Raw genomic sequence first — 131,379 nt, 5'->3', positions numbered from 1 at the left:
CTCATTTCTCCACATTTTCTCCATTCTTAATTAGTTTATGGTTGCATATTCTATATGTATTGACTTTGCTTTGCATGATTATAAGAGATACACATTAAAGAACCGCAATAAAATATAAAATAACAAGATTTGATAAGTCATGGATAATGGCCAAATTAACTAAAATTAAGATCATGACCATTAGTCTCAACATATTAGCAATGACAATGGACTGCTCAGACTATAATCTAGACAATAATTTGAGCAGATTAATATCGTTCTATACATAAGGGGCATTTAGTTTTTTTGGGTGGGGGTAGATTTTTGTGAACTTTGAAATATTTTTTGAAATTCATGCATGATAGTGTACCAATGATGCCAATGATGATTTTTATAGGATTATGTAGTGTAGAGCTATAATAGATGCCAAGCTACTAACAACCTTGTACTTCTTAAGAATTTTGTTTTATTCTCAGCATTCCATCACATACCTCCTATGTAGGACCTTGGACACCTAGGTTAGGAAAGGTGACAGCAGTCGTGACCCTCTCAGTTGCTAACCATTATGGTGGTTTCAAGCCTTGGCATGTTGGCTTCCTCCTCTAATGGACTATCAAGTGTTTATTCCTTTAATCAACCTGGTTCAAAGAAAAAATTATTATTCTTTCTCTTGTATAAATTTTGTAGCATAATAAGAGACAATGCTCCTCTACTCTAATAATGAAGTAACTTGGGGTTCTGGCTCTTGATTAGAGTGTTCCCTAAGCCAAAAGCTATGAAAGCATGAGCCCCATTATGTGAACTTGTAATCAACTAAGTAAGTTGGGGTTTTGGTGCCTAATCAGCATATTTACCCTACTTGCAAAGTGATTTACAGTTTACTCCCTCTGTTCCTTTTTATCTGTCATTATCTAACATCAAGAAGCATTTATTATTTTTTCCCAAAATTACCCTTAACACTATTCAATTCTCTTCTTGGAATTAAATATGAGAGAGAAATGTAAAGATATAAATTAGGGGTAATTTTGGAAAGATAACTATTTTTTTATAAAATTTTGTAAATAACTAAATTTCTTGGTATGTGAGATTCGGTTAACCAAGACAAATAAAAGGGAATGGAGGGAGTATGTTAATAAAGAAAAAAGAACTAAGAACTATAAAGTCAGAAGAAAGAAGTACACGAAATAGAGGGGCTCCACACGCATTACTTCATTGCCGTTGAATGCTTCAAAATTGCTTAAGTGGTTGTTTGCTTACCATCTTGAGAGTTTTACATTTACTATTGTATGCCTACACCTAAGCCAGGGGTTATGTATTTAGCCACTTATCAATCTTTCTTGTCCTTCATGTTTGTTTGCTTGGGGACAAGCAAACGCTTAAGTGGGGATATTTGATAAGTGTCTAAATACATTACTATTAGTGTACAATAGAGATTGATAAGTGTCTAAATACATTACTATTAGTGTACAATAGAGTTTTACATTTACTATTGTATGCCTACACCTAAGCCAGAGGTTATGTATTTATCGAAGCTCACACAATCCGGTAGTTTTAGCCACCGATTACTCAAGCAAATATTGGAAAGAAGGAGAAGGAAAAACTTCCAATGGTTTATTACAGGAAATTGACATTTTTTTGAATATAGTTGAAAAATCTTTTTTGTAGACAATTGCATTAATGATTGAAATTATAAAAAAGAGCTAATTGCCTAATTTAGAACATCAACACTCAAAGCTAGGTTGATGCTCATAACTTGGTAACAAATTGGGAGGCAAACCCCTATTTCAGCTTGCTTCTTTGAGATCCTTTTAAATATTCGATGTTAAATTTGCAAAATTGTTCACTTTATGCAAACTTCTTATTAAGTTGCATCTACAACCACATGCTTGAAATTATAAAAAGTTGCATGTTCATTGCCTGAACTTTGTTAGCTTGAAGGCTGTTGTTCAAATTATCTGGTATCCTTTTATTACTCTGAAAATTTTCAACTTGTGATGCATATGGGCATTTGCTATTTCCATTTTCTGAATGTGTACAGGCACAATTTCTTGTTAAAGAATTCCTGAAACAAACTCACCATTATCCTATCACTATGTCCCATCTTAAATGTGATTCTCTTTTATGGTTGGGAAGCAAATGCTATATTTGCACAATTATATCATAGTATTTCTTATGGGTCTTCTTTGTGATTTTTTCGGGTTTTCTGCAACATGTTGAGCTCATCTAATTTATCCAAACTTTTTTTTTATTTTTTTCTCAATGGCATAACAAAAGGTTTAATCAGTGGCATTGATTGTTTTTGGAGCATTTGCTGTTGGAGTTCGTGACCTGTCATTTGATGCATTTGGCTATGCCATTGTGTTTGTAGACAACATCACAACTGCCATATATCTTGCAACTATTGCCCGTGTTGGTAGGACGGTCATCTTTTTAACTTTTTTTGCATCTTTTCTTTAACATTCTCATTGTTGCTTGATGTTGTATTTTTCTACGTGCAGGAAAATCAAGTGATCTCAATAATTTTGGTCTCATGTGGTGCAATGGTAAGAAGAGGAGCTGTTCTTCTAGTACTTTTATGAACTATTGATTTATTAAATGATTGAATTATAGAAAGCACTTCTTATTGAATTCAACATTTAACCATCCCAAAATTAGTATGTGGGCCAATTTTGTTGTTTTGGACATTTATTTGCGGCGATTTGAAGTCTACAATAAACTTTCCCTATCTATAATATCTAGGATTTTAGGCATGGTGGTATTTGAGTTTATTTCATAATACATACTGTTTTATTCTGTTGCAGTTTTAAGTGCAGTTGTGAAATGGGTTGTGATGGAAGACGCTACAAAAATGAAAATACTAAAAAGAAGTGCAGACAATGAAAATATTTAAACACTCTAAAGAATAAAGCAATGCATGGTAATCATATAAATGCCAATATTCAGTTTTACCTTTCATTGCATGATATTTGTCAAGGGAAGATTTTGCTAGGTAATTTATTCCTACATTTAAGCATGCAACTCTTCAAAGGTTTGATGCGTGCACAAATTGTAATTATCCAATTAGTATTACCTAGTATGTCTTTGTTAGGACAAAAGGTTGCGGTCCAGAACATAATTTTCTTCTTTATCATAAGCCACTTTCTATATAGCTTTTAATATTGTGTCAATTTAGCTAGCATCATTCAGTGGCTTACCCTGGGCGTAAGCTTGTAGATATGTGCCTTGCTGATCACGAGCTACTTCCTATAGATGTTAACAAAGAATGCTAACTAAACTTAACCTCAAAATTTACTGTTTATCTGTATGATTTCGAATACTGAACTTTGACATATAAACCAATGTACAGTTTTAAAACCATAATTTAACATCCTGATAGTATCACTACAACAAAAAACGTGATTTGTGACACATTTTTGCAACACACTAAATCTAAAATGTGTCTCAAAGCCCAATTTGCAAGATAATCTGTGACACAATAGAATGTGTCGCGTTTCATACATCGCAAATTTTTGTGACACTTTTGAAAAATGTGTCATAAAATTTGCGACACAAAATGAAAACGTTGCAAATATCATCGCAATACATGAGTTTTATGAAACAATATTTGCAATTCAATTTGCAACGATATGTGACATTTTTTGTGACAGACAAAATGTATCGCAAATTGTGCTGCAAATGTGTGAGATTTTTTTCAACAAAACTTGCGATTGTCGCAAAACTTTTATGTGTTGCAAATTGTGTTGCAACTATGTAACTGTTTTTGCAACAAATCTTGCAACACATTTAGATTATCACAAATTGTATTGTAAATTATGTTGCAATGTTTTGAGACATTTTTGTGACACATAATTATTGTCACAAATTTATTATTCATAAAAAAAACTACAATGTAGTTTTTGATTATTTGCCATAATTTTGAAACATTTTTTATAGACATATTTTAAAGCCAAACTTAAAATCCTCAACAATAACTTTTATAATATATTGCAAAATAAACATTCTAATCAAGTATCCAAAACAACAATTCAATACAAAATATAATAGTCGAAACATCTAATACAATCCAATACAAAATGTAATAGTCCAAACATCTAATACGCCAATCTAATACGAAATATAAGTTTGAAAATCTAATGTAATAATAGAAAGTTATAAAAGTATCTAATGTAATAATCCAAAACATCACATTCATTTTGTTACAGTTTCATCGGCACCCTTATCTTGTTGTTGGGCTAAATGCTGAGGCTGTTCAACATCCTCTGAAGTGTGAGGGCCATGGGAAGTAGGCTCTCTAATCCTGGCATCAGCATGTGAAGTACGAGGAGTTGTCTCAAAATTTACCTAAACATCTTGAGATTATAAGAAGGAAAGTATGTACTGATTCTGCTGCTAATTACCAGTGAAAAACACTGAAACTCAATAAAAGGCTAAACACCATAGAAAATTTAAAACTTTCACAATTGTATTAAGTAATGACCAGTGGAATATAAAATGGTGTGCAGAAAAAGAGTAACAATATAAAGAAACACCAGGAAAACAAGATTAGTAGAAGCATAAGTCAAACAATATCTCAATGATAGTTTGAAAGTGGATTTTTGGTACTCATGTTTCACTTGGCAAGTAATGAATTTTTTGACATAACATGTCATGCCAAAACCTCCTCTCACATTGTTGAAATTCACATGCTAGCCTGATCATATATCTATCCAATGGCATTCAAATGAGTAGTTCTATACAACATAGATGAATCAAGTCTAAGCATATCTATACTGAGTTTCAAGTAATAATTTAGTGGTCTGATAGCTCTATGTTTTCTTAGGTGTATTATGAGGCTACTCCCAATGCTTGCCTTCCTAGTGATCCATATCTCTTTGAAGTTGCTTATGACAAGCTGGTCATAGCTACTTTCAATGTTCAGTTGATGTTAATTAGCATGAACAACTACGAATATGCAAAAGTGATGCAAATAATAAGACATGGTAGCCTATCAATTCTTGGTTAAAGGAAACTTCATAAGAAATAGAAAATCATGTGCAAAATGGAAAGAATTTCCTCTTGGTTGTTGTTATAATGACATTTAAGAAAGATGGACACATAATAGCAAAAATCACCGTACCTTTTGTTCTCTTCGATGGCATATGCCTTCTTCAAATGCCTCTAAGAATAAGTATGACGGTGAAGCCACTACAAGTAATTCAGTCAAATTAGGTTAATGATGACCTAAAACAAGAGTGTGAATTATTTAAAGTCAATATTTTCTTAACAAAGAAACTTCAGCTCATATCAACACAAATAAGGTGCAGAGAAGAATGTCTAGATATAATCTGTCAACACAACAGGATCAAAAGTATAGAATGTCAATCTATTGTATAGAATACACAAATAATCTGTCAACACAACAGGATCAGAAGTATTGAATGTCAATCTATCATACATATTATGATCACAAAGGTAAGTTATTACCGACTATGGTAACATTGTTGATCTCATGGAGGATGCCATTCTGTTGTATTTTCCAGTAGGTGATTGGAGACTTTGTTTGCTGCTGCTGTTGCTCATTGGTCTTGATCTCTTCTTCAACATCAAAAATCAAGATTGGGCACTAAGAATGAGTACAATGGTGAATGGATTTGTTGACACTTTTGATACTAATGAATAAAGTTCCAAAAGAAAAAGGAAAGATTTTTCTTCTCTACTAATTTGATTAACTATTAAAATTGAAAACAAGAATACTTTGTTGTTGATGAACAGGATCACAAAAGAGTACAGAGATTTCCACTAATTATAGCTAATATCAACATGTAAAAAAGAAAAGAAACATAAGCAATCAAGAGTAAGTACTGCAACAATATACAACTAGTGTTTGCTTCTGATGAATAGGATCATAAGAAGGTAAGTAGACAAACAGGTCATGTGCTACTATGATGAGACTATGATTGCACGAGGTGATAACAATAATTGCACAAAGAATTCAGGAGTTTGCGTTTGGTCACTCAAGATGGTCATCATTAATTCTTGGGTTATACTTATAATATCCTAAATTCAAGCGTAGAAGTTCTAGGGCACAAATTATAAATGCAATACATAGCTACAGAAGCAGTTTGGCATTGATTTACTTGTCAAAACAATTAGTACATATCATCGCCTCTAACGGATAACAGCAAGTATATATAGCAAGCACCACTCATTTAATACAAGTATAGATAATAAGAAACATTTAAGTTTACACTCATGTGGGCTCCTTTTTTTTCACCCGGTCTTTAATTAGGATTGACCGGCTAAAAAGCATGGATCATAAATCAATTTTTTATTTTTTTTTATGACTTCAAGAGATTATGGGCTCTTGACTTCCATTAGGGGCAAGCCCTTACTGTTAATTTCCCTGGACATTGTCGCAGGAACCTCCGATTAAGAAATAAGTGTGAACAAGGAAATAAATTCTGACAAAATAAATTTTATTTTTTTCAATAAACATGAATCCATAGCTTTATTGAAAGTACAAGAAGTTTGGAATTTGACGCAACAATGATTGTAGCATTTCATCACCTACTTCATTGAAAGTACAGGAAGTTTGGAATTTAACACAATAATAATTGTAGATTTCATCTCCTTCCAACTATTTCGCCGAAGAAAACACACTTTGACTTTTGTTGACTTTTGGTCTTTCTCAACGGTTGAAATATGCATCTTGAACATGATTTAGAAACTTGTCAAGTTATGTCTTGGATATTTAAATTTGCATCGAAGACTTGATTTGGAACTTGATTTGAATTTTCATAAGTTTTGGCTTTCATGCTTGTGAAGCTTTTTCGCAACTTATGAACTCTTCAACACTTTAGTCTTGAGGTTGTTGAGCTCATTTGTCGATTTGTTTGAAACTTGGAACTTGGACATTTGAACTTGCATCTTGGATTTGATTTGGAACTTGATTTGATTTTTCATAAGCTTCGGCTTTCAGGCTTGTGAAATTTTTTTGCAACTTATGATTCTTCAACACTTTAATTTTGAGGTTTTTGAACTCATTTGTTGATTTGTTTGAAACTTGGACATTTAATTTTGCATCTTAGATTTGATCTAGATTTCAAGCTGTGGATTCTCTTGTTGATGAATCACAAACTTGGTTTGACTTTCCATAAGCTTCGGCTATCATGCTTGTGAAGCTCCCTTCTTGACTTGTGAAACTCTTTGGGTCTTCGACTTCTGACGTTTTGAGACTATTGAGTTCAATTATCGATTTATATGGATTTTCAAATATTGACTTGTAAAACTCTTTGAGTCTTCCACTTTTGATGTCTTGAGACTCCTGAGTCCAATTGTCGATTTATATGGATCTCAAGTCTTGACTTGTGAAACTCTTTGGGCCTTTCGACTTTTGATGTCTTGAGACTACTAAGTTCAATTATCGATTTTTTTTATAGATTTTCAAATATTGACTTGTGAAACTCTTTGGGTCTTCAAGTTTTGATGTCTTGAGACTACTAAGTTCAATTGTCGATTTGTTTTTATAGATTTTCAAATATTGACTTGTGAAACTCTTTGGGTCTTCGACTTTAAATGTCTTGAGACTACTGAGTTCAATTGTCGACTTTTTATAGATTATCAAGAATTGACTTTTGAAACTCTTTGGGTCTTCGACTTTTATTGTTTTGAGACTACTGAGTTCAATTGTCGAATTATATGATTTTTTTAAAATATTAACTCTTTTCACATTTTGAGACTTGACATAGCTGCTTTGGCTTTGGATTTTATACATCCATATATATATGTTTTTATCACATCACATATATATTTGAGCATAACTTGCTTCATATGCCTCGTCGCGATATTGCATGCCTGATTGCTGTCTTAAGATAAATATCTCATTATTAAACATTTTCAATGTGGTCCATTTATGCAAGATGGCATAGCTTATATATAGAGAAGGAGAATTAATTGAAGGTGGATATAAGAAGCATATAATTGATTTAAATTTGAGGCATCATGGTGAATAATTTACATTTGATCATCAAGAGATAGGATTGGAGGGCTGAGATTTCATCATCAGGCAACATCGCCTCATGTTCGAGGCAAGGTGAATCATTCAAATTTGGAGGGCTGAAATTTTATCATCAACCAATAATATCCTTAGTTCAAGGCAATAAGGGATGAATAGGATCTCATTTTAAATGTTTGATCAAGGGTCCAGATTTCATCATCAAACAACATAGTTTAAGTTCGAGGCAGCTAAAGCAAGGTGATCTGAAGAATAAATGAATGGCTGGGATTTGATCATCATCAGGTTTTGGTGTTAGTTCGAGGCAGAATGGCTTATGTTTCATTTCGGGTACCCAGGTTTGTGTAAGATATAAAAAGGGCATCTAGTTTTATTTCAGTTATGTTGAAAATTTCCTCTGTTCCTTTGAGCTTGTGAGAATTTTCTTGATCAAATGAATGAGTTTTAAAGGTTGTTTTGTATAAGAAACTTATTCTTTATGATCTCAATACTCTAAATAGTGATTATCAAATCTTTCCCTGGTTGATAAAACAAGCTTATTCCTCTCAAGCTCCTTCTCAGCACTTTCCATAATTATTGTAGTTCTTTCCTGCCTTTGATAGAAAGGTGGTACATTCATGCTTGCATGCATATGATAATTTTTTTAATTTTCCCATGTATATCTCTTCATGTTGGGCCCTGAGTATATGGCATACTTCTCATTATTTACTTATTATTATTATTATTTTATTTTTTTTATGCCATGCATGTATGCATGCTTTATATTTTCCGCGTATGCAAGCTTCTACTTTCCCACCATCAACCTGAGGTGGACATCCAATAATAGTATTGTGTGAATGGCTTTTGATCAGTCGAGGGCTACGAAGCTTGTGATTGATGATATATGGAGGCGGAGAGAAGGAGGACGGAGAGTCTGGTAAAGAGGTCGCTTTAGGTATTGCATACATAGCTGGTGAAACCACAAGTCGATCGGGAAATGCTTTTCTTCACAGAAAAGCTTGGAACAGGCCTCATGACCTTCACTGGCGCCTGTGGAGACTTTGAGGTAGTGTTCCGAGACCCGGGCTCCAAAAACCTATCCATTGTGATATCCGTGTAGGTCGGCATGGCGAGCAACGTTGACTTCTTGAAGATCCTAGCTCAAAGAAACTCCTCAACATCCAAATCATAGATCATCCAAACCTCAATTGGAGACAGCGAGGAAGGAAACCATAGTGGGTCCTTCTGGAGCCTGGCATCATTTTCTTCGTCAGTTCTTCATCATCTTAGGTTTTCTATCATCTTCAATGACTTGTGCCACTTTCTTCACCAGTTTCCATTCCTCTTCAGCAGCAACATAAGTGAAGGGCTGGCTTTGGTTTTCTGTGTAGCAACGTCAGCAACGATGGCAACTTCAATGGCGGACACAACAAGCATCAACAACAACAGCAATAATAGCAACAGCATCAACGGCGGCAGAAAAGTCGGCAGTGACGTCGATAGATAAAAGCAAGCAGTGCTAGTTTTAAGGCAGCAGCGATGGCAGTGACAATGATGGTAGCGGCGACGGTGATACCAATAGCAGTAGAAATGGTAACAGCGGCAGTAGTGACAGTGACGATAGCAGCAGCAGTAACATCGACAGGCAGCGGCAATATCATGCAACGTTGGCAACAACGGCAGTGATGGCTACGACGGCGGGCGGACACTAACCGGCAGAAGGCAGCAAGCTCCCCCTTTTTATTTTTATTTTATTTATTTATTTATGTCAAAATATCAAAATGGTCCCTCTATTTTGCGTTTTCCTCCCTTTTAGTCCCTCTAATATAAAATACATCTTTTTGGTCCTCGTATTTTCACATTTTTGTCTTTTTGGTCACTCTAATTGATGGATCTGCTCTTTTGGTCATTCCAATTAATGAATTAGAGGGACCAAAAAGGATGAAAATGTGTAAATACGAGGACCAAAAGGGCGGATTTTATAACTAAAGGATGAAAATGTGCAAATACATGGACCAAAAGGGCATATTTTATATTAGAGGGACTAAAAGGGTGGAAAACAAAAAATAGAGGGACCATTTTGATATTTATACCTTTTTCTTATAGATATACATATATATATATATATATATATATATATATATATATATATATATATATATATATGTAGGTATGGAGAGAAGCTATTGGCACCTTGCTCTTCTTCTCTCTTCACCTCCTCTTCTTTGTTCTTCTTTTTCTTTCTTTTTTCCTTTTCTCCATATTCTTCTTTTTCTTTTTTTCTTTTTTCATCTGATTTTTTCTTCTTTTTTTTCTTTTGTTCTTCTTCATTTTTTCTATTCTCTAGCCCGGTCCTCCTTCTTTTTTCCTCTCTGTTTTTTTTCACTGATCCCCCCTTTTAAAAGATTTCTTTCTTATTCTTTTCTTAATCCCAAGATCCCTCTCATCCTTATCATAATCCCAACCCCCGTGGATCACAACGAAGGATAGGATCAAATTTTAATTATTATTATTTTGAAATTTGAAATTTTGAAATTTTAAATATCATTTTTTATTATTATTATTATTATTATTTATTTATTTATTTATTTATTATTTATTTTATTTTTAGTTTAGAAAAAACTTAACCTAATTCGCCTCGGGATATGTATTTTAGGTGCCTCGGAATTTGTATTTCTCAAGTTACCTCGAGATCTGCTCTCAGGCTACATGAAATTTAGAATCGCCTCGAGATGTGCATTTGAGCTATCCTAAGATTTGATATTGTCTTGAGATATGTGTTCTCAAGGGCAATATTTGAATTTGCATTCTGCCTCGAGATATGGGTTCTCAAGGGTAATCTTGTAATTTGCATTTTACCTTGAGACATGTTCTCAAGGGTCGTTTTGTAATTTGCATTTTTTTGTTTACCTCGGGATTTGCATTCTAGTCCAACACAATCAAATAAATTATTTTAAAAGGAAAAATCCAAAATTAATTAAGATTGGGACGTTTAAATTTTAATTCTAAATATATCCATGATTAAGATATATTTGAATTAAGTTAGAGTTTGGGTTCTATTAGGATATTGGGTTCTATTAGGACATATGTTATATTGTTTATATATAAACAACTCAGAACAAAAATAATAGATATACTACCGTCTAATAGAACACTATGTCGATGCACTACTCACTTCTAAATACAAAATAGTGATAATGGCAAATTATATACAAACATGTACAACTTATAATTCTTTAAAGTATTGATTTCTTGAATGTATGTATATAGAATAAATAGAAGTGGATATTACAGTGATTACCTTTAGCTTGTTAAGATTGAAAATAGGGTTGATAATTCGTCTGTGTTTGGCCGATTTTTGGCCCTCATAGCTGAGAAGTCCTTGAATAAGAAATTTTGAAAGAAGATTTGGTCTTACGTTCATAAAATGCCCAAATTTGTTTGATAAAACTTCTTTGACCAATCATCCTCAAGGCTAAGGAGAATTGTAGTACCCAATCAAGTTCCCTCGAACACAATTATCCCTTTTTCCTGAAACTGACACCTTCCTCATAACTCTAGGACTATAGTTAAGCCTAAGAAAACTGCAATATTAAACATTTGCTTACTTTATGAGCGGCACTGAAATAGCTAAAGCAACTACAGTAACGAAGTATCAAGGGAGTAACACAGCGTCTAAACTAAGTATCACAACTTCAACTGATCAAATAGACAAGTTGTTACACCAAAATATCCTGCCACAGAACTTTGTTGGAGGTCAACTCGGACAAGACAATCAGCAAGATGGATGGATGACACCTTTGTTTATAAATAAAGAAGCAAGAGGAGGTAATTAAGAAGTGTCGGTGCTCATATCAAGGAGAATAGTGATATCCCGTTAAATTATGCATGGAATCCCTTAAATCATGCATGCATACAAGAGTAGTGATGTATGTGGCTATATAAGGAGCTATATTATAATATGAAGAAAACATTGAAGAATTTGACTAATCTTCTCTCATCTCTCTCTCTCTCTCTCTTCCTCTCTCCTACATTCTCTCTCTTCTTTAGAGCTGGCGGCCGCTCAAAGGATCACCATTCTATCAACTGGTACTTTCATTTTTGAACCATGGCTACTGACAACTCCAGCAACAGACAAATCCATGACACCACCGGCCAACACACCTTATATTCATACTAGAGTATGCAGGCCATCCAACAAACTCTTCAGCAGTTATCACAAACCGTAGTAAGCTTGAAAGCTCATGTCTGTCCCATCTGTGACAACCTTAACCTTCCTCGGGCCATTACCGGCACCACCATCACAAACCACACAAGTCAGTGATTCAACGGAAAACCCCGATGTAGACCCACATGCAAATTCAAAGAATCAAATTAGATCCTCCAAAGTTTACCGGATCCAACCCCAATGGGTGGCTCATCCAAGTACAAGAATATTTTGATTTTTACCGCACTCCGCACGAACAGCGACTCCAATTGGTTTCCTTCATGGTTGACGGAGAGGCTTCTGAGTGGTTTCACTGGATGAAAAATAACAATTTATTGCGCTCATGGATAGAATTCATCGAGCAGGTTAAGCTTCATTTTGATCCATCATACTTTTCCGATTTCACCGGACAACTATAAAAAATGCACCAGGTGACAACCATAGCCTCCTATCAAGCTGACTATGAAAAATTATTAAACAAGGTAACTGGCATTCTAGAATCAGTGCTTATCTCCATGTTCGTCCAAGGTCTGAAACCTTGGTTGCGCAGAGAGGTTCAAATGTCCAAACCCTTAACACTAGCAGATGCTTTTGCATTAGCTCTTGAATGTGAAGCCAAATATATAGAAATGCAAGAGGAGTTTCACAGTTCTTCTCGCCAACCTCCAAAATGGAAGCCACGTTATGGTCCTTCCATTCATAACTCACAACCACCCATATACAATACAACCAACCCACCCAAACCAATGCCACACAACCCACCACTCCAGCAACAACCCAAATATTTCCAACCATCATTACCCATCATGAAACTTTCACCAACTGAAATGCAAGCAAAAAGAGAGTAAGGTCTTTGTTATAAGTGTGATAAAAAATGGTCTGCCAATCATAAATGTCGTTTCCTTATGTTGTTTGGCTCGGATAATGAGCCCAAATGATCCAATCCTGACCGTTCAAGATGAAGTAGAAGACACGGTCGTCTCGGGTGATATTTCAAGTCTCAATTCTATGGCGAGGCTGGGAAATCCTCGCTCTCTCCCTTTATGGGCACTATCCTTGGATATTCGGTGCAGGTATTAATCGATGGAGGTATTACTCATAACTTTATCAAACTAGCACTAGCAGAAAAGTTACACCTACCAACAACTTTAGTGCAACCATTTCGGGTATACATCGGTAATGGAGATTCCTTGCCATGCCACCAATATTGCCATAATACACCTTTGGAACTTTAGAAACAAATTCTCAATAGATCTTTATGTGCTACCTATTCATGGGCCAGATATTGTGCTTGGCGTGGAATGGCTTCAAGTAATCAGCAAAGTTGCTCATGACTATGCCAATCTGAACATGGAATTTTGCTGGAATGGACAAAAAATTTTCTTACATGGTGATCACTCCATACAAGCTATAAAAATCTCCTTCAATCATTTATGCGCCTTATTTCAAGCTCAAGAGGTGTATGATTGATATGAACTGTTCCATCTTTCGGAAGACTCACCTACTACAGAGTCAGAAACTGCACTTTCCTGAAGATATTCCACATCTAAATATTGGAGGTACTACACCAGAAAGCACAATTCTTTCATTCATCAAAAAGGACTCCCACCTCGATAACTATTTGACCACAGAATCCATCTCACACCTGGAACTAAACTTGTTAACGTCCGACCTTACCGGTATCCCCACATTCAGAAGGTAGTAATCGAGAAGATGGTCCGCGAAATGTTAGAACAAGGAATCATACAACTGAGCAATAGCCCATTTTCTTCTCCAGTGCTTCTAGTCAACAAAAAGGATGGCTCATATCGCTTTTGCGTTGATTATCGAGCATTAAACAAAGTCACAATTCATGACCATTATCCCATTCCAATAGTTGATGAACTCTTTAATGAACTCGGCAAGGCCATATGCTTCTCCAAATTGGATTTGCGCGCTGGATATCATCAGCTTTGGATGCATGAAAAAGACATCTACAAAATGTCTTTCTGAACTCATGAGGGCCACTATGAATTTCTTGTTATGCCGTTTGGATTGTCAAATGCTCCGTCCACATTCCAAGCTATGGTGAATCTCATATTGGGACCTTACCTAAGGAAATTCGTCATAGTTTTCTTTGACGATATCCTTGTATACAGTTCAACGTTGGAGTTGCATGTCCAACACTTACACCTCATCCTTGAGAGATTGGAAAAACATGTTTTATATGTCAAGCTCACTAAATATTCTTTTTGTAGAACATCCATCGGCTATCTTGGGCTTATCATATCCGAACGCGACATCCACGTCGATCCGGAGAAAGTCATCGCAATGCAACAATGGCCGCAACCGTCGAGCTAAAAATTCCTGCGTGGGTTCTTGGGTCTCACCTATTACTATTGACGGTTCATTAAAAACTATGCCTATCTTGTAGCGCCACTTACCGAGCACTTGAAGAAAGATTCATTCCAATGGTCGGAAGCAGCTGAACAAGCATTCTGCACTCTCAAGCACACAATGTCCACCACCCCTGTACTTCGGCTTCCTGATTTCACCAACACCATTTGTGGTAGAAACTAATGCATCCACACTTTGGAATAGGAGCTACACTCATGCAAGAGAAGCAATCCATAGCCTTTTTTAGCAGAAAATTGGCACCAAGAATGCAAGCAGCCTTAACATACCACCGCGAGCTTTATGCCATTGTTGAGGCCATACATAAGTGGAGACAATATCTTTTGGGCTGACCCTTTGTCATCCGAAACAGATCAACAAAGTCTTAAGGAGTTGTTGCAACAACTCATCCAGACACCTGAGTAACAACAATATGTCCGTAAAATGATGGGATACCAGTTTACAATAGAATATAAACTTGGGGAAGCAAACAAGGTGGCTGATGCTCTATCATGATAAGAAGAACCAATTGTATAAGAAGGAAACATGTTCATGACTTATGCTCAACCAATTCCTACACTACTACATGAGCTTTATGAAGAAAATAACTCCCAGCCTGATCTACAACAACTCCATCTTTAGATTTCAGAGAGAAAGGCACCACCAAATCTATAAATCAAGGATGGGTTTGTCTTATACAATAACCGGTTCTACATTAGCTCCCTTTCACCACTCAAAGGACATCTCCTACATGAATTTCATGCGACCCCAATGGCAGGCCACAATGGTGTAAAACGAACGCTAACCCATCTTGCGGCAAATTTTATTGGACCGGCATGAGGAAGGATATCGAAAACTTTGTGGCATCATGGAATATTTGTCAAATAACCAAGTACTCTACACAGCCCCCGTCCAGTCTATTGCAACCATTGCCTATTCTGACCATGGTTTGGGAGCATGTCAAAATGGATTTCATTACCGGGTTGCCTCCGTCTCGCGGGTACTAGGTAATTATGACGGTCGTAGATAGGTTGACAAAATTCTCTCACTTTGGTGCTCTACCAGACCACTTTGATGCCCCAAGGCCGCATGTGTTTTTATCAACATCGTGGTAAAGCTCCATGGTTTTTTGGCCTTGATTGTTTCCGACCGTGACCCTATCTTCATGAGCAACTTCTGGTCTGAATTATTCATGCTTAGCAGCACCACTCTAAAGCGTAGTACAACATATCATCCACAAACGGAGGGCCAGACCGAGGTTGTCAATCGTAGGGTCGAACAATATTTGCGAGCCTTTCACACACTCTCGACCAGCAAAATGGCATTCCTACTTGCATTGGGCTGAATTCTGCATCAACACAACATTCCACGAGAGTATCAAGATGACACCATTTCAGGCCTTATATGGTTGACTTCCCCCCACCATTCCGCCATACCAAAAAGACACAGCCAAAGTTCAAGCCTTAGAAGATCTCTTACATGATAGGGACACTCTATTGTAATAATTGAAACTTAACATTAAGTAGGCACAACATAGGATGCTATAATGCACACAGAACAAACGCCGAGAACTTGAATTCAATTGCGGCGATCTTGTCCTACTTAAATTGCAACCATATCGGCAACATTTGTTGGCACATCAGCAAACTCAAAAACTCTCACAGTGGTACTATGGTCCATTTAAAGTGCTGAAACAAGTGGGCAAAGTGGCATACCATTTACAACTACCAAACCATGGCAAATTGCACCCAGTTTTTCATGTATCTTTGCTCAAATCATACCAAGGTGATATAATGGAGTCACTACCAGCTTTGCCAGCATAATTCATAGATGGAAAACCACTCTCAACACTAGTGGCCCTCTGTGGGCTCCATACTGTGTTGTGCAATAGCAATGCCGAACAACAAGTACTGGTCTAATGAAGTGACGGTGGCCCAGTGAATGCTACATGGGAACCAACTGCCAACATCGCCGCTCATTTTCCAGATTTACACCTTGAGGACAAGGTGGTTTCCGATGAGGGAGCGGATGTTATGCCGGATTATCCTGCCATAGAACTTTCTCAGCGATCAACTCGGACAAGACGCCCAACAAGATGGATGGATGACACCTTTGTTTACAACTAAAGAAGCAAGAGGAGTAAATTAAGGAGTGTTAGTGCTCATATCAAAGAGAATAGTGATATCCCTTAAATCATGCATGGAATCCCTTAAATCATGCATGCATACAAAAATAGTGATGTACGTGGCTATATAAGGAGCTATATTATAATATGAAGAAAACATGGAAGAATTTGACTGATCTTCTCTCATTTCTCTCTCTCTCTCTCTCTCTCTCTCTCTCTCTCTCTCTCTCTCTTCCTCTATCTTATATTCTCTCTCTTTTTCGGAGCTAGTGGCCGCTCAAAGGATCGCCATTCTATCACAAATCCATTGCCAAAATTCATCAAAATATGGAATTGCAAGATCAAAATGCACTTATGAATTTTAAGATTGAAAATTCACTAAACTTTTAAAGGCATTGAAAATGTTTGACATAAACCGACTTTCATATGAAAAGTTTGATAAAAATAGATGCCCTCTCAATAAAATAAAACCATTGGAAAACTCAAAAATAAACTGATAATAAAAACGGAATTGAACTTTTCAAGCTTTTAGTCCAAGAGTTGAAGAACTTTTCAGATCGTTTCATGTAAGAATTTCGAAGGAAAGACAGCATCAGACGAAATAGTCTCAGAATGAAGTAGTACATGCAAAAGAGTAGGAATCCAAGTTTAAATAAAGCATTTTCTAAAAATAATGATCGAAAAATAATGAAAAGAAATACTGGACTGACCTCTCCGTCTTCTTCCCTCATACTAAGTAATGTGTTTAGGGTTTGTTTCTAGTTTCAGCCCAGATGGAGTCAGAGAAAGAGGAAGAAATGTCAGCAATGCAAGAGAGGAGAATGTTGAAGCTTTGACCTGCTAAATCACAGAGAAGAACAAGGTGTTTGATGAAATACACAGCAATATCTCAAGTGTTTGTGAAAATGTCTGGGTTTCTTTGTTCTGGGTTTTCCTGGTCAATATATAAATGAGAAGGAGAGACAATATTGAAAGCTTTACCAACCAATCAACTTCTCCCACTTACTAGTATTATATATCAAAAGTAATATAGACAAAAAAACAGCAACCTACGCATCCATCGGTTAGTGCCACCCCATACAGTCTTATTGGTTACACACATACTTAAGTTGCATCAGCATTGGTCAGATACTAACATCCATAGATTGTGTCTCAACTAAAAAACACAAAATACAAAGAGTCAGTCAGAATACATTAACTAACTTAACTAAGCATAATTTTACTAGTCAAAATACTACCAACTTCGCAGATGACACCATCCTGGGTTTGGTGCGGACCCGTGCTTGCACACCTCCGTCCTCCGCTTCTATCACTCCACCAGACCAAACATCCAGTCTTTTCTTCACCATGCTTTATGTTCGCAGACCTTGCTTCTCCATACCATCACCCAGGTGCCCATCTTCAATCACATCTTGAACACCCCCCTCCTTGATTGAAGTGTGCACATTCCAATCAAGTTTCTCATTGTCACATGCTTCTCGGATGCAGTGATGGAAAGGGACAACATTATCAGAAACCAGGCCTTTGATGAAATGGTACCACAAGTCAATGTGCTTGGTCCTTCCATGGTGTGCCGGATTCTTTGCCACTGCGATTGACGATTGATTATCACACCAAAGCCGAGTAGCTTTATTTATTACATGCCTATATTCATGAAGAATTCTCCTGAACCAGACTACTTGACATGCAGTTGACATTGATGCCATGTATTCTGCCTCTGTTGTAGATAGAGCAATGATTTCCAGCTTCTTTGGGCTCCATGATACTATGCTTTGACCCAAGCAAAATAACATACCAGACGTGCTCTTTCGATCTGACAGAGAGCCTCCCCAATCACTGTCCGAGTATTCTTGCAACACCCCCTCATCACCTCAAAAGTACCAGAGCCCAAAATCTTTTGTTCCAGCAAGGTACCTCACTACTTGCTTTGCTACTGAGAAGTGATCATTACTCGGACAATTCATGTATCTTGATAAGTAGTTCACCGAGTAATAGATGTCAAGTCAAGAGTGTGAGAGGTATAAGAGTTTCCTAATTATTCTTCTATACTTCCTTGGATCTGCAAACTCAACATCTGAATTTCCTTGTGATCTCACTACCACTCCCATTGGAGTTGTAATTGACTTGAAGTTCTTCATATTGAGCTGTTGTAACAAGTTCTCAATGTAATTCTTTTGTTTAATAAAAATTCCATCTGGTTCTTGATTGACTTCAAGCCCGAGAAAGTAATTTAGCTCTCCTAAGTTTGACATTTCAAAACTCTTCTTCATTTCTGACTTGAATTGATCAATGAGATAACTTGACGAGCTTGTATATATTATATCATCCACATATATACTCAACAATAGACTCTCACTATTTGAATGTTCTTTTCTATAGAGTGTATGCTCACACTCACTCCTGAAGAAGCCATGGTCTCTAAAATGCTAGTCTATTCTACTGTACCATGCGCGGTGGGCCTGCTTCAATCCGTAGAGAGCTTTCTTCAATCTATAGACATGATCTTCACTTCCTTCAACTACATACCCTTAGGCTATACTACATATACTTCCTCTTTAATATCTCCATTCAAGAATGTGGATTTAACATTAAAATGAAACACTGGTCACCCTGCATGTGCTGCTAGTGCAAGCAATAACCTCACCGTCTCCAATCGAACAACTGGTGAGAAAACCTCTTCATAGTCCACCCTGTACTATTGCGAGTATCCTTCCGCAACTAGTCTGGCTTTTGGCTTCACAATTTGGCCTTGAGCATTGACTTTGGACTTATATGTCCACTTCAGACCCACTACTTGTTTTCTTGGTGGCAGCTTGCATAATTTCCCTAGTGTTGTTCTTCTTAATTGAAGTCATTTCTTCATTCATTGCCTCCTACCACTTCTTGTGCTTCACAGCATCTTCAAATTCAGTTGGATCACCAGCACATAAGGCAAAAGTATAACTGTTGTAGATATCCTGCATTGATCGGGTCTTCCTTGCATTTTGACTCATCTATCTGAGTTACTTGATCTCCTTGTCACTACACAGAGCTATCTTCACTTGAACTCACTTCAACTCCCTTTGCTGCTTCACCAGTACTACTCCTTATATTATCATTTAGTGCATCACATGAACCTTCTGATAGTTCTTCAATTGTGATTTCAGGATTTCCTTGAGTGTATGCATCCCAATTCCACCGAGACCCCTCATGAAATACTACATCCCTACTCACAATAGCCTTGCATGTGATGGGATTGTATAATTAGTAAGCTTTGGTCTCTGGGTAGTACCCAACAAACACACACCTCTCATACTTGTCACAGAGTTTTTGATGCATGTATGATGGAATTAAAGCAAATGCAACTGAACTAAATACTTTGAGATAACTTACATTTGGTTTGACTCCATGCCATGCTTCATAGGGGATCTTCTTATCTAGAGCTTGCGTTGGAGATCGATTGATGAGATGCACCGTAGTGGATGCAGCCTCTGCCTAGAACTTGACAGGCAATCCTCCACTCTTGAGCAGACCCCTAGCCATCTCCACCATAGTTCTGTTCTTCCGCTCCACCATCCCATTTTGCTGAGGTGATTAAGGGGCAGTGAATTCTCTCTTAATCCCTAGCTTGTCATAATAGCCTTGAAACTCATGTGAGGAGAATTCTCCATTACGGTCACGCCTCACAACTTTAAGTTTTAAGCCAGTTTGCCTTTCCACGAGTGCCTGGAAGCTTCTGAATCTCTCAAAAAGCCTCTAACTTGTTCCAAATGAAGAATACCCAACACCAACTGGTAAAATCATCAACAAGTAAATAAAAGTACCTATTTCCTCCCAGTGAATCCTCACTCATAGGACCATAAAGATCCATATGAACGAGCTGAAGACACGAGCTTGCTCTTCGAGACACACCACTGGGAAATGTGTTCCTGCTTTTTTTGCCAAAACACATTCCTCACATTGTGACTTCTGCTTAAGTTCTGGCATCCCTTTTACCATCCTTCTGTGAGCTAGGGATATTAGACTCTTTTAATTCAGATGGCCAAACCACATGTGCCACACCTCTTCTTGTATGTAACTCCTCACAATCATTGAAAAACATTCCATCTTTGCAACATCTAATGGAAACATATTATTCCTAGACCTTATGATAAATATAGTATGCTTCTTCTCTTGACTATTGTTGATGATGCATTGGTCATTCTCAAACATCACCAAGTATCCTTTGGTTAGCAGCTGCCCCACGCTCAGGAGATTATGTGTAAGCCCTGGCTCATACTGAACTCCATGAAGTGTCTTCTGAGTTCCTGACTGTGTGTTGATTGTCACAGTGCCTACAACATGAACCTTCATTTCCTAGTCATCCCCAAGTATTACAGAGATCATCAAAGACTCATCAAGATCACTGAACAACAGTCTATCTCCCGTCATGTGATTTGAACACCCCAAATCAACCAACCAAACTGGGTTTGTCTGTACTTCATTTGAGCTACTCACCATGAACAAATTCCCAGTATTATCTTATTCAGCTACCAAACTAGCTCCTTTATTTGGTTGTTTTTCCCTCATCCTGCACTCAGCTTTCATGTGATCAAATTTCTTATAGTGAAAACATTGTATATGGTTTTTGTTTTCAAAACCTCTTCCTCGGCCACCCCAAGATCTTCCTCTCCCAAGGATGAATGATCTCCCGCGGCTTCTTCCATCTCCCCAAGAGCTTGCTGGGCTCCCTCCTTTGTTGTGAGATGAGTTAGAAGATTCAGACTTTACAAAGGGAGCTTTTTCACCTGTCTTCCCAGCCACACGATTCACTCTCACCTCGTGAGCCTGTAACGTGCCACAGAGGTCATCAAGAGAGAGTGTTGCGATTTCCTTTGACTCTTCTATTACCACTGCAACCTAATCAAATTTTGGTGCTAAACTTTGAAGAACTTTAGATACAACCTCTGGTTCCTTCAGCTTGTAACTGAACGTCTTGATCTGGTTCGTGATGGTGACCACCCGAGAGACATACTCCTGGACCCCTTCATCATCTCTCATTTGGAGAGTTTTGAAGTCTTGCCAGAGAGCTTGTATCCTCACCGCTATCACCTTGGAGGTCCCCTAGCACTGCTTCCTCAGAGTTGACCATACCTCATGAGTCGATTTAGCTTCCGATATTCTATCCAGATTCGGACCATCAACCACTTGTTGGATTATACTGAGAGCCTTTGCATCCCGTTTCTTGTTCTCCCTTTCCACAGCCTCGTCTTTCAACTCAGCTACACCCTTCTCCACGAGATCCCACAATTCCAGGGACCTAAAGACTATCTTCATCCAAAGACTCTACATGCCGTACTCGGGGCCCCTTGAACACCAGAACCGAGGGCTAAGAGAGGGTCACAGAAGACCCTGGTGCTATCGGAGTGCTGCTCGTCGCCATCAAGCTCTGATACCATTTTGTTGAAGCTTTGACCTACTGAATCACAGCGAATACCATGGTGTTTGCTGAAATGCACTGCAGTATCTCAAGTGTTTGTGAAAATGTCTTGGTTTCTTTGTTCTGGGTTTTCTTGGTCAATATATCAATGAGAAAAAGAGACAATATTGAAAGCTTGACCAACCAATAAACTTCTCCCACTTACTAGTATTATATATCAAAAGTAATACAGACAAACAAACAGCAACCTACGCACCCATTGGTCAGTGCCACCCCATACAGTCTCATTGGTTACACACATACTTAAGCTGCATTACCATTGGTCAGACACTAACATCCAGAGATTGTGTCTCAAATAAAAAACACAAAATACAAAGAGCTAGTCAGAATATATTAACTAACATAACTAAGCATACTTTTACTAGTCAAAATACTACCAGCATCGCAGACGACACCATCCTGGGTTTGGTGCGGACCCGTGCTTGCATACCTCCGTCCTCCACTTCTATCACTCCACCAGACCAAGCATCCAGTCCTTTCTTCACCATGCTTTATGTTCGCAGACCTTGCTTCTCCATACCATCACCCGAGTGCCCATCTTTAATCACATCTTCAACAGAGAAACCCTAAACACTCAGCAATGCATTTAGGGTTTGCTTCATCAACGATCCTGCAATCAAGAAGGTGGAAATCAACGAGCTTAGGGTTCGGCAAAGATCGAAGTTGAGAATTCAGAGAAACGAGGATTAGGGTTTACATATAGGAGTAGTTGTCCTCGAGGCATGGGAAGTGATGAGTCTTCATCTCAAAGAGCTTCGGTTTACAAATAAGCTACTATATTGTTGGCTTAGGACTTACGCCACGGCGGAGATGGCTGCGAGAGCTCACGATGTTTCCTACTTAGTTCGCTACTAAGGTTTGCCTTAATTTCACCGATTTGACGCGGTTGCTCCCCATTCCAATCTCTCGTTCTCAACGCTCTATCCGGACTACGGCACTGGTGGTGGCGGAGCAGTTTGCTAGGGGAGAGGAGTCGAAGGTGGGGACGGTGGTGGAGGATGTAGACAACACCGGAGAAGCTCGAAATGTGTCGGAAGAGCCGCCAATCTAATGTATAAGAGCTGGAGAAAAGAGAGAAAAGAGTGAGGAGAGGAAGAGACTTTAGAAATTTGAGGGTTTTTTTATCAATTCCTATAAATATTTATTTTTTATATAATATTGAGTTTATTTATATATTCTTGAAAGTCAAATATTAATAAATATAATAATAATTAAAAGTAAATTATTTGCGGAAAATCAAAATATTTAAGTAAATTATTAATTATATAAATTACAATTATATTATGTGTATATATATTCTATTATATATAAAATGATTATATATACATTTCTTTCATTATAATTCCATCATTGTTTTTATAATGTAAGACTAATAAGAAAATTATTTGAGTAGATAATTGAGAGTTTTTTTATTTTTTTAAAATTTAACATTATTTGTAAATTTTATTCTTTATTTATTATATTTTGTGCTTTTTAAAATTTATTTTGGAAAAATTAAAATTTTAAATATTTTTGAGGATGGTAATTTATAAATCTTGAAAAAAATATTTATAAATGATTGCAAAATTGATTTTTTTGTTAATCAAATAAATAATCAATAGTTATTAAATGTGTTGGCTATTACAAGTTTTTTTTTTTAATTAATTGATTGCAAATTTCTTTTATTTTAATTAATTAAATAAACAATAGTAACTAAATTGCATATAAATAACATATACAAACATCAGTCAAAACACATAGTCATCTATCATAACAAGCTTTGAACTAGTAACGCAAGAGTACATTGATAAGAAGGAAAGCTGCAATACACACTCGAACAAAGAACGCACACTTCTTTGCTTCCTCCTTTGCTCTTTCAAAAGGTACCTCTCCACCCTTTGTCTTCTGGTCCTCAATGAAGTTGGTCCTCATTGATGTCTGGCTCTCAAAAAATATATTTTATTTTCCACTCTTTATCAATTAATACATGTTTCATTTACAACCAAAATTCATTTCTTGAATTATATATATATATATATATAAGATAATATAATTTACTGTCAATTGCTGAAATTGTTTTGGAGGAGGGGCTTCAGTGATGAGTGTACTGGATGCGAATAAAATTCCGTTTTGCTCTTGTTGAAGAGTTATTTGAATTATGTGTCTATTTTAGTTATTTACTTTTTAAAAAAATTATATTTATTTTACTTATGCACTAGATTGTGTTTTATTCCATGATTAAAATTTTATTAATTTGGTAATAAAAGGAATTGTCGTAAATAAATATTTTTAAGATAAAAATTTTCACTAATAAATAATATTTTAATGATTAAAAAAATACGTCATTCGTTAACATCTATATAACCATAATCCCTGATTTACCAATCAAGCATATTTTAATTCTAAAACAATATGATAAAATACTTAGAAAATAATTTAATTGCTAAAATAAATATAATGAAATATTAAAAAATTAACTGGAAATGAACACAAAATCCCTCCAAAGTTAAGGTATTCACAGAAACACCCTTTTAGTTTGAATATTCACAGTTCATCCCTCCTTTTCCGTACACATGTTTATTTGGTCCTTCCGGTTGTTAACACCATGATTTTTGAGGAGAAAAGACCGAAATGTTCCGCAAGTTACATCAATGCTTCATTCTCTCTCCACGTTGGGAAGTGGCGGGTTAGGCGGCCACGAATCCCGAGAGGGGAGTATTGGTTCCTGTGCGCGCCTTCTCTCAGTTGCCCCTTCAACACATTCTGAGACTTGCCCCTTCAGATGCTAAGACTTACACACATTGAAGCCCTGTGTTCAACTAAAGGTATCGAGAAGAAGTTTGCTAGAGCTTTCCCGGCTCTTCATTGTTGTTTCGTTGACACCATCTCCATACTCTTGAATCAGCGAACCTGAAGGTATTAATGAAAGATTGTTCATTTGTTTACATCGCTCTTATGGGTTTCTAGGGTTTTGTAATTGAAGGTTTTTTAATTTTGTTTGTTGTGTATGATCCAGGCTTAAATTTGGAAAGTTCAGGTTCTTTCTCGAATGGAAGATGATGTATATAAACGTTTTTGGTTTTAGTTTTACCGTTAGCTTTTTTTGCCTGTGATGTTTACCCCTTAAATTAAACTGTTTTAATTTATATAATGTGTTTGCACTTATAATTTCTAGTTTCCGCTTAAATATTATTGATAGTTCGTTAATCCTTCTTGGTGAAGGTATTGGACATATGGCAACCAACCTTGTGAACGGCAGGTGTTATTTGGCCTCTATAGCGGAAACGATTGCTGAGTTAAGACAAAACATGAGTTCTAGACATTTGGAAATCATCCGGAGTACTCCTTTCGCATCGTTAATGGAAACTGAACCTATACTACAAGAGAGGGGATTGCTCGATGCTCTGTTGCAGAGATATGATGACCGCTCCCAAAAATTTAAAATTGGTGAGAGCTTGTTGACGTTTAGTCCAGAAGTTGTATCCATTATTCTTGGTCTCAGATGCGATGGGGACACAGTGGTTTTCAAAAAGAGAAAGCCATATTCAGATTTTGAAGAAAAAAAATTTCTCGAAAAGCTATGAAAGACATAGGGAAGTTATAAAAAAAACTCTTAGCACACTAGTCCGGAAGAGGGGAGAAGAAGAAAACTTTGTGAAGATATTATTGGTATTCATCATGGGGACCATGCTGTTCCCGAACTCATCATGTTCTGTTCCCAATTGGCTTGTAGACTATGTAGACGATCTTCCCGCAATACGGCACTATGCATGGGTGCAAGCCACACATAAGTGGCTTATGGATGACGTCCCGCAAATGGCCGCCAGAGTTCAAGCAAGATGCTCCGGTGAGAAGACAAACATTGGCTACTTGCGAGGATGTGTTGTCGCTCTAAATATTTGGTTCTACGAAGTAACTGGCACCGGCAAGAAGGTGCGATTTGGTAAGACTCCCCGGATCCTGTGTTACGGGGTTAACAGTTTTAACAAGCAAGCATCCATCGGTTCATTGCTATCATCAGTCGAGGGGAAAGAGGTATTTAGTTCACGCTTAACTTATTTAGTGTCCGCTTAATAATATTCGTTTCTGATTTAAAGTTTTAGTTTACACTTAAAATATTTAGTTTTCGCTTAAGTTTTCTTTTTCTCACTTTAAAAATAATGTTTTCCGTTAACTTTTAGGTTTTACACTTAAAAATTATACTTTTTCGCTTAAATATTTAGTGTTTACGGTTAAAATATGTAGTTAAGACTTAATATTTTAAGGTTCCGATTAAGAATTAATTTTTGATTGTTGTTGTAAGTTTTTCGTTTGAGTATCATTGCTTACCTTGACTGTATGTCATTCCCACATTACAGTTTTCCGCCCTCGCCCCGGCTAACGCCGAAGAAGAAGCTTTCGTTAGGACAAGACACCATGGAGAACAAGTGGTTAGCACAATACGTCCTGGCACAAAATCTGTGGAGAAATCCAGAGGGAAACGTGGACGGTCTCCCTCACCACCAAGGAGCCCATCACGTCGGGGTCGACGTGGTTTTGTTTCTGTTAATCCACCGAGGGGGGTAATTGATGAAGACATTGGGTTACGCTTTATCGAAAAGGTTTTTGAGAAGTTGGCCGAGACTCAGGTAGGACTTTCAAAACCGAGTTGAAGTAATTGAGGGTGTGGCCCTTCCAATGTCGCACCGATAGCTGACGACACCAAGGATTTGCCACCGAAACAAGCGCCCAGCAAGGGAACTCGAGTGAAGAAGGTTGCCAATAGGTGAAGACAACCATTACCTCATTTCGCATCTAACGATTCTGTTGATGCTCCTCTGAAGCCAGTTACAAGGTGATCTACAAGGTCTGCGATTTCGCAAGCCGATTACCGACCAGAAGAACGGCCTCCAAAAATTGCCCCAAAGGGCAAAGTCAAGACAAACTCAACTCCCTCTTCACCCGACTTCGTCCCGACGGACCCACAGACACCATCCCCACGCCCCTTCCCTCTCCGCACCAGCCAAGCAATCCCCACCCGCTTCCCCATCTGCACCTGCCGCGCCATCCCCACCCGTTTTCGTCTCATCATCCCCACTCCCTCCCTCCTCCGCAACCAAGCCACTATCCCCACCCCCTTCCCCCTCCGCACCCGATCCGTCATTACAAATCCCTTCATCCTCCGGACCCACACCATCTTCCCCAATCCCCTCCCCATCCGGACCCGCGCCACCATCCCCCTTCCATTCCCAATCCGGACCGGTGCCATCTTGTCCATTTCCTTCCTTCTCCGAACCGCGAGCTATCTCACCCGTATGACACCCACGATGTAGGGCAAAAAAATGTCGCGTGGTCTCTATAATTGAATCACTAACATCCTTGAGAAATGATCCGCCCCTTCTTTCAGATGAGAAGTTAGGAAACGTGGAGGATATCCACACTGACCCACCAACTCATGATGAAGTACCGAACGTGGAGGACATCCACACTGACTCCCCGAATCCAAAACCGTCTCCGTCGACAAGTGCGAAACCATCAACTGACACTACTGATGAAGCATCAGTTGTCATCCCAAAACCAATACCGGACACGGCATCAATTGATGAACAGGCAGTGGTACCGACCGAACAAGTTACTAAGACTTTTAGGGCACCACGGAACAAACGTCCTGCCAGATTTATGAGATTAAATAAAGTCGAACAACTGACAATCAACCACTTCCTAAACTGTCTGATGGACATGTAAGCATCCTGTTTTTTTACTTTTACTGTCGTCACTTAAGTTTTAATGTTTACACTTAATTTTAATGCTTAACGCTTACGTTTTATTTATTCCAATTAAATTTACCCTTTTTCGCATAAATTTTAATGTTTGCACTTAAGTTTCAATATTTTCCACTTAAATATAAATGTTTCCACTTAAGTTAAAACATTTCTGCTTAATTTACAATGTTTCGCTCAATTTTGCGTGCTTTGATCTGGTAGGACTTATGTCTGGAAGATTGATGTGTCATACATGATAAGTGCTTGTGCGATATGAATGCGAAGCGTTCATTCCTTATGTTGAGCATTACTTTCCTCGGGTTTTTACATTAATATGTGTGTTTTTATGCTACTTTTACGCAGGTAGGGTTGTGAGGCCGAGTATGAAGGAAATGGGCCAATGTGGATCATAATGCACCTATTTTGGAGGAGATCTTGTTAAGGTTCAAACGCGAAGACATAGGTCAGGTGTGAGATGCTAGAGTGTGTGCCAACCTCCTCGCATTCGAGTGAGCACATCTATTTGGAGGGGCACAAAAGGCGCTCACGCCGAGCATTCCGACTTATGCATATAAGAACAAGAGCCCCGCCAACATGTACATCATTGAAGAAGCAAGTGATTCACGACGTGAATGTGTGCCCGCTTTGCGTTACCCCGATGAAAGTATGGAATTGGGAAGTTAACCGTGTCGAAGACCGTAGCGAGCATCGTAGAAATTGATGTAGCGCATTCGCTCACGTAGGCCGAAAAATCGCAGAACAGAGAATCCACACGGGCGTGTGGAAATTATCCACGGCCGTGTGGAAATTCCGCACGGGCGCGTGTATTGTCCACGCCCATGGAGTTGCCCGATTCTAGCCCTATTTAAAGCCGATTCAGCCCCAATTTTGGTATTCTTTTCTCCATCTTTTCCCCAACTTGTGAGAGGACTTCGGCTAGGGTTTCGAGGGGTATTGGCCAAGGTTTTGGGGAAGTTCTACGGCTAAGACATCGTGATTCCATTAGGAAGAAGGTTGGTAGGGGAGCTTTGATCGAGGCATATCCTATACCGGACGAAGGAATCTTTGGACGACGAGTAGAGGACTCTCCACAAGACCATCAACACGACCATCGAGGGGGTTTCTTTATGGATTCATTGTTTTTACATTTGATTTCTTTGATTGTATTAAGCTCCATGGAGAGCTAAACCCCTAGTGGGTACTTGGATGATTGTGAACCCTAGGATGTATTCATTTCATTGAACTTCTTTATTATGCTTTCAATAAATTGATGTTTATTGTGAGTTCCAACCTTGAATGCTTGATTGTATAAACATTTCCCCTAGAGTGACACTAGGGTTGAGAGTTCTTGTTGGTAACCTTGTGAGTGAGTGACACACCACTAGCGTTAGACAAAGCTAGGTTGGAGAGGGTTGAGAGGGTGAGTCGAGAGGTACAGGATAGATTCTAACTCCGTTCCTCGAGTTCTTTGTAGCCATAATGGAGTGAATGGTCTAAGGGATGAACCACCGCTGGGGCTTAGTTGGCGTGCAATGGAGTGAAGCGTTGAGAGGATCTTAGTATCTATGGCTTAATTGTGGCTAGGGACCTTCCATCTGTACCAAAGGGGTAGGTCTATATTTAGGAAGAGATTTATCACTTGGAATCCCTAGAGCTCATTTCAACTCTATGCAAGTGCGAGGTGTTGAGATTGTTCGATTTCTCCTCCGGGACATGTATAGAGTTAGGCATAGTTGACCTTAGATTTGGGACTATGTTTGTAAGGATTTCCACGACTCACCATTGCATTGATTAGGAAGCACAATAGAGAGTTCTTGCACTTGAAGTGATCATCCTAGGTGAAGCATTATCTGAGTACCCCATTCTTTATCGATTGCCTTACCCTCTTCTTACTTTTTGCTCTTTCACTTGTTGTTTTTATTGTTGAGAATTGATGTAGCGATTCTCGTTCACGTCAGCGACATGCAGAAGCAGAGAATCCACACCAGGCGTGTGGAAATTATCCGACCGTGTGGAAATTCCACGACGAGCGCGTGTATTGTCCACGCCCGTGGAGTTGCCCCATTCCAGCCCTATTTAAAGCCGATTCAGCCCTGATTTTGGTATTCTTTTCTCCATCTTTTCCCCAACTTGTGAGAGGACTTGGCTAGGGTTTCGAGGGGTATTGGCCAAGGTTTTGGGGAAGTTCTATGGCTCCGACATCGTGATTCCATTAGGAAGAAGGTTGGTAGGGGAGCTTCGATCGGGCGTATCCTATACCGGATGAAGGAATCTTTGGACTGACGAGTAGAGGACTCTCCACAAGACCATCGACCACGACCATCGAGGGGGTTTCTTTATGGATTCATTGCTTTTACATTCAATTTCTTTGATTGTATTAAGCTCCATGGAGAGCTAAACCCTAGTGGGTACTGGGATGATTGTGAACCCTAGGATGTATTCGTTTCATTGAACTTCTTTATTATGCTTTCAATAAATTGATGTTTATTGTGAGTTCCAACCTTGAATGCTTGATTGTATGAACATTTCCCCTAGAGTGACACTAGGGTTGAGAGTTCTTGTTGGTAACCTTGTGAGTGAGTGACACACCACTAGCGTTAGACAAAGCTAGGTTGGAGAGGGTTGAGAGGGTGAGTCGAGAGGTACAGGATAGATTCTACCTCCGTTCCTCAAGTTCTTTGCAGCCATAATGGAGTGAATGGTCTAAGGGATGAACCTCCGCTGGGGCCTAGTTGGCGTGCAATGGAGTGAAGCGTTGAGAGGATCTTAGTATCTAGGGCTTAATTGTGGCTAGGGACCTTCCATCTGGACCAAAGGGGTAGGTCTATATTTAGGAAGAGATTTATCACTTGGAATCCCTAGAGCTCATTTCAACTCTATGCGAGTGCGAGGTGTTGAGATTGTTCGATTTCTCCTCCGGGACATGTATAGAGTTAGGCATAGTTGACCTTAGATTTGGGACTATGTTTGTAAGGATTTCCACGACTCACCATTGCATTGATTAGGGAGCACAATAGAGAGTTCTTGCACTTGAAGTGATCATCCTAGGTGAAGCATTATCTGAGTACCCCATTCTTTATCGATTGCCTTACCCTCTTCTTACTTTTGCTCTTTCACTTGTTGTTTTTATTGTTGAGAATTGAATCAATTTCACACTTATCACTATTGATATTCCACATAGCTAAGAATCAAATTAAGTATTTTCAATCCCTACTCCCTGTGGATTCGACCCCGCTCAGCCAGGATTATTACTTCGATAAGCCCGTGCACTTACGGGATATAAGCAAGGGGACCTTGTCAATACACCACTCGGGCGCGTGTCTACTCTCTATTGGAAGGGAAGGAAATGGTCGCTGATGATGTCATGGACGTATATGTATTGATAATCATGGAACAGATGAATAGCGAACCGTACCCTTACAAAGTACGCGCAGCAATCACCCGACCACTTGCTCTTTTGATGTCCTCAACAGAGCACACAGGAGAAGAGTCATTGCTAATGATGGTGGATGTTGTACGCCGGTTTGCAGATATCGACGTCATCTTGATGCCTATTATACTTCATGGTCACTTCCATCTCCTCATACTCGATAAAGTGAAGAAGGAATATATTCATTATTCCTCGTCTGTCAGTCTGGAATATGATCAAGATGCCATCCACATGGTAAACAATGCTTTCATTCATTTAAATTGTTTCTATTTTTGTCACCGTTTGGATTGACCGATGCATGTTTTGTTGACAGCGGGAGCTATTTGATAGATGTTTAGCAATTGAATTTGGTGATAACGCAGCCGAAGCCTACCCTCTTAGACACGAACAGAATTACCCGCGGTAAAAGCCGAGTACAGTCGATTGTCCAGTCTATGTCATGCGCTTCATAGAGCAAATACTCGCTGGCGAGAAACTAAAACTTCCCCAGACGGACATTCCACACTTGCGCCTACGTTTTACTCCACGCATATTGATGGATGGCATCGCCCGTGGTCGCCGAACTTCCGGACAATGAAAGAACTGTTAGGATATGTTTAACAATACATTCTCATTAACTTGACTTTTTTCCTATTTTGAGTTCTGGAAAGATACTTATTTGCATATCACTATTAATATGCTTGTTCGTCATGCTCGAATATGCTTGTCTACTTAAAAAGAATCGTTCTTAGTTAAAATTAATTCATACTGCTTAAACATAGCTAATACTACTTAAATTTTGTTCATGCAGCAATTAAATTTTGGTAATACTGCTTAAATTTGGTTCATACTAGTTAAACTTTATTGTTTTCACTTAAAATTAAAACATACCGCTTTTGCTGTGGCAAGCTACATGTACATAACATCATGTAGTCAGTCAGCTATCGATACATTACAGGATCTACTATTATGACCAGCATCATGGCAACGGCTGCATCGTAATTCATGAACGCTTGATGGTTGTGACCCTAGACGCTTCCGTCTTAGCCGACCAACTGGCTTCTTGGTGATTGGAGGGCGCACAAGTAGTTCGCGGTTGATATCATCTGGTTTGTCATTATCTGGTACTGGAAATATGGCTTCTGCATATGCTTGTCGGTAAGAGTCCACCGTGAAGTAGTCAACGATATATCGATGAATATTTGTGTCTGTCTGCAGTATTGCCGCACATGCATGTTTGCATGGAATGCCATACACCTGCCACCTACGACATGAGCATGTCCGAGCGTTCAAACTGATGCAGTAGTTCTTTTGGTCAACCACTTCAAAATGGTCACCGTCGGAACGGCCGACCAGTAGGTTACGAGACTCTTCAACAAGTTCCTCAATCTTTCGATGAATGACAGGACATATACGTCTCTCCCATCTTTGAGATTGTTCACGTCGATGACACAACATGCCCATCAGCTTAAACCTTCGTACAAAAGACAAGTCATGAAATAATAAGCGGAAATATTAAAACTTAATCGGAAACACTAAATTTTAATTGTAAAAATTGATACTTAAGCGGTAACAATTAAAATTAAGCGAAATATTTGATACTTAAGCAGAAACATTATAATTTAATTGTAAACTATGTAATTTAAGCGATAAATCATAATATTAAGTGGTAACAAGTAAACTTACGTGAAACAATTTAAACGTAAGCATAAAAAATATAATGTAATCAGAAACGATTGATATTAAGAAGAAACAATTAATATTAAGCGAAATAATTGAAACTCAATTGGTAACAAATAAATTTAAGCGGTAACAAATAAAGTTACGCGAAATGGTATGTACCTTATTGAGTCTACCATGTTTGTGACAGGGAGATGGCGTGCCTCTTTTATCCATGCATTAAATGACTCTGACACGTTTGAGTACATCTCCCCCCATCTATCACCTTTGAACATGTAGTTCGCCCAGTGTGCCAGATCGGATTTCTGCATCAACCATTGATGTGCATCCGCCGATGTGTTTAACAGATTGGCAACAGCATCATCGAATTCTTTTTCAGCACATGAAAAATGCAATTCTCAAAAATATAGACCAACACCGTTCTTTTAATGACTTGCCAAGTCTAACATTTGCTTTCATGAAGTTTGCTTCCAAGTGGCGCAAACAATATGCATGCGGTGAGGAAGGGAATACCTTCGCGACAACATTGATAAGGCCCTTGGACCTATCAGATATAAATGTAATAATTTTCACATATTCGTCATCATCGTATATAGTATCTCCAAGCTTTGACAAGAACCACATCCAGTTCGCATCCATTTCATTATCTACAATTGCAAATGCTACATGAAAGAAACCATCGTTCCCATCTTTTCCTGTTGCGCCTAACAAAGTGCCCCGTACTTACCGAGAAAGTGAGTTCCATCCAGGTATAGCAATGGCCTACATCCGGTCTTGAAACCAATGACACATGCTTTGAAGGCAAAAAATGCACGTTTGAAACGGGAACCATCATTCTCTACTATCGTAACGCTACAAGGGTGTGTTACTAATACCTTCTTCATGTACCACATCAATAAATCATAGCTAGCCACCTCACTCTCATGGAGAACCTCCTTCGCGACCTCTTTCCCTAGCCAAGATTGTTTATAGGATAAATAGACACCGTGGTCTCGCAACATATCACGCTGAATGTCAATAGCCCTATATAGGGGACGGTCCTTCAGCTTTTGTATGACACGTGCACTCACCCATTTTTTTGATGCCTTGGAATGTGAGGATTTGCAAATACCGCCACCACATGTGTGTGTGGGATACATCGTCTTGATCCTAAACGTCTCGTGGTTACCTTCCATGGACGCATGGACACGCCATTCACAACCTTCAACAGCGCACTTGACATTCACTCTCTGTTTATCATTCTTGATGAATGTAAAGTTAAAATTGCGTTTGATAGCAAAATTTCTAAGTGCATCCTTAAAATGTTCACTGTCAGGAAACTGATCACTGACTTCCATTGAAACAATCTCATGATTTTCTGACGAAGGCCGGATGGCAAGAACCCCCGAAGGTTGTTGATGGGGTGGAAATGTGCCCTTATTGAGTGACATACTCACCGAAAATGATTCGCTGTAGTGTACAAATCGAATAAGTGTAAGTGAAAGCATGGTCAACAATTGTGCGCAATCAAACAGCTTTAAACAAAAACTTTTACACGAAATCAAAGAATTTTAAGCGAGATCGTAAATGTTTAAGCAAAACTCGGATAAGTTTAAGCGCAAAAGTATAATCTTAAGCGGATGAAGAAAATAGTTTAAGAGATATCAGATAATATTAAGCGTAAACATAAATTATTAAGCGTAAACGGGGAAAGTAAGCGGAAATATATATATATATATATAATGTTCATTCAAAAGAAGGGTTTTGTTGAATTAAAAATTAAAAACAATAATAAAAAAAATTAAAATAATGGTTGGATATGAGGGGGACCAAACCCCATGACTCTCGCATGTAAAGTGCGCGCTTCCATTTAAGCAGCCTTTAAGCGATATCGGTTAATATTAAGCGAAAATAAAAACTTTTAAGTAGTAACGGACAAATATAAGTTGAAATGGATAATGGTAAATGATATCTCCAGAAGAATGAAATAAAATGAGTACACATCAAGCAAAGAAAGGATATTTACGACGGGAGTGAGGAACACGATGGCATGTCTACAGCATTTGCATCTGCATCAACAATAAGGTCAACATCAGCGCTATTTAGTATTTGATATATTTGGCACATACGCTTGAAGTCAATTTCAGAATCAATGGGACAAATAGTTCGGTTTGCATCGGGTGTGACAAACTTCACTTTCACAGTGCTAATGTCAAGCCCCCATCTTTGACATATCTCATCTAGAATTGACTCCCAAGGAGTCGACACTATGAACTGGAGGACTCGACCCTCCCCCCTATACCTAGCAACTGCGCAAAAGGTATCTATTGGCTGCCTGAATGAAGAAAGCATGGTCAACAATTGCATGACCACAAAAAATAAAACCAAAACAAGTGTGGAGATGCTCACATGAATTGTCTTCCGGGTGAAGAAATATTCAAAGTACAAGAGTGCAAAATAAAACTAGAACAATGGGGAAGAGACAAATCTATCTATCTTATGTAGATGGAAACAAAAAAAAACCCAACAAAAAGGATGATGGAAGAAGAAGAAGAAGGCAGCTTGGGTTGAAAGAACCATGTAAAGTTCAAAGCCCGACAACCGTATCTATTTTTTCCAAAAAGTTGACAAGACCGAGCGCCCGACTTTTCCCTCCAAATAGCAGGGGCAAAAAAATGGAATTTTTGGATGAAGTTCATCGACGGAATTCTGACCGAGGACCAATCCGTCCGTAAAATAAAAAAGGAGGGACTGTTTGTCAAATTCAAATGTTAGAGGGACTTTTAGGGATGTTTGAAAACTTTCAGGGACTAAAAAATAATTTTCCCAAAAATTAATTAATAAAATTCTATTTATAAAATTTTGCGGCACATTTTGCGACAACAATCAATTGTTGCAAATAATGTGTCGTAATTCGTGTCACAAATCAATTACATGCTGGGTCCAAAAAGTTTGCGACATATTTTACAACGTTTCTTGGATGGTCATTTTTTTGGGACACAATTTGATTCCTTTTTTTTGTGTGGATTATCTATGCACTTAAATGGATACATGTATCTGCTTTTAAATATAATTGGGTATAGGTTATCTTATGAGTTCTCATGTCTGCTGGGCTGATCTTATAATATTCCAAATTGCACGATCTTGAGGAGTGTGGTAGTGTGATGTTGTTCAAATGCACGAGTTTGGAGATTGAAAAAGCATTCTACTGGATGAAAAGCCAAGTTTATGAGAGAATAATTGGCAATTATTAACCACATAATATTATGTGGTCTGTTCTATCCAATGTATTCATAGCTATTTCATAGTTACATTAATGTATCCTTGCTTTTTTATACATAAGGCGTAATTGGAGACACTGTTACATTGCCAATTAAATTAGTCAATAAAGGGGAAGAAAAAGTAGAAGAAGAGGAAGAAGGAATCATGGAGCAGCATATGGTGCCATTGTCTTTGAGGGGATTATGATGAGCAAGAGACAGGATCAGGGGAGGGAATAGCACAGCAACGCATGGCATCATCATCAGGAACAAGAAAAGAAGGGTTGGATCACATGGTCAAAGAGATAGAGAAGGACCCGCATCACTATAGTAGGCGCGAGAGAATGATAAGCTCACGACTCCGAGGGTATATTATACCAGTGCATCAACAGGATATAAAAGAGAGGCAAGTGCAAGAGGAAAGGACAGCTTGACTTTGGTAAAGTGTGAGGGCCCTGGTTTCTCTCACAGCGTTGAGAACAGGAGATTCTGGATTTCTAGGTTTTTCTCAGGAATTATTCTGGATTTTCTTGTTATCGTTGCTTTTCCTTGGCTTCAGCGTGTTTTGGGTGAGATTGTTCTTAATTGCAGTTTGGGGTTCCTGTCTGCATTTATTTCCTTGTCTTTAGTTTACTTAAGTCTGCAGGTTGTGTTAGATTGAACTCATGATTGAGATCATGGAATATGTTTTGTTGCAATGAATTCTTGTATGCTGTGTTAAAACTGCTTTAACCTCCAAATTCCAGCTGCTATTGGTGTGGCTTTTAATCCTTTTCAGGGAAAACTAACTTGAGTTTCTCCTTTGAAACATAATTACATAACAGACACACATATAGTCACATATTATTTAAAAAGGGCACTGGATTATAGGTGTCAATAGTGTGAAAGTAATATTATAATTCATTTTTCGTCACTTATTAGTTTATGACCCTTTTGTGTTGTAATTGTGAAGACTATATTGAGTTTCTAGATTCTTTAATGAATTCTTGTTTCTCTTTTCTAATGTCTTTCTTTATTATTATTATTATTATTATTATTTAATCTAACACGCCAAACACACATGCGTGCATGCAAGCTCACAAATACATATTATTGAGCACTAGGATATGGCTTAGGATGGTAAACACAAGTCACAGATACGCTCTTGTGCTCACACTCACACAAGCTCTCACACATGCACATATCTACTTATTACTTAAAAGTGTGTAGAGGTGGAGTGGTTTATGTGGTTAAACACAAGTTATGCATGCCTATGTCTGTCCACATACACACATGCATAGTATTATAAGGAGGAAGTGGTTTGCGAGGGTAATCATAAGATAGATACACATAGATCCATGCACATGAATCTACAAGGACATATTGGATTTTTACTTTGTAATTGAACCCTATATATGTGATGAGGATGTGAAATTTTCTCGGGGATATTTTGGTCGCAACATTTATGATCCCCAACCTTTAAAAAGGTGTTTGGGGAGTACGTCTCAAGGCATGATGGGAGGAAATTGCCCAGAGGTGTTGGATATGTGGACTTAATTCATGTACACTAACTATGTTTTTGGTTGTTTGATTATTGCTAATTAAGGAGCTTAATTAGGTGATCGAATTAAGATTAAGTCATAATGCTATCTCATAGGGTGGGCTAATTTTATATTATGTGTAGAAACTCAGGGCCAGGGCTATTGGTAACTGTTGATGGGTAACTTATCGACAAAGCTAGAGTTTAGCTTAGCTATGAAGTTGAGGTCTTTCTTAGTGAAGAAGTAAATGCTTTTCTAAGTAAAGAAGTACAAACTTTTCTTATCAAAGAAGCTAAGGCTTTTCTTATTAGCAAAGAAGCTATCTTTGTATATATGGGTTGTGGTCCCTAACAACAGTATCCTAATCCTAATCTTGAAGTTTTCTCAAAAACAGGAGAGGATTTTCTCTAGGGTTCCTATCACTTAGAGAACGTAGCGTAATTAGCAGCTAAAAGAATGCAAGTTGCTCAATCTTAATCGATCCAAACAATTGTGAGCTACTAAATCTTGATCAATGGACTTGGGTATGTTTTTACATTGGTATTTTTGAATTAACATCTGTGGACTCCTTTTTCTCACCCGGCCATTAATTAGGATTAGACCGGTTAAAAATAAATGGATCACAGATCAGATTTATTTTTTTTATGACTTCAAGGAATTATGGGTTCATGGCTTCCATTAGGGGCAAGCCCCTAATGTTAATTACCCTGGACATTGTCTTAGGAACCTCCGATTAAGAAATAAGTGTGAATAAGAAAAGCAAGTTGTAACAATTAATTTCATTTATTTCAATAAATATGAATTCATGGATTTCAATGAAAATACAAGAAATTTGAAATCATCTTGACTTGTGTGCGAACTTGTGTCTTGGACATTTTTTTACATTTTGGATTTGATTTGTATTACAAGTTTCTGGATCCTCTGTGTTGATGAATTATAAACTTGATTTTGACTTTCCATAAGATTCGGCTTTTATACTTGTGAAACTTTCTTCAAGTCTTAGCATGTGAAACTCTTTGGGTCTTTGAATTATATTGTCTTGAGACCGCCTAGTTCAATTGTCGATTTATATTAACTTCCAAATATTGACTTGTGAAACTCTTTGGGTGTTTGACTTTTGATGTCTTAAGACTGTTGAATCCAATTGTCGATTTATATGGATTTTCAAGTCTTGACTCTTTTCATATATTGAGTCTCGACTTGACTGCTTTGGTTTTAATTTTTTTGGTTTTATCACATGTCACTGCATATGCCTCATCATCACGTTGCATGCCTCGTTGTAGTCTTGCATGTCTCATTGCCGACTTGCCTCAAGATAAGCATTCTTTTCATTCTTCAGAATACGTGATTTTGTTGTTGCTTTGAACTTTCAGACATACATATATATAAATGTATATATATACATATATACAAGGCTGGTTGCATACCCTGAAGAATGCCCGGATTTAATTTTTATAAAAAAATAACCTCATAATTAGACACATCATTCATACAATTTTTCAAAGTGGACCCACTTTTGAAATTGTTTTGCCACTTCCTCGAGTAACGTCAGCAAACCAAGATTTCCATGCAAATATAAGAAGCAGCATCATACCATGTATATCCATTCTCCTTTAATCAATATAGCATGTTGCTTTTGGGATGTTTATATATATATATATATATATATATATATATATATATAATATAAAATAATCCCATGTGAATGGTGGGGCCCTTTTATTATTATTATTTTTAATTAATTTTTTTTTAACACGCATGTGAGTATACATGCATACATGATTCATTTCTATGCTTATTTCCCTCATGGTGGGACCCGCTTTAATTAATTTTTTTTAAAATAAAGCAGAACATGATGCATGCTTTTCATTTTCTTCTCAATCACGTATTCATTTGCATGTATATTCATGGTGGGCCCATTTTATATATTGTGGAATAACTCCATGGCTTACTATTTGAAAGCCACCTTAATTCTCCAGCTTTCACTCCTTGTTCTTTCATTTCTCATGGCTCTATATTCTGAGCACGTATTGGTGCATTATCATCTATTGAAGATAGATAAATAACTACCAATTCCTATGGTGGCAACATTAATCATGCTGCTAACTTTTATACATTTCTATGCATACTCCGGGATGAGACCATGGATCCATTCAGGAGACGCATTAGATAACTCTTGAGGTATGAAGCAGAAGTTCACACCCATTTAGCAAGTGTGTCTCGAGTCTTTCATTCAATTCTAATGTTGTGCAATACATATTTGATGAGTACTTCAAAAGTCTTAATTCTGCTTCAGGAGGCATATTATGCTTCATTCAAGGGCCGTTTTTGCATAGTATATTATGTCTTGATTACTGCACCAAATTAAAACATCCTCCCTTCATGTTATCATATACATATACACATGTTTTAATGAAATTTCATATAAAGATTTGCATATTGATATTTAAGGGGAGTTTCATTTCTATACACATGAAAATTTGAGCATCAATGAGAAACATCCACAAATTCCCAGATCCTTAGGATTTTACTGCCATGAGTTTACCTACATTGCATGAGCTTTTTTTTTCCTTCTTCGGTGATACGCTATAAGATGGTTGATAAGTGTTTGTGTGATAAAAATATGAAGTGCTCTTTCCTTATGATGAGCATTACTTTTCTCGGGTTTTAACGCTAATATGTGTGTATTTATGTTACTTTCATGCAGATAGGATTGTGAGGCCGAATATTAGAGAAAGAAGCCAATGTAGACTGTAAATGCATCATTTGGAGGAAATCTTAAGAAGATTCAAATGTGAAGACATAAGTTGGGTTTGAAATGCGGGAATGTGTGCCAACCTCCTCGTATTTAAGATAGGACAACGATTGGGAGGGGCACAAGGACAATCACATTCAAGCATTCCGGCTTGTGCATGTAAATCAAGATCTCCACCAACATGTCCGATATTGAAGAAACAAAGCGATTCATGACGTAAACGTGTGCCCGTTTGCGTTACCTCGATGAAAGCATGGATTCGGGAGAGTTTCAGGGCCGCTACTGTAGTAGTGTACTATAGCAAAATGCTGTAGTAAGTACTACTCACAGCTGGCTAAAACTGAGCAAAATAGAGAATCCACACGGGAGTGTGAAAATTATACACGCCCGTGTGAAAAATCCACAGGGACGCTCACATGGGTGTGTGGATTCCCGATTCCAGCCCTATTTAAGGCCGATTTCATCCCCGATTTCAGAATTCTTTTCTCCATCTTTTCCCTAACTTGAGAGAGGGTTGCGGCTAGGGTTTGGGGAGGTATTGGCTAGTGATTTGGAGAGGTTCTACGGCTTTGACATCGCGCTTCATTTGGAAAAAGGTTAGTGGGAGAGCTTTCGTCGGTACCGATCCGGTGAGGTGTATTCTAGGCCGGACAAAGGGACCTTTGGACGAGTAGAGGACTCTCCACAAGACCATCGCCATGACTATTGAGGGGGTTTTCTATGGATTCTTTGCTTTTACATTTGATTTCATTGATTATAATTGGCTCCATGGGGAGCTAAACCCCCTAGTGGGTACTTGGGTATTTGTGAACCCTAGGATGCATTCATTTCATTGAACTTCTTTATTATGCTTCTAATTAATTGTTGCTTTATTTGAGTTCCAATCTTGAATGCTTGATTGTATGAATACTCCCTTAGAGTGACACTAGGATTGAGAGTTCTTATTGGTAACCCTTGTGACTGAGTGACACACCACGAGAGTTAGACAAAGCTAGATTGAAGAGGGTTAAGAGGGGTGAGTCGAGAGGTAGCGGAGCGTCCCCTTTTCCCTCTGGTGTGAACTTAGGTGGAGCAATATCCGGGTACCCCATTTATATCGATTACCTTACCTTCTCCTTTACTTGTGTTCTCTTTCTTGTTCTTTTGTTTTTGTTATTTCACATCTTGTCACACATATCACTATTCATCTTTCATTTAGTTAAGGAACAATTTAAGTGTTTTTATTCCCTAATTTCTGTGAGTACGATACCTCACTCATCTGGGATTTTATTACTTCGACAAACCCGTGAACTTGTCGGACATACGCAAGGGGCGTTGTCAATTGTCCATCAGCCAGGTTACATTTGTTCTTAACAAAAAAATATAGCATCTTCACTTGCTCAATTAGTGATTTGACTAACTCATAAAATTGTGGTCCGATTATGATATCTAGAAAGAGTATAGATCTTCCAACACTTGTCTGAGATGGATTTCCACTAGTATTTCATATTTTTAAAGTCAGATCATTATTGTCATGCTTGTCATCATCCTCACTTTCTTGAGATGTCTTGATCACTGTCATCTTCTTTCAACCTCGTTATTTACCACCGGCTCCGGAGACATAGGCCTGGATGGATTTCTTTATATGCGCCTAGTAGAGCGTCAATAAGATATCACTGCACGAGAGAAAGTATCTGCATAGAATGCCCACACGCCCTTATGGAGCATGACAGTGGCGGCTGCAACTGATGAATATTTTAATGGAACTTATGTAGGTACATACACATCATGTGTGTTTGCTTCCCATGCATACATTTTCTTTGATCTTATTTTGTCTTCATCTTCAAGTGCATCCTCTTTGTATCTTTGAATACCAAAAATATCTCATCATCCAATCAACTCTTCCGCTGTCACGCCCCAGCCCTACAGGCCGAGTCCACTGACAGATCGGCCGCATCTAGTGGGACTAGGCCCCACTGGGTGCAAGGCCTCAGATATGACCTGGTCAGAGTCAACCCGAACTAAGCAGAACAAAAATAATATAGACTACAAATAGAGTTACAAAAATAGAGGTAATAAAGATTGTGGACTATAATAGTCCTACAGAGTACACAAGTAGTTTACAGGCCAAATTATACAAACAAGATGCAAGTCTCACTCACACAGAAAAAATGACATACAAGGTTCACAACCTTAAGAACAGGTGTTGACAAGTCAACAACTACAGAAGAAGCCCCAGAACAACCCACCGATCCTAAGCTCGATCTTCTCATGTGAAAGGAAAAATTCACAGAGTGCATGAGCCACAAAGGTCCAATAAGATCGCAAAAAATAACAGATAATACAGATATAGCAGAATAATTAATAATTCAGACAAAATATAGAAATAATCAGAAAATACAGAAAATAGGCAGAAATCAGATTTGTACATCTTCCTGACTGATAACAAAAATCAACAGCACGAGGTTGGATCATCGACTGTGAAGTCAGACAGAACAAAATATCAACAGCCGGAGCTGGATCTTCGACCGCAGTCAGAACGGACACGCATGTTCGATAGCGCTACTACATGAAAATATGTGCACATGGCTAGGACTTGCTCCTCCTAGCTGGGTGAGCCAAGAATGGAGATGTACTAAAACCACAGAAATACAGAATATAAATTAAGAAAATACCGAATAAATCACTTGACAAAATAATTAACTTAAATAATTAAGCAGATAGCAAATACAGAATAATAAATAAGATATGAATAAATATTGCAAGAACAATATAATTAAATAAGTAAATAGGTACACCCAAAAATACAGAATTATACGGTGTGAGATCCTACCTGGTTCGAAACTACGAAGTTGAATTTAATAGACGTCACAACTCGGGTTCGCTGACTAGATCTAACCAATCAAAAGAAATTACACTTAGATTAAACACTGTTGGGCCTGAAGAGGGTTAATCTAAGAAATTAACAATTCTAATACACACAACTAAAAAATTTAGAACTTACAAATAACAGGAAAATTCCAAGAGGGTGAACAAGAAATAAAAATAAAATAATATTTCTAAACAACCACTCGTAGAATCCACAATAATAATTTAATAACACCAACTAAAACAACAGGAGAACAAGTATTCTAAAACCAACTTTAATAACAGGATACCATGAAAAATATACCATAATGAAGAACAAAGTTTAAGATCTTATGCAAATAAATTTAAAAGAGCATGCTCACATACATTAATACATGGATAAGCATAGAAAATGAAATGAGGTTGTAAGATTGCAGGGCGAATAAATAAACAAAGGTGCAGGTATGCACTAATAATAAATGGAATGGTATGGATAGCTTAGTCTTAAAGAGTTTTAGAATTCCACAAAAAAAAATGTAAAGAAATCCTGAAATTTCACTGTGATTAACACAATTCAATAATTCTAGATCAAGCTAAGTTTCAAGACATCAATAAGTGTATGGTGCATAAATATAAAAAATATAAATCTTAATAAATATATTAATGGAACCATGCTTTGAAGACTTAAGATTACCAACGTCATAAAATACACACACACATGCAGAATCCTAACAACCATATACATGCATATATATATATATATATAGTATCCAAACAAAATGCACAATAACACCAAATCAGGCTTCAAAGTTGCATTGCCAAGGCCAAGGCCCCCAGAATAGGTTTCAGTAATCTAGGCCCAAAACAAGAGAAAAAAATACATGTTTTAACACCAACAAAACAATACAAACAAGCCAAGAAACTTTTTCAGAATTTTTTGCACAGTTAAGCCTACATCTAAGCTTGCTGGTGAAGAGATCCTCCAAAAGCCAAGCTTCAAGAGAGAAAAGAAATTGAAAATTCGGCCAAGATGTTGACTTTCTTTCAATTAGGAAAGAGCTTTGGAAAGAAGAATGGTTTGGATATTCAGACAAGCCTTTAAGAGCATCCCCAAAATCTCAATTATGAGCCTCTAATAATTCATCATGTAGACAAGATCCGAAATTATAGGAAAGTTGGTGACGAGTAGGGACAGCTTGGGTCCTTTAGTCAACTTGGTCAAACTGTTGGCACAAGTGTTACATCCGCACCAGTAACACCTTGAGATGGACCTTACCAATTGGCTTGTGATCAACGACTAATATTCAAGCCAGTGTGGACAAGCTTGCACTTGTGATGCCAAAGAATACCCATAGACTTTTTAGCGTGGTCTTTGTTACAGAGAACTTGGGTTTCTTTGGCTTCTTCAGCTTGATCTTCTTTTTTATCCTCCACGAATCTATTCTTCTTCCATTCCCTCCCAACAATGTCATCTCATCATCCTCATCAAAATCCACAACAACTGCAATGGGTTCCTCTTGCATCCTCTCGATAGGATATCCATGACTCATGACAGCTTGACAGTATTCCTGACGTCAATGATGGTGCTGCTGATAGGATTGAAGCGATTTAGCCATAGTTAGTCGAGCATGGGATTCATGTATGGATCCGTGGAAATTGTTAGCCGATAAGCGGCATTGACAGCGGTTACTGGCAGTAACAGCAGGCAACGACATCGATATTGTTATCCTCGAACGATGGGCTGCAACGGTAAAAAGCAGCAATAGGCAATTCGTCTCTCCTTCCTTCTTCTTTTTTTTATCTCTCTTCTTCCTTTCTTCTTATTTAGATTTCCACAGAGGGGCGAAGGAGATGATGCTCCTGAGGCTTTTGGTGACAAGGAGATCAGCAATGACCAGGCGTTCCAGACACACATCAATGTCCTTGCGATAGACAAGGCTTTTGGTGACAAGCATCTATGTCCTTGCGATCATGACGGCCGTAGGGTTTTGAATTCGCATCTCCTTCAACAAAATATTCCTATCTTGTGTGAGTTTGATACCTCCAGCATCTCAACAAGCATCTTGGTCTTGAGAATACCTTGAAGACCCTTGGTGTTGCTGATGGTCACATATGTAGAGCCTCCGACTTGTTTAGCACATCAGCATTTGAATTAAGAACACTGGGACATCTTTGCGAAGGTGGGGCAAGCACCAACCTAGACCGTTCGACCGATGCTCTCGGTGGCGATAATAGTAGTGGTGATAATGATAGAAACAACAACAACGTCTTTTTTTTGTACTGGTATTGGTATGGAGAGAACTGGAACCACATTCTTCTTCTTTCCCTTTCTTGTTTTCCTTCGCCGGTTCTCCTTTTCTTCTTTCCTTTCTCTTCATTTCCTTTATTGGCTTCCCTTCACCTCTCCTTCGTCTTTTCCCCCATTCGTTTGGCTTTCTTTTGGGTTGGGCTCCCTCTCCTCCATCCGGGTGTTTTTTTCTCTTTGTCAATCTTCGCCGTCCCCCTTTTTTAAAAACCAACATGTGGGCGTGGGCAATTATGAAGATCATGAGATTGTGCAGTTGTGAGACGCGTGGGCGACCATGGCTCTTACGTTCTCATGCACACCCCTCTCCACTCAACCACGTCTCCGTCTCTCTTAAATATTTATATATATATATATATATATATATATATATATATATATATATTACATTATACATATTTTTATTATATTATATACATATATATAATATTTATTTATTTATTTTTTTAAAAATTTTATATTATTAATTTATTACCATTATTATATATATTATCATTTTTTTATATGATTTGAATTTTGTATGTAATATATATATATATATATATATATAAGATATATGTTTTATTTTATTTTATTATTTATTTTGTTTTATTTTATTTTTTTTAATTTTTATTTGATTTGATTGATTGATTTATTGTTATATATATATTATTGTATTTATTATTTATATATATATATATAATTTATTTAATTTATTATTTTTATTATCATTTATTATTATAATTATTTGATTTGATTGATTGATTTTTAAAATTTATTATCGGATTTTGTTCTATTTTAATTATATATATATATTTGGTCTGAGTTGATTTATTTTTATATCTTATTATATATTTTTAATACAATTTAATTTATTTTATTTTCTTTTTTAATCTTCTATCCTTTTTTTATTTAATTAATTATTATTAATTATTATTATTATTATTTATTTTAATTTATTTTATTTGTTATATATTTTTTCCCTCATGATTTATATTCGCGGTTGATCTTGGTATTATGGTTGCATCAAGATCGGTGCTATAGGCTGATTTTGAAATTTAGATTGGCTCGAGATCAGTGCTCTTAGCTGATTCGGAGATTTGAGTACTTTTTTTTAAGATCGCCTTGTCTCGGCATATCTGAAGATTTAAATATTTAGATCACCTTGAAATTTGTGTTCTTGGCTGATCTTGGGATTTGAACATTTAGATCTCCTCGAGATCAGTACTCTTGGTTAATCTCAGGATTTTGGATATTTTGAATCGCCTAGAAAATGTGTCCTTGGCTGATTCGGATATTTGAATATTTTTAGATCATCTCGAGATCTGTGCTCTTGATTGATCTAGGGATTTGAATATTTTTTTATCACCTCGAGATCGATGCTTTTAGCTGATCTTGAGATTTGAATATTTAGATCGCCTTGAGATCTATGCACTGGGCAGATCTTGATATTTGAGTATTTTGGATCGTCTCGAGATCTGTGCTCATGGCTGATTTGGATATTTGAATATTTTTTTAGATCGCCTTGAGATCTATGCTCTCAGGCAAATCTTATATTTGAGTATTTTGGATCGCCTCGAGATCGGTGCTCTTGGCTTATCTGGAGATTTGAATATTTATATCGCCTCCAGATCGCTGCTCTCGGCAGATCTTGATATTTGAGTATTTTTTAGATCACCTTGAGATATGTGCTCTAGGTTGATCTTTGGATTTTAATATTTAGATCACCTCAGGATATGTATTCTTGGGTGATCTTGAATATATCCAAATATTATGAATTTTATTTATCTTATCCACATGTTGTCCTAATTTGATTATGATTGGGTCATATGTGGTTTTAAAATTTTAATTTGATTTGAATTAGGACATGCAAAATTTTTTATATAAACAACTTCCATATAAGGTTTTTTGATTTTATTATTTTTGATAGAAATTCATATTGAATTGAATTCATTATGAATTTCGTTGTTATATACCTACAACTTGCATACGCCTCAACTACTTGGGTTATCAAATATGGATCAACCTAGATTATATAAAAAAAAAGATATAATCCTTTAAATTAGCCTTTTACTTTTTAAAATTTACCATTTATTCTTTTACTTCAATTTGTAACCTTTTAGTCCCTCTACTACTTTAGATGAGCCGTGTTAGTTCTCCTTAGGTTTAGGGGTTATGGGGACTGACATGGCTCATTTAAAAGTAGCAGAGGGACTAAAAAGTTACAATTTAAAGTAACAAACTAAAAGGGTAAGTTTGAAAAAGTAGAGAGACATGTAATTATACCTAAAATAAACCCTATATGGGTTATAGGTTTTTTTAAAAATTTTTTTAACATGAAAATTATTGAAGAAATTAAAAAAAAAAAAGAAGAAGATACAAGAGTTGTAACCTATTGGAAGCCCATTTTTAAAAGGTCAAAATACCAAAATGGTCCCTCTATTTTGTGTTTCCCGCCCTTTTTGTCCCTCCATTATAACATCCGTCTTTTGGTCCTTGTATTTGCACATTTTTCATCTTTTTAGTCCCTCTAGTTGTCGGACGTTGGTTTGGCCATTTTATCACGCTGACATAACATTATTAACATTGAAATTTTCATTAAAACCCCCCGAAAAGTATCTCTGTTATCTCCGGTTTTGCTATGGCCGGAGTCGCAACAATGGAGATTAGTGGAGAGATCCTCGTGGCAATGGGTCAACTACTTTGTGGAGGACATCATGCGCATCATTGCCACCACGGGTGTGAGCAAGCTCAACATTTTCCATTAGCACATCACAGGCTCCCACTCTTTTCTACTAGTGCTCCCATTGGAACCGAACCTCTCCGCTATTAGATCGTATGCCCCAAACATGCAATACTTGCTAGAGGATGCGAAGAAGATCATGGACTTCAGGATGAGTCATGGAGTTTACGTCGTGCCAGACATCAATAACCCCTGGATAGTTCTTAATTCTTGTTTAATTTTTTTAATTATTATTATCATTTTGTATTTGCACCCCTTCTAATACTATTTATTATATCTTATTTAATAAAAGCTCAAGGATTAGCAAATTACCATTTGATCCTCATTGGGCACTCAGGCTCTTGGGCGGGAGTGTACTCAAAAATAGTCATTGTGCACCAACAAGTTTTGTCTCCCAAACGGGCTGAACGACATGGGCCCATCGTCTCGCCGCAGAGCCCGACACAAGCCAACTTAACCCCCTCCATCCTCGCACTTATGAAGTCTCCACAACGTCTTCCGTGACTCCGGTTCCCTTTTCCTATATCCATTTTTTCCACTCTAGTGTTGATGAGCTCATCTTGTTTTGCTAGTCCTCCAATCCTTTCAATGGATCAGAATCCATTCTTATTTATGATTAATATTTTTTTTTGGATTTTTTAATGAATAATTATTATTAATGATGCCACGTCAATGCAAGAAAATGGCCTAACCAAAGTCCATCAGCTGAGGGACCAAAAGGGGAAAAATTTATAAATATGTGGACCAAAAATGTGGATTTTATAATGGAGGGATTAAAAGGGTGAAAAACGCGAAAATAGAGGGATCATTTTCATAGTTTTAGCCTTATAATTATATTCTAGGTAAAGGAAAACGGAAATGACCAAAAGCATTGGTGGATTAAGAAGAATCTGAATGGGAAAAAGGATGTTGATGTTGAAGATGAAGAAGAAAATAATGATTTTCACGGAAAATTTGCCAGTGATACTGATTAGTGAGTGATGGTGTTTATGTTATGTTTTTGAGGGGCAACTACAAGACAATTGTTTAGAATTAAACAAGTTTAATAAAAAACCATGAAAAAAGAAAGACAACTCATCTTTTTATTATGAATTAATTGTTTTGTTGCTTACTACTTATTTTCCATTAAATATATATGTGTATTAATTTAAGTAGAGGCTCACACCTATGCCCACCTCAAGGCTCACGCCTTGCCTCACAAAGGCAAAATGCATGGTTTTGGAAGTTATAACAAAAGAGGGAGTGAACTACATTTGTTTGATCTTGCATGGTTTTGATATTTTTGTCTGTGTGTGTTGGGGGTGGCACCCCTTGTCCATGACAATGCATATGTACATATATAATTTGAATTTTATAATAATTATAATTCTTATATGGAAAGTGATGCTCTTTATTTATTTATTTATTTTAAATTCTACCCACATTTAAAATAAATTACATAAAAAAAATATATTAAATAATAGTGATAATAATAAATAATGTGGCTATTCAAACATGCACCCCTTGTCCATGACAATGCATATGTACATATATAATTTAAATTTTATAATAATTATAATTCTTATATGGAAAGTGATGCTCTTTATTTATTTATTTATTTTAAATTCTACCCACATTTAAAATAAATTACATAAAAAAAATATATTAAATAATAGTGATAATAATAAATAATGTGGCTATTCAAACATGGATCTTCAAATATTTTTGTTTTCAAATTTTATATTTAGGTATATTTTGGTATATATTTTATTGAAGTTACAAATGCATAATTATCAATTTTTTTAGGATATTGCTGTAAATAATAATAATAATAATAAATATAAATAAAACACTAAAAAAATGCAATTATTCTCTCAAAATATCTAAAATATCATCACAGGTTGTTGATTTGTTAGTTCCCTCTTTGTTCAATCTCTTCCGATTTTATGTTTCATCTTTTATGAGGGATTTAATTTGTTTTATATGTAAATTAATTTGTTTAATTTTTTTTGTGTTTATTTGTTGTGTGAAAATATTTAATACTTGTTGAATAATTGTTGGATATTAGTCAAATAGTTGTTTGACTATTTGTTATGAAAAAATTGGTTGATATTTGTTGCGACTAATTGTTATCGAAGTTTTTATTATTCATTAGATTATTTGTTGAATAATTGTTACATTTAATAATTAAATTAGATTGTGAATTTGTGTTAAATTGTTTTTTTAATTGTATTATTTTTTAATTTAGTGCTTAACTGTTTGTTGTGTTAATTTCTAATGATGTAGATAGGACAAGTTGTTTACATCTAAACAAAAATATTTCAGATTGATGTATATTTATATGTTGTAAATATTGATTTTTATAATTACAAATTTAAATTATTATAGTTGTTTAATATTTATAATTTTTTTTAAAATTTGAATATAGCACCCGTTTAATTTTGTTTCTGTTTTTGCCACTGGTCTTGATTAACCCTTCTTTGAAGAATGTGGTCTGAATTTGTTGTCCCTAAGCTAGTGCTGGAGGGATTTGTTTTGAAACATTAATTTTTTGTTGCATCCTTTTGATAATTAGCTAGCCTTCTTAACCAAAAATGGATAGCTTTTAGTTGAAACTTTAATTATTTTTTAAAGGATATTAGTTTCAAAATCATGATTATTAAATTGCATCTTCTATTCCTTTCAACTTCATTGAAGCCTTTGGGTGCATTGGTGCTGAAGGCAAGTGAGAACTGGAGTTGAGTGAACTATTTTCTTGTGTTTGATTGAATTAAGAAACTAAAAAAGATAAACAAAAGAAGAATTGCATATTAATGGAGTTGAGCCTTCTTGTTTTTGATTGAAGTAAGATTATAGTCTTGTAGAAATAATTATATTTCATGTTTCCACATTTCTCTGCAACTGAAGGCTCAAAACTTGCATTTAACTGAATGAGGATGAAGCACTATAGGCTATATAGTTGACTAAGCGAGACCCAACATTAATACTAAAATAGGAAATACATTATTATTTGGTTCTAATTATTGCATTGTCAGCCCCTTGCGTGGGTGTTAGTTGATGCAATCACTGAAGAATGGGTGAATGCTACTTGTTATTTTTCTCTGAAGAATACTGATGAGCAACCTTTATTAAAAATTTTTCAATGGCAAAATTTTCTCACTTGTTTTGAAAAGATACAATGTGTTTAAATTAGTCTCTATGGTGTTAGTCAAAATTATAATGTTTTATTTTTAATATGGTTACTTGCAACAGTTTAGATATGCGGCACACTTTTTGCGTGTACCACAAGTGTCACGCCTCGACGCCGAAGTGTCGACAAAAGACACATACTTACAAGGCCATCATCAAGTAGGCACGCAAGGCCACAGAACCTATCTTACATTAGCAAACAACCTCTAACAGGAGTACTAATTCCAAAAGCAAAAGGAAACTACAATGTTCAAAATATAACGAAATCACATAACAATGTATGGCATAACCATTAAACCAAAAACAAGAAGAATTAAGTCCACAGGAAAGAGAATTTATTAACTCGCTAAACAACTAGACGATGGCTTGCCCAACGACCCAACTAATCTGTCCACCACTCAACCTTACTCCTGATCTGAAAGAGAAAGAGAACAACTTAATGAGCTTAGGAGGCCAATAGGCAACTACTAAAAATATCGGGATCACAAAAATTTCAATAATTTAAAAAAAAAACATACTCAAGTGTGGTATTGCACAATAAATATAAGAATAAAACACATAAATTAGAATATTTCCAACAATATAATTTTCCAAATGAATGAATATATAAGCCCCCCAAATAACTAGTGCAAAAAATGACACGTCCGAATATGCGTGTAAACCGCAAGTGCAAGGGTGTCGAAGTAATAATTACCCCTGTGAGTGGGTAGTCGAATCTACAGGGAACAGAAGTATTAGTATTAAACAATTCTTAGTTATCTAGCCAAAATCAATGAATGTGATGAAATGAACTAATTGCAAGAGAATTAATAAGCAAGCAAATGGGCAAGAAAAACAAGTAAAGGAGATCTCAATCAATAAAGATGAGGTACCCGGACAATGCTCCCCCTAGGATCTAACATGAAACTCAAGATTCACTAAATGCTTCTAAACCGAGTCTAATGAGTCGAGGTAATCCAAGAACAACCGGCCCTTGCCTCCAAGCCACCGGTACTAATCCCCTACAAGGTCCCGGGGGAGAAATCGCCCAATCTCAACACCTCACACCCCATATGACCGCAATACGCTCTATGGACACCTAAGAGTGAAACCGATTCCTAAAGATAGATCTAACCCTAATTCCCGGCGAAGGATCCCTAACCCCCTACAAGGTCCCGGCGGAGAAATCTCTCAATCTCACGCCTCACACCAAATATGGTTGCATAGAGTTTAGGGAATAAGGAGATAGGAAACACTCAATCGGAAGGGAAAGGGGACACTCCACTATCTCATGACTCACCCTCTCAACCCTCTTTAACCTTGAAGTTCTAACTCTAATGGAGACCTCTCTCTCATCAAAGTAACAAATCATGCAAATCCAATCAACCACAAGGATTAATTAAACAAGCAAGCAATGGGAATATAAGATTAAAACTCAAATCAACTCGGATTTAATAGAAACATAAAGCAAATCATTACAAAAACATAGATCCTAGGGTTCACATGCCTAAATACCCACTAGGGTTTAGCCCTCCATGAAGCAAGTTACAAAACAATGATGAATACAATGAAAACCAATGAAACCGATGAAGTGAAACCCACTTAAATTCGTGATGATGGCCTTGATGGGTCGCCCAGCGTCTTGAAGAATCCTTCTCCGAATCTAGGTCGTCGAAGGCTCCCTCTATGCTATGACGGAGAGAAGATTGATCAAAGTTGGTGATGGACGCCCCCAATATCGCCAAAGACCTCCTCCAAAACCCATAGCCGCCTTGCCTTCAAAGTGCTCTCCAAAACCCTCGCCAAAAGTCTCCAAAGAATAGGGCAAACGGCCTATTTAAAGCCCAAAACCGCGCCTGTCACGTGCCCCCATGCGCCCATGTGGGCTACAGTAATTTTAACAAAACACGGTCCAAACACTCTTCTCTTGAGGCCACATGTCCGGGCACACGTCCATGTGGTAGGCTATAAAACTTCTCTTCATCGACGTATCTTTGAAAGGTCTTGCAATCTTCACAAATAGAAGAAACATGAAGATGTGGCTGCCTTTGTGCCCTTCCAACTAGTGAATTGACTTGAATCTTCTTGGAAGTTGGCACACATCTCCAAGTTTATGAACTCCTCTCGTGTCTTGGTCCTTGAATTGAACAAGAACTCCCAACATTGTGTCTTTATAGCCTATCTTTGCTTCCTTTTTACTCTTCAAGGCATTCACAACCTATATGCATAGAAGAACACCAAATACATAATATGAGACATAAACCATGGTAAAAATGATGCTCAATGCACGTAAAACATATATAAAAATATGTCTACTCAAGCACTTATCAAAAAACAAAACATTAGAATTCATTTGTTTAAACTTGGTAACCCAAGTTAGATTTCAGAGCTCATTTGTTTACCCTAGGTGACCCGAGCCAGAATATCAGAGGCCGTTATTCTCCACCAATGTAACAGTGCGAAGCTGTAGTTTCTATATCAAAAGTATGTGTCGACACGGTCAATGCTTAACCCCTAGTGATAGGGTTAGTGCATAGTTGATCGGGGAGTAATTTATATGTCAATATTCCATGTTCTCAAAATAATAAACTATCAAAGTCAAGACAGAACAAGTATAGAGAAATCCGGCAAGCAAAAATTCCAGCATTCAAATAATCACTTTTTTTATATCAAAATAATCAATTATCTAAACTTGAACCGACAATTTATAAAAATGATCAAGAAACTAAATAATCCATATAATTCAAAAATATAATTAATCTGGAAAAAATATATACATATATATATATATATATATAAATTTTACAGCAATTCAAAGAAATGTAAATAATCATAAGTTAAATAAATAAACTAATTCAAAATCCAGCAATTCAAAGAAATCTATATAATCATAAATTAAATAAATAAACTAATTCAGAATCCAACAATTGAAAGAAATATAAATAATCATAAATTAAATAAATAAACTAACTCATAAAAGGTATCATGAATCCGTATGTTTCAATAATTTAACCTGTAAAAAAATGATTAAATTAACAACTAATGAGCCAACTTAGCATAAAATCTCTAAATAAACAGAATACCATAAAAAAAATTAAAAACAATATTACTAAATGCTGAAAGTAATGATCAATATAGCCACAAAAGTCAGAACCTAAACCTTTGAATAGTTTTAATAGTAAACCCCAAATTAATTAAATAATAATGTAGATAATTATCAAAAATCAAAAATTTGTATATACATACATACATATACTTTTTTTTATATATATACATATTTATATGTGGTTTTTCATACCTAGAGAAAACCCCCGAGCTTTAGAATCCACTAGGACACTAAAATCAGAATTTAAACAAAGACCCTAAAACATGAATATTACATCTTACTTAAATTCCAAAGCTTAATTATAAGATAACCATCGGCTAACAAACATTAAGGTTTTAAGGCACAAAAAAATCAACACATATCCAAGGATACCACTAGCATAGAATGGCCAGTGGCCGCTAACAATTTTGTCAACTATTCAACATGGTTGCACGATGATCTAACTTTTACACTAACAAGAAAAGAATTTTAAAACAACCAACAGTTATATATTTATATAACAATTGGATGACAGAATTGGAGAACAATTCCAGCTATCCATTATATATATAAATGAAATACAAAACTTCAAAATAAACTCAATTCAATGTAAAGGCATGCTTATCATCAACCCATCAATTTATAATATATATATATTATGCGTGCGTGTGTTAAATTAAGGGATGCCAGCACACTTAATCCAATTCCACGTTAAATGTAAAACAAAAATTAGAAAATCTTATTTTCCCAAACAAAGGATAATGCCTTTAAATCATAAAGAACTTGTTAATAAACGAAGGCAACAATAAGCCTACAAATTAATGTAGATAATTCACTGCACAACATCCCAAATAAACACTAAACAAGAACATCAAACAAAACCAATGAGCGCATAACATAAACCCTAAACAAGAACATCAACCAAAACCTTAAAAAAACACTTTCTTTCTGCAACCAAATCAAAAGACAACACACCAACAAAAGCTAAAAGCACAAAACCATACCAAGATCTAGAAAACAACAATGAAAATTCTATAACTTGACCAAAGATCCAAGGAAGAGGATGCTTACCTCAATAATAAAAGTGGCACAAAACCCTTGATGATGAGGCCTTTCTCCATCCTCACCGCTAACACCATACGCAACCAAGGAGAGAAAAAAATGATGCTAGGTCTTTCTTCATTTTCTTTTCAACAGTGATCTAAAATGGAAGGAGGCGAAGAGACAACTAGGGTTTCAAAACTCAATTAAATTAAATTATAATAATGTTAAAACGTAACCGCCTAACACACAAAAATTAAAAAGAATTCAAATCATTTCGGTGGGAGACCACAGCAAGTGCAAGAGTCACTCAAGTAGTATAATGTACCTGAGGATCGGGTAGTCGAAGCCATAGGGAATGAGAGTACTAGTATTTATCAATTCTTTGTATTCCTATGAACATCAGGTATTTTGTACCCCTCTAAACATTAAGGGTTGGACCTAGTTTGAGTATTATCCCTAATTAGAGAACTCCTTGCTTTTAATGCGATTATAGAAGGCTTTGGTGGTGAGAAATTCTGTATCAATACTCGTATTGGATTATGTGTTAATTGCCATGACCATCGGATTGACCTATCTTAGTAACCTCTTGGTCCAAACCTCCAGTTGCATGGTCATATTAGCATCCTTCTCACTTTAATAGCCCTAGGGGAAACCACATTTGTGACCATTTTCATCCCTCAGATTTTCAACCCCTTTTCCTTGACTGTAGACTCTTTCCTTAAGTTCTTTTATTTCTTTGGGTAGTTTAGAGCACTCACTCGATTTTGTAGAATAGACAACACGCAAATAGGAAGTAAGGGTAGCGCCTTGGGCTTTGGGAATATGACCCTCTTGTGCTTGCGTGAGAGGTATTATTTGACAAACCGTGCACTTGCGGAGTCACAACTAGTATTCAGGCAATTAATCTCCCTAGAGTTTTAATATAATGTAAACAAGGATGTTAAGTATCGAGTTGAAAGGTAATGGCCTGAGGGTTCCTAAAACTGTATTAAATCCCTCTTTGTAGGTGATTAATAGCTAACACTCTTGTTGCATTAGCGTTCTGGGAACCTAAATCTCGGGAGAGTTATAGGAATCAGGCATTTGAAAGAATTATCATTCTTATTATTCTATCTCTATGTGTACTCCCAACTCCATTCTATGAAGTAGATTTACATGCAAGGAGGCATTCACTCATCACTTACATGAATTAGAATTGAAAATCACGGCTATCACTATGTAGATATCCAATAAAACGAATACTCAATAGAATCTCAAAGACATAACAGTTGAATGAAGATTAACATCCAATGTCTTAATGTAAGTTAATCTTATAGTTCATCATGCCCAAATACCTAACAAATTAGTTCCCCAAGAAAGAGGAACACAAATCCATCATAAGAAAGTACAAAGCAATGAAAATAAACATGAAAAACTCCCTTAGCCTCTTGATCTTAGTGTATAAATGGAGAAACTTAAAAGAAGCCCTGTTAACATAACAAAATCTCTTCCAAGATGGCTTCTTTGGTTTGGGTAGCCTATCTTCGTGTTCTCTTTCTCTAGATGAAGTGGCGGCTCCCAGGTTGTTCCCAATCACAAGTTTCCTTTCTCAACCCTAAATGGCATGTTAAATAAATTCCCTGCATATGGGTAAGCACATGGGCATATTGATGCCCATATGGCTGGTTGAGTAGGATTGGAAATTGAGTTTGTTGAAAAATCTATATGCTCAACCATATAGGGCAAATGCTTGCTAGTATGGTATTCTTGAAACTCCATATGCCCCGTATGGTAGCCTACATAGCCTATGAAAATGCTCTTCTAGACTCTTTTGAGCAAGGAAAACATACCAACATTGCATACATGCATATGATAGCTCGTATGGGTCCTCTTTATCTACAAAATTCTTCATTTTGGCATGAAAACGGACCTAGATACTTTCTAGTTATAGCATCACCTTTTCCATGCCCTATGAACCAAAATACAATGAATTAAGTATAAGTGAGTGGCATATTCATTGAATATACATGTAAGTGTACATATAAATGATATAAAATTTAGCATAATTTAAATACGTATCAACTACACCTGACGATCTTAAAAAATATAATAATAAAAAAGACCTTGCTGCTTCCATTAAATGACGATTTTTTTGTCTAGGAACACCATTTTATTTAGGGGTGTCAATATAAGAACTCCAATGTAGAATCCCATTGTTTTTTAAAAAACTCACAAGAATCCAATAAAATATTACATGCCATTATCGGCATGGAGAATTTTAATTTCTTAATTGATCTAAATACGGACAATTTTATAAAATTCTTTAAAAACATCAGCAATAGCAAGTTTATCTTTAAAAAGATAAACTCATAAAACCCATATATAATTATTTATTAAAGAGATAAACCATTTATGACCTATAAATATATTAACACAAGAGAAAGCCTAAATGGCACTATGAATCAAAGCATATAGCTTGGAGAGATGATATGATTTATGAGAAAAACATTTTATTATGATTTGCTAACTGACAAACATCACATTGGAAAGATAAGCTCTTTCTTTTCTGAATAAGGAAAGAAACCATTGTTTCATGTAAAAACAAATCTTGGATGTTGTAGAAACAATAAAGTAACATAATATGTTTTTCTTACTTATAGAAGAAAGACCAATAGACTTAGTTATTGATAATTCTAGCATTACTAATCCTACTTCCCAATTTCAAGTCTAAAAACAGAATGAGATTTGGCAAAATAAGCATGATAATTAAGATTGGTTATTAATTTGCAAACAAACAAAAGATTGTAAGATAAACTACAGACACAAAGAACATTCTATAGTAAAATGTCAAGAATAATCCAAATAGACTGTATTTCAGTAATCATAGAAAATTTTCCATCTTCCACCTGCATTTTTTGGTCCTAAACTCGGAATGTAAGTGTGAAAATTATGCATTATTGGTAATGTGATCGGTTGCACCCGAGTCAATAATCCATATCTCACCCTAAGTTAATCAAATTAGCAAAGAAATGGCTTGATGTACCTATTTGTGTAATAAAAGAGCTACTAGTTGTTGAGGAGGCAGAGAAAAGGTTGCCCAAATGATCCACTTTTGCCTTTGAGAAACTAAATAATGTTTAGTGTAGTGGTTGATGGAATTCCTAATGCTGATCTATAAAGTAGGACTGTTTTTCCAAAGTTTTTTAAAATCCTATTTAGAATAAATTTTTCCATAGGACTCAAAGATGATTTATGTGGAAATTATTGATTAGTGCATTTTATATAGATATTTTATATACCCTATTGTGTGTTTTACTTGTCTTTTTAGCACATTTTTTTGATAAACTGATGCTACTTGAGGTATGTTTGCTAAATGTTACAGATAATTGGGTTCAGATGAAAAGGAATGAAAGTAGACCAATTCTGATGTAAAACAACAATGGAATACAAGTTTCAGGACAAGCAGGAACGAAGCACACCCATGCTTGGATGCACGCTCGAAAGCACGGGCATGCTGAACCACTGTGTGTTTTACTAGAGTCTGCATAGTACTGAGAAGCACGTTTCGTTGTCCCTAACACCACCGTGCTGAGGGAGCACGGTCGGTAAGCACGGGTGTGCTTATCCCCGTGAATTTTATTGAAAATCGCATGAGAATATCAGCATGGTAGCCGTACTCCTAGCACCGGCGTGCTTTCCAAGCAAGGGTAGTCAACGCAGGAGCGCTTACCCCAGTGCGATTTAGTTTTGAGCTGGAATTAATCCATAGGATCTGGAGCCAAGCACGGTCATTAGCACCCCTTCCCCCTTAGCACGGGCATGCTTCCATCAAGAAAGGGGTTGAGTCTATTCTGAGGCTTTGGCAAGGATGTACGTTATCAAACCCTCCGAAGGTGTTCACCACAGTCCTAGAAGAACTCTTGAATCATTGCCTAGTTATTGCCTTTATCAAGGGGATAAATCCAAAGCATTGTCCTTACCACTCCTATCTTTTCAATCCAAAACTCTGTCCCTTCTTCTTTCCCTATTTTTCTATTATTTATTAGTGTTAATTACTTTAATCCAATCTTTGAGCTGGCTAGATATTAGAAAATAAATAAGTATCGAGAGCTATACCAGTCCCTGTGGATTTGACAACCTTGATCCTGTTGGGTACAGTTTACTACTTGTACGGCCCGTGCAATTGCGGATACGGAAGGGGCGTATCAAGTTTTTGGTGTCGTTGCCAAGGACTAGCAACTCTTGAGAAAGTATTACTTTCTAGTAATTTAGTCAGTTTTCATTATTTTAGTTTATCTTGCTTTCTTTTATTTTCTATTTTGTTTTTGATTTGTGGGTTATTGAACTGGTTTGTAGATATTTTTGCATGACCAGAGGAAGTTCCTCTTCTCCACATGTGAGTCCTAATCTTGAGTTAGAGAGAAGATAACACAGAAGGTTCAGTAGAAATCAGAGACATGGGTTTAGTGGAAATCAGTATTGAGGTTGATCAGAATAAACTAATTGCCAAGAATTAGCATATAAGTATTTCATATTATGCTAGACCAAATTTAGAGGGAGTAGGGTCCATCATTATTCACCCTTCTGTGACGGCGAATAACTTTTAGATGAAACCAAATTTCATACAGATGGTACAATAGATGTGGCAGTTTGATGGCTTTCTGGATAAGGACCCATATGAACACTTGAAGAACTTCTTGGAAATTTATGACACATTCAAGGTAAACAATGTGTCTGAGGATGCAATTCGCCTTTGACTCTTTCGATTCTCAATGTGAGAAAGGGCCAAGCAATGGCTAAGTTCCTTGCCACAAGTGTCGATCACTACGTGGGCACAGTTATCTGAGAAGTTTCTTACTCGATACTTTCCTATGAAGATTACAAAGCTCATAAATGATAAATCTTCTTTACAACAGATGGAGTCTGAAACCTTGTATGAAGCATGGGAACGGTACAAGGAACTATTGAGAAAGTGTCCCCAACATAGGATAGTTGAGTGGATGTAGATTCAAATTTTTTATAATGGCTTGAACTTGGCTACCATGCAAATGTTAAAGGAGGCAGCCTGGGGTTCTCTTTGTAGTAAACAACCAACGGAAGCCTATACTCTTATTGATGGCATGTCATTGAATGGCTACCAGTGGAGCTTAAAAAGAAACACGCTAGTAAAGTCTACTGGAATTTATGTGGTTGATACACTGACTACCCTAGCTGCACAGGTGGAAGCTATTGCAAAGAGGTTGGATGCTATGCAAGTTCAACAATAAGCACTAGTCATGAGTTGTGAATATTTAGCAAGATCTCCACCAACGTGACCATTTATTGAAGAACCAAGATGATCTACGACGTGAACGTGTGCCGGTTTACGTTATCTTGATGAAAGCATGGATTCGGGAGTATTTCGGGTCATACTATAGCAGGGACTGTAGCAAATCACTATAGTAGGTACTGTTCATAACCGACCGAAGAAGGAGCAAAACAGAGGAGCTACACGGGCGTGTGGAAATTCCACACGCCCGTGCGTTAATTCCATAGGCCCGTGTGGAATATCCACAGGGGCGTGTGGAATCCCGATTCTAACCCTATTTAAGGCCAATTTCAGCCCCGATTTCAACATTCTTCTCTCCATCTTTTCCCCAACTTGAGAGAGGGCTGCGGCTAGGGTTTTGAGAGGTATTGGCTAGCGATTTGGAGAGGTTCTACGGCTCCAACATCGTCATCTCTTTGGAAGAAGGTTGGTAAGGGAGCCTCCGTCTGATTGATTCGGCGAGGCGTATCTTATACCGGACATGGGATCTTGCGACGAGTAGAGGACTCTCCACAAGACCATTACCACGACTATCATAGGGGTTTTCCCATGGATTGTTTTATTTTACATTTGATTTCATTATCGTTTGTATTGTGCTCCATGGAGAGCTAAACCCCTAGTGGGTACTTGGGTATTTGTGAACCCTAGGATGTATTAGTTTCATTGAATCTTTTTATTATGCTTTCAATTAATTAATCCTATTGTGAGTTCCAATCTTAAATGTTTGATTGTTTGAATACTATCTTATAGTGACACTAGGGTTGAGAGCTCATGTGGTAACCCTTTGTGAGTGAGTGACACACCACGAGAGTTAGACAAAGCTTGATTGGAGAGGATTGAGAGGGTGAGTCAAGAGGTACAGGAGCGTCCCCTTTCTCCTCCGATGTGATAGATTCTACCTCCGTTCCTCAAGTTCTTTGTGGCCATAATAGAGCGAATGAACTAAGGGATGACCCTCCGCTTGGGCTTAGTTACGAGTGCAACGGAGTGAAGCGTTGAGGTGATTTTAGCATCTAGGGCTTAATTGTGGTTAGGGACCTTTCTTCTGGACCAAGGGTTAGGTCTACAATTAGGAAGAGATTTATCACTTGGAATCCCCAGAGTTTAATTCAATTCTTCTTACGAGTGCGAGGTTGGGAGGTTGTTCAACTTCTCCTGCGGGACATGTAGAGGATTAGGCTTGGTTAACCCTAGATTCGGGGCCATGCATTAAAAGGATGTCCCTGACTCGCCATTGCATTAGTTAGGAAGCATAATAGAGAGTTCTTCCACTAGAAACGATTTTCCTAGTCAGATCAATACCCGGGTACCCCATCTTTATCGATTGTCTTACCTTCTCCTTTACTTTTGCTCTCTTTCGGGTTGTTTTACTTTTGAGAATTGAATCTTGTCACACATATCACTATTCATCTTTCATATAGTTAAGAAGCAAATTAAGTATTTTTATTCCCTTTTCCTTGTGGATACGATACCCCACTCACCTGGGATTTATTACTTCGACAACTCCATGCACTTGTGGGAAGCCCTGTCACGGTCTTAGTTGCGAGTGCAATGGAGTGAAGTGTTGAAGTGATTTTAGCATCTATGGCTTAATTGTGGCTAAGGAACTTCCGCCTGGACCAAAGGGTTAGGTCTACATATAAGAAGAGGATTTATCACATGGAATCGCTAGAACTCATTGCAATTCTATACGAGTGCGAGTTTGAGAGATTGTTCAATTTCTCCTCTGGGATATGTATAGAGTTAGGCATGGTTGACATTAGATTTAGGACCATGTATTAAAAGATCTCCACGACTCATTAATGCATTAGTTAGGAAACATAATAAAGGTTCTTTTGCACTTGAAATGATTATCCTAGGCGAATCAATATCCAAGTACTCCATTTATATCGATTGCCTTACCTCCCATTTACTTGTGCTCTCTCTCTCTCTTGTCTCTTTTACTTTTGTTTGCATTATGTCTTACCACACAAATCACTATTCATATTTTCCTTAGTTAAGAAATAACTTAAGTATTTTTACTCCATATTCACTGTGGATAAGATACCCACTCACCTGGGATTTTATTACTCGACAAACCCGTGCACTTGTGGGACATACGCAAGGGGCGTTGTCAAGTTTTTGGTGCTGTTGCCGGGGAATAGGCATTTAGAGATACTTTGCACTTTGTTTTCTTAGCTATTCATTTATTCATTCTATTTCACATATTCTTTTCTATCATTATTCTGATTTATTTTCTTTGTTTTTGTGCAGCTCCTGGTTCATGACCTGAGGGAACCCCTCAATATTGATTGAAGAAGATCCCGAGTTCGAACGTACACTTGGAAGAAAAGGGAAAGAACCTGTGCAAGAACAGTTTAATCTAGCTGATTTGGAAGTTGATGGATCGGATAATATGGCGGAACAAAATGAGCAGCAGAGGACATTGTCCGATTGTGCCAGACCGTCAGTATTAGGGACACAATCGAGTATTGTGCGTCCCCTGATTACAGCTCAAAACTTCTGGTTGAAGCCGACATTCATCCATATGTTGCAGCAATCCGCACAGTTTAATGGTTTGGCCGATGATGATCCAAACAGTCATATAGAGAACTTTCTCGAGGTGTGTGATATGCTCAAGATTAACGGTGTGACTGATGATGCCATCAAGTTGAGAGCCTTCCCATTTTCCTTAAAGGGGAGAGTGAAGAAGAGGCTACACTCATTACTTAGGGCATCAATTACCACATGGGAGGAGATGGTAGAAGCTTTTCTAGCCCGTTATTTCCCTCTCGAAAAATCTGCAAAGCTTAGGAATGAGATCTCGTCCTTTGTATAGTTGGAATTGGAGTCTCTATTTGAGACATGGGAAAGGTTCAAGGAACTCTTGAGAAAGTGACCGCAACACGAATTCCCAGAGTGGATGATTGTTCAGACCTTTTACAACGCGTTTAATCCGAGCAAAAGGCAACTCTTGGATGTGGCCACAGGAGGTACCTTAGGTAGCAAGACCCCCGGTGAGGCCTGTCAACTAATTGAAGAAATGGGGTTAAATAGCTACCAATGGAATGCTAGGGAGAAGAAGAAGGTGGCCGGGCTTCATGAGATAGATGCAGTAACTTCATTGGCGGCTCAAGTGGAATCATTGAGTTAGAAGTTAGATGTTCTAACTTTGAATAGAGTGGCGGCCATGAATACTTGCACCGGGTGTGGTGGAGGACATGTTCCCTCCGATTGCCCGATCTCCATTGGTGATACATCTTCGGTTGAGAATGTTGATTTTATGGGTAATGCGATGAGGAATTAAGGGAATCCATATAGCAACACCTACAATCCGGGTTGGAAGAATCATCCCAATTTCTCGTGGAGTAACCAAGGTCTACAAAAGGCCATGGGGCCATCGGGTTTCCAACAACAACAAGCCCCAAACATGGAGAACCAAGTTTCCGGTTTGGAGACCCGAATGACCGATTTGGAGAAGGCCTAGACTAGATTTGTGCAATCATCGGATACAAGGTTTCAATCAGTTGAGGCTACACTTTGCAACCACACCGCTTCTTTGTACAACCTTAAGAATCAAGTGGGGCAGATTGTGAAGTCTCTATCGGAGAGATCAAAAGGAAGCTTGCCAAGTAATACCGAGACCAGTCCTAGAGAGCATATGAAGGCGATCACTTTGAGAAGTGGTCGTGAGGTTGAAGACAGGTTTCCCAGTGAGAAACCCAATGAACAGGCACCCGAGGTCATAGAGGTTGAAGAGGGAACAAGCAAGGAGAAGGAGGTGGCACCCCTACCTTTTCAAGCCAAGAATCCCTTATCTCTCTAGGTTGAAGAATAACCAATCGGATGAACAGTACAAGAAGTTCCTGAGCTTATTCAAGCAACTCCACATCAACATTCCTTTTGTTGAGGCATTGTCTGAAATGCCTAAGTATGCAAAATTCTTGAAGGACTTGTTGACTAACAAGAGGAAGTTAGAGAAAAGTGCTTCAGTGATCTTAGATTCTTCTTGCTCGGCGGTTTTGTGAAAAGAACATTCCGAACAAGAGGAAAAACCCGGGAGGCTTCATCATTCCATGTAACATTGGCAATTTAGGTGAAGAAATGGCATTAGCGGACTCAGGGGGTCAGTATCAACGTCAAAACATACACCATCTTTTAGAAGCTAGGCTTGGGCGAGCCTAGGCCCACTCGGATGATTTTGCAATTGGCGGACCGAATAGTGAGACATCCGAGGAGTATCATCGAAGATGTGCTTGTCAAGGTGGACAAGTACATATTTACTTTTGATTTTGTGGTGCTAGACGTCGATGAGGATGTGGATGTACCCTTGATACTTGGGAGGCCATTCTTGCGGACTTCCAAGGCATTGATTGACATGGATGGCGGGGAGCTAACTTTGAGAGTTGGAGATGACAAGCTCACATACCACCTTGCTGAAGCGATGCGGCATTCTCTTGATTTTGATGATACTTTGTCTTTGTATTTTCTTGACACTACTGATGAGATTGTTAATGAATATATATAGGAAATGTTCAATTCGGACCCGTACGAGTGTTTGTTCGACCAAGAGGTGGAAAATGAAAAAGTAATGATGCTTGGCTTGACGGAAGAAGTACCGTCTACTGCGGTGATCCTGAAGAAGGTGCTTCAGAAGATGAAGAGGGCGAGGAGACACCAACGAAAACGCTCCAAGGCTATTGGAGATGTGCCTGAACCGAACAAGTTGGATGAACCATTACTAGGTGATCCCAAGCCTGATAACTATCCCTCTACCTTCAAGAGACTCTGTTCATCATGCTTTCAAGCTATGGGTAAAAGGGCAACCTTCATCTATGAACCCCCGTGAGGTAAGACAAGGTACGTCAAGCTTAGTGTAGTAAAACAAGCGCTTCTTGGGAGGCAACCCAAATGTTTACTGTTTTCTTAGTTAGTAGTTTAGTTTTTGTGCGAATAAAGTGTTGGGTTGTTAATAATAAAAAATAATAATAAAAAAATTTAAATAAACAAAAAAAATAAAAGAAAGATCTCAAATTTTAAAATAAAAAAAAATAAAAAAAATTAGATTTGATTGTTGTTGTGATTTGACGGAGGGTTGGCTGAGAAGATAAGATCCCACATTAAAAAAAATTTAAATTTGGAATTTTGGTTTGGATCACTTCATGATTTGGAGGAGGGGTTGGTTGAAAAAAGATAAGCATGTTGTTCTTTTAAGAAGAGAGGGGCCGGTAAAGATAGAGGAGAGAAAAAAAAGTGAGAGAAGAAAAAGAGAAGATAAAAAGAAGAGGTATATTTCTCTTCCTCTCCCTGTATTCTTATATACATATATATATTTAAAAAAAAAAATCATTGCCACAGCTGCCGCCTCTCACCACCATTGCCGCTATTCACCGCTGCGGCATGCTTGAATGGCTGAATAATGCCGCCAAACATGCCGCTGCACGTCGCCGTTGCCGCTATTCATCACCGAGACATGCTTGATGGCTGAAGTAATTCCGCCAAGCATGTTACTGCCACCGTTCATTGTCGCTGCTATCTGCTGCTGTGTTGGCCAGTGATGCCACTGCCGTCAGAAAAAAAATTACTGAGGAACCCGACGCAGTCCCCGAAGGCACCACGAGGACCCAGTGCAAGAGGCATTACTACTCGCAGAGACAGAGAGACCATTTGCATCTGGTTTCTCTCTCATCCAAGCCCCTGCTCGTGGTGCTTCTGATCTTCGCCTATCAACTACCTCCATCCTTAACTTTAAATCATCTCGCGTTCTTCATTGTTGCTGCGGTGATTACTTGCCAACTCCATTGCCTCCCACTTTTCTGCTTTCTAAGACCAAAACCTTAAACTTGCATCTTTTCTCTTCCAATCTTTCGGCTTTGATTCTTGTGGCATCCCTCCTTCAAGGATTAAGAGGTGTCAGATGATGAAGCCGGTAAGGAGGAGAACGAGCTTGATATTTCTTCCCTTGATGCCATCACCAAATGTAAGAGCGCTGCTGATATCGTTAACAAGACTCTCCAGTTTCCATTATCACAGTGCAAGCCTGGAGTCAAGGCCGTCGACCTCTGCGGGAAAGGCGATGTCTTTATCAGAGACTAAGATGGAAGTGTGTACAAGAATATGAAGAAGAAGAAGATTGAGACGGGTGTTGCCTTCCTGACATGCATCTCTATTAACAATGTTACCGCTTCCTACTGATGAGATGGTCTTGGTGGAGAATAATATTGTGAAGATTGACATGGGGTGTCATATTGAAGGATTCATCGCTGCGGTGACTCATACTCATGTCATTCATGAAGGGTCGGATACTGGGAGGGTTGTAGATGTGATTGCAGCTGTGAACATGGCAGTGGAGGTCGCGTTAAAGCTTGTCAGGTCTGAAAAAGCACAACAAGGATGTCACTGAAGCTATTCAAAAAATTGTTGCTTGACATGGTCCCCTTGCGTATATCCCGCAAGTGCACGGGTTTGTCGAAGTAATAATCCCGGTTGAGCGGGTATCGAATCCACAGGGAGTAGGGAATAAAAATACTTAATTTGATTCTTAGATATGTAAAAGATCAATGATAATGAGTGTGACAATGATTCAATTCTCAACAGTAAAAGCAACAAGTAAGAGAGCAAAAGTAAAGAAGGGGGTAAGGCAATCGATAAAGATGGGGTACCCGGATAATGCTCCGCCTAGGATAATTGTTTCAAGTGCAAGAACCCTCTATTATGCTTCCTAATCAATGCAATGGTGAGTCGTGGAAATCCTTAATTACATAGTCCCAAATCTAAGGTCAACTATGCCTAACTCTATACATGTCCCGGAGGAGAAATCGAACAATCTCAACACCTCGCACTCGCATAGAGTTGCAATGAGCTCTAGGGATTCCAAGTGATAAATCTCTTCATTATTATAGACCTAACCCTTTGGTCCAGGTGGAAGGTCCCTAACCACAATTGAGCCATAGTAACTAAGATCACCTCAACGCTTCACTCCGTTGCACGCGCAACTAAGCCCCAGCGGAAGTTTATCCCTTAGACCATTCACTCTATTATGACCGCAAACAACTCGAGGAATCGAGGTAGAATCTATCACGCCAGAGGGTAAAGGGGATGCTCCTGTACCTCTTGACTCACCCTCTCAACCCTCTCCAACCTAGCTTTGTCTAACGCTCGTGGTGTGTCACTCACTCACAAGGTTACCAACAAGAACTCTCAACCCTAATGTCACTCTAGGGGAAATGTTCATACAATCAAGCATTCAAGATTGCAACTCACAATAAACATCAATTTATTGAAAGCATAATAAAGAGGTTCAAATAAACAAATACATCCTAGGGTTCACAATACCCGAGTACCCACTAGGGGTTTAGCTCTCCATGGAGCTAAGTACAATCAAGGAAATAGAATGTAAAAGCAATGAATCCATAAAGAAACCCCCTCAACAGTCATGTCGATGGTCTTGTGGAAAGTCCTCTACTCGTCGTCCAAGGATTCCCTCGTCCGGTATAGGATACGCCTCGATGGAAGCTCCCCTACCAACCTTCTTCCTAAGGAATGATGATGTCAGAGCCGTAAAACCTCTCCAAAACCTTGGCCAATACCCTTGGAAACCCTAGCCGAAGCCCTCTCTTAGGTTGGGGAAAAGATAGAGAAAAGAATACTATAATCGGGGCTGATTCGGCTTTAAATAGGGCTGGAATCGGGCGACTACACTGGCGTGGATGCTTCACGCGCTCGTGGGCAATTTCCATACGGGCGTGGATAATTTCCACACGCCCGTGTGGATCTTCTGAACTCCTGTTTTCTCGGCCGGCTGTGAATAGTACTGCTACAGTACCCGGCCTGAATAGCTTCCCGAATCCATACTTTCATCGGAGTAACGCAAACGTGCACACGTTCACGTCGTGGATCACTTGCGTCTTCAATGATAGGCACGTTGGTGAAGCTCTTGTTCTATGTGCATAAGTCGGAATGCTCGAGTGTGACTGCCTTTGTGCCCCTCCAAATGGATGTGCCAACTCGAATACGAGGAGGTTGGCACACACTCTAGCATCTCACATGGACCCATGTCTCCGCGTTTGAAACTTAGCAAGATTTCCTCCAAATCGGTGCATTGTAATCCACATTGGCTTCTTTCCTTCATACTTGGCCTCACAACCCTACCTGCACGAAAGTAACATAAAAACACACATATTAGTGTAAAAACCTGAGAAAAGTAATGCTCAACATAAGGAATGAACGCTTCGCATTCATATCGCACAAGCACTTATCATTGCTACTTATGACTATAGAATTATTGAGGTGGTGATTAGCCACCAACTTAAGCAGTTTGTTATTGATGGTGACAAAGTCGTACTTAGTGTAGCCAGTCAAGAGAGTAGGTTTGATGATGTAGAATTCCAAAAAAATGAAGTTTATGCAATTGATATAGCTACCAGCACTTATGAAGGAAAGCCGAGGGTTTTGGGTGAGCACCAAATTATTATATATAAAAGAGCAGTGGACGAAAATTATCACCTGAAAATGAAGTCCTCAAGATTTATCAGAAATTTCCAATCATGCCATTACAGCCATATCCAGTTTTACATGAAAAGCCAGGGGATCTCGTTGCCCACATACCATTGATGATGATGCTAATCATGATGATGACACTAACCCTGATGATGATAATGATGATGATGCTAACGATGATAATAGTGACATTGTGGTTGTGATCGTTAGGTGGATGCAAAAAAAAAATTAAATTCTCAAAATTGAGTATATGCATCTCCAAGTATTGATAAGAAGTTGAACGTACAAGATGAAGATGATTTCCCACATGAGGTTCAGAATAAAACAATGGCTTATGAGTGCAAGTTATGAAATAATTATTTTTTAAAGATATTGAGTGTGATATGTGAATGGGCATGGATAGCATGTGGGAAAAAAAAATAAGAAATGATAAAAACACGTTGAATGCGTCAGGCCCACTATAAAATAACCCACATGCAAGTTTACATATGTGTTTAAATAAAATAATAAAAATAAAAAAATAAAATAAATCAAATAAATAAAATAATAATGAAAAGGAGCCTACCATAAAAGAAAACATGTGTTACAAAAAAAATGATGAGGCGTACGCATGAAAAGTCACAAGAAATCATGTGAAGTAAAAAAAAAAATTTAAAAAAAATTAATTAGAAAAAATGCATACGTGCATATAAAAAATAGAATAAATAAAAGAATGAGAGAGTATGTCTATGTGCATAAGATGAGAAATAAAAAAGTATGGAATATTAACCAAAGACTGCTAATATTCAATAGTCTTTGATTTAAAAAAAAAACTCCAACAATGCAAGCATAAAAAATAAAGGGAAATATTCGAATATTAACCAATCTTCTTTGTTAGTCAATTAGGAAGAGCCTCATTGATGGTATCCTTGGTTATATATATAATAAAATAAATAAATAAAAAAACATAAATAAAAAAATGAAATGATGAATGAGGAGGCGCACGTATGAAAATTCACAAGAAATCATGCATACGTGCATATAAAAAAATTAATTAAAATAAAAAAATAAATAAAGAAATGATGAATAAAAGAATGCCTACGTGCATGAGATGAGAAATAAAAAAGTATAATGGGCTCACCATTTTTTTTAAAAAAAAATGATGAATGAATATTTACCAACGAATGAATATTTACCAACATTATATCATGCTATGCATGCATGCAAAAATTGTTTTTGTATTAAAAAAAATATGGGTCATACGTGATTAGTAAAGATGGATGTTGGTGATGTTGAAAAGATGGTGACTACAATGATACGAATTATAAGGACCATGGGATGTGTAGCAATAAAAAAAAAAGGCTCCGCCAATACATCAAATACTGATGGCACTTACTAGAGAAGCAACAAAATTACTTGGTCAGAAGCTATAACAAGAATGTTCAATTCACGGCAGCGGAATTCTTTTTCTTAAAAAAATATATATATATGAAAGATGGAGACGATATATGTAAGGCCGTAATGAGAAAGACTTTTCAAAAATGATGGAAGGACATGCAATGTGGTGACAAAACATAGGCAGTGGCGAATCTCAAGGCAATAGCGAGATCTAAAAATGGCAACAAGGCATAGGCAACGGCAGGCAACGTAGTGACAAGGCACAAGCAGCGGCGATGATAAAAAAATATATATATATATATATACATATAACGGGATGTAACAAATATGTTTATATAATAAAATAACAAGATTTATCATTCGCAAATCTTCTTGCTCTTACTTGTACCTTTTGCCCATAATCGGAGGTTCCTAAGATTTCTAATCTACGGGTAATTAATAATAGAGGCTTGCCTCTATTAGGAACGAAAGAACCCACACAAAACAAATATGATATTTGTGCTTCGATATATCGTCTGATGTCTTTTTCATGATGCCAGACGCGTATTTTCGATCCCACACCCGGGAGCTTTGACCCCGCAGAGAGCTTATAGAGCAATGTGTGGTCAAGGTCAGTATGGGCCGGGGGTGTCCAAGGACACGTGCCTTTCCCGACTTGCATACTGATATTTACATGCCATTCTGAGCAGTTCGGTGAATGGCCGTGGTGATAGCACTGGTGTCCTAAGCTGGCAGGAGCTTTTGTACCTGTATTCGATGGTTCAGCGCATACCGATTCATCTTGGGTATATCGTCATAGAGTACATTCGATCAGGGGTAGTATGCCAGATTGGGAGCGATCTTCTCAGGCTCCTACATTACGAGACTAGTTTTGGGTATGGGTCTCTTAGATGCGATTCGCGAGGCTGAGAAGACGAGTATACTTACTCCCTGAGCCTGGAGATGATGAGATTGATGGGTATGGTCCGCAGGGTTCAGATGAGAGTTTATGCCTTGGTTCTACCAGCTCCAGAGATAACAGAGGAGGATGGTTATGATGCCGAGGCATCGCAGCCTGTTCCTGAGCTCCCCATTGACACAGATGGAGATCGATGCACCTCCGGTGGTAGAGGACCCACCCCCAGTACGCATGTTTTCACCATCTCGAGCCCATGATCGCTTTGAGAGGCTCGAGAATGTTGTGGGGGTGATATGGACAGAGGTTGCTGAGGTCCGAGCAGAGATTGCTGAGGTTTGGGCTGTGCAGGCCGCACAGTATATAGAGTTCATAGAACGTTTTGACACGCTACAGCAGATTCTAGAGCGAGACGTCTCCTCATCGTTTGTCTTGCGGCCGAGGACTCCTTAGACCCCTCCGGCATCACCATCACCACCTCCACCAGCACCTTTCGATCTAGCACCCGCAATAGCAGAGGAGCCAGAGTGCGTCACCGACACTTGATTTATTTTCTTTCGTTTCTTTACTTTTTACATTTCATTTTGGACTTGTATACTCAGGACTTTCCTTCTGAGTTTATTTTCATTTTGTTGTCTTGAGTTGTATTCATTTCTCTATCTTTTATATACTCGAGCTGTTTTTGTTTTTTGAGCTTCACTAAACCCCATCGTGTATGCGTGCAGATGGTCTTGTCATCGTGGGAATTGAGAACTTATCATAGACACGGCCAAGGTGCTTCGGCACTTGGCCGTGTGTGCTTTACAACCCGTTGGAACACCACTCCCAACGAATTAGCTCCATCAAATGCAACACTAGGAGTCTGGGGAGTATTGTTTTGATTGCTTCTCCCGCATATATTCTTGATTTATATACATCATGAGTGAGCTTGCATGTGTACATTGGGGACAATGTACAACTTAAGTGTGGGGGGAGGGGGGAGTTTCATAGTGCACACATCTCTTTTATATTAGTCTTGATTGTTATACATGCTCACATATCCAATGGCGGTTCACCTTAGTTGCAATGATTGTATTCTTGGGTTTAGGAGGAGAATTTTTACCATTGAATGTCTTCATGCTCTAGTTTTTGCTTGAATTTGTTGGAATTTTTGCCCGATTGACACTTGTGTACTACTCACTCTTTAAACTCTTTTGGAGACTCATGTTCGATGTTAAAGGGTCTAATTATTGTTATTTCTTTTGTATTTGTAAAAAAAAAGGAAAAATTAAAAGAAAGAACAAAATAGTTTTGTTGTTTAGTTGTGCTTGTTGGGTGGAAAGAGCTACCACCTATGATGTATGAAGCAACTCTCATAAGTCTGATACTAGTTATGCCCTAATGAGAGAAAGAGCTATCCCATGGGATGTGTGAAAGCTACCACCCCGGTAGAAAGAGCTACCACCTCGAAAGTGTGAAAGCTATCTTAGCGGCGGCTTTGTAAGGGGCTACCTTGGAGGATGTGTGAAACTACTACCATTTGTGAATTTTTACTGTTACTTAATGAAGAAAAATAAGTCCCTTATACTTAGAACTTTGAGTAGTATACCTTGGGTTGACTTGAGTGAGTTCACACACTTACATGATTTCAGGTTTGTTGTCCTTTTTTATTCAAGTTTTAAGCTAGAGCATTGATTTTTCGTATTTAGTGTTAAAATCTCCCTTACTTGTAGAATTCTTTCTTTGCATGCTTTGGTGAACCTAAGGCCAAGCACTTCCAATATTTCCTTCATCTATGCATACAATGTTTTAATTTTTGTTTGAGGACAAGCAAAAGCTTAAGTGTGGGGGAGTTTGATAAGTGCTTGTGTGATAAGAATACGAATTGTTCTTTCCTTATGATGAGCATTACTTTTATCGGGTTTTAACACTAATATGTGTGTATTTATGTTACTTTCATGCATATAGGGTTGTGAAGCCGAATCTTAGAGAAAGAAGCCAATGTAAATCGGGAGTGCACCATTTGGACGAAATCTTGAGAAGGTTCAAACGCGAAGACATAAGTCGGGTTCAAGATTCTAGAATGTGTGCCAACCTCCTTGTATTCAAGCTAGCACAATGATTTGGAGGGGCACACAGGCATTCGCATTCTAAGTATTCCGGCTTGTGCATGTGTAACAAGATCTCTACCAAAGCGGCGTTCATTGAAGAAGCAAAGCGATCTACCGTTTACGTTACCTCGATGAAAGCATGGTTTCAGGAGTGTTTCGGACCGGTACTTTAGCAGGGCAATGTAGCAAGGCACTGTAGCAAAATACTGTAGGAGGTATTGTTCACGGCCGGCCAAAGAAGGAGTTATCGAGAGAAGCCACACGAGCGTGTGGAAATTCCACACACCCGAGCGTTAATTCCACACGGGCCATGTGAAATATTCACATAGGTGTGTGGATTCCCGATTCCAACCCTATTTAAGGCTGATTTCATCCCTGATTTCATAATCCTTTTCTCCATCTTTTCCCCAACTTAAGAGAGGATTGCGGCTAGGGTTTTAAGAGGTATTGGCTAGGGATTGGGAGAGGTACTACGGCTTGGACATTGCGCTCCATTTGGAAGAAGGTTAGTGGGAGAGCTTTCGTCGGCACCGATCCGACGAGGTGTATCCTAGGCCGGACAAAGGGACCTTTGGACGAGTAGAGGACTCTCCACAAGACCATCGTCATGACTATCGAGGGGGTTTTCTATGGATTCATTGCTTTTACATTTGATTTCATTGATTGTACCTAGGTCCATGGAGAGCTAAACCCCCTAGTGGTTACTTGGATTGTGAAACCTAGTATGTATTCGTTTCATTGAACCTTGTTATTATGCTTTCATTAATTGATGTTTTTATTGAGTTCCAATCATGAATACATTGATTGTATGAATACTCCCTTAGAGTGACACTAGGATTGAGAGTTCTTATTGGTAACCCTTGTGAGTGAGTGACACACCACGAGAGTTAGACAAAGCTAGATTGGAGAGGGTTGAGAGGGTGAGTCGAGAGGTAGCAAAGCGTCCCATTTCCCCTCTGGTGTGATTTATACTACCTCCAATTCCTTGAGTTCTTTGCTGTCATAATAGAGTGAATGGGATAAGGGATGACCTTCCGCTGAGGCTTCGTTGCGAGTGCAATGGAGTGAAGCGTTGAAGTGATTTTAGCATCTAAGGCTTAATTGTGGCTAGGGACTTTTCGCCTGGACCAAAGGGTTAGGTCTACATATAGGAAGAGGATTTATCACTTGGAATCCCTAGAACTCATTGCAATTCTATACGAGTATGAGGTTGAGAGATTAGTCAATTTCTCCTCCGGGACATTTATAGAGTTAGGCATGGTTGACCTTATATTTAGGACTATGAATTAAAGGATCTCCACCACTCATTAATGCATTAGTTAGGAAACATAATAAAGGTTTTTTGCACTTGAAACGATTGTCCTAGGCGGATCAATGTCCAAGTACTCCATTTATATCGATTGCCTTACCTCCCATTTACTTGTGTTCTCTCTCTTGTCTCTTTTACTTTTGTTTGCATTACATATTACCACACAAATCACTTTTCATATTTTGCTTAGTTAAGAAACAACTTAAGTATTTTTACTCCCTATTCCCTATGGATACGATACCCACTCACCTGGGATTTTATTACTCGACAAACCCGTGCACTTGCGGGACATATGCAAGGGGTGTTGTCAATCTCCAACAAGATCCCCAAGAAGGAGAAAAAACCTGGAGTTTTCATCATCTCGTGTACTATTGTGATAAAAAAACACTTGTCGATCTTGAGGCAAGTATCAACTTGATGCTCTACAAATTTTTCAAAAGTTAGGGCTTAGTAAGCTTAAGCCAACAAAGATGACTCTACAACTTGCCGATCGTTCCGTTCGTCACCCCATGGGTATCATTGAAGATGTGTTAGTCAAGGTGGACCAATTTATTTTTCTGGTGGATTTTGTTATTGTAGATTTTGATGACATGGTTGAGATTCCCTTAATACTTAGCCATCCATTATTAGCCACTTCACAAGCATTGATTGATTTTAAGGATGGTCAAATGGTACTAAGAGTGGGGGATGAAGAAGAGGTGTTCAAGTTGAAATATGCTATGTGGCACTCTATGGATGGTGATGACACGTGTTGTGCTTTTGATGTTATTGATGATTGTGATTTCGGATTTTGTGCAGGACACATTGATGATAGATGACTTATCCGAGTTACTAGATGATGAAGAACCGCCTGATGTGGGTCATGGAGGAGCTTGTGGCCATGCATTTTGCAGGAGATGTAGAAATTTTGATTTATGGGAACAAGCACGGGCATACTCTCACCTGTGCTAGTGATCATGCTTGCATAAGCACGATCTAGCTGCCCCTTCCAGGGTCGTGCTTGATTTTCTGGGTTTTCTAAAATTTTCTTGTAAAAAGCATGGTCCTATGAACTGTCTCAAGCACGACTTGCTCCTCTAGGTTTTTAGCAGTTTATAGGAGAGGGTCGCATGGTCTCAAGCATAACGGTGTTCTTCAGGTATGCTCAAGCGAGACTATTCCCTTTCTCATTTTTCTTCTTTTTTTTCTAAGCTGCCAGCGCACCTCACCATTTTTTGTTTCTCCTCCTGAGTGCCCCTACTTGAGTTCTTGATCAAATCTTGTGTTCTTACTGTGTTTTTGATCCTTGTCCGCGTGGTTTTCTCTTGCCCCTTCCTTTGTCCTCTACGAGCCAAAGGTATGTGAGCCTTATTGTTTCTAGGTCTTAATCTATATTTTTAACCTCAATAAACTCTTGCATTTCATTCTATTCATGCTCTAGATGTGCTAAAATGCTCGAATCATGTTGTTAGGATAGAAACAATACTTTAATGCCCTAGGTCTCGTTCGAGAAGATGACTGAGCATGGGGGTAATTCGCAAGAAGCACAACTATTCTCCCCTTTGACCTAGGTTTTTCCAAGGCAAGCATGCTCATGCTCTGATCAGTCAACACAAGCCTGCTAATTTGCCAGTATGGGCGTGCTTCATATTTTTCATAACTCCTTCTTCAGCAAACTCGTGCTCTTTTCTAGTCAGCACACCCCATGCTATTTATGCAGCATGGGAATGTTGTAGTTCCTAGAGACATTCGAGCTCGCACAGGAGACTATTAGCTTTCATAAGGCCGATACCATTTAGTTTCAGGCTTTTAGCTCCATGTATAGGATGATCTTAACCGAGTTCTTAGTCCATCTGGGATTTTACAATGAGGCATTCACTCGAACGCCTGAGTATGATGCCCTTTTGATTGAGTGCCTAGCAAAGGAGTCTCTCGAATCTTGTTGGTGTTATTTGAGCATCACCAGTGGCTACAACAGCCTTTGGTCCCTTGCTCTCAGGTACATCCATCATTTATTGGGTCATTCTTTGACAAGGCGGGAGGTAGCACCAGGGTGGTGAGTAGGAGGGACTTTAATTACCTCCTCAGCATGGTGTATGGGTTCTATTTGCACCTAAGATACAAGATCACCTTAGCTATACACCATTAGGTAATTGATCATAGAGTGGGAGTTATATTCACTGTCCCCCTATATCTCCCGACTCATTCGGGAAATGGGTATTCGAGAGGGGGGAAGGGGTTAGCGGTATGAGGATGGAGGGTGACAGTGCCCCGATCACCCTTGACATCCCTCTAGGCTGTGAGGATGGTTTAGCCTATTTGTACTACACACGGAAACCTAGTTCCATGTTATTAGTGATGCTGCTCCCCTTGCTTAGCCCATGACATCTCTGTCCCCACCAGCCCCTCACTCTACTATAACACCACTGACCAGGCCCTCGACCAGCCACACCGTACCATCAATGAGTTCACCACTCTTCCGGTGTCAGCTGGGTCGGAGCATTGTGCGAATAGCTACACACATTGGTCTACAGTTGTCTTCTCCCCCATCCTCTCCAGCTTTAGCACTAGTTCATGTTGGAGTCATACTACTGACTTAGAATCTGAGGCATCTGAGGCCTCTGACTTCAATGGGGGAGATAACTGAAAGTGTCTAAATATACATATTTTATACTTATAATTATTATACTATTCATATACATTTTGATGAATCCATGCCTTTTTTGTGTTTAAACTTAGTTTTATTTGTGTTACATACCTAAAAGAAGCCAAGCTGAGCTTTAGAATGCATTTGGGAAGAAATCGGCATAAAAAAAAGCGTTTTAGGGTTCCAACCACTATAACAGCACTATAGTAGAGTCACTATTCAAAGTTACAGGAGCTTGGCTGTAACCCTCACGAGCTCCATGCGGCCGCATGAAATGCCAATGACATTAAAAAGGGGATCTAGGGCATCAAGAAAAGCGGTCTTTGGCCACCCTTTCTCCACCATCATCACCTAGGGCTCCCAGGAAGCTGTAGCAGGCAGATCTAAGGGGCATATCCAAGGGGAGAAGAGGAGGGCTATCAAGCAGAACATCAATGAGCTTATCGGCATGGATTCAATAAGTTCTCATCACCACCTTCTAGTCAATGTGTCTAAGGGAGTTCTTTAATGATTTTTGCTTAGGCTTCCAATGTATTTTGAAATCTCTCTCTTATTCATGTTGAACTAGACTTCCAAGGCCACCGACTATCCGGTGAACCATGGGATGTACTTGCTTATATGGATGTTGTGATTTGCATTTATTGCATTTGGTTTGGTTTATGGTTTAAGCTTTGTGTTCTTTGATATATTGAATTGAATGAGGACTTTGTAGTTTGATTTTCTATGTTATACTTGGTTGCGTGACCATTGTCTTTGTACTAGACACACTTGGTTAAGAAGGGATTCATGTATGAATAAACCGTAACCATCGGGTATTTCGCACCCCTCAAACCATTAGGATCGTACCTAGGTATTGAATGCCAGCCCTAATTAGAGATTTCCCTACTTGTAATGCAATCGTAGGAGGATTTAGTTGGAAGAGATTCCGAGCCAATACTTGTATGGGATTAGGGGTAATCATCATAATCATCAAGGTTAACTTACTTTAGGATGTCTTTTGGCCCAAAGCTACCTTTGCTTATGTAATTCTAGCATCCATCTAACTTTAGTTATCCCAACGGGATCCTTGCCATTGGGCCTCGCACTTTCATTATTAGTTTTCTTCCTTAATGTGCTTACGTGGTGTGCCATAGTCTATTTGTCTATAGTTTTTTTTAAAATTTTATTTTCTTACTTTGTCTTGCTCCTATATTTGGTAGACTAGATAGTGTCGTCTAAAGGAAAGTAATGGCAGCTCTTGGGACCCCAGGAATGATGACCCTCTCATGCTTGAGCGAGAGATATTACTTGATGACCCATACACTTGCGGATCTCATCAATGACTCTGGGAGCAAGGGAGGCCCTGAGTAAAGAGTTGACCCTTATTGCTGCTGCCACTAAGGAGTCCAGTTCTAACGATCCGGATGCCATAGCATATGAGTTTGAATGAGCAACATTCGATAGTTTATCTTTTCTTTCAGTTTTTTTGTTCAGTAGTTGGACTTAGCATTTCATTTTATATTTGGACTTGTACTCTGTTTTGTTACAGTTAGAAAGGGAAGTCCCTTGCTAAATTGTTTATCTTCTTGCTTTCTATATGTCATTTTAATATTTAATTTTATTTTATCTTCTTCTGTATGTGAACTACACGTTGTACCCTTCTTGCTTTACAAGATATGTACCATCTTTAGAATTTTGAGTTGTTCACGTTAAAATCGGCATCATCAATCTCCCAAGTCCAGGGAAGCCCTAATAACTCTCCACGATTTTATTCTATTGTCTTCTTTTATTTGTTTGTGATTTTGAATGGTGTACATTGAGGACAATGTAATGTTCAAGTGTGGGGAGGGTTATCTTTGTATTCATCATGATGATGCATAACTTAGGACAATCTATGACTTATTGCTAGGGATTCACAAGACCAAGGGTGACATTAGAGCTAGTGTACTTTGTTTTGTTAAGTGTTGTTTCACACATGCTTCAGAAACCTTTTCTATTTCACTTTTCACCTTTGTTGTGGGCTTACTCGTATCTTAGGAAAGATTGTAGTTTATAGACCATTTCTTTCTTGTATTCAAAAAATAAATAAATAAATAAATAAATAAAATAAGTGTGAAATAGAACTCATTTTCTTTTCAGTTCTCAGAAAGTTAGATTCAAATAAATGCCCTACCGACTATTGTAAATAGTTTGTGTAAAAGATGCTAGAAAGAGCTATCTCCTTTTGACATGTGAAAACCACCCTCGAGTAGCCGGATCATGGGACTTTACCATAGTTCACATCATAACCTACCAAGGGAAAAGGGCTACCTCTAGGGAGTTTGAAGCTACTTCCCACTTAGTTAAATTTGAAATAAGGTCTATTTAACAAGTTTTCTTCTCCAAGGAACATGGGGCACATTCCTAGGGTTAATGCACATACACACGGGGAGTATGGAGTATTGGGTGAATCTATTTCTTGACAAATCAACTATTCATGCATTAGTCTCTAATGTTCCATTGTTGTCCTTGAATTCCCTATCTTTTATGAAATTTGAGGACATGCACTCATCTTCCTTTCTTGTGAGCCGAGTGTTTTCTTGAAGACAAGAAAAAGTTTTAGTGTGAGGGTATTTGATGAGTGCATTTTATATAGACATTTTATATACCCAATTGTGTGTTTTACTTGTCCTTTTAGGATGTTTTTATAATAAGCCGATGCTACTTGAGGTATGTTTGCTAAATGTTGCAGATAATTTGGGTTTAAACCAAAAGGAACGAAAAAAGACCAATTCTGATGCAAAACAGCATTGGAATATAAGTTTCAGGACAAGCAGGGTTTGAAGCACATCCATGCTCAAAAGCATGGTTGGAAGCATGGGCATGCTGAACCCCCTATGCATTTTACTGGTGTTTGCATAATACTGGAAAATACGGTTTCGCTGCCCCTAGCACCATCGTGCAAAGGGACCATGGTCGGTAAGCACAGGCATGCTTGCCCCATGCATTTTACTAGAAATCTCATGAGAATATCAGCATGGTTACTGTACTCCTATCAGCATAGTCACTGTACTCCTAGCACAAACATGCTCTCCCAGCACGGGCAGTAAGCACGAGTATGCTTAACCCATATAATTTACTAGTTTTGCACCATAATCAGTCCCTAGGATCTGGAACCAAGCACAGTCATTAGCACGCCCCTCAGCATGAGCGTGCTTACATCAAGAAAGGAGTTGAGTCTGCTCCAAGTCATGGGCAGGGATGTACGTTATCAAAACCTCTGTAGGTGTTCACCACAGTACAAGAAGAACTCTTGAATCATTGTCTAGAAATTTCATTTGTCAAGGTGATAAATTCGGGACACTGTCCTTACCACTGTTATCTCTTCAACCCAAAGCCATGGCTCTTCTTCTTTCCCAATTTTCCTATTCTTTGGTAGTGTTAATTACTTTAATACAATCTTTGAGCCTACTAGATATTAGGAAACGAACGAGTATCGAGAGCTACACCAGTCTGTGGATTTGACTACTCGATCTTATTGGGTACACTTTACTATTTGTATGGCTCATACACTTGTGGATATGCAAGGGACGTAACAATTACTATAGGAAAAATTCCTATGGAATGATGTTTTGATATACAAAGGGTAATTTTTCCATAGAAATTTAATTTTGAAAATAAAATTGGAGTTTTTAAATAAAATTAGCCGTTATATATATACCTATTAATTACTATCCCTTCAAGAACAAAATAAAATAAAAAGAAAAAAAACACAAATTACAGTTGATTGATTGACTCCTATAAGAAAATATCTTCTTGAACTTCTCCTCAATGACTTCTCCTTTGTTGTTCCTCCTCAGCACCCAAAGGAATGGCCTCCCACTCTCTTCCAACATTTTTAGTATCTCCTTTACTTGCTTCTCTGACAACCCTGATAGACTCTCAAATGATAAGTAAACCATTCACCCTTCTTCTTTGGAGTCTAATCATTGCATGTAATTTTAGTCATGCTCATACAGAGAAACATCTTCATCATCATCAACTAATGGTCCAATAGTGAGAAGCTCAAGCTTGTCAGCAAGGCTATAGATGACTCCACTCTCTAGAGCACTAAAACTGTTCACTAGAACTTTGTTTTTGGTTTTGTTTAGTGTTTTGAAGATGGGTTCAAAGTCTGGAAGTTAAGAGTCGGAGATAGGGATTGTAGAGGAGGGAATGAAGGTTTTTGGAGGATAATTGTGCAGGGCTTGGGAGTTGACTTTTGGTGAGATCTTTGAAGGATGTGAAGTAGTGATAGTAAATAGAGAAGACGTAAGCCGGTTGAATCTCGTTCAAGAAGCAAGGGATGTTGAACTCTCTGGCGATGTCAGGGACGCAAAATAAGATAATAGTGTAGATGATTCCAGTGATGGTATAGCCCTGAGAGGAGAGGATGCAGATGAGAGTGAAGAGAGTCTGGGAGTTGACTTGCTTGGACTTGAGCATGAAGAGATGGTTGTCGCCGGTGTTAGGCTCGAAGATGTCGTCGGAGCCATCAGAGAAGGAGACAAAGAAGATTTGGTGAGAGGAAGGATGCCCGGGGAGGGGTTGTGGTTTGTTTGGAGAGGAATAAGGGAAGAGACGGCGGAAGAAGTGAACAGGGATGGTGAGTGTGATTACACAAGCTTCTCAGAAAGATGCCCTCCCTGGAAAATAAATGAAAAACAATTTTGGTTCCCATCTCTTTTACAAATTACTAAGGAATCATATGATTCCATAGTAATTTTATACTGTAAAGCCATTGTCCAAACAACCTTTATTATAATTTCCTACATAACATTAAATTCCATAGGAACCAGCACCATTCCTACAGAATTTAGTGGTACCCAAACAAGCCCTAAATATCTAATCGACTGGTATACCATGAAATAATTAGCATATCTCTTGAGTATGAAAATATTCATTACATTGATCATTCCACAAAGCCTTCTCTGTGATGTAAGACAATTGTAACAGATAACCATAGCGAAAGACTCAATCTGAAAAAGTGGGGAATTAATAACATCACACGATAATGATGATTTTCAAGAGGAACTTAAGCAACTACCTTGTCGATAAAGGGTAAAGTGTGCAAACCAAGCAATTGTCTTCAAATTTTTTTGATTTAACTATAGTGCCCAGCAAGAAAGCCATAAACTCTATACCTATCTCTTAATTTTTCAAACAGAAGAGTATCTTTAGGATCTTTCTAGCAATCATTATTAAAAAGATTGACTTTTTGCATAATTTTCACAAAGTGTTAAAATATTATATAACGTCAAGATCTCCTTGATGGAGATCCTTGGCTCTATTATGTAGCTCAAATAGTTGTCATGAAATTGTCTAAATCTGAGGATGCAAGGTGAACTACATCACAAATTTCTTTCACCATGGAATAGAAAAATAGGTCTCTTAGATAATGTCTTCCATAGACTAAATGCGCCAAGCCATCGCATTAAAGTTGTTGGGCTACCACATTGTATAGGAAGGATAATCTTGAGATGGGCATGAAACAACCCAAAAAGACATATTTTTCCCATTCCACATATCACTGTGGTAGCCAAACGAGACTGTTAAAGATAATTTTTTTCCATTTAGTTTATGGATGGTGATCTGGAGTGTTAAAAACGAATTTTCAACCATAGTGATGGGAATAGTTTTGGAGATAGAGTCGGACCTAATAGAAGGGACCTCTAAAAACTTATTCCTACTTGTTCCTAAAATTAATTATGTTTCTTTCTACTTACCAAAACTATTTTTTTATGATACCTTTGTTGGTGTTTTTGAATGATTGTATGCTGATATGGCACATGCTTACGTGGAGAAGAATCAGTTATTTAGTTTCTATATTATCCATGATTAGTGGGTAGTTTATATTCATTTTATTATGTGTAAGTTGTAACTTCTCTCTTATTCATGCTATTGTTACTCTCTATATATATGTGTAATATTGTAAGTGTTATCAAGCATTAAATAAAGGTTATATAGATGAGTGTTCTTGTACTTCTCCCAATACTTTTCCATTCTCTAAACTATTATCTATTCAACTGAGATTCCAACAGTGGTATCAGAGCCTTTCAAACCCCATCATCTCTTCATGGCAGCCATTAACATTAATCCAGTGAGTACATCACATTTTGCTCTACCTATATTCACAGGAGAGTGGTATGAATTCTGGAGTGTAAAGATGAAAGACATTGTTCTAGTCAAAAGATCTTTGGGACTTAGTTGAGAATGGGTTTCCAGATCATGATGTACAAGAAAATAGGCTGAGGAAGAACAAGAAGAATGACTCTAAAGCCTTGTACTACATCCAGCAAGCTGTTCATGAGACTATTTTCTCTCGCATTGTTGTAGCAATGACGTCCAAGTAGGCATGGACTATACTATAGACTGAGTTCAAGGGGTCTTCTAAAGTAATTGCTGTAAAGATGCAAAATCTTCGACAAGAGTTTGAAACCATTCAAATGAAGTGCAATGAATAGGTGCAAGCCTTTATTTCTAGGGTGGTTTCAATTGTGAATCAAATGAGGACTTTTGGAGAATAAATCTCAGATCAAATCATTGTGCGAAGGTGCTCTAAAGCTTGTCAACACGATTTAATCATGTTGTTGCTACTATAGAAGAAGCAAGAGACCTCACTATGCTGACGATTGATGCACTCAATAGATCCTTACAATCTCATGAGGCAAGGATTAACTGATCTATAGAGCAAACTGAAGAGAAAGTGCTCCAAGTGAAAGCTGAAGCATCTCATACTAGAGAAGGTGACAAGAACCCAGGTAGAAGTCAAGGCAGAGGCATGTTTTGAGGAAGGTTTTGAGGCCGAGGTTGAGATCGTGGAAGAGCAACATTCAATGAAGCCAGAAAACACAAGGGCCATATACAGTGTCATAATTGCAAAAAGTTCGGCCAAGTGAAGGCTGAGTGTTGGTTCAAGGAAAAGTGATAAGTGCTTGTGTGATATGAATGCGAAGCATTCTTTCCTTATGTTAAGTATTACCTTTCTCGGGTTTTTACACTAATATGTGTGTTTTTATGTTACTTTTATGCAGGTAGGGTTGTGAGGCCGATTATGAATGAAAGAAGCCAATGTGGATCATAATGCACCGATTTTGGAGGAAATCTTGCTAAGGTTCAAACGAGGAGACATAGGTCGGGTGTGAGATGCTAGAGTGTGTGCCAACCTCCTCCTATTTGACGTAGCACAACCATTTGGAGGGGCACAAGGGTAGTCACACTCAAGCATTCCGACTTATGCACATAGAACAAGATCTCCATCAACTTATCCGTCATTGAAGAAGCAAAGCTATCCAGGACGTGAACTTGTGCCCGTTTGCGCTACCTTGATGAAAGTATGGATTCGGGAAGTATTTCAGGCTGAATACTGTAGCAGAGCACTGTAGAAACACTGTTCACAACCGGCCGAGAAAACTACAGAACAGAGAATCCACACGGGCGTGTGGAAATTCCATACGCACGTGTGAAAAATCCACAGGGGCATCCACAGGGGTGTGTGGATCCTCGATTCCAGCTTTATTTAAAGCCGATTCAGCCCCGATTTCAGCATTCTTTTCTCGATCTTTCCCCAACTTTGAGAGAGGACATCGGCTAAGGTTTTCAGAGGTATTGGCTAGGGTTTTGGAGAGGTTCTACGGCTCGGACATCGCGCGTCGTTTAGGAAAAGGTTATTGGGAGAGCTTTAGTCGGCACCAATCCGGCGAGGTGTATCCTAGGCCGGTCGAAGGACCCTTTGCGACGATTAGAGGACTCTCCACAAGACCATCGACACAACTATCGAGGGAGTTTTCTATGGATTCATTGCTTTTACATTCTATTTCTTTGATTGTAATTAGCTCCATGGAGAGCTAAACTCCTAGTGGGTACTTGGGTATTTGTGAACCCTAGGATGTATTCGTTTCATTGAATCTCTTTATTATGCTTTCAATTAATTGATGTTTATTGTGAGTTCCAACCTTGAATGCTTGATTGTTTGAATACTCCCCTAGAGTGACACTAGGGTTGAGAGTTCTTGTTGGTAGTGTTTATTGTGAGTTCCAACCTTGAATGCTTGATTGTTTGAATACTCCCCTAGAGTGACACTAGGGATTGAGAGTTCTTGTTGGTAGCCTTGTGATTAAGTGACACACCATGAGTGTTAGATAAAAATAAGTTGGAGAGGGTTGAGAGGGTGAGTCGAGAGGCACAGGAGCGTCCCTTTTCCCCTCCGATGTGTTAAATTCTACCTCCATTCCTCGAGTTCTTTGCGGCCATAATAGAGTGAATGGTCTAAGGAATGACCTTCCACTGGGGCTTAGTTGCGGGTTGCAATGGAGTGAAGCGTTGAAGTGATCTTAGTATCTAGGGCTTAATTGTGGTAATGGACCTTCCACCGGACCAAAGGGTTAGGTCTATAATTAGGAAGTGATTTATCACTTGGAATCCATAGAGCTCATTGCAATTCTATGCGAGTGCAAGGTTGAGAGGTTATCCAATATCTCCTCCGGGACATGTATAGAGTATGACCTTAGATTTAGGACTATGTAATTAAGGATTTCCATGACTCACTATTGCATTAATTAGGAAGCATAATAGAGGGTTCTTGCACTTGAAACGATTATCCTAGGCGGAGCAATATCCGGGTACCCCATCTTTATCGATTGCCTTACCTTCTATTTTATTTGTGATCTCTAACTTGTTGTTTTTACTTTTGAGAATTGAATCATTGTCACATATTTCACTATTCATCTTTCACATAGCTAAGAAGCGAATTAAGTGTTTTTATTCTCTACTCCCTGTGGATACGATACCTGCTCATCCGGGATTTTTACTTTGACAAACCCGTGCGCTTGCGGGATATACGCAAGGGGATCTTGTCAAAAAGGAAGCAAATGTGGTAGAAGAGAATGAAGTCAGTCATGTCTTTATGGCTCATAGTGAACCAGAGGAGGCATCTGGTAATATTTAGCTTGTGGACAGTGGGTGTTCTAACCACACGTCCGGCATGAAAGAGTTGTTCCAATGGCTTGATGAAACTAGGAAGACAACAGTCAGGTTGGGAGACAAACAAGGAGATAGAAGTTGAAGGAAGAGAAACTGTGGCAATCACCACCTCTTCAGGCAAGGTGAGTGTTCTAAATGATGTGTAGTATGTCCCTCATTTAGCTCATAATTTATTGAGTGTTAGCCAACTATTATCTAGTTGATATACTGTTATGTTTGAAAACAATGCATGTTTGATTAAAAATCATGAGACAGGAAAGGTCCTGACTAAAATTCAGATGACAAAAAATCATATGTTTCCATTGGAAGTTGTCAATGTGGGGTCTGTTCATATGGTTGAAAATGCACAGAAGAATTCTAACATCTGGCATTCGAGGTATGGACATTTTCATCATAAAGACTTGAAGATATTAAATCAAAAAAACATGGTTAGAGGGTTGCCTCTTGTTGAGAAGATCCATGTATGTGAGGCATGCATCAATGGCATATAGACACGCATATCATTCCCTAGTGGTAAGGCTTGGCATGCTTCTTTAGCACTTGAACTTGTACTGACAACACCATTTGCATGTGTACCGCAAGTGCACGGGTTTGTTGAAGTAATAATACCCTAGTAAGTGGGTAGTCGTTTCCATAGGGAATAGTGATAAAAAACACAAGAATTGCTATTTAACTAAAGTGAAAATGGATAGATAGTTGTATGAATAATATCAATATGAAAAGAAATAAAAAGAACAAGAAAGGGAGATGCTATAAAAAATGAGAGGAAAGGAGATCGATAGAAAGTGGGGCACCCGGACATTGCTCCCCCTAGAACTATTGCTTCAAGTGCAAAACCAACTATTAGGTCTCCTAACTGATTTTTAATGAGTCATGGAAATCCTAAAATACACAGTCCCAAATCTAAGGTCAACCGTGACTAACCTTACACTACACCCCGGGGAGAAATTGCTCAGTCTCAACACCTCACACTATAAAATGTTGCTTAAAGCTCTAGGGACTCTAAGTGATAAACCATATTCTAATCTTGCTTTGTCTAACCCTCATAGTGTGTCACTCACTCACAAGGATTACCAATGTAGGCTCTAAACCCTAGTGTCATTCTAATGGAAATCCTATTCAACAAGCATTCAAGATTATAACTCAATTAAATACATCAATTAAAGAAACATAATACAAAGGTGAAAGAAACAATATCATCCTAGGGTTTATAAGTCCAAGTACCCACTAGGGGTTTAGCTCTCCATGGAGCAAGATACAATCAACAATGAAATCGAAAGTAAAAGCATGCAATCCATAAGTAAAACCCCCTTGTAGTCTGCATCGATGGTCTTGTGGAGTAGTCTCATCTTCTCCAAGAGTTCACTCGTTAATCCTATGGCACACCTCGCCAAATCGATGCCGACAAAAGCTCCCCCAATAACTATCTTCTGAAGGAATGCGGTATTGAAGGCCATAGAACCACTCCAAAAACCTTACTAAAGCCTCTCCAAACCCTAGCCGCGAGCACCTTCAAAGATGGAGAAAAGATGAGAAAAAGATAGGGAAAAGGATCCTTTAAAACGGGCTAAAGTCGCGACTTAAATAGGCTTGGATCAGGCATCCACACGGGCATGTTGAATTTTCACACGGCCGTGTGAATCTATAGAAATTGATTTTTTCAGTGGCCTATGAACAGTAACTGCTACACTAATTTGCTACATTTGAAATGGTACAGTACTCCGCCAAAATACTTGACAACGCCCCTTGCATATGTCCCGCAAGTGCACGGGTTTGTCGAAGTAATAAAATCCCAGATGAGTGGGGTATCGTATCCATAGTGAGTAGAGAATAAAAACACTTAAATTATTTCTTAACTAAGTGAAAGATGAATAGTGATATGTGTGATAAGATGTGAAATAACAAAAGTAAAAGAACAAGAAAGAGAGCACAAGTGAAAGAGAAAGTAAGACAATCGATATAAATGGGGTACCCAGATATTGCTTCGCCTAGGACAATCGTTTCAAGTGCAAGAACCCTCTATTATACTTCCTAACTTATACAATAATGAGTCGTGGAGATCCTTAAATACATGGTCCCAAATCTAAGGTCAACCATGCCTAACTCTATACATGTCCCGGAGGAGAAATTGAATAACCTCTCAACCTCGCACTCGTATAGAATTGCAATGAGTTCTAGGGATTCCAAGTGATAAATCCTCTTCCTAGATGTAGACCTAACCCTTTGGTCCAGGTGGAAGGTCCCTAGCCACAATTAAGCGCTAGGTACTAAAATCACTTCAACGCTTCACTCTGTTGCACCTACAACTAAGCCCCATCGGAAGGTCATCCTTTAGCCCATTCACTCTACTATGACCGCAAAGAACTTGAGGAAATGGAGGTAGAATAAATCACACCGGAGGGGAAAGGGGACGCTCCGCTACCTCTCGACTCACCCTCTCAACCCTCTCCAATCTAGCTTTGTATAACTGTCGTGGTGTGTCACTCACTCACAAGGGTTACCATCAAGAACTCTCAACCCTAGTGTCACTCTAAGGGAGTATTCATACAGTCAAGCATTCAATATTGGAACTCAAATAAAACATCAATTAATTGAAAGTATAATAAAGAGGTTCAATTAAACGAATACATCCTAGGGTTCACAAATACCGAAGTACCCACTAGAGGGTTTAGCTCTCCATGGAGCTAATTACAATCAATGAAATCAAGTGTAAAAGCAAAGAATCCATAGAAAACCCCCTCGATAGCCATGGCGATGGTCTTGTGGAGAGTCCTCTACTCGTCCAAGGGTCCCTTTGTCCGGCATAGGATACACCTTGCCGGATAGGTGCAGACAAAAGCTCTCCCACTAACCTTCTTCCAAATAGAGAGAGATGTTGGAGCCATAGAACCTCTCCAAATCCATCCAATACCTCTCAAAACCCTAGCCAAAGCCCTCTCTCAAGTTGGGGAAAAGATGGAGAAAAGAATGTTGAAATCGGGGCTGAAATTGGCTTTTAAAGGGCTGGAATTGGGAATCCACACGCCCATGTGGGCGCCCCTGTGGATTTTTCATACAGGCGTGTGGAATTAATGCACGCCTATTTGAATTCTCTATTTTCATCCTTCTTGGGGCACAACTTGTGTCTTCACGTTTGTTCACTCCAAGATTTCATCAACAAAGTGCATCCACGATCTACTTTGGTTTCTTTCTTCCATAATTGTCTCCATAACCCTACATGAACAAAAGTAACACAAGTACACATGTATGAGTGATAAAATCTGAGAAAAATAATGCTCATTGTAAAAAAATAATACTTCATATTACTATTACACAAGCACTTATCATGTACACACTGATGTGTGTGGGCCAATGCAGACTGAATCACTTGAAAGAAGTGTATACTTTCTCTTGTTCATAGATGACTACACTCGGATAACTTGGCTATATTTTCTTAAACTTAAGTCTCAAGTGTTTTAAAACTTTAGGAAGTTCAAGTCACTTGTGGAGAATTAATCTGAGCATACCATTAAAGTATTGCGCACTGATCGTGGAGGGGAAAGTTTCTCTCTGGTGAGTTCAAGGCCTTTTGTGATGAACATGGAATCCACCGTGAATTTTTAGCACCTTATACACCAGAGCAGAATGGTGTCGCTGAATGAAAGAATAGGACGGTGGTTGAGATGGCCATAAGTTTACTTAAAGAGAAGGATCTACCCAATAAATTCTGGGCAGAGGCTGTGGCAACATCTTTCTACTTGTTGAACCTTTCTCCAACTAAAGCAATCATGAACACAACACCATTTGAAGCTTGGTCATGTAAGAGACCTTCTGTTCATCATTTAAAAGTGTTTGGATGGATAGCCTATACATTGTTAGATGCACAACATAGACTAAAACTTTATGTAAAATCTGAAAAGTGTGTATTTATAGGCTATTACACCGAAACAAAAACATATAAATAATATAGTCCTACTAGTGGGAAGGTTGTCATTAGTAGGAATGTAATATTTGATGAACAATCCAAGTGGATTTGGAGTCAAGATAATGAGATGTAGACAAATTATCCATTTGAACCTATAGTGGAGAAGGAAGAATCCAATGAAGCACCACTTGCACCAATTATTGAAAGTGATGGCGGGACCCCAAATTCATCAAGAAATGATTCTCAGTCAACCTCTAGTTTTGAATCTTCTTCTGAAGAAATACCTCCATTGAAGGTCCAAACATTAAGGGAGATTTATGAAGCTTCTGCATTTGCACTTCTAGTGACTAATCCGGCTACATATAAAGAAGCTGCTACAAGGACAGAATGGAGAGAGGCCATGAAGGAGGAGATTGCAGCTATCGAAAGAAACCAAACATAGGATTTGGTTGATTTACTAGCAGGCAAGAAATCCATTGGGTTAAAATGGGTGTTTAAAACAAAATATAATGCTGATAATACTATACAAAAGTTCAAAGCTCAGCTGGTGGTGAAGGGATACTCGCAGTCCCATGGAGTTGATTTTGATGAGACGTTTTCTCCAGTTGCCACACTTGAAATGGTAAGAGTTTTTCTTACCTTGGCAGCACAGTACAGATGGGCGGTGTTCCAGCTAGACTTTAAGTCTACTTTTCTTAACGATGATCTACTTGAAGAGGTGTACATTGCGCAACCTGAAGGGTATGTGAGCCAAGGTAGTGAGACCAAAGTATACAAACTTAAAAAGGCTTTGTATGGGTTAAGGTAAGCCCTTAGAGCATGGTATAGTAAGATAGATACTCACTTTCTGCACCAGGGGTTTGTAAGTAGTAACCAATACTCTACAGGAAGGAAGAAGGAAGTGACGTGTTACTCGTCTGCATCTACGTTGATGATATTATATATATGAGTTCAAGCCAAACAATGTTAGTTGCATTCAAGCAAAGGTTGATGAACGTTGTTGAGATGTCAGACTTAGGTCTTCCACAACAAGGAAGAAATGGAGTGTTTGTATCTCAAATATACTATGCTAAAGGTTTGCTTAGGCATTTCTATATGGAGCACTGTAAAAAGGTTGTTACTCCAATGAACAATAGTGAGGAATTGCAAGCAGAGGATGGTACAGATGCTGCAGATGCAAGTAGATTCAGAAGTTTAATAGGAGGCTTGATCTATTTATCAAATACCCATCCTAACATAGCCTATTCTGTGAGTACTCTATCAAGGTTGTTAGTTCCACCGGTGTGGTTTGTTGGTTTTAGGGAATACTCAAGCACTCATAGATCTCACACAAACCATCAAAGAAAGTTCACACAAACAAAACAAGAATGAGACACACAAGATTGGTAACCCAGTTCAGTGTCAACTCACCTACGTCTGGGGGCCAAGCCCGGGGATAAACAATCCACTAAAAGAGATAAAAATACATGAGTACAAACACTTGTCACTCACACTCTCAAACAATGAAGATCACTATCCTCTCTAGATTGTTTAGTGCTCGCCCACTCTCCTACAGGAGTCACACTTACAATCTACGAGCAAGGTAGCTTATATAGAGGCCTCAACGTCCCAAATATAGCACATATCTCTTTTAGAATCTCCGCGGCTACTAATTTAAAAACCTTCTGAAATTAGCTATTGCAACTCCTGTTGTAACATAAGTTGCAACATGGCCTTGACTACTGACTTGACTGAGTTCTGGTTACGTTGCGGACGACATCAACACCCATCAACCTCCTAGTCATTCTTAGTCCGAGTCGATGCAGGAAAATCTCCCGATCTCGACTGTCGGCAACTAGCCTACCTCCTCACGTAGTCCCCTCACAAGGGGCCCACGTCCTTGTGCATCTTCATGGAACTTGACAAACTTAGTCTTCAACCTTCCAAGTTTGGTCTTCAAAGATTCTCCAAACTTGATATTCAATTCACCCAAGTTTTGGTCTTCAAATCTTACCGTTAATGATCTTCAATCATTCTCATCAAGGATTCCTCAAATCATATCTTCAATTAGCCTTCATTCATACCGTTGATAGATATTTCTTCAATTAAGCTCCACCATATTTAGTCTTCAATCAAATCACCTAAATATGGTCTTGATATGATCTTAAACAAGTTACCAAGAATAATACCACCAAGATCTTCAAGATGTCTTGCCTTACAAGCCAAGACTCCTTGCCATGTCACCATACTCTCCATGTCATCAATTTTGCCATATCACATTGACTATGTGTCAAATCATGCCAATAATAGTGTGGTTGCACTAACAATCTTCCCCTTTGGCATAATTTGACACAACTGCTTTTGCACCCAGACTGACTCATATTATAACTACCTGTTACAACTCGACTGGGACACAGACTTTACAATCTAAAGAAAAATCATCTAGTTGCTTACAAAATATATGATTACACCGCAACTAGTGATGTACAAATTAAGCATAAACAAATACACCCAGTCGGTTTGGAACTGCATTAGTCAACTTCTCCCCCTGTGTCTGAATAGATGGCAAAGTCTTCACTGGTTGTTGCAAGTCTTGTTACAACTTCTTCTACAACTCCCCCTATCTTCAGAAATCCTAGTCATCAGCTCCCCCTGTCTTCAGAACTCCTTCTTACTACTGTAAACGACGTTAATATACTGTAGCAGATGTAAGTCATTTGCAGTCCCCAATAGGGATTAAAGTTGGAAAAGGCCAATTTCATCCTTCAACATTTCGAATCTTGTAGCATCAAGGGGTTTGGTAAAGATGTCCGCCAATTGCTTTTCTGTTGCAACATAATCAATAACAACTATTTTGTTCTCTACCAAATCTCGTATAAAGTGGTGTCGAAGATCAATATGTTTAGTACGAGAATGTTGGACTGGATTCTTGGAGATATCAATTTCACTTTTGTTGTCACAGAATATAGTCAATAACCCTTGTTGTAAGTCATAGCCTCAAGCACTTGCTTCATCCACAACAATTGTGTACAACAACTTCATGCTGCTATGTATTCAGTTTCTGTAGTAGAGAGTGAAATGGAACTTTGCTTCTTACTATACCATGTGACCAAGTTGTTACCAAGATAGAAACATCCTCCTGAGGTGCTTTTTCTATCATCAATGTTTTCTGCCCAATCTGCATCACTATAACCTGCAAGATGTGAGTTGGAGTCTTTTGAATACCAAATTCCATATTCTGTAGTACCATGTATATATCTAATGATACGTTTAACAGCTTTCAAATGAGACTCCTTTGGTGTTGCTTGATATCTTGCACAAACTCCAACATTGAAAGAGATGTCCAGCCTGCTAGCTGTGAGATAGAGTAACTTTCCAATCATGCTTCTGTAGAGACTTGAGTGTACATCTTTTCCATGCTCATCTTTTGTCAACTTCTGATTCATACTCATGGGTTTTCTCATGTGTCTAGCCTTTTCCAAGCCAAATCTTTTCACCAGGTTTTGCGCATACTTGGATTGAGAAATAAAAATTTCTTCTTTGCATTATTTGATTTGGAAACCCAAGAAGTAGTTCAATTCACCTACCATGCTCATCTCAAAATCTTCTTGCATTAGATGAACAAACTCATCCACTTGCCTTTGTGATGTTGAACCAAATATGATATCATCAAGATATATTTGTGCCACCATCAGATCTGATTTGGACTTCTTTATGAATAAAGTCTTATTTGCTCCCCCTCTTTGGTAGCCCTTCTCAAGTAAAAATTTTGTAAGCCTTTCATACCAAGCCCGAGGAGCTTGCTTCAAGCCATAGAGAGCCTTTTTTAATTTGAACACATGATCTGGATGGTGAGGATCTTCAAACCCTTTTGGTTGCTCCACAAAAACTTCTTCACTTAGAACTCCATTTAGAAAATCACTCTTTACATCCATTTGATGTAGCTTGAACCCCATATAACATGCTACTGCTAACAATAATCTGATGGATTCCAAACGTGCAACTGGGGCAAATGTTTCATCAAAGTCAATCCCTTCAACTTGAGTATATCCTTGAGCTACTAGTCTTGCTTTATTTCTGGTGATGTTACCTTTGTCATCAGTCTTGTTTTTGAAGATCCACTTGGTTCCAATAACATTCACATCCTTTGGCCTTGGGACCAATGTCCACTCATCATTTCGAACAAACTGATTCAATTCTTCTTGTATTGCAGCCAACCAGTATTCATCAACTAAAGCTTCTTTGACTTTTTTTAGTCCAATAAGAGAGATGTAACATGTGTAGCCAGACAATTCTCGATAATCTATCCTTTGAGTGTGTCTGGTTCTTCTTCCTTCAGTCACATTACCAATCACATTCTCAATAGGATGATTCTTCTTTATTCTTGAGGATGGTTCAAGACTGTTGTCTTCATTATCTTCTTCATCGTCATTTTCTTCCTTATTTGATTCTAGAATGACTTCATCTGTTGTAACTTTAGTTGCGACATCAGTTATAACCTACTATCTGTCTGAATCCTGAGCAAAGCCTGTTGTTGTAGTTGGTGTTGTAACCTGTGTTGCGACATCTTGTTCCGCCTGTAACTCTTCATCTGTTGACTCACAATTCTGAGTGATAAGCTTGTTTGGTTCACTTGATGTACCTTGAGTCTCCATATCAGAGAAATCATCAACAATAACATTAATGGTCTCCATCATCTTTTTGGTTCTTGAATTAAACACCCGATATGCTGTACTAGTAGTAGAATACCCCATGAATAATCCTTCATCACTTTTCTTGTCAAACTTTCCCAGTTGATCTCTATCATTCAGAACGTAGCATTTTCTTTCAAAGATGTGAAAGTATTTGAGATTTGGCCTTTTACCTTTCCAAATTTCATATGGTGGCATGTTGGTTAAGGCTGAATGTATACTTTATTGATGATGTAGCATGCCGTATTGATTGCTACCGCCCAAAATCTTGTAGAGAGCTTCTTTGAATTCAACATAACTCTAGCCATCTCTTGGAGAGTGCGATTCTTACTTTCAACCACTCCGTTTTGTTGAGGAGTTTTTGGAGCTGAAAAATTCATGACGAATCCCTTGTTTACAGCGAAATTATGCAAATTAAGCATTTTCAAATTCCCTTCTATGGTCACTCCTGATTCTGACAATCTTTCCTATTTGACACTCTTTCTCATTTTGTAGTTGCATGCATAACTTCTTGAAAGCTTCAAAAGTTTCTGATTTCTCCTTCAAGAAGTCCACCCAAGTGTACCTGGAATAGTCATCAACACACACATATACATATCTTTTACTTGACAAGCTTTCTGTTTGTGTGGGTCAAATAAGATCCATGTGCGAAAGTTCCAGCATTCTTGTTGTACCAATGTCTTGCACAACTTTGTGAGAAGCACGACTTTGTTTTCCCAGTTGATAAGGTTCGCATACACCATCTTCCCTTTTTGTAAGCTTGGGCACTCCCTTAACAGCTTTCATTTCTGTAATCTTCACCAGGTTTACGAAATTCAGATGTCCAAGCTTCTGATACAAAATTTTAGTGATGTTGCAAGATGTGTTATAACAGACTTCTAGTTTCTCTAGCAAATAGCAATTGTCTGAAGATCTTGAACCAGTTAGAACCACACATCTGTCCTGAGTGAATTTTACCACCAGATTTCGATCACATAATTAACTTATACTTAGAAGATTTGCCTTCAGCCCCTCTACATGTAGAATATTTTTCAGTTTTGGATACCCAGGAACCATCAATGTTCCTTTTCTAACTACTTGATCTTTCTGACCATCTCCAAAAGTCACATGCCCAATTGGACATTCTTTGTAATTCATTAAAAACCCTTTGTTGCCTGTCATATGTCTTGAACAACCACTATCAAAATACCAGTTGTCTTCTGAGGATCTTTTTGTTAAAGAGTACCCCACTAAATCTCCTTTTCTGAGCCATACATTCTTGCTTTCTTTATTCTTTTCTCTGGTATAAGGAGTCTACCTCATATTTTTGTTTCCTTTTATGTCTTTCTTCATTTTCCAACATCTTGGACGGATGTGCCCTTTGACACCACAATAGTGACATGTCGGAATCCACTTCTTTGCTTTCCCAAGTACTCTATGATTCCTCTTATCTGCCTTTAGTTGATGACACTTGGGTCTTATATGTCATCTTCTTCCACAATGAAAGCATATAGGAACTTGTCTTCTATGTCGTCTCTTCTCCTTGTTATACTTTACTTGTTTGTATTCATGAGCATTAGATAGAACACAACCAGCTTCAACTTTGCCTTTCTTGTCTCTTGATGTCTCTTCTATATGATGTTGTGTCACACTTGTTTGAAAAGGTAATTCATCAATCTTGGCCTTTCCTTTCTTCATATAGTTTATGGTCTTTTCAGCATTGTTCATCTTTTCTTAACATTCTTTTAACTCTTTTGCAAGACTCTTGTTTTGTATGAGCATCTTGTAAAGTTTATTCAGCACAAGTTCGTACCCATGAAGAAGATTATTTTCAGTCACTTCTTCACAAACAGCTTCTTCAGGTGTTGCAACTGATGTTGTAACAGGACTTGCAAAAGCACTGAAATTTCTAAAATCTTTGTCAGTTGGTAAAGAAGTGTGAGTATTGACTGCATCTTCTGCTTTGTCTTCTTCCTAAATTTTTCTGAAATATCTGCACAATTCCTTGGCCAAAAGGGCAATTTCTCCTTCTATATCTTCAGTCTGTTGTAACTCTTTTGGGCTTGTTGCTTCAATTTTCAGAGCTATATCTTCTTCTCTTCTACCTTGATTCAGATTCATCTCATACGCTATCTCATCAACTCATCAAGTCTCATAGTTGTGATATCTTTTGCTTCTTCTATTGCAGCAACTTTAGCATCAAATCTTCTTGGAAGCGATCTAAGAGTCTTCAGGACTAGCTTCTTATCCGAGTACTTCTTGCCGAGATGGTAGGCTTGATTTGCTATGCCCATCAATTTGGCATTAAAAATGGCTATCGTCTCATCTTCTCCCATCCTGAGATTCTCAAACATTATTGTTAGCATTTGAAGTTTAGATTCTCTTACCAAGTTGGTGCCTTCATGAATGGTTGGAAGAATCCCCCAAGCTTTCTTGGCACAATCACAAGTTGCAACATACTTGAACTAGTTCTCATCTACTCCTCCGAAAATAGCATTGAGTGATTTTCCATTGGCATTTGCTTTGAACATATCTTCGGAACACTAGTTACTCTTCATTTTCAATGTCTCGTTCATGTTTTCATCAACTTCAATTGGGGGAGACCATCCTTCTTCTATGGCTGTCCATGCATTCTCATCAAGAGATTTAATGAAAGCCTTCATGTTTACCTTCTAATATAGATAATTTGATCCATCTAGCAATGGTGGTCGTGTGACGGAAGCTCCCTCTTTTTCGACCATCAATGGAACTTGTTAGGACCTCGCCGACTTTGCAACCAAAGTGAACACTGTGACCAATGCTCTGATACCACTTGTTAGTTCCACCGGTGTGGTTTGTGGGTTTTAGGGAATACTCAAGCACTCATAGATCTCACACAAACCATCAAAGAAAGTTCACACAAACAAAACAAGAATGAGACACACAATATTGGTAACTCAGTTCGGTGTCCACTCGCCTACGTCTGGGGTGCCAAGCATGGAGATAAACAATCCACTAAAAGAGATAAAAATACATGAGTACAAACACTTGTCACTCACACTCTCAAACAATGAAGATTACTATCTCTCTAGATTGTTTAGTGTTCGCCCACTCTCCTACAAGAGTCACACTTACAATCTACGAGCAAGGTAGCTTATATAGACGCCTCAACGTCACAAATATAGCACATACCTCTTTTAGAATCTCCGCGGCTACCAATTTAAAAAACCTTCTGAAATTAGCTGTTGCAACTCCTGTTGGAACATAAGTTGCAACATGGCCCTAACTGCCGGCAAATCTCCCGATCCCGACTGCCGGCAACTAGCCTACCTCCTCAGTTCATCATCACGCAATCCCCTCGCAAGGGGCGCATGTCCTTGTGCGTCTTCATGGAACTTGCCAAACTTAGTCTTCAACCTTCCAAGTTTGGTCTTCAAAGATTCTCCAAACTTGATCTTCAATTCACCCAAGTTTGGTCTTCAAATCTTGCCGTTAATGATCTTCAATCATTCTCATAAAGGATTTTTCAAATCATATCTTCAATTAGCCTTCATTCATACCATTGATAGATATTTCTTCAATTAAGCTCTACCATATTTAGTCTTCAATCAAATCACCTAAATATGGTCTTGATATGATCTTGAACAAGTTACCAAGAATAATACCACCAAGATCTTCAAGATGTCTTGCCTTGCAAGCCAAAACTCCTTGCCATTTCACCATACTCTCCATGTCATCAATTTTGCCATGTCACATTAACTACGTGTCAAATCATGCCAATAATAGTGCGGTTGCACTAACAAAGGTATATGAAAAGCCCTACAAAACAACATTATGGTGTAGCTAAAAGGGTTCTAAGATACATTGCAGGAACCTTAGACTCTAGGATTTATTATACTCATGTCCCAAACTCAGTGTTGACCAGCTTCACTGATAGTGATTGGGCAGGAGCTTTGGAGGATCGATGAAGCACATCTAGAAGTATCTTCATCGTGGGTGGAAGTGCAGTCACTTGGAGTTCCAGGAAGCAAGATGTTGTAACCCTTTCAACAGCTGAGGCAGAATACATTGCTGCCACATCATCTGCATGCCAGGCTATTTGGCTGAGGAAGTTATTCATTGATTTTGGCCAAAAGCAAACAAGTGCAACATGTCTACATTGTGACAATAAATCTTCCATAGCTAAGTTAAGCATCCAGCACAATATGGGAGAACAAAGCACATAGACATCTGTTTCCACTTCATCAGAAACTTAATATAAGATTAAATGATATGTTTGGAGTATTGTAGTACAGAGGATCAACTGGCTGACATAATGACAAAGGCATTACCAGCACATAAACACAACTATCTCACATCAAGACTTGGAGTTTGCAGCTTCCAATCAAGGGGGAGTGTTGGTGTTTTTGAATGATTGTATGCTGATGTGGAACATGCTTACATGGAGAAGAATCAGTTATTTAGTTTCTATATTATCCATGATTAGTGGGTAGTTTATATTCAATTTATTATGTATAAGTTGTAACTTATCTCTTATGCATGCTACTGATACTCTATATATATATGTGTGTGTAATATTGTAAGTGTTGTTCAGCATTAAAAAAAGGAAATATAGATGAGTGTTCTTGTTTCTTCTCTCAAAAGATAATGGAAGTTAAGAGACAAAAGTCTTGCTATCAAGAATAATTCCGTAATATCTGTAATATCTAGGTTCTGTTTATAAAGGTTTATATAATAGTGCAGTATCTAGGTTATATACTAGAAAAAAAAGGAAAGAAGAAAAAAAAATACACTAACCATATATATAGACTAATTATAGCCGGTATGCAGTCTAATAATAATTAATTAATAATTTGGTTTATAAAATTTGTTTCACATATCTAAGTACTAGTTCTTGATATGTTATGGTGGTAGGCATGCTATTTAATTTCTATTATGAATATCATGTCATAATCTCTCTCTCTCCTCTCTCTCTCTCTCTCTCTCTCTCTCTCTCTCTCTCACGCACGCACGCACGCATAACACAACACTGAATTTCTCAATCATCTATTTAAATGGTTGATGCATACATTATTACAATTGATTTGGCTCATATTAAATGCAATCATTGGTTAAATTTAAATTTACTCAAACATGCGCAAACATTTTTTTCCCCTATTCTTCTACTAGATATAACAATTTTTTAACAAAAGAAACTTAGTTTTTTTTTCTCCCAATAGTCCTAGAAAACAGAGAGGATATTACTATGGATTATACTTGATCAAATTGCAGAATCCAATCCTAAAGTAATTAATGCAGAGGCTAATATTCCAAATCACCAGTATGTGTGTATAAAGAATCCAATCAACTTTCATGAGGATAGTGACAATTATTATTCCACTTTCTTCTCCAATCGTGGAACCAAATTTGGATAATCATTTAAAATATATTCTCAATTTAGATATGGGAACATATAATTAAATGATTAAATAACGAATAAAATGATGCTTAAAATGGAGTCATGACCATCCATGAAGAATAAAGAATCAATTTTATGTTACAATCATAAGAATCACATCTTTTGAAAATTGTGACCACGTTATAAGCATTTGTGCTGCATGGATTTCATCTCTACGAGGAACAGATCCCTATAACTTTTTCTCTCTCCTTTCAAACTTTTTTCTGGATTTTATGGATTATTTTAAGTATCTTAACTTTTTGTTTGGGCCTTCCATGAAAAATGCTCTATTTTTTAAAAAAAGATTAAAAAAAGCTTTCTTTTCCTTTCATGTATTTCTCAAGAAAACCTCAAAGTTAATCCGCACTTGGACATTAAAATCAATAAGGATGCATACTTATGTGTTGGAAGTCTACTGTCTGATTTGATGATGAGGAAAAGTAAATAAACTGTCTTCGTCATGCAAGAATATCCTCCTAGAAGAATTTAACAGTTGTTTAAAAAAAATTGTGGGAATCGAGCATGTTAATAATATAAATTACTAAAAAAAAATTTATTCAATTAGATTTATATTTTATCACTATGAAACTATAAATTTTGAGACATTTCAGTTCCACAAGCACAAATGACTTGTACAATATTGAGTAGGGAAAAATTAATTTTTAGTTCCTGAAAGTTTCAAAACATCCCAGACAGACCCTCTGACATTTGAATTTGCCAGACAGTCCCTCTTTTTTTTTACAGCTTATTTTTCAATCATGACAGTGTACTTTTCAATTAATGTAGCTTACTCTGTTAGTTTATTCTATTTTACAACATGTACTTCCCGCTTAAAAATATATAGTTTCCATTTAACATTGTGTATTTTCGTTTAACCACATAAATTTTCACTTAACATATACACATTTGCATTTAAAATTTGACTTTTCCGCTTTAAATTATTAGTTTCCGTTTAAAATTTGGTGTTTTCACTTAACTACATAAGTTTTCACTCAACATATAACACATTTGCATTTAAAATTTGACTTTTTTGCTTAAAATTATGGGTTTCCGCTTAAAATTTGATATTTTCGCTTCAAAACTGAGAGTCAGACCAGTTAATATCTGTTACCTTTATGTCAACGTCAATCACCTTTATGTCAGAAAGGTCTGAAAAATAACCTGTCAGAAAAAGGAAGGATCTTTTGGGAATACTCAAAGTCATGGGGTTTTTTTGTGAATACCTGAACGTTGGAGGGATTTTCTGTTCATTTCCAGTATTGAGTATAAAGGACTTCATAATGAATTGGAAAAGAAAAGTGTTTCCCTCTTATGCCAAGCTGTAATATTATATAAGGTTGTTTTATTTTAAACTGTTAGTTATTCTTCTTGAAATTGATTAGTAATGTAGTTGACAAACTCTTAATTTGGATAATTATTTAGTTCAGAGTTCACCTAAAATATAAATCTAAAATTAAATTATATAGAAAAATGGTTTTAATTATGCTTTATTCGCTATTGTAGCAATTATATATGTATAACGTGAATTTATTTACAACCCTGATTAAGCAATCAAATGAGAACTTACAATCATTTCCTCCTGTTTAATTTTAAGAAGTATTTTGATAGTGTTGTTTAATTATCATATCTATTTTTCTAACTTAATCTTTTAGTTGTAAGAACATTTATTTTGGATCATATTTAAGGTAATTAACCATGCAAATATAGAGACATGAATTATATATATTCGTGTAAGGTTCTTTTGATAATAAGAAGATTTCCATGTCTTCTATGGCTAATAAGTGCTTGTGTATAAGTAATATGAAGTATTTTTTTCTTACATTGAGTATTATTTTTCTCAGATTTTATCGCTTATGCATGTGTATTTGTATTTTTTTGTGCATTCAGGGTTGTGGAGAGTTGTGGAAGAAATGAACCAAAAGTCGATCATGGATGCATTTGTTGATGAAGTCTTGGAGTGAACAAACGTGAAGACACAAGTTGTGCTTAAAGACTTGTGGGTGTGTGCCAACCTCCATTGTGCTCAAACGAATATATAATTTTGAGGGGTACAAAGGTAGTTATACTTATGTGTTCCGACTTGTGCAATACTAGCAAAATCTTCGTCAAAGTGGTTTTAGTGAAGATGCAACGCGATATACAGCATGAGTGTGTGCCCATTCACGTGGCCTCGATGAAAATAGTGGATTCGGGAACATTTCGGTGAAGTAATGTAGCAGCTACTGTAGTAAATCACTGCAGCACTTACTGTTTATAGCGCGCGAAAAACTTAAGTTTGCAAATCTACACGGCCCGTGTGGAAATTCCACACGCCGTGTGGATGCCCGATTCCAACCCCTATAAATACCGCTATTTCAAACGTTTTGGGGATTCTCTTCCTATCTTTTTCCCATCTTTGGAGGCGCTCACAGCTAGGGTTTGAAAAGGCTTTGTCTAGGTCTTTGGAGTGGTTCTACGGCCTTCGACATCGCGTTCCTTCGTAAGATAGTTATTGGGGGAGCTTTTATCGTCATCAATTTGCCGAGATGTGTCCTAGGCTTGACAAGGGAACCCTTGGAGAAGATGAAGCAACTCCACAAGACCATCGATACAAACTAGAAGGGGGTTTTATCTATGGATAGCATGCTTTTACTTTCGATTTCATTGTTGATTGTATCTTGCTCCATGGAGAGCTAAACTCCTAGTGGGTGCTTGGACTTGTAAACCCTAGGATGATTTTGTTTCATTGACTCTTGTTTTGTTTCTTCAATTTATGTTTTAATTGAGTTCCAACCTTGAATGTTTATTGCATTGATTTTCCCTTAGAGTGACACTAAGGTTGAGAATATATCTTGGTAGTCTTTGTCGATGAGTGACACACCATGAAGGTTAGACAAAGTAAGGTAGGAGAGGGTCGAGAGGGTGAGTTGAGAGGTAACAGAACATCCACTTTCCTTTCCGGTGTGATTTATCCTACCTCCACGTTCCAAGAGTTTTTTGCGATCATGATAGAGTGAAGTGCTAAGAGACAAACTCCGATGGGGCTTAGTTGCGCAAGCAATAGAATAAAGAATTAAAGTAATCCTTAGTGCTGGAGGTTAATTGTGACTAGGGGTCTTTTGCCTGGAGCAAAGTGTTAGATCTATACTAGGGAATAGGGTTTATCAGTTGGAGTCCCCAAAGCTTTATGCAACCCCACACAGTGTGAGGCGTTAAGAGTATTCCTTTCCGGAGGAGCATAGTATAGGGTTAATCACAGTTGACCTTAGGTTTGGGACCGTGTGTTTTAGAATCTCCACGACTCATTAAACATCAATTAGGAGACATAATGACTAGTCTTATACTTGAAACAATAGTCCTAGGGATGAGCAATGTCCGGGTGCCCCATTTTTTGTCGATTGCCTCCTTATATTCTATTGCGTCTCTTTCTTCTTTGCTTTGTTTTTAACTTGCATCTATGTTGTTCACATCACTCTTGAATCATCCTTACCAAAGTTAAATAGCAATTCTAGTGTTTCTGAGTACTATTCCCTATGGATATGACTACCCACTTACCAGGGTACTTTATTATTTCAACAATCCGTGCACTTGTAAGTACACAAACACAAGGTGTGTGTCAATGGCCAACTTTTTGGTGCTATAATGTTGAGTTTATATTTGTAATATCATTATTCTTCTAGTTAGAAGTATGTGAAGTACATATATACATGTAACTGATTTCTAAACCACTGTAATTTCACAATTTTAGAGAGCAAAGGATTGGTACTTGTGGTGCTAGTGTTAATGTTAATTTTTTTTGTGACAAGAGTGACAAGCACATGTTAGTATCTCTATTGTGCGCGAGTGAGTTATTTCCTTGAACGAACCTATCAACAAGGGGCATGCGCACATGAGTTATTGTCTCGAGCGTGCCCTCACCTCATGGACGCACGTGAGTGAGGAGTGCAACATCACTGGTGAGTTAATTCCTCCAATGAGGATTCGAACCCTCACCACTCTGTACGCCCCACAAGGGACCATGTTAGTGCCTCTAACTACTTGAACCAAGTGGCTTTGGCTTTTCTTTTCCATCCTATATGATAGTAATTTCATTTTTGTGTGAGCCCCACACAGGTCAAGCATGGTCAACCATGCTTTTTCCATGCTTGTCTTTTCAAAGCCTATGCTCAAGGACATGCTTGACTTTTCTTTTAACCTTCCCATGCCATACATTCTCACCCAAATTTTTGAGGCATCAAAAGGAGTTCCCAAATCCCATCATACATGGTTTTGCAATAGTTGGTGAGTAAGTTGAAGGTTGAATTTTCATCTATTGCATACTTTGGAGTTATGAGGGAAATTTGGTCTTTTTCATATCTTTTCTTTTGGCCATACCTCCAACCATGCCATGTTTTTTTCCTTTGGCCTTACCTCCAACCATGCCATGTCTTCTCTTTTGGCCTCACCATAAGCCATTCCTTGGCATGAGAAAGGTGACAGGGTCCAAGTTTTGAAGGGGCCTCAGTGATAAGTGCTTGTGTATAAGTAATACGAAGTATGCTTTTCTTACATCGAGCATCACTTTTATCAGATTTTATAGCTCAATCATGTGTATTTGTGTTCTTTTGTATAAATAGGGTTGTGGAGAAAAGTTTGGAAGAAAGGAAGCAAAAGTAGATCGTGGACGCGATTGTTGATTGAATTTTTGTATCAAACAATGGTCAAGGCACAAGTTGTGATCATAGACATGTGGGTGTGTGCCAACCTCCAAAATGCTCTAAGTGAATGTACAAATTGGAAGGGCACAAAGGCAGTCACACTCATGTGTTCCAACATGTGTAACATTTCCAAGAGCTTCATTAATGTAGTTTAATTGAAGATGCGACACGATCTACTACATGGATGTGTGCCCAATTATACGGCCTCGATGAAGAAAATGAATTCGGGAGTATCTTGGCAAAGTACTATAGCAGTTTATTGTAGCAAAATCATTGTAGCAAAATCACTATATCAATTACTGTTCACAGCGCGCAGCAAAACGCAACCTGAAAATCCGCACGGCCGTATGGAAATTCCACACGCCCGTATGGATGCCCGATTTCAGCCCTATAAATACCGCTTTGAGAGTTTTATTTGGGGATCTTCTTCCTATCTTTTGACTATCTTTTGGGGATAGCGCGGCTAGGGTTTGCGGAGGCTTTTGCTGGGTTTTAGGAGCAGTTCTACGGCATTCGACATCGATTCTCTTTGGAGGAGAGCTATTGGGCGGGCTTTGTCGGCATCGATTCGGTGAGGTGTGCCCTAGACTTGACAAAGGAGTCCTCGGAGAAGAGAAGACAGCTCCTGAAGACCATCGATACATTCAACAAGGCAGCTTTCTCTATGGATTTCTTGCATTTATCTTTGATTTTATCTTTGACTTTGTATTGCTCCATGGGGAGCTAAACCCCTAGTTGGTGCTTGGACTTGTAAACCCTAGGATGATTTTGTGTCATTGATTTCTATTATGTTTCCTTTAATTGATTTTTTAATTGAGTTTCAATATTGTTTGCTTGTTGATTTGATTTTCCCTTAGAGTGACACTAGGGTTGGCTATCCTTTGAAGGGGTGACATCTTCATTAGGATCAGACTTAGCGAGATTGAAAAGGGTTGAAAGGGTGAGTCGAGAGGTAGCGGAACGTCCACTTTTCCTTCTGATGTAATTTATCCTACCTCCACATTCCAAGAGTTCTTTGCGGTCACGATTGAGTAAAAGTACTAAGAGACAAACTCCACTGGGGCTTAGTTACACGAGCAACAGAATGAAGTGTTGAAGTAATCCTTAGTGCTTGGACTTAATCGTGACTAAGGATCTTACGCCTAGACCAAAGGGTTAGATCTATATTAGGGAATAGGATTTATCACTTGGAGTCCTTATAGCCTCAAGCAGTCCCACACAGTGTGAGGTGTTGAGAGTATCCCTTTCCACCGGGGCATAGTGTAGAGGGCTAGTCACGGTTGACCTTAGGATTGGGACCGTGTGTTTTTGGATTTCCACTACTCATTAAATTTCAATTATGTGGCATAATATTAGTCTTGCATTTGAAACAATAGTCCTAGGATAAGTATTGTCCGAGTACCCCATTTGACCATCGATTACCTCTCCGTACTCCTCTTGCTTTCTCTTTTCTCTCTTTTACTTTCATTTGCATTGATATTTTGAAGTAACATCACACATTGGTTTCACTATAGCTGATAAGTGCTTGTGCGATATGAATGCGAAGCGTTCATTCCTTATGTTGAGCATTACTTTTCTCAGGTTTTTACATTAATATGTGTGTTTTTATGTTACTTTTATGCAGGTAGGGTTGTGAGGCCGAGTATGAAGGAAATAGGCCAATGTGGATCATAATGCACCTATTTTGGAGGAGATCTTGCTAAGGTTCAAACGTGAAAACATAGGTCAGGTGTGAGATGCTAGAGTGTGTGCCAACCTCCTCGTATTCGAGTGAGCACATTCATTTGGAGGGGCACAAAGGCAGTCACACTCGAACATTCTGATTTATGCATATAAGAACAAGAGATCCACTAACGTGCACATCATTGAAGAGGCAAGTGATTCACGATGTAAACGTGTGCCCGTTTGCGTTACCCCAATGAAAGTATGGAATTCGGGAGTATTTCTGGCATAGTACTGTAGTAGGTTGCTGTAGCAAGTACTGTTGCAACCCGGCCGAGAAATCAGAGAAACAGAGAATCCACACGGGCGTGTGGAAATTATCCACGCGCCGTGTGGAAATTCCATAGGGGCGTGTGACATCATACACGCCCGTCGCGATCGCCCTGATTCCACCCTATTTAAAGCCGATTTCAGCCCCGATTTTGGTATTTTTTTCTCCATCTTTTCCCCAACTTGTGAGAGGACTTCGGCTAGGGTTTCGAGGGGTATTGGTCAAGGTTTTGGAGAAGTTCTACGGCTCCAACATCGTGATTCCATTAGGGAAGAAGGTTGGTAGGGGAGCTTCGATCGAGGCGTATCCTATACTGGGACGAAGGAATCTTTGGACGACAGTAGAGGACTCTCCATAAGACCATCGACACGACCATCGAGGGGGTTTCTTTATGAATTCATTGCTTTTACATTCCATTTCTTTGATTGTACTTAGCTCCATGGAGAGCTAAACCCCTAGTGGGTACTTGGGCGATTGTGAACCTTAGGATGTATTCGTTTCATTGAACTTCTTTATTATGCTTTCAATAAATTGATGTTTATTGTGAGTTCCAACCTTGAATGCTTGATTGTATGAACATTTCCCCTAGAGTGACACTAGGGTTGAGAGTTCTTGTTGGTAACCTTGTGAGTGAGTGACACACCACAAGCGTTAGACAAAAGCTAGGTTGGAGAGGGTGAGTCGAGAGGTGCAGGGAGCGTCCCCTTTCCCCTCGCGTGATAGATTCTACCTCCGTTCCTTGAGTTTTTTGCGGCCATAATAGAGTGAGTGGTCTAAGGGATGAACCTCCGCTGGGGCATAGTTGCGCATGCAATGGAGTGAAGCGTTGAGAGGATCTTAGTATCTAGGGCTTAATTGTAGCTAGGGACCTTCCGCCTGGACCAAAGGGTTAGGTCTATATTTAGGAAGAGATTTATCACTTGGAATCCCTAGAGTTCATTGCAATTCTATGCGAGTGCGAGGTGTTGAGATTGTTCGATTTCTCCTCCGGGACATGTATAGAGTTAGGCATAGTTGACCTTAGATTTGGGACTATGTATGTAAGGATTTCCACGACTCACCATTGGATTGATTAGGAAGCATAATAGAGAGTTCTTGCACTTGAAGCGATTATCCTGGGTGAAGCATTATCCGAGTACCCCATCTTTATCGATTGCCTTACCCTCTTCTTACTTTTGCTCTTTCACTTGTTGATTTTATTGTTGAGAATTGAATCAATTTCACACCTATCACAATTGATCTTCCACATAGCTAAGAATCAAATTAAGTATTTTCACTCCCTACTCTCTGTGGATTCGACCCCGCTCACCCGGGATTATTACTTCGACAAGCCCGTGCACTTACGGGATATAAGCAAGGGGAACTTGTCAATAGCTAAATAGCGATACTTTGTGCTTTTGAACAATTATTCTCTGCTGAATTCGACTACCCACTCACCGGGTATTTTATTATTTCGATGACCCACTATAGCTAAATAGCGATACTTTTTACAAGTTTGATGCATCCTAAGTGCATTTTAATCTTTAATTGACAGAATCTGGTTGAAAATAAAGAAATACAAATGAACATGAATATAAGTCATAAGCAAGGATTAATATAATTACTACATACTCCTGAAGTTGCAATATCCCAACAACCTTTCTCAGCCAATTTTTTAAGTGAGCTGCACAATATAACACATTTTAGTCATCCAATTGAGAACAATGGAAATCATGTTAATTTACAATCAAGTTATGAAAGCTCAACAGATTCAAATGGCATAATGTTAATTATCACAGGAAGAAGAAAAAAATAAATTACCAGTAGAAACAGCAAAAAAAAAAAATTCAAGCAAATGCAAAGATCTGAGAATAAATAAGCAAAAATTCCACCTCAGGATCAAATACTCCAAAAACTTACTAACATAGACATCCTAAAAGTCAAGCAAAGATCAGAGATCTACTTCTCTTTTATCCTTACCATAACAAACAAACTAAATCCACTCAAATAGCACAAAAACTACACAAAATCCAATATTTCAAAAAACAAACAAGAAATTAACTCCAAACTATCAGATACTACTTCATTCAAAGAACAAGCAACAAAATCACCCCAAGAAAAGCGTTTTTTATCGTCAAAAACCGGAGAAAATGGAGATTAAACTCACCTAGAACAGTAGAACAATGGGTATTTTGGATCTGGAGCTTGGTGTCCAGATCCAATCAGACCAGGGATCCAAGAAACCCTAAGATTAGGCTCAAAGAAGATGAGTACTGGGACCTTCTCGGATCTGCGCCGTAGCTCTATCTCAATAGAAAGGACTGGGACCTTCCCGGATTTGCGCTGTAGCTCCATCGGCGGCTCGAAGGTCGTAGGAGTAGAGCTTGAGAAGGAAGACCTGTGTCCGATTCGCGAAGATCGTTATTGATGAAGACTAGGACGGAGATGGAGGAGGAGGAGGAGATAGATCTAGGAGAGATGAGACTGGGATACGAGAGAGATGAGATCTGGGTAGAGGAGGAGAAGGTCCTAGGGTTCCAAATAACATAAGAGGGGAAGTTGGAAATATTAAACAAACCCTTAATTTATTTAATTGATAACAAAGTTTTAAAACATAGTTTTAAAACCACCCTAGTTTATTTTAATATTAAACTAAGATTTAGTTAGATTTTTATATACAAATTGGGGTAATAAAGGTTTCATAAATAAAAAGCATATATTATGATGTAAAAAAAAGCTTTTATCCATAAAGATTTTTATCTAACTAAATAAAGATTTAGTTAAATTTTTAAATTCATAGTATTTTTAAACATTTCGCTAACTATATATATATATTATATATTTATTTTTTAAAACAGTTTGTTATGAAAATTTAATATTTTCAAATAAATTGTACTATTAATTAACTAAAATATTTGAGATAACTAAAATTTCTTTGATGTTTTGAAGAAAATTTGTTGGGTATTAGCTTGAACATATGTACGAGGTTGGCTCCCAAAAATAATTCTTAATTGGCATAAAATATATATGGAAAAATATTAATATTAAATAATAATCAATTTATTTTAAAATTTTAAATAAATATTTTTAATTTATAAAAGAAAAAATTAAATATTTTTATAATTTAATATTTTCTCAAAAAAATATTTTAGAATTGAAAATATTATAAAAATAAATAGTTGGTTTTAAGTATTTTTTAAAAATAAATTATTATTTTTTGGAATAATAAAATTATAGAAATAATTAGGAAAGTAAATATACTTACTCAAATAGAAAAGTATATTAATTTTACTGGATTTATTTTAAAAAAAATTATGGTAAAATCCGTTGCAAATCTGTGACAATTATCGTTGCAAATTTGCAACAAAACATCCGTTGCATATGTTTGTTTCAAATTTGTTGCAAAGTATCTCCCGCGCTATTCCCTCCATTTTATTGTCACGGAAAACTATTTCATCGCAAATTTGTTACAATCATGTTACAAAAACTGTTGCAAATCCGTTTCAACTAACTGTTGCAAAATTGTAATATTTTTGTAGTGTTTATTTGATATTGGAATTGGAATTATTCTTTTAAATTTGTATGATCCCCAATTATTTTTAGTGGATTGCTTACTGCGTTGTTAAGCTCATAAAGTTGTTCTTAATTGTTTTCATATAAGAAGAAAGTTATTGGTTATATTTTAGTGGGCCGTAGAGTATCTTTCCCCCAGTATATTTGAGTTGTAATTTCCATCATGATGTAGTCCTTGAAGTTGTATACGAAAGTTGTTGTCTTTTCATATCTGTAATTCGTACTGTTGTTAGATTGTTTTTGCTTGCAGTAGATTTTTAGGCCTTGTGTGCCTACGCGGTTTCCTCCATGTGGGTGTGCGGTTTGTCCGTCACTGGGCCAAGCTCAGGCGATGACATTTTGTTTTTTAATTGAAAATGACCATTCTAAGTGTGTTTTTTTGTAAACTATTGCTACATTTGGTAGAGAACTGATTTTTGAATTCAATTATTAAAAAAAATCATAATATGCACGTAAAATCTTCTTGTATATATATTAACTTGATATTAACTTGATATTAAGCATCTCTCACTAAACATGATCCAGTGCTTGATTATTCCTTTAGTTCTTGTAATATGCTATACGAGAGTAATTGCGTTTTACTGAAATAAGAAAATGTATAAGATTTGGTATCCATTGCTGGTATGAAACAACATTAACAAAGTATTCTAGAATGATATCCTTATGTTCTTCTTGGAGATTTTGTAATAACTTTTATTTGTGACGCAGTTTTAATAACAAAAAGTTGATTTTTTTTATTATTTTTCTTCCTATAAGTATATAAAATTATTTTTAGATAATTTGGATAAATATAATTATAGCCCTAATGGTGCCCACCTAACATTTGGATTTAGGGGTCTTAAGTTCGTGTCTGGCAACTCGAAATGCGCAGTGTCTCTTGAGATTTGTGTGAGCAACACTCTTCCTCCCCTCCAAAGTACCCTACATGTCCTTTTCTAACCGTGCTCTCATAAAAATAAAAAATAAATAGAAGTTAAAGAAAAAGGGTGATGACAAATTTTTCAATCCTTACAGGGACATTTTGTGTTTATAACTAAATACGTTAAAAAAAATACTAGATATATTATGGTGCGATTTGTGATAGCTGTATAGTTATCTCAATAATTGTTATGAGATGATTTAGCAATTTTAGTTTACGAAAAAGGACACTATTATATGTGTTGTAGTATCATTATTTCAATTCCTATTAAAATCCCCTTTAGGCAACAGCTTGTAATATGCATTAAGTATATATTCTCCATCTAGGCAAGGGAATTATTATGCGATCAAAAGCAAAGTAAAGTGATGCTTCCAAATGTTTTGATCGTCCATGGAGAATGTGGAATTAAATTATGACATAATCATGATAATGACATCTGCTCTCGTTATTGCTATAAATATAGGGTGTATAAAATGATCATCATCATTAGAAAACAACAAAAAGAAACATAAGATGAAGAAGTATAAAGTTGAAGAGTGGTCTTACATGAAGATATGAATCACTTGGATGGCCAAGGCGACTTGCCTGTACTGTAATTTGAAGTTTTGTGCTCTCAAGTTGTTTGTTTCTCCAATTCTTCATTTGGAACACTGGCAAGTTGTCTTGCCAGCTGAATGCTTTTTATCTGATGTTAGGCCTACTCTTCATATCAATTTCAAAACAAGCTTCAGAAAAACATCGATTTACTAAACTGAGGTACATGTTGATATTTGTTGTTTTTTTGTGTGTATCGATTATTGGTGAGTCTGTTGTATGGCAAAGGGAGATAGATTCTATGAGAAAACATAATTTATAGAACACATGGAATATGTAGCTTATGAAGATATATACATTCAGTTTCATCTTCCTCGATGCAGTAAGTAATTTTTCTACTAAGGGTTGAGCATGCCCTTCCGTATTTTGTAGTCATAGTGATAGAGCTCTCAAAATATTCACTGTAGAAATACAAAGTAAACAATTGCATAAACTTTTGTTTTATTTTTTATTTCTCTTCAACCAATAGGTGTATATAACGTTAGTATATGACAACTTTTTTCAAACTCATATTCAAGGCATTCTTTGATTATAAGCATAAATATATAAAATTTAAAAAATAAAAATTATATAATAAAAAACAAAATTTTAAAAGAAATATCGGTTCTAAAGTACTTGGTTATTGTATTGAGTTATTTAATTTTGATGGAAGCTATTGCAACTTTTTTTTTCAAATGACGTATGTTTATTGTCGTGGAAGTGAAGTTATTCAAACACCTTTTAGGATAAACAGGTGAGTAGGTTGCTTCATCCAATGATGTATTTAGATTTATAAATCATTGAGGTAAAAAAATACTTACATATTTTCTTTCATCTGAATATATATGTATCATCTGAATATATATATGTATATATATATATATTAGTTTCTAATTTATAATTTTTCTTTATTCATAATAGTTGGACATCAACTTAAACCATTGAGGTAAAAAAATACTTTCATATTTTCTTTCAACTGAATATATATATATATATTAGTTTCTAATTTATAAATTTTCTTTATTCATAATAGTTGGACATCAACTTAACTAAAGTGATCACAATAGTAAATTAATTATATGTCAAGGATTATTTCCTAAGAGGAAAGATATATTAATTTACTCAATAATAGAGATTTAACTGAACTATAAATTCAATAATATTTTTTTATGATACGACTAATTTAGATCATTAGTATGGATTTATAGTAAGAAAACTAAATTTATAAAAAGTTCAGTATAGTGAGACTAAAGCACTATTAAACCACTACCACATAATAATACTTATGCAGCGGTTATAAAACTGCTATAATAGCCTATCTATTGTATTGGTTTTGCAGCAGTTTTATATCGTTGCAGGAAATTTTCCAAATAAGTATTACATTTGACTCAATTTGTTGCAAAAACTGCTGCTTATTAAGATAGATATGCAGTGGTTATACAACCGCTGCAAATGTTTTAAAAAGCAGTAGTTTATAACCGTTGCATATGCATTGTGCTGCAACAGTTCTAAATAACCGCTACATATGTGACAAGAATGCATAAGTTTCGTAATATATATATATATATACATATAAAAATATATATATTTCTAGAAATAAAGTTGTATTTTTATTTGTCGCACTATATAACTAAAATTCTTAAAAGGTTTTTTTTGTTAATCAAGAAAATTAACTATCAAACAAAATGGAGTACACATATGTATTCATAGAGAAAAATATATATATATATATATATTCAATAAATGTTTCCTAAACAAAATTTAGTCATACAATTATTAAATATTTTTTATAAATATTATTCTATCTATTTTTCTCTTGTAGGACTCCTTTCAAAATCAATATTTTTTTTCATACCTCTTAATATTTATTCCATCATCATAATCTCTTATCCCTTAATTATATTATTTATGTAACTGCCCAAGCATCATGTTATATAAAACTTATAATAATAATAATAATAATAATAATAATAATAATAATAATAATAATCTATATGATTATCGTAGATTCATATGATACATGAAAGTTAACCATGAAATAAAATAAAATAAAAACACATGAATGAGGGGGAATGGGTTACTTGTATAAAATTATTTAATGATTAGAACAATACCTCAAGGTTAACTACAAAAAGGAAATATGTACTGATATACAAGGAAAAAAGATCTGAGAGCTATTGGCATATATGCAATTATGATGCTTTACATGTGTATTTTTGCAAAGAAAAAGATGAAAATCATTGATAAAATAACCAAATCATCCTTGCAACAATAAATTGGATTAAACTAAATCACTCTCAAATTTAGTGATGTAATTAAATGGAATCTATATATTTGTTGAAGGTTCTTTTAAGTTTTCTAATAAATGAAATATAACGCAATTATATTTACTTATTTTGTGTTCTCTTCCTGATCCGCCTCCTCGACCATCCACACATTCCCTCCTCCGCGACCTCACCTCCATCGTCTCCATTCTTTCCACCACCGCGCCGTTTTTGACAAAGGCATTCTCAGTCCACTTCTCCGCATCCTCAAATCCATATTACTACCCTTAAGGAGCACACTGCCGCCTAGATCGAAGCCATCACCTCAGATTCATCCAATGCTTGGGCCATCCTCATTTACAATGGCATTCCTATCTGACACGTCCGAATATGCGTGTAAACCACAAGTGCACGGGTGTCAAAGTAATAAAATACCCGGTGAGTCGGGTAGTCGAATCCATAGGGAACAGGGCTACTAGTATTAACTTCTTCTCTACTTTTTAGCCTAATGATAAATGGAAAGGTGTGGTGATCTAATGTGCGAAGAAATGAATACCATGAGACGAATATGCAAGGGTGAACTGGAGGGAGAATCTCAATCAACAAAGATGAGGTACCCGGGAACCTAGGATCTAACATGAAGTTCAAGATTCGCTAAATGTTTCTAATCCAAGTCTAATGAGTTGAGGTAATCCAAGAACAACCAGACCTTGCCTCCAAGCCACCAGTACTAGTCCCCTACAAGGTCCCGGTGGAGAAATCACTCAATGTCAACAACTCAGACCCCATATGACCGCAATACGCTCTAGGGACACCTAAGAGTGAAACCAATTCCTAAAGATAGATCGAACCTTAATTCCCGGCGAAGGATCCCTTACCCCCTACAAGGTCCCAGCGGAAAAATCTCTCAATCTCATGCCTCACACCAAATATATTTGCATAGAGTCTAGGGAATACGGAGATAGGAAACACTCAATCGGAAGGGAAAGGGGACGCTCTACTATCTCATGACTCACCCTCTCAACCCTTTTTAACCTTGAAGTTCTAACTCTAATGGAGACCTCTCTCTCATCAAAGTAACAAATCATGCATATACAATCAACCACAAGGATCAATAAAATATGCAAGCAATGGGAACACAAGATTAAAACTCAAATCAACTCGGATTAACTAGAAACATAAAGCAAATCAATACAAAAGAATAGATCCTAGGGTTCACATGCTCAAGTACCTACTAGGGTTTAGCCCTTCATAGGGAAAGTTACAAGACAATGATTAATACAATGAAAAGCAACAAAAACCATAAAGAAAACCCCCTTGAATTCATGATGATTGGCCTTGGTGGGTAGTTCAACGTCTTGAAGGATTCCTCTCCGAAGCTAGGTCGCTGGTGGCTTCCCAAGTGCTATGATAATGAAGGAAACTATCAAAGTTGGTGAAGAACACTCTCCAAATCGGCAAAGACCTCCTCTCCAAACCCTAGCCGTTTCACCCCTCAAGAGCCGCACAAAAGATGTCAAAGAATAGGGCAAACGACCTATTTATAGCCCAAAATTGCATCTGTCTCGTACCCCCACGCGCCCATATGGATTTTCCATGCGCCCACGTGGGCTACAGGAATTTTCCATGCGGGTGCATAAAGAGTAATTTTGCTACATTACTGCTACAGTGAAATTGCTACAGTATTTTTCACAAAACGCGGTCCAAACACTCTTCTCTTGAGGCCACATGTCCATGTGGTAGGTTATAAGACTTTTCTTCATCGACGCATCTTTGAAAGGTCTTGCAATCTTCACAAAGAGAAGGAACATGAAGATGTGGCTGCCTTTGTGCCCTTCCAACTAGTAAATTGACTTGAATCCTCTTGGAAGTTGGCACACATCTCCACGTTAATGAACTCCTCTCGTGTCTTGGTCCTTGAATTGAACAAGAACTCCCAACATTGTGTCTTTATAGCCTATCTTTACTTCCTTTTTACTCTTCAAGGCATTCACAACCTATATGCATAAAAAAACACCAAATACACAGTATGAGACATAAACCATGAAAATGATGCTCAATGCATGTGAAACATATATAAAAATATGCCTACTCAAGCACTTATCACTATCTTAATCAATGCTTGCTGCTCCGTCTACAGCTTTTCTCCCATCTAAGTCCTGGTCGCCAGCTCTTTGAATAACATCTCCGTCGTTGACCCATTGATTCATCTATTGATTCATCCAATGGGTCTCCCCTCCATGGTGTTAGCTTGATGCAGAACCCTAGCTAAACTTGTCTTTTGGTGATGCCATCTCTCCCTCTTTCTCTTTCTTTGTATCATTTGTTATTTTGAACTTTGAGATGTGGATTATAGTTTTGGAATTTCATAGTTGTGTTTCAGTGGTCCTCATTTGAATTTTGTAATTCAAACAAAGGAGATATCTGCGAAATTCCTACAGGTAATATTACTCATTCATTCTTTTCAAACCCTAATCTCACTCTCTCTCTCTCTCTCTCTCTCTGTCTCCTCCTCTTTTGTTGCTTAAATCATCAACTTCTTCTCAGATCCGAGGCCATAGCATTCATCCCCTTGACTCATGCTATGAAATTTGATCCCTTGTTTCAGTTCTAGGGTTCTTGTTGTTGATCATGGTCTCTATCTTTTGGTATGGCATCTATTTTGGTGTGGGTCTTTTTTTCTCTTCTTTTCTAGGATTTTTTTTTTCAGGATTTATAGTTAGATTGGTTTTCCTGAAATTTAGATTGTTTGGTTGTTTTATTTGAGATGTTTAGTTTTCTTGTGCATTAAAATTTTCCTTTTGTTAATGTTTTGATTCCTGAATAGTTGTGAGATGTGTTGAATTTAATGATCTTTGTATAGAATTGGAGCTGAATTATAGTTCTTTAATTGCATCATTTGTTCCTCTGCAACTACTTGCATCCAAAAGAGCTAATGAGGTATATGTGTGTGTTTTTTATATTCAATCTGATATACATGACTGTTAATCATTTTATTTCCCGTGTCATGGAGAAGCCTTGTGTCTATCTTGGTGAAAAACAAGTGGAGGATGACATAGTTCCTGCATTAGTCCATGACAGTAAAAATGCAGGAGAGGATGAATGCATTCTTGTTACCAAACTAGGCAATAAACGTGAGGAACATACTTTATCATTATATGTGTTTTGTTTTTAAGAACATGAAAAAAATATTTTTTTCTTTTTTTCTCTTTCTTTCTTTTTTTACTCTCTTGGTTTAATCTTTCCCAGCTCCAGAGAAGAGGTAGAGAGCTCCATCTGCTTACAATCACTTCATCAAGTAATTATATGTTCTTTGCATAGAATCATATATGATTATGAATGCTCTTATATTAAGGCATATATCTATGACCAATATATTTATCTTTGTTCATGCAATGCAGAGAGGAAATAAAGCGGATAAAATCAAGGAAACCAAACATTACTCATAAAGAAGCATTCAGCATGGCTACTAAAAATGTCAGTAGCACTTATATATACATACGTTGTCTACCATTTTTTCTTTTTCGAACTATTATTATTAGTTCATATATACAATGAATTAAGACCTCTAATATGCCAACTTGCAATGGGCTCAATTTCCTCAATTTCATATATATTATGCTCAATTTCCTAAATTTCCTCAGTTTCCTATGATTCAAATACATATTAATTCAAATTCAAATGCATAAGTTTAGCCTTTTGAATGGCTTGTAGAATACCCATCATCTCTTAAAATCTTTATTGATAATTTTGTATGCTAGGAAAAAAATTATATTATTTTTAATATAATAATATATTAAAAATAATATATTACTACCAGTAGGCAAATTGTGATCCAAAATTGGGATCATTAGGGTGCAAAGACTTTGTCAATGATATTACTACCATTTGTTACTATCTGGACAGAAATGAAGTTATATTTGCTCTATAGTTTTTTTAGGTTTGTGCTAAGTAAAGAATCAGAACTAATAAATCAATAAGATTATCTTGGTGTTAGACACATTTGTTTTCTGCATGGCTTTTATAAGTTCAATACTGTATCATTGCATTCCAACATGATTAACTTTTTGATAAGCTAACTCGTATTGCTCAACAGGTTCAATTACTAAATTCAATATATAATCATGTTTATGTATATATAATGCAATTATAATGCTTTTACATATAATGCAGGTCCTTCTACACTGAAAAAGAGAGGTCAAACAGCAATGAAAGAAGTTCATGCACGGTCTGAGGAAAACCAAAAGCCAATATTTTAGAATGAATTAAATAAGCCAATAGGATTAGATTATAAGACTTTGAGTGAGCTCAGCAGTTTCTTAGGAACATTGGCTCGAAATTCAACACTTGCACCCCTTAGAGTCACTAATTGGCGCAAAAATGCCTACAAAAGAGTCATTATGCGAATATGTTCAGGTTTATAAGAATCTTACTTGTTTGTTATTTAATTATTTCTTTTCGTATTAAACATTTGCCATGTTGTTTTATAATTTCATTAAATGTAATTGTTTGTGCAGAAAAAAATGCATAGTCCCTCAAAAAGGTAAAAAGTGGGTTCTTGCTACTATCGGAGATGATTGGAGAGTATATAAGTGTAGGGTGAAAAAAGAACATTACTATAAGTACAAGACTAACAAGCTTAGAATATTGAATCAGCCCACAACATATTGGAGAAAATAAATTAAAGGACTTTTGAACTATTAGAATTCAACAAATGCAAAGGTATTAAATTTTTAGTTTTTAATTGCTTTATAATCTCAAAACTACTTTCTCCAAGCTATGCTAATAGTAATGGAAATCTTTATGTAGAGAATCACCGAAATAAATGCAAATAATCGAAAGAGACAAATTAATATGCATACGACGGGCAAAAAGAGGTTTGCTAGGATAAGGAAACAAATGGTTAGTGTGCGTATGTTTTTTTTTCTGTATTTTAAATTTGATATTCTAGGAATGTTTTGATTAGCTTGACTACACTTATTATGATTAATATTGTTTTGGTTACCTTGACTATACCTATTATGATTATTATCATCAATGAATTTACCTTCACTATAATAGAATAAAAAATATTTGTTATTGTTTTGTCTTTAGTATGATAATTGTTATGTGTGGTGCTACATTTGTTTGTTTGTCTTTTATTTTTTTGGGGATCATATACAAGTCCTTGCTCATGAAAATTATGTTTTAATTTTAAATTGATATTCTAAGAATGTTTTGGTTAACTTGATTACACTTATTATGATTATTATTATTTTGGTTACCTTCACTATACCTATTATGATTAGTATCATCGATGAATTTAATTTTTAATTCTTTTGAAATTATGTCTATTTGTATTGTCTTTTTTGTTGGTATGATAATTGCTTTGTTTGGTGCTAGATTTGATTCTTTTTGGGTCATATACAAGTACTTGCTAATGAAAGTTATGTTTTTGTTTTTGTTTTTATTTTTTTTTTTGTTTTTGTTTTTGGGTCATATACAAGTACTTGCTAATTAAAACAGTAAGATGCAAATGAAAACAATGAGGTACCAACTAATACTGCTCTTTTTATTGAAACTCAAAAAAGACAATGGAACAAGACCTACAAGGAGTACTTTGATGATACTAGCGACAAGATTGTGAGGAGTCCTTTGTCATATTTTGTCTTAAACATGATCAATATAACATCAAAAATAAATTTTTACTAAAGTTTTTATTCTATTAGAGTCTCAAATTCAAGTTGTCCATTCACAACAAAGTAGTGAAAACCAATCTGTTGATTCATTTTCTATGGTGATGGGAGGGACACGACTTGGTCGTGCTATGTTGTATGGGAGGAGTGTTACACCAACAGATTTTAAAGGAAAAGGAGTTAGTGGTGAATCTTTTGTAAAAGTTTCTCAAAATTTTATTGAAGGCATGAAGGAACAGATGAGAGAAGAAATGAAAAAATAAATGAGAAAAGTAATGGAAGAACAACTGGCAGATTATAAATCATCTTTGCAATCATCTGTTCAACAACAATTTCTTTCTATGATGTCATAGCTCCAAGGCTTGGTTCCAGGAATGAACATCAACCAAGTTCCTGCATTTAATTTGAATTTTGGTTCCCTGGAGATGCTAATAGTGCACCAACTCAAGTAATACATGCATGTAATATATCCTCTGGTAGTAGCCATGAACATCAGGTATTCTTTTATAATAATTATCATTTTAGTTGATCATTATGTTGGAATATAGTTTATAGTATCATTTTCTTTTAACAAATTTTATTATTATGTTAAGTAATATAAATTGTATATATCGTACAAGTTTCTTCTTATTATTTTTACTAACTAATTTTTTATAATTACTGGGACAATGATGTTATACTTTCAGTTGGTTTCATCCCAAAATATTGAAGATGACTTGTTTTGTATTAACTTCAAAATTGTTTTGTATTAACTAGTTTCCTCATTGAATTCTTATGTTATTGAATATTTTTGTCAACTTTAATGTGATGTTGTTGGCTCTAAGTGTTTATTACATTTTAGGATGATGTTTGATAATGTTATCATTTTATTCAATTGAATTATTAAAATTATTATTTGTAAAATGGTACAGGATTACAAAACCAATACAATGGATTTTATTAACTATTGCAGGAGATATTGTAAACCATTGCAATAGATTAGATGAAACCATTGTAGTAATATATACATAACTATTGCTAAAGCTATTCCCAAAACCACTGCAACATATAATATCAACCCGTTGCAATATGTATTACCAAACCGCTACAATAGATATGAAAAAACCGTTGCAATATAAATTACAAAACTGATACAATAGGTATTAACAAACCGCTGCAATAGGCATCTGTGAAACTACTGCAATATATAAAATAGCCATTGCAAAATAAACCGCTGTAGTATATGAAGCAACCGCTACATAATTAAAAACCTCTATAAAAACCAATGCTAATTGAAACTGTTTAGGCAATGGTGTCAAACAGCTGCAATAAGATGTATAGAACCATTGCAATAACCTATTGCAACGGGAGCAGATGCAGCGATTGCCAATTTGATGCAATAGATCTTATATAGCGGTTTTATGGCCTTTTGTAGTTGTTTATAACCGCTGCATAAGTGCAATTATGTAGAGTGTGCTAACCATATAAGATACATCAAGAGTAAAATGGCTAAGTATAAACACCCATACTATATATAATATTTTTAAACCAAAAATATTTACAAAGGGCTTATGATAAATGTCAATATTTAGAGCACTTATCAAGAATGCATACTCTATTTTATGTTCCTAGCTTAAAAAATAAATCAATAAGAAAACAAATAATAAGATATCAAGCACCCTTTTATGTACTAAAACAGATTTAAATAATTGATAAACCGTTTACGGAAAATGAAAGTAGTGGATAGAAAATCTATAAATATGTTAGACATTGCAATACTATCAAACAAGAGATAGGAGTGATCATAATTTAGAAGAGTTAAAAGATCTATTTATGAATAATTTGGGCATAAAAGCTATTTTGTTGTTCATCATTATATATCGTTCCATTCATGCTATGTTGTGGCAAGAGAAACAAAATATTTTCGATAGAATATCATGAATTTGTTCATTTGTTGGTTCAAAGAATTTTGACTAATTGGTAATCATGAGAAATGGGTTGGGATACCCAGCATGATTAAGTTAATCTTTAGAATATAGAACATCATGAGCTTCATAGATAGTTTACAACCTTGATTTTCCTTGTTAGCTTATGCTGGGTTTGGTCCTTCATTATTAGAGGTCCAAACATATAGGTGGTGAAATACTTTAAGCATGTCTATTGAACTAAGTGTGTCATCAACTCAATTGGTTTTAGTTAAAAATCATTATCTGGCTTGAGCTTCTAACATTATCTTTTCAAGAAAAAATGGTGAAAGAAATCCTGAAGCAAAGAAGAAGAGAATAAGATAGAGCAAAGCGAAGACTTGAGTTTACTTCTTCACTGCATAGGCACTATAAATAGCCCAATGGTGAGATTGTTCTTGTTTAAGTGTTTGTTATCCACTTTATTTGGTGATGATCATTGTTGTTGTCTAAGAATTTTTTTTTATTCATTTTGTAATATCCACTCATTGCCTAGAGATGAACCTTGTATTATGATTATTATTATTATTATTATTATTATTATTATTATTATTATTATTATTATTATTTTGCCAAGATGAGCACTAGGATGCTAAGAAAGGCAGGAGCATGCATAACCTTCGGCGGAGCAAGTGGGTGCGAGGCCCAAGCATACTTGGGTGATGGGACAACCCGCACACAACCACTACTAACACTTCCAAAAATCTGCCCTCACCCATGATTCGAACTCTCACCACTTGTGAAGGGTTCTATGGTGACCTGGCTACCAATAGACCACTTGGTCTTTGTTACCTAGTGATCTCATTATTCTCAATAAGAGAATAACAAATCAACCATCCATGGTTTTGTTGGGCTTGGGTCCTAAAGGGGCAATTTATTAAGCTTTGTTTCATTGCTTATGAGTCTCTAGGTGGTCCTGTGTGCCTCCATTCACTCAAACTAAGCTACTCACTCTTCTTAGTATAACTTTTAGTCCCACATCGGGTAATGACAGGGTCTTAGGTCACCTTATATAGGTTTTGTGTCATTAGTATTTTTATTAAGGTTTTAATAGAGCATTAGCTCATGTTTTACACAACACACATGTTCAGGTTGACTTGTCGTTTTTGCTTCTTGTCTAAATTTTTTGTGAGTTTTTGCATCTTGACAATAGTTGCATTCCTAGCCATTGATCTACCCAACAAATAGAAATCTATCCATTGAGGGATTCGAAGCTGGTATTTATACCAAGCAGAACCCTAGCTATAATTGAGTTGTTCATATTCTACTCTCAATTTTTCCTCTGCTATGAACCGTGGATTATTTTTGGTGTTTTCCATTTCCATCATTTATACTATCAAAGGCTTGAATCTTGTGGTGTTGCACTTGGAAAAGCTCGCCGCTAAACGTACTAGGCGGAGAGGCCATCCTTCTTGGGTTAGAGTATCATGGAGTTTGGAGTGAAGTTGGCAAATCTTGCATGAGGGATGCCTATTCAGTGTTAGGGTAGTGCTTACACACACCTACCCTAGGCTGGAGGAGTCTAAAATTAAATTTCTATTTTTATTGTCGAGTTTAATTGGTTGTTGGAATTTATTTGATCTCTGCAGTAGTTGTTTGTGATAGCTAAAGTTTTCTTGATCTCTACAGTAATTGCTTGTGTTGGTTGCATACTTTACAAACATATTTTTCCAACATTCTAATGATGAATTAAATTCTTATACATATTCTATATTTTTGCAATCTTGTTTTGTGGTTGCTAAATTATTTCAAGCATATCTAGATCTTTGAAATCTCTACTATTGTATTTTTGTACTATTGTATTTCTGTAATCATATACTCAAGGATATTATATTTTTGTGGATATAATTCTATATACTTTACTTTTGTATATATAATTCTATACAATATACTTTTGTATTATAATTTTATGTACTATATTTCTATATATAAAATCATATATGATGTATTTCTATATGTAAAAATCCTATATGATGTATTTCTATAGGCAAAATCCTGTGTACTATGATTTCATATGTATAATTCTGTATACTATATTTCTACACACATAATTCTACACTACTGTATTCTTATTTATTTTTTAATTTCTAAATTCTGAAACCTGAAATCTTGCTTGTGTCACATTAGTAGTCCTAGAAATTTATTAACATACACTTAACACACTATGGATACACAATCTGATACTTCTTGTAAACTAGTCAAGTTTGACTTAAAAGGTAAACCTTAGGAGATGGAAAAACTGTGCCAAATTTTGGTTATACACCTTAGGACCCCTGATTCTATTTCTTCTAATCTCCGTTAAAATGGACATTACCAATTATCCATCTCAACTATCGCCCAAACCTCTAGTTCCTCACCTCCTACTAAGACTCCATAAGAGATTGATTTCACTGTCGCCATAGAATCCTTAGCATTTTATTTGATCATCTTTATGACAAATACTTTGATTTTAAGACAGCTAAGAATATATGGTATGCCTAGAAAAAGAGTATGACCCTAACAATGCAAGTAGGATCAGTCACCTAAATATAGAGTTTGAAAACTACAAGATGATAGATGGAGTAGATATGGGAGAGCGGATTCATGGTTGCGGAGTCACAACCACTAGATGAAGAATTTGTAATTACTGTAGCAGTTTACTAAAATTTCAGCAGAAATTCTGAGACTCTCACTGGCATCCTTACACCAATCAACCAGGCCGTGAAGCTATCCCGAGTGGAGCTTTAAAAGAGGTTTTAGGGCATATGTTCATCATCTTCCTCCTCTTCTTAAAGCTCTCCACTCCCCCAATTTGGATTTGAGGTGAAGAACAACATTTCAGCAAGATCTACCCTTGATTACCATTGTAGAGGCTTGGAGACGATGGAGGAAGCCACCCTTGACGAGACGTTTGTGGAAACTTTCCATGCAATCCAAAGCTTCATTCGGCCTCAATTCTTCGAGGGAGTCTTCATTATGCTTGTAGCTAAACCCAAAGGTCACCATATGTTAGTGAACCTTAGGGGTGAACTTGCTTGTTTAGATGTTTTGATTACTTAAGTGTATTTGTTTGGTTTATGGTTTAAACTTGTGTTGTTTATTGTGTCGAATTGCATGAGAACTCTATGTTCGACTTCGAGGTTGTACATGGTTGTGTGTCCATCACCCTTATACTAGACTCACTTGGTTTAGAAGGGATTTATTTATGAATACTCCATGACCATCAGGTATTTCATACCCCTCTAACCATTAGGGATGAACCTTGGTATTGTGTTTAACCCTAGTTAGAGACTTCCCCAAACATAATGCAATCGTAGGAGGAGTTAGTCAGAAAACATTCTGAGCCAATACTTGTACGGAATTAGGGTTAATGGTCATGGCCATTGGGGTTAACCTACTTTAGGTTGTCTCTTGGCCGAAAAACCGTCATTGCCTTGTAATATTAACATCCTTTCTAGCTTTAGTAGCCCCGAGGGGATCCGCATTTGTAACCATCTTCTTCCCTAGAAATCCTACTCTTTTACCCAGCCATGCAAATATCTTCTTTTTGTTCTTTATCCCTTATTAGTAATTTAGAGCAGTCACTCAAATCTATAGGCTAGACAATAAGTAAAGAGGAAGTATGGGAAGCTCCTTGGTCATCAAGTATAAACCTCTCGTGCAAGCACAAGAGGGTCGTATTCCTTGGGGTCCCAAGAGCTGTTATTACTAACCCCTATACAGCACTATGTAGTCTAACAAAGATAAGTTTAAATCTAAAATAAGAAAACTAACAAAAGAGCTAACTATAAACAAATGGACTAAGGCAAACCACATAATCACATTAAGGAAGTGATTAACAATGAAAGAGCGAGGTCCGTGGGTAAGGATCCCCTCGATACTACTAAAACTAGAAGGATGCTAGAATTATAAAGGTAATGGTAGTTTTGGACCAAGAGACATCCTAAAGTAGGTCAACCCCGATGGTCACGATGGTTAACCCCTAATCCCATACAAGTATTGGATCGAAATCGCTTCCACCCAAGTATTGGATAGAAATCTCTAATTAGGGTCAAACACAATATCTAGGTTTATCCCTAATGGTTGGAGAGGTACGAAATACCCGATGGTCTCAGCATATTCATACATGAATCCCTTCCAAGCTAAGTGTGTCTAGGACAAGGCGATGATCACGCAACCAAGCACAACCTAGAAGTTGAATCATATAGTTCTTATGTAATCCAGCATATCAATGAACACAAAGCTTAAACCACAAACCAAACCAAATGCACTAGAAGTAAATTACAACATCCATACAAGCAAGTTCATCCCAAGGTTCACCAGCATCTCGGTGACCATGGGAGTCTGGTTCAACATGAATAATAAAGAAATCTCAAGATACATATGAAACATGAACAAAACCAAAGAAACTCCCTTGAAATGTTGACTAGAAGATGGTGATGAGAGCTTGTTGATCCACGCCGGCAAGCTCCTTGATGATTTCATTAATGGCAACCTTCTTTTCCTCCTTGATCTTCCTGTGAGTTGCTGGTGAGATGCTATAGTAACTGCTACAACACCCCTGCTATAATAACAATAAATTCATTAGCCGGCTTGCGGCATCTTTACGGCCATCAATTTGCCCATCAACAAAACTCAAGACTTCACAAATTTTTCATCCCATTGTGCTACAGTTCCTACTACAGTGCCCGAGGCCCTAAAACACCATTTTTAGTGTAGATTTATTCCCCAATGCATTCTTGGGCTTTCCTAGGCTTATTTTAAGCTTGTAACACGAATAGAAATTATTAAACCATATAAAGGCCATTGATTCATCCAAATACACGTAAATAGTCAAAAATGTATATGTATAAAATATATACATTTAGGCATTTATCATTGGCCACGTGGAATACACCCTTGTGTCATTCACAGGGCATTACTTGATGACCCCGTGCACTTGTGGGAGTCACACCAAGTTTCAACGTGCATCATTAGTGAAGGGTATGCAAAGAGATTTGGATTCGTCTTGACAATCTTGGGATTCTCTTAACATCAACCTTTGTAGATCTATTGGAGGAAGTTAATTTAGGAGTTCTTAATTCTTTATTCTTTGTTCCTATGGATTTATCTTTATCTATATCTCTACTCTTGATCCATGGGACCCCAATTTGAGGGGTATTGTATGTCTAGGTATTTTGATTATTACTTGTGAACCTTGATTGATAATTTCAATAAATCCTTCTAGTCAATTATGATTCATTGCATGTTTATTCAATGCTTATTTTGTTGATGTGGTGAGGAAAATATGCCCCTACATTAGAACACACATGCTTTGTTAATTCTATACATTCACTAAGAGATTAGTGCATGTATTTTGATTATTACTTGTGAACCTTGACTGATAATTTCAATAAATTCTTCTTGTCAATTATGAATCGTTGCATGTTTATTCAATGCTTATTTTATTGATGTGGTGAGGAAGATATGCCCTGCATTAGAACACACATGCTTTCTTAATTCTATACATGCACTAAGAGATTAAGCATCGTTAGATTTGTAGATTAGGGTTTTATCACCTTAGGCTTCGGGTTTGATTTGGCCCTTTTAGAGGAGTTCCTAAAACTTAAGGTAAACATAGGAGAGGATGTGATAGGAAGAGATTCCATCTTACATTGCTAGTGATTTAGACATGGTTGTAAAGAGATTAGGGCCAATAGGACTTTGAATTCCCTCAGTCCAACACTAGAACATGATTGTCATAACTCAACACATATCATAAGTAATAGTTAAGAAAACTTCCATACAATTATCCCAACTCCTTCCAATTATGCTTAATGATCCTCAATTATATTATTCTAATGAATTTATTGAAGTAAACTTAAAAACACCATAGACATTTAGGCTATTGATTAATTGAAAAGGAAGTAATAGGAGCCTCTTGATGTTCCCTAAGGAAATACAACCCTCATGCTCACCCATGAGGTATTACTTGATGACTCATACTCTTGCAATAATTAGAAACTTACTTTATTTATATATTTACACACACCCTAGGAGTTTAGTCAGTGTTCCAAACTTGTATAGCACATGGTCTTTGAAAAACTTGATGATATTCTCCACCTTTACTTCCTTTAAAGGAATTGCTTCCACCCAACATGAAAAATAGTATGTGGAAGCTAGTATAAAGTGATTCCCAAGTGATTCACTTGTGATGATGGAGGCTCAATATGGCCTATGACATCTATTCCCACATCTCAAAATGCCATAAAGAGATTGCAGGATGTAATGGATTTGGGTGTTGGTGGATGAAATCCAGATGAGCTTGACATAGCTTGCATTGTCTTGCATACTCCATACAATCCTTAATCATACTTGCCAAATAATATCCAATATTATTGATCTTCAATCACATCTTAGGCCCCGACTATGGAGAACCACAGATGCCATAATGGATTTCATGCATAACCTTTTCTGACTCCTCCTTCAAGAGGCATTTTAACAACAGTTGATCACATGATCTTTGATAGAGGACTTCATTAACAAAAGTGAACCTCATCTCCCTCTTATTTAACTACATCTCCAAAGACTATTCTTCTTGAAGTTCGCCATATTTAAAGTATTTAATGAAAGGCTTCCTGCAATCATCTTAAGCCACCGTTATAAGTTTTTCCTTTTTGAGTTGTTTGTGCTCTAACTCTTCATCAAGGCATGAGCTCAAGATCCTCAGATTTCAAATGGTAACATGGATTTTGTCCGGATCTGGATCAACTAGCTATTTTACAAGTCTAACTGCCTGCCTTTCCATTAATAGACTTGGAAACTCTCTCCAGCTTAATATCAAGAATTTGTTTCATTAGCTCTAAAACTCTTTGACGATACTGAATAAGTTCTTGTGTTTAAGTCTTGAAACTTCCTTCATCTTGATTGCTAACTCCAATCCAGCAATAAAAGCTTCATATTATGATTCATTATTAGTGCATGGTTGATACGTGCTTGTGTGATAAGAATGCAAAGTGTTCTTTCCTTATGTTGAGCATTAATTTTAGCATGTTTAAGCACTAATACATGTGTATTTGTGTTCTTTTGCGCATGTAGGGCTGTGAAGCTAAGTATTGAGAAAAAAAGCCAAAAGTATATCGTAAACACATTATTTGGTGGAATCTTGGATGGAACAAAAGCGAAGACACAAGTGGGACTCCAAGATATGTGAATGTGTGCCAACCTCCATGAATTCAAGTCACTATAATGAGTTGGAGGGGCATAAAAGACAGTCACATTTGCATATCCCGACTTGTGCATTGATAACAAAACCTCCGTAAATGAAGCTTTTGATTGAAGAAGACGTGCGATCTACGGCATAAACGTGTGCCCGTTTATGTTGCCTCGATGAAAAGTGAAGAATTGGGAGTGTTTTGGCCGAGTACTCGTAGCCGACACTATACAAAACACTGTAGCAAGTACTATAACAGCTACTGTTTACAAACGGCCCAAAACAGGATTTCCCGAGAATCCACACGGACGTGTGAAAATTCCTCACGCCCATGTGGAAATTCCACAAGCCCATGGGAAAAATCAACAAGGGTGTGTGGATTCCCGATTCCAGCTCTATTTAAGCCGCGATTCAGCCCGATTTTTGGGATCTTCTTTTCCCTTTTTCTCTAACTTTCATCAATCTTTCGAGAGGCCGTGAGCTAGGGTTTAGAGAGGCTTTTGGCACGTCTTTGGAGTGGTTCTAAGGATTCAAGACCACGCTCCACTTGGAAGAAGGTTATTGGAGTAGCTTTCGTCGGCACAGATCCGGCAAGGTGTGCCCTAGGCCGAATAAGGGGACCTTTGGAGAAGACTTGGCTACTCCACAAGACCATCAACATGACTACAGAGGGGATTTTCTTATGGAAAACATGTTTTTACTTTCGATATCATTGTTGATTGTATTGTGCTCTATGGAGAACTAAACCCCCTAGTGGGTACTTGGATTTTGTAAACCCTAGGATGTTATTGTTTCATTGATATTTTATTATGCTTTCCTTAATTGATATTTCAATTGAGTTCCAATCTTGAATGCTTGTTGAATGATTTCTCCCTTAGAGTGACACTAGGGTTGAGAGTCCATCTTGGTAATCGTTGTAGATGAGTGACACACTACGAGGGTTAGACATTACTTGATTGGAGAGGGTTGAGAGGGTGAGTTGAGAGGTAGTGGAGCGTCCCCTTTTCCCCACCGGTGTGATTTATCCTACTTCCATTTCCTTGAGTTCTTTGCTGTCACAATAGAGTGAAGTTCCAGAGGATGAACTCCTCTGGGGCTTAGTTACGCGAACAACAGAGTCAAGTGTTGAAGTGTCTCTAGTGTCTGGGGCTTAAATGTGACTAGGGGCCTTTCACCTGTATCAAAGGATTAGGTCTATACATAGGAAGAGGGTTTATCACTTGGATTCCCTAGAACTCCATGCAACTTTACACAGTGTGATGTGTTGAGACTGACCAATTTCTCCGCCTGGACATAGTGTAGAGTTAGTCACGGTTGACCTTAGATTTAGGATAGTGTGCTTAAGGATTTTCACGACTCATTGAGCATTGATTAGGAAGTATAATAGTGGATCTTTCACTTGAAATATTAATCATAGGGGAGCATTGTCCGAGTACCTCACTTCTATCGATTGCCTTACCTCTCACTTACTTACACCTCTCATTCTTGTTTCTTTTATCTTTGTTCGCATTACATTTTATCAACACTATCATTGTTCACTTTCACATGGTTAAGTAGCAATTTAAGTATGTTTACTCCCTCTCTCTGTGGATATGATACCCCACTCACCTAGGATTTATTACTCGACAAACCCGTGCACTTGCAGGTCACACGCAATGGGCGTTGTCAAGTTTTGGCGCCGTTGCTGGGGAATAGGCATTTAGACATACTTTGCACTTTGCTATCTTAGCTATTCATTCATTTATTTTTCTATTTCACATCTTCTTATTCTTTCATCGTTCTGATTTCTTTTTCTTTTTTTTGTGCAGCTCCAGGTTATGACCCGAGGGAACCCTTCGACATTGCTTGAAGGTGATTCTGAACTTGAACGTACACTCAGAAGAAAGGGTAAAAACCTGTGCAAGAACTGTTGAATTAAGCAGAAATAGACATTGAAGGGTCAGAAAACATAGCGGAACAAAAATGAGCAACAGAGAACACTTTCTGATTAAGCCAGATCGTTAGCATTAGGGATACAATCTAGCATTGTGCAACCCC

The 131,379-nt window shown here is 37.3% G+C and overlaps 1 protein-coding gene, 1 long non-coding RNA gene, 2 other non-coding genes and 1 pseudogene across 4 annotated transcripts; 2 read left to right on the top strand and 3 right to left on the bottom strand.

The window, feature by feature from the left end:
- Nucleotides 1–32,176: 32,176 nt before the first annotated feature.
- LOC120249979 lies at nt 32,177–34,353 on the bottom strand. The gene is made up of 4 exons (XM_039258702.1): nt 34,092–34,353; nt 33,361–33,570; nt 33,086–33,293; nt 32,177–32,717 (listed from the first exon to the last, which is right to left on the bottom strand). The coding sequence occupies exons 1-4, from the start codon at nt 34,351–34,353 to the stop codon at nt 32,177–32,179; spliced, it is 1,221 nt and encodes a 406-aa protein (XP_039114636.1).
- Nucleotides 34,354–60,428: 26,075 nt separating this feature from the next.
- On the bottom strand, nt 60,429–60,535 carry LOC120257680. The gene has a single exon (XR_005535771.1). It is a non-coding gene; the product is annotated as a small nucleolar RNA R71 (small nucleolar RNA).
- Nucleotides 60,536–60,587: 52 nt separating this feature from the next.
- LOC120249972 lies at nt 60,588–69,534 on the top strand (annotated as a pseudogene).
- LOC120257682 lies at nt 63,639–63,745 on the bottom strand. The gene has a single exon (XR_005535773.1). It is a non-coding gene; the product is annotated as a small nucleolar RNA R71 (small nucleolar RNA).
- Nucleotides 69,535–112,219: 42,685 nt separating the features above from the next.
- Nucleotides 112,220–119,514, top strand: LOC120255898. The gene is made up of 7 exons (XR_005535134.1): nt 112,220–112,472; nt 117,570–117,687; nt 117,803–117,851; nt 117,955–118,030; nt 118,727–118,969; nt 119,071–119,275; nt 119,363–119,514. It is a non-coding gene; the product is annotated as an uncharacterized LOC120255898 (long non-coding RNA).
- Nucleotides 119,515–131,379: the final 11,865 nt, after the last annotated feature.

The sequence above is a fragment of the Dioscorea cayenensis genome, chromosome 3 (assembly GCF_009730915.1).
Source record: "Dioscorea cayenensis subsp. rotundata cultivar TDr96_F1 chromosome 3, TDr96_F1_v2_PseudoChromosome.rev07_lg8_w22 25.fasta, whole genome shotgun sequence".
NCBI classification, from domain to species: domain Eukaryota; kingdom Viridiplantae; phylum Streptophyta; class Magnoliopsida; order Dioscoreales; family Dioscoreaceae; genus Dioscorea; species Dioscorea cayenensis.
Note: the sequence above shows the minus strand (reverse complement) of the source record. Positions and strands in the feature narration are given on the sequence as shown.

Excerpts from the sequence above, each read along its gene's own strand:
- LOC120249979 (XM_039258702.1), bottom strand. The coding sequence starts at position 34,353 with ATGTCACTCAATAAGGGCACATTTCCACCCCATCAACAACCTTCGGGG. Across the intron at positions 33,571-34,091 it reads TGTCCATGCGTCCATGGAAG|ATAATGAAATGGATGCGAAC; the intron begins GTAACCACGAGA and ends TTGCAATTGTAG. Across the intron at positions 32,718-33,085 it reads AACATGGTAGACTCAATAAG|GTTTAAGCTGATGGGCATGT; the intron begins GTACATACCATT and ends TTTTGTACGAAG.